Source organism: Panthera tigris, chromosome C2 (assembly GCF_018350195.1).
Source record: "Panthera tigris isolate Pti1 chromosome C2, P.tigris_Pti1_mat1.1, whole genome shotgun sequence".
Classification (NCBI taxonomy): domain Eukaryota; kingdom Metazoa; phylum Chordata; class Mammalia; order Carnivora; family Felidae; genus Panthera; species Panthera tigris.
In genome coordinates, this window is record NC_056668.1 from 57,011,443 (window position 1) to 57,133,338 (window position 121,896).

The 121,896-nt window shown below is 38.9% G+C and overlaps 1 protein-coding gene and 2 pseudogenes across 3 annotated transcripts; 2 read left to right on the forward strand and 1 right to left on the reverse strand.

Annotated features, from left to right (window-relative positions):
• Window positions 1-39,361: 39,361 nt before the first annotated feature.
• On the reverse strand, window positions 39,362-100,880 carry LOC102966639. 3 transcript variants are annotated; one of them, XM_042956868.1, is made up of 3 exons: window positions 100,768-100,880; window positions 41,862-42,555; window positions 39,362-41,632 (listed from the first exon to the last, which is right to left on the reverse strand). In XM_042956868.1, the coding sequence occupies exons 2-3, from the start codon at window positions 42,096-42,098 to the stop codon at window positions 41,318-41,320; spliced, it is 552 nt and encodes a 183-aa protein (XP_042812802.1). In that variant the 5' UTR covers window positions 42,099-42,555; window positions 100,768-100,880; the 3' UTR covers window positions 39,362-41,317. The 3 variants fall into 3 exon arrangements, with proteins under 3 accessions (XP_042812802.1, XP_015400476.2, XP_042812801.1); XM_015544990.2 differs by lacking the exon at window positions 100,768-100,880 and adding an exon at window positions 100,502-100,655; XM_042956867.1 differs by lacking the exon at window positions 100,768-100,880 and adding an exon at window positions 45,332-45,545.
• On the forward strand, window positions 79,409-108,402 carry LOC102966920 (annotated as a pseudogene).
• Window positions 108,403-108,680: 278 nt separating this feature from the next.
• On the forward strand, window positions 108,681-120,642 carry LOC102967210 (annotated as a pseudogene).
• The last annotated feature ends 1,254 nt before the right edge of the window (window positions 120,643-121,896 follow it).

Consider the following 121,896-nt stretch of genomic DNA (forward strand, 5'->3'; position numbering starts at 1 on the left):
ATTCTCAATCATGGCGCCCAAACATGGTGCCTAAAAACAAGACCAAAGCTGCAGTGTTCCTGATGCGTTAGCTTCACTACTTGATCTAAATGGGGAGAGTGCTTCTCTGAACATTATTTATCAGCAAGGCCCTGATAACATCATCTTGAATTTTACCTGAATCAGGCAAAGTGTTGATTTGTTGCTAAAATCACGCAGGATTATAGAGATGGAAATATCCAAGGGATTAGAAATTAGAAATGAGGGGCGCCTGGGTGGCTCAGTCAGTTGAGCGTCCAACTCCGGCTCAGGTCATGATCTCACAGTTTGTGAGTTCGAGCCCCGCGTCGGGCTCTGTGCTGACAGCTCAGAGCCTGGAGCCTGCTTCGGATTCTCTCTCTCTGCCTCTCCCCTGCTCATGCTCTGTCTCTGTCTTAAAAATAAGTAAAACATTAAAAAAAATTAAAAAAAAAAAAAGAAATTAGAAATGAGAGCAGAAATCTTCTCTAAATGAGTATGGGAATCAGGCTGTTAATTCATTGTTGAATGATTATTGCAAATCCAAACTATGTGAGTTGGGAAGGGCGGGAGGGGGAAGGAGAGAGCTGCTGAACTATATGCCACTAAGGGAATAAAAAAAGGGCATAAAAGACATGGTTCTCCCGATATCTACTGAAGAAGACAAGAAATATGCAAATAGAGGAAAAGGCAATGAAAACTATGTACAAAATCAAGGATAAAAAGTTTTAACTGGAAAAGATAGATTAAAATTCTAGAATTTTTTTGTAATATTAGAATTATAATTGCTGTTTTTAGACTCTCTTCCAAATTACAAGTAATGTCTTTTATGACAGGAATAATGCACTTACCAACAAGATTAAAAGAACTTGTGAACTAGTGTGTTAATAAGCATAAATTTGCATACTAGAAATCAATTAACAAGTGTCTGTTGCATGTCTACTATGTGCCTAATATGTGCCAGACGCTGTGAGATATACAGAGGAGCAGAAGGAACAATCTTTGTGGTCAAAGAGCTTACCTTTCTATGGGGGACATAAAAATAGGCACCTCAGAGTAATGAAGCATCCTGAGGGACAAACTCTAAGTCATAGGGGTAGAAGATCCATTCATTGATTGTTGTCTCAATAAATATTATCTCACTAAGTATCCATTATGGTTACAAAACCTACTATGGTTAAAAACAGTTGAAAAACAATTGATCCTGATATTTCTGGAGCTTACAGTTGGGTAGGTATAAATCGATGTTGACCAATTAATCATAATAGGTGAATGTAAGCTTCACTCTTCGCTTGATTACAGAATAAAATCTTCTCTTAGTTTTTTTTTTTCCCATCCGTCACTGATCACTCATTTAAATTTCCTTTTCTAGTTCTTGAGCCTCTTTTATTAAAAAAAAAAAAACATATGCTTTGTTCCTGTTATGTGTTGGATCATGTCCCCCCAAGATTCATGTTGATGTTCTAAACCCCAGTACCTCAGGATGTGACTTGATTTAGAAATAGCATTGTTTCAGATGTAATTAGTTAAGATGAGGTCATACTGGAAGAGGGTGGGCCCCTAATCCAATAAGGCTGATGTCCTTCTACAAAAAGGAAATTTGGGCACAGACACATACACAGGAAGAATGTGATATGAGCATGAAGGCAGCGATCAGGGTGATGCGTATATAAGCCAAAGAACACCAAAGATAGCCAGCAGACACCAGAAGCTAGGAGAGAGGCATGGAATATACTCTTGCTTACAAGCTTCAAAGGACTCAATTTGGCTGACACCTTAACTTTGGACTTCTAGCCTCCAGAACTATAAGATAATAAATTTCTCTTTGTTAAGCCACACAGTATGTGATACTTTGTTGCAGCAACCCTGGCAAATTAACAGAGCCTCTCCGTAATCTGATGTTAATAGTTTTAAACACCATCTCTATGCCAGCATCTCCCAAATGTACACCTTTATCCAGAACTTTCTTCCACCCATGTATCCAATTCTCTGCTGACTTTTCCACTTGGAGATCTTAAAAACATCTCAAATTCAACACGTCCAAAATTTAACTCTTGATGTCTTCCCACAAAACATATTCACTTATAGCCTTCCTGGTTTTATTAGATTATAATTCCATTCTTTTGGTTTTCAGGACAAAAATGTTGGTGTCACCTGCTACGGGTTGAATTGTTTCTTTCAAAAATTAGTATGTTGAAGTCCTAACCCCCAGGGTGATAGTATTTGGGAGATCAAGCTTTTGGGAGGTGATTTAGAGTTAGATGAGGTCATGAGGATGGAACTCTCGTGGTGGGATTAGAGACCTTTTGAGAGAAGACACCAAAGAGCTTGCTTGTTTTCTCTTCCCACCATGTGAGGACACAATAAGAAGGCATCTGTCTTCAAGCCAGGAAGAGAGTCCACACCACAACCTGACCATGCTGGCGTGCTGATCTCAGACTTCCAGCTTCCAGAACTGTGAGAAAATAGATCTCTGCTGTTTAAACCACCAGTCTGTAATATTTTATTATGGCAGCCCAAGCAAAGAGATTACCCTTTATTCCTCTCTTTCATATTCCATATTCAATCTTCTCAGAAGTCCTCTTGGTTCCGCCTTCAAAATGTATACAAAATCTATTCTTTTGCCCACTGCCTCCACTGCTGTCCCTGTGATCTGACCTGTCATCTCTCTCCCCTGGATTCCAGCAATAACCCTCTAACCAATCTCCTGCTTTTACCCTTCATCCTCCTCAATCCATTCCATCCCCACAGCAGCTAGAGTGATCCTTCTAAATACAATTGGCATAGTATTGATCCTCTGCTCAAGGCCTGCAATGGCTCTCCATTTTCTTCAGTGGAAATGTCAAAGCATTCGCAATGGCCTCAGCCAGACCTGACACCCAAAGTTTTTGGCTCTGGCGTATTCTCCAACACACTGATTGGACAACTAATTAAAATATTCCAGATTCTAGAAGATATTTTGAGTTTTAATTAATTTCACTAATTGGTCATTTGTGAGTGCCTCCATTTCTTCACCTGTAAAATGAGGAGGTTTAGATAATCCTGTAAGACTACTTCCTGCCCTCACATTTACACGTTTTTATTAGCAAGAGAATTCACTGTGCTGTGTGTAGTACTCACATGATGTCGAAGGAGCCCAAAATGAAGCAACTGTTTTGTAATTATGGAGTTGATATAATCATCATAGACAGCACACTAGGTAATTTAATCCCTTAGTGAATTTTATTCAGTTTAGCTGTCTACATTCACACAAATTAGATAATTAGATAGCCTCATCCCCTATGCCAGAAGCTAGTGTCTTTAGACAAGTGACATGTTCTCAAAGGCTGACCCACATGTCAAGAGGAATACACATATGTAAGAATATGCACATGTCTATACATTTATGACTAGGATGTATATGTTAGAGTGCACATAGAGAAAAAAATGGTGAAGAAGACTTGATTCAGGCTTTTTATGATGTGAATTTTTTTAATGTTCATTTATTGATTTTGAGAGACAGAGAGAGAGAGAGAGAGAGAGAAAGAGTGTGTGTGCGTTCATGAGCAGGGGAGGGTAGAGAGATAGGGAGAATGAATCCCACACTGTCAGCACAGAGCCCACATTGTCAGCACAGAGCCTAACGTGGGGTTTGATCTCACAACCCTGAGATCCCAACCCGAGCTTAAATCAAGAGTCAGATGCTCAGGGTGCCTGGGTGGCTAGTCAGTTAAGCATCCAACTTCAGCTCAGGTCATGATCTTACTGCTCGTGGCTTTGAGTCCCATGTCAGGCTCTGTGCTGACAGCTCAGAGCCTGGAGCCTGCTTCAGATTCTGTGTCTCCCTCTCTGTCCCTCTCCCCACCTCCCTCTCTCTCAAAAATAAACATTAAAAAAGTTAAAAGAAAAAAGAGATGCTCAACTGACTGATCCACCCAAGTACCCCAAGATGTGAAATATTTTTTGAAAGTACACTAGTTATCATTAAATTAAAAACAAGCTGATAAAACCCTTTTTAATTTGCTAAAATATGTTTTCATCAATGTATTTGTTTTACATTTTTATGAATTTAAAGGTGGGTTTTAATATTTAAGCATTGCTTTATTTCCGAACTTAAAAATTGTTTCAAAGAAACTGTATTACTCTCCTCCTTCCTCTCTTCCCTCCAGGTTCTCTGGTTGTTTCTTGTTCCCAGAGTACATCAGGCACACTCCTCCAGCAGGGCTTTCCTGTGGGTTGTCTTCTTAGCCTGGAACACTCTTCCTTCAGATACACATATGGCCATCTCTCTCATTGCCTGATGGCTTTGCTCACATGTCACTTTCTGAGCAATATCTTCCTTTTACTCCATATTCATGATTGTACTTATTCTCTTCTGTTTTTATATCCATAGCACTAAATACCTCATAACATGCAACATAATTTTTATATTTTTTATGTTTTTGTTTTTGTTCTCCCTACCCTAGAGCATTAGTTCTGTAAGGCATAGATCTTTGTTATCATTTAATGATGACTTCCAAATGCTTAAAATAATGTCTGGAATTTAATTGGTGCTCAACAAATAGCTGTGAAATGAGTGAATCTGACAATGTTCTTATATACATAAATTCAGATGACAACTAATAAAGTCTTTGAAAACGGGAATGCACTAGAAACAAATAAATCAGTTTGTGATAGGATGATATTAAGATTGCGATAATACATGCAAATATTATACACATATATTTAACTGCCCTGTTAACTCATGATTCCTAATAACCTCCCTCCCCCAATTCTGAATCTTGAGTATTAGTGCCCCATGAAAAGAGAAGGCACATATTTGACTTATTTATAATCAAGATAATAAATAGGCTTGAAAACCACCTTGGAAAAAGAGAGAATCTTTCTAAATTTCACTAGCATACTTAGCCAAGCATATTCAGACCACAAATTTCCTATCATGGTAAAAACCACTGTCCACAAAGGAAGGCTAAACCAAAAGTTGTAATGCCCTAAGGTAGAAGGAAAGAACCTTCTCCATGCTTGACAATAGGTGGTATTTTAGACCCGGGAGGGACACACTGAGAGCAGCCACTACTTGCTTATGAATCTGGAAGAAGAGCACGATAGTTCTAAGCCAACATAGCAAGCCACACTGTGGTTAAGAGAGACAACATAATAGGCAAAGAGAAGGCCCACTTGGTAGTCAGAAGTACCCTCTGTGTGTCATTTCTGATGAAATGAGAGGAGGTGGATCTCCTGCTAGGACCACGATGACCTTCACATTCAAACAAATCATCCGTCTTTTGCTGGCACCTGTGCCAATTCAGAGAGACCTATGAAGGTCTCTCATGCGTGTTGATAAATCATCTACTCCTGTCCTTTCCCTGTGGCCCAAATTAATGATCATGGCTTGCTAAGACCCTTGCAGGGATCAGTTTATCACCACCACTTCTGCCAGGAACCAGCAAGGGGAGTTCCAAGGGTACTTGCTCCTGATGCTCCTAAAGTGCCCAACCCTCAATTTCCCAAAGCCTCTTCACTGAGCTAAGCTATTAGCACTCCATCATCCCCACCCTACTTAATAAATCTCGAATTACTGAAATGACTCAAAGTCATGACCAAATGGCAGAAATTGAAGCAATCATAAGACTTGCAGTTAGCATTCATTCCCACATGTGCTGGGAGTGTGCTGGGATGGCTGGAGTAATCGTATATACATGGCTTTGATCCAGAAAGAGAACAAGGAGTGAGTTTTGAGAGAAATTCTTAAGGAGGATTGGGAGGCAGGAGAAAGTTCTAGCATTCCAGTCAATGGCAATAAAACAGTGCAAGCTAGGGGCCAGTTAGCTGGGACGTACAAAAGTAGCACATTTGTCTTTTTGCAGTAGAAACTCCATGTCAGGGACATGAGACATGGAATCATTACACAGTAAAAACTGAGGGCAGCTGTGGAGAGGCCATCAGATGTCACTTCCTTAAGACCCAATCTCCCTACCTCAAAAGAAGGTTATTTCACACTGCAGAAGCAAAACTACATCCAGTATTATCCTTCAGCTGAGATTATATATAGAAGCGTGTATATGTTTTTAATGTTTTCCCCAGAAGAATTTTACCCCTTGGAAGTATTATTAAAAATACTGTCATAATGAAACCACTTGACAACTGTAGCTACATTTGTAATGCTTGAGCAGTGCTGAGCTGAGGTACCATGACACCAGAAAACACAACAAATCCTTTGGAGGCATAAGGTCTGGCCTCTATACTTAGCAACACTGTGTCTACATATAGCATGGGTAGAAAAGCTATCTGGGACAAGCTTTGAATAACAAAGAATTTGACTCCCCTTTGCTAAAAATTCTGATAAAGAGCCTGAGTTTGACGTTAAGACCATGGCAGCAAGTATAGGAGATGTGTGTGCACATAGAATCTATAATATAAATATTATTTTTATAAATATATTTTACATTGTATAACATACAGATTATATTTATAATATAAATATAGAAACAGACACACATATAAACACGTATTTGTGGGATGCAAACTCACTTTTGTTCAAGAACATATCTTGGACGGTAGCCCCTCATTGACTCTGCATTAACCAATATTTATTGAAAAATCTGTATAATTTTTAATTTTTTAATGTTTATTTATTTTTGAGAGAGAGAGAGCAGGAGTAGGGGAGGGGCAGAGAGAGAGGAAGACACAGAATCAGAAGCAGGCTCCAGGCTTCACTGTCAGCATAGACCCCGATGTAGGGCTCAAACTCACGCACTGCGAGATCACGACCTGAGCCAAAGTCAGATGCTTAATCGACTGAGCCACCCAGACGCCCCTGAAAAATCTGTACATTATCAGTGTTGCATGAGGTGGAGGCTTGAAATGCTATCTCAGACCCACAGAGAACAATAATCTCTCTTGCCTTAGAGCAGCAAGGGCAGCAGGACAAAGGATAGAGCTTGGACCTGACACGTTTCCAGATCACTGTGCCACCCGCGTTCACAGGGCTTGACAAGAGCGAGCGTGCTTCAGGCAACTGCGAGTACTTTATTGCCAAGAGAAGGTCATAAGGTTCCAATAAGTATGTTCTTTTCCTCCTAAGAAATCCAAGGCAGAAACACTCATGGTTTGCCTCCAGTCACAGAGGCTTGTTTATCCCAGGATATAAAAATACAAAGCTACAAGAAAGTTACCCCACCAGCCTAATAATCATTCTGAAATTCAGATGTTTTGGACATCCAGGAATCCCATAGAAACCCAGAAAAATGTGTTCGGCATCTGCTAGAGGAGATCCTGAATAGGGAGACTCTCACAGAAATTATACATCTCAAAATAAAAGGTGTAATTAGGATGATTTGCCACCATTCTCTATAGTACACCCATTGGGCAGAATTTACCCCCAAGTCACCTCCTGACTTCAGGAGGGACTCCTGAACTCCCTCACATTCACCCTCCCATTTACCTCATGCTTCCGCCTCTAACTCAATCTTACCTGGCTAGTGCACTGGAACTACTTTCACTTACTAACCATACTTTGGGGCCTGCAGGAAAAAAAAAATTAGTTTCTGGCCACTTCCCTTGTCAAAGGGAGTTGCATATAAACAAGTCTTTGATGCTACATCGCCTGCACACCCTGCAACACCAGAGCGCACGATATGAGAAACCAGGAAGAACCCAGGCGTGTGTTCAATTAACAGCAAGTCTTTTAGGCAGATGACTATTCATGGGTGACCTCCTCAGGCAAGGAAACTGAAGGGAACAGGTATCATCTGTCAGAAACTGAAGCAGAACCCTGGTCCTGGGAATCAAATTGACACACCAGAGGTCACCAGTAAAGTCTGTGAGCCGGGCCAGTTCGTGAGCCATGTCTTGGGTAGGGTACAGTTAAATCTTCACGGGGCCAAGCACTTCAGCTAGGAGGATGAGAGTGAGGGAAAAGATAAAGTTAAAAGAAGCCAAATGAAAAAACAATAAAAACAGGTGAAAAGCTACATAATACCATAGGCCATGAATCACAACTCCCTCCTGGCACCCACAGGGGGTACAGGTGCTCTTCAGGCTTCTGCCGGGCACTGCCACGGCTGTCCCCCCAGGAGCTGCCCTCACGGGAGAAGCAATGCTTGCACTCAATCAAGAATGAATAGGCACTCATCAGGCAATGGGGGAAAAATCAACGTGAGACTGTTACAACGTAAGGTGGGTGTAGAGAAGCAGCAGAAAGCAACCTTGTACAAAACAATGAAGGACGAAAGTAAGCACACCACTGGAACAGACATTATTAAAGTTTGCCTCAGCTACAAGAGGCCCAGATAGAAACTTCCACTTCGTGCCCACATTTATTTGCATATTCAGAAAGCATATCCAGACGAATTCTCACAAACGCGTTATATTCTTCACACTAGAACTTAAAACACAAAAATACAAGACTCTCCAGATGTAGTCCACGTTAAGTGTGCATTAATGAGGCAGGACAGAGTCTGTCAACTGGTTCTGGAATTGAAGCCCCCCCTATCAGCCAAGCATGTCAGGAAAACACTGCTTTGGATGTCTCAGTTCATCAATCTAATAAATGAGTTCTCAAATGTCATTTTCCCTCCATATGCAGCAAACATTTTTCTGTTATTTAGTTATGCTGTTTTAATTGGATTAACTCTCAGCACACCAGCAAGGCTCCATCTGCGAGAGCTGCTTATGTCACCAAACGGAGGGAAGCAAGCTGCTGGAGGAAGGGGATGACCATTCAGAGTGACATGTGGCACATGCTTGTCAGGACAGAAAATAAGCATGTGAAATTCATGTGTTTCAATTAAAGATCATAAAATCAGCTGATGATATGCCTTTAATTTCATGAAGAGAAACATTATCCATCTTGAATACCCTTCAAAGCAAAATGAGCATTTCAATTAAATCCCACAAATAAGGGATCTTCTCCCGGTTTATTTGCCATATGTAACAACTGTAGTGGAGTTGCTGACAGCATTTGAGAAAAGAGCACAAAACGATATCGGTGGGTTTTAAACCTGGGTGAAATAACTAACTTGTCTACAAATTTGCACAGGGAATTAAAGAGTACCAGAATATGCCACCCCAAAAGATGCTACTTTGACAAATTGATTATTTTGAGCTAAAGATAAGTGAGAAGAAACAGATATAAAAAAAAAGCTCTCTGGTTAAAAGCAGGACGTAAATTTGAAAGGACGTTCCTTCGCCCCTCGCTAGCTGGAAAGATAGAAGTTAATCAGTGGAGCGAACTCTAGACCCTTATTAGCCCAGATGAATCTACATAAAAATCTTTGCTAAAACTAGCCTTTATGTACCATCAGTTTCCCCATACATTTCCTTCCTGAAGTTTGTTGAACCTAAAAGTTCAAAGTCCTTTTCCTTTGGTCACTTCTCTAACAAAGTGTTGTTCTTCATTAACATGCTATATAAGCCCAAATCGTGACCACCCTTTTGAGTTACTCATCGCAGACTGCTCCTGCATGTACACACAATGCATGTGTTCTCCAACTTCTGCTCACTTTTCTCTTGTCAATCTGTTTTTTCTTTTCCCAGTCTGATTTCCAGGCCCCAACTCATGAAGCTAAGATGGTACAGAGAGAATACTTGTATTCCTCCCATAAAGAAATTTCTCACGTGCAGCAAAAATCCTGTACAAACACTTAAAATAGTAATACGTTTAATTATTATTATATTTTGCTAGTTCAGAAGTGGTTAATAGAAATTTATTAAGTTTTGGTAGTAAAGTAAAAAAATATATTTATGGAAAGAAAATATATTTGCGGAAAGGTTTTATTAAATTTTTAAACAATATTAAATTAAATGTTTTAAATAATTTTCTTTTGTAAGAGCCTGAATCAAGTTTTCCCAGCACTTGGTGACTAATCCATACATAAGCTTAATATACATACTGCCTTCACATATATAAACATCAAGTGTGGTGATATCCTTGTGAAATGTGGCTCAGTCATTCAGAATCTACAACTTTACTACAAATTACTGACTTCTCACATAGGAACCATGGTTACCTAATTACTCAATTTGTGTGATAAATATAAACAGCCAAACTGAATAAAATTCACTTCAGGGACAGTATCATCTAGTCTGGCTGTCTGCATTGATCAGATTTACTGTATTATCATAAAATAGCCATTTCAATTTGTTTCAGTCCAAATACCATATGGTATATTTCCTTGTTCTTAACGAATTCTAGAATTTTTGAGCTAGAGTACCTTGGAGACTAACTCTTTATTTAAAAGAGGACTCAAAATTTACCCAATTCAATCAGAGTAGCTAAATCAGTAGCAAAACAATTTTTGGAATCTGAATCATCTCAATCTGATTTTTAAAAAATGTTTATTATTCATCTTTGAGAGAGAGAGAGAGACCAAGGAAGGGGCAAAGAGAGAAACAGAGAGAGAGTCCCAAGCAGGCTCCACACTTAGTGTAGAGCCCAATGTGGGGCTCAAACCCACAAACCCGGAGATTATGACCTGAGCTGAAATCAAGAGTTGACTGCTTAACTGACTGAGCCACCCAGGGGCCCTCAATTTTATTTGTAAAACCAGTAAGTAAATTAGCATGTCAGGTCACCTGGGTTCTAATCTTGAAACTATTACTACTAAGCTGTTGTGATTTGGGGCTAGATTTTCCCAAATAGGATAGGATAAATGGGCAAAGAAATTGGTCCTTTAGCCCCTAGCATGCCTGACAGGACCTGAAGCATCCTAAACCCTTGAGCCGGTCACCCATTAAACATGATTATTTATCCAAGTGTGCCAAACAAATGCTATCATCTTCTATTAGTCCAGTTATGTGAGGGGATTGGAAAGAACTTGATCTTTAGCACTTGAGGCAGTTAAAGCTAACCTGGCCATACCTCAGACACTTCCTGCGTAAAGTTATGAGCTTGGACTATATTACTTGCACAAATAACTTGCCAACCAGTTCTTTCATTTACCACATTCTGCTAGAATCTTGGGAGGATACAGTTGTAACTAAGGTACAGTGCAATTACTTTAGTCAGAATAGTCAAGGCTATGCTGTGGTAACAAATAAATACCAAGATCTCAGAGGCCTAACCCAACTCAAACCAGTGCAAGTCTAGGTGCCCTCCTCCATCGTATTGTCAGGTCATCTGGAACATGTGGCATCTGGGATTATGGCAGCAGAGAAAAGGAAAATTCAGGAGACATATCAACTCTTAACTGCCTGACCCAGAAATGATACACATTAATTCTGCTCTCATTTCATTGGCCAGAATTAATTACAGATTTCTATCCTAATTGCCAAGTTGCCAGAAAATATAGAGGATCATATAGATACTCAGTGACCACTAGTAGCCTCTGCTTTATTCATGAAGAAAAAGATATATAAAAAAAATTGATTTTATACTAACTTTATTCTAAGATGCCATGCTTCCATTTTTTCTTGTATAGCTGTTAATAGGTGTATTTGTTCACTAAATGAACCCTGGCTAAGTGGTCTCAAATATATAGCAATTGGGGGATTCCTAACATTAAAATCACAGTCCTTTTTTATATTAAAGTTTTTTGGGTTTTTTTAATGTTTATTTATTTTTAAGAGAGAGAAAGAAACAGAGTGCGAGTCGGGGTGGGCAGAGAGAGAGGGAGACACAGAATCTGAAGCGGCTCCAGACTCTGAGCTGTCAGCACCGAGCCCAACGTGCGGCTCGAACCCACAGACCGTGAGATCATGACCTGAGCCAAAGTCCGATGCTTAACCAACTGAGCCACCCGGGTGCCCCAAAATCGCAGTCCTTTTACCCCGATGAAATATGACACTAATAATAATAATATTGGCTCACATCACAATAGCTCTTTGATTTTTTAAAAAATTCTTTCATACATATGAAAATAACAACACCCATCTTGTATGATTGTGCAAAAATTAAATTTCCAAACACACTTAAAACACTTGGCATGAATATTACCAGTGACATTGTGACATCATTATTGTTTTGTTGTTAGGTCTCATTTGATTCCCTGCACACCATATTTGGCCTCATAGATGCAAGTCAGATTCAAAAGGCTAGTCTGTTGCCCAAGAATACACAGCTGTAACTACAAGGGCCAGGCTGTTGGTCTAACCACTCTGACACCAAGTCCAGTCACCTCTGCAACTTTTTAACAGGAAGAAATAGAGCCATTGTTCCTTTGCAGTACCAGTTTATCTTTAATTTCTGAACAATTTTCTGGTTGCACAAAATGGTTAACTAAGAGATAGTTTGAGCCCCTTTCCTATTCTAAAATCTTATTATTTTATAACTGTATGACTAACAGCACAAAAATTTAAATAACTTTACATGAAGAAAGATAGCTATGACTTGGAAGTGTCACAATTCTTATGCTACCCCTGCCTAAACCAATGACTGTAAAAGTCCCTCTCAGTCCTGAAATTTGATGATCTCGACATTGATCAAGCACACCAGAAAATCTTCTCTTTACTTGTTGGACTGTGTGTGTGAGTCACACACTCACTGGTAATAAAAGTATTTGTTTAAGCTCAGGTAATGAAACATAGTGGTTATTTTTTAATGGGACATACTATCCAGGATTCAAACACTGACAGGTCTTTACAACTTTTCAGACCTATTAAATTCATCCTTCATACTCTAGACAAGTTAAATTATAAACTTATCTAAGTATTTTTCCTCTGCAGTGTTGATAAGTGCTTCTAGTCTAGCTCTTTCTAGAGTTAGAGTCTAATATCATTTTACATATTGAAGACAAATTTAGTTCAATAAAATGTTAATGTTCCTCCTTTTCTTTTTTTTTTTTCATCTTTATTTGAGAATGGTTTTGTATGTCTTTGGGATCAAGATGCCAGAAGACCAGAGACTAAAAGTGCTCCTCACAATCCCCCATCCTTAAGAACCAGAATTGGCCAAGACAATTAAATGCAAGAACCAAATAAATTTGTAATAAGTTTCCATATGAACAGCCAATCGTAACAGCTGGTTCTTGGTAATTTTGTAGTTCAGTCAGTCCAAACCATTGAATTTTCTCTTTATTTCTTCACAGATGCTTTTAATATGTAAGGGGGCTTTAGAGAACACGGAGGAGCCAATTTGCATATTTGTTCCTTCCTGTGTGTCCTATGGTACAAAGAAAAATGCATACAGGGACCTACCTTATTCAATCTTTGTATCAGTGACTAAGATGAATATGTAGAAGGCATATCCTATCTACAGGTGATATCAAGAAGGGAAAGTTAGTTTTTAAAAAAGAAATTTTAATCTTTATTTATTTTTGAGAGAAAGAGTGTGTGATCAGGGAAAGGGCAGAGAGAAGGAGACACAGAATCTGAAGCGGGCTCCAGGCTCTGAGCTGTCAGCACAGAGCCCAACGCGGGGCTTGAACCCACGAACTGTGAGATCATGACCCGAGCCAAAGTTGGACGCCTAACTGCCTGAGCCACCAAGTGCCCCGGGAAAGTTAGTTTTTATGATGCAAAGCAGAATCAACATGATTTCAATAGGTTGGAACAGCATACAAACACCCACAAGAAGAAAGGTAGAAGATACCCACTTATTTGTTTATTCACTTGTACCAGATATTTATAGAGCACACCTACATATTATGTTCTGTGGATCAGGAGTAGGGAAATACAAGGAAGACATGCTTCCAATCTCAAGAAGATATAGTCATAGGGGCGCCTGGGTGGCGCAGTCGGCTAAGCGTCCGACTTCAGCCAGGTCACGATCTCGCGGTCCGTGAGTTCGAGCCCCGCGTCAGGCTCTGGGCTGATGGCTCAGAGCCTGGAGCCTGTTTCCGATTCTGTGTCTCCCTCTCTCTCTGCCCCTCCCCCGTTCATGCTCTGTCTCTCTCTGTGCCAAAAATAAATAAAAAACGTTGAAAAAAAAATTTTAAAAAAGAAGATATAGTCATGGAGTATTTGTATCACATCTCCCATTTTATAGATAAAGAATATGAGAACTAGAAAGCTTACGTGATTTGCCTAACCTAAGACGGCAAGTGAGGGAAAGTGCCTAAACCAGATCTCATATAACTAAGTAAGAAGAGACAGATATAAAAGAAGTACTCTAAAAGGAGTGATAAGAAGTAGTCTTCTCCATCTCACCTGCTCTTCTCTCCCATACCCGTGGAATGAGATATGATTAAGGTGACTGACACACAAGGGAAAACGGCCAAAGGAACACCGGCATAAGATTGCTGGGCAGTGTTCACTGCGAAAAAGTCACAGAGGCAGGAATCGCCCATTTTTTCCTGTGGTAGCAGACACAGCCCTTGACTATGGAATATTAAGTGCATGATTACGGATGTGTCAGTCTCTTTGGTGTGATCAAGAGCCACCATACAATAGCACTGTACGACTGAGGATCCCTGGTCAAAGGAAGAGACCAGGGAGCAATGCTGCTAATCACAGTTTGCCTGTCCTCACCCCCCACGTTGAAGTACAGATAGCTGTTCTGTTACCCTTTCCAGCTAGACACCTCCAGGGCTATTAAAATTAATGTCCCTTTCCACTGTAGCCAATGTGCTGCCATGTCACATAGCTTTGCTATCTCAGCCTCTGAACACACTAGAGGAGCCGTCATTTTGCTAATCATGCAGCTTAGAAGTCCACAATTCAAAGGACTGGGGTCCCTCTCATGGAGTCTGATGAAGAACTCTGTTTTTGTGCACTGCCCTAAGAACCACGATTGTGGGAGGGGACAGCCCACTCATCTGCTACTCGTCCTGTATCAGTGAATTTTCCAGATTGCTACTCTGGTAGGCCCTGTGTGAGTGCTGTTTTACGATCCATCTTCATTGGCACAACAGAGACATTATAGTTTATCATTGAAACAAGACCATTGTAAGAGTGGAAGAGAGCATTGTTATTATTTACACCTGCACAAAAGTATTGTACCTGAAAGTCCAGGACATGTGGTCAAACTAAATATATTACCTTTCAGAGGAGAAAAATCAGTCTGTGAAAGGCCTGCAATCCTGTAAATTATACGAGCACACTGAAGGTAGTCAGAATGAAGGGCACCTGGGTGGCTCAGTTGGTTGAGGTTGAGCGTCCGACTTGGGCTCAGGTCATGATCTCACGGTTCGTGAGTTCAAGCCCCATATAGGGCTCACTGCTGTCAGCCTGTCTGTACAGAGCCCAGTTGGGATCCTCTGTTCCCCTCTCTCTGTCCCTCCCTCACTTGCGTCCTCCCCCAAAATAAACAAATATTACAAATAAGAGCCAGCATGAAAAAAAAACCTGACAGTTTGAGGCTATATGTGTGTATGTATTATTGGAGGCCAATGGAGGGCAACATAAACTTACTCAAAGAGCCTTCATATGGCCGAGTGAAAAGCTTATTCTCTCCTGCTCCAAAAAGCAGAATTATAATCAAGAAGCAGATTCAGATTCAACGTAGGAAAGAGCTTCTCATCAGAGCTGCTCAACAACAGAAGAGGTTGCCTTGCCAGAGTACTCTCCTCATACTCGGGAAGCATTCAAGCTGATGAAGAATGGATACCTTTCAAGAGTACAGTGAGATGTTTTCCACAATGAGTGAGAAATTACATACATAGCTCCTAAGAGTCTTGGAAGATTATAATTTACAAATAACTATTATCATGAAGAAATACATGATTTCTTGCTGGGTTTGTAACACCAAGAATCTCATTCATGAGTAAATAGTCTACACTCAAACAAAGGCAGAAAGATAACCTAATGCAGGAAAGGAAAATTAGAAATTTTCCAGTGTGTGACTGGTCATCCAAGACAGGCCACGGAAGATAAATAATTCCATGCCTGATTTGCATGCATAAAGGAAAATCATAGCAATGTATTGTTACCAAGGATGTAATTAACTGGCATTACCTCAAAAATGTGAAAGTTCAGAATTCCATTCAAAATCTCTATTTACTTACATGAAATTGAAAGATTTAAGCACTAATTGAACAATGATGAAATTTTATTAGCTCTCGAATCCTTTAGCTAAATGGCATAAGTTAATGCTTTTGAAATAGGGTTGAACTTTGGCTAAATTACGAAGATGGTCAAATTTGTCTTTTAAAAAACCTCACCTCCTATTCTCTACTGTCTGTCCTTAGGGCATGCCTTTTTCATGGCAAGACTTGCTACTGTTTACTACCTCTCCTCTTTTCTCCTTTACTCTCAGCAAAGAGTCAAATCAAATTAGGTTTCCTACGGCTAAAATGACTAAGAAAGGGGACATCTATTATCTACCAGTTATTTTATGTTTCAAATGCATTTGAGGTACCTTAATTCAGTGTGATAGAATTCTAGTCATGGAATCCCGGGAATCAGTCTTATCAACCAAGAGTTGTTTGCAGGAGCCTTCTTGGCTCCTGAATTTTTGTATATAGGAAGCTACCAATTGTTGACACTAGTCAGTCTTGTCCTGCATCTGTCTACTCTGGCAATACCAAAGTGAGACTCTTATTGTCTTTATTCATAATAATAGCTGAGCACGGCACTAATCACTTAACATACATTATCTCATCTTGTAATCTTCACAACAACCATATAAATTATATATTATTGTCACATCACTAAAGATTTAAAAAATGTAGGTGCAGGGGCGCCTGGGTGGCTCAGTCCGTTCAGCGTCTGACTTCAGCTCAGGTCATGATCTCACGGTTCGTGAGTTCGAGCCCCGCGTCAGGCTCTGCGCTGACGGCTCAGAGCCTGGAGCCTGCTTCGGATTCTGTGTCTCCCTCTCTCTCTGCCCCTCCTCCACTCATATTCTCTCTCTCTCTCTCTCTCAAAAGTAAATGAACATTAAAAAAGTTTTAAAACAATGTAGGTGCAAATGAATTTGTTTAAAATTATGTGAGAAAGTGGTGCAGTCAGAACTAGGTGTGCCACATTCCCAAGTCTGGGCTCTCAACCTACAGGTTCACTCCACATTAGCATGCTGACATTAACTTCACAAGTAATTCGCATGTGCATACTGAGAAAATGCATAGAAATGAGAAAGTACTCTTTCTTTATAACTCGCCCGATGTCTCATATCTTGTTTTCTTCCATTGATACTTATGCCTGTGGCAAATTTAATCAGAACTTATCCAAATATTTCAGCACCAATTACAGACTATTAAGCTCCTCTCAAGCTTCAGTGCCTTCTCCTTCCTACCTCCTTTTTTTTCCCCAGAAATGCATGAGTTTAACATCTCATTCTTCTTTTTGATTACATTATTTTAAGTAAAAGTGATTTCTTCCTTCTGGAAACTGAAACTTATGCTTTCCATCCTTCCACTGGTCACTTTAAACAGAAGTTTGGGTGATTTAACAGAACAGAATCAATTGTCTCCATATTAACTCAGAGGGGAAGGGAGTTGGAATGGAAAATTTCTAACTGATCACTACGGAGCATCTAACCAAATTGTACAGTCAGCTAGGCACTAAATGGTTCTCCATTGTATGTCCTGTTAACAAAGAAAAATTGGAGCGATGGTTGCAGATAGAAGACAAGAAAGTAGGTTCAAAGACAGCTGCCCGTGGTGGAGAAGGGAGACCTCCTGGTCAGTCTCACAGTCAGCCTCAGCTCTATCCCCATTGTAACAACTAGGAGTAAGACATCCTGGGTAAGCATAATATTGTCTCCCCTGTCAGACAAGTTCCAGAGAAGCACACCTATACTGAGCATGAAGGAGGGAAATTTGGAACCAGTATAGAGAGAAAGCAGACCAATGGTTGAAACCTTGGCTGGTTCAATTGGGAGATGAGATGGGGAAACACAATGCTTAAGAAAGGATGGCAACAGCCGGGCTGGGTATGACCCAACCCCTCCTGCAGTCTAGCATAGCAATCTTAGATCTGGATAAATGCTTGCTATCTTCTCTGCTACATTGGAAAACTCTCCTAGGCCTATGTTGAAATCACATGAGTATTTAAGAGCTGTTACCTTGGTGATGTGGCAGTGGGGTTTTCCAGAATAATGTGTATTCCATTATGAAAATTGCCTCCTAAGAGTAAAGACCAAGTCACAGAAAGGGCATAAACCCTGAGACCCCAAATAGAAATCAGTGTGGCTGTGGCTGTTAAGGGATCTCCAAAGCTGACTTAGAAGGTGTTGGTTCTAATGACCTTGCTACTTGAGATTGGGTTTTGATTGGATCAAAAACACGGGAGGTACATTTGGTTGAGCTATGTGCACCTGTTGCACCACTCAAAGTGGAAAGTAAATATGACCTGTTTACTGGAACTGACATAGTCTCTCCCTACAAGACCCCTGATCTTCTCTCCTCTAATCCAAACTCAGCTGGTTTTTTTTTTTTCTTTTTTAATGTTTATTTATTTTCCAGAGAGAGAAAGAACATGAGCAGGAGAGGAGCAGAGAGAGAGGGAGACATAGAATCCGAAGCAGGCTCCAGGCTCTGAACTGTCAGCACAGAGCCCGACTCCGGGCTCGAACCCACGAACCGTGAGATCATGACCTGAGCCAAAGTCAGACACTTAACCGACTGAGCCACCCTGGCGCCCCTAAGCTTAGCTGTTTTAATTTTTTTATTTTTTATTTTTTAATGTTTGCTTATTTTACAGAGTGTGAGGGAAGGGGCGGACAGAGAGGGAGACACAGAATCCCAAAGCAGGCTCCAGGCTCTGAGCTGTCAGAACAGAGCCCGACGCGGGGCTCGAACTCGTGAATCCAGAGATCATGACCTGAGCCGAAGTCGGCGCTTAACCGACTGAGCCACCCAGGTGCTAAGCTTAGCTGTTTTAAAGAAAAAGTCAATTGGGGATGGATCCAAAGTCTTGCTGTCCCCAAGGGGCACCAAATGCGATATGCATGTGCCCAAGTATGCTGAGAAACTGTGCAGAGAGGACACAGACTTTTCAGGCTCTGTTGAATACAAGAGGACAAGTCACCACTCTACTCCATCCCAAGAGGGAGGTAATGCCTGGATTCAGTTCATGGGGCTTGGGCAAGATCCACAGGGAGGAAGGGAAACTGACCTGACCTTGTAGGTGGGGCTCTTTGGGACAATTAGTGTACTGTCACTGTGGTTTACACTGATGAATGTATAATTGGTATTGATATTGGACATGCCTGTATCGTGAACGCGTTTAAGTGCTGGAAGGGGTTCTCCCATTCAGGAACTACTGCTTGTAGAGAAATGCTAGAGGGACATGTAAGTCACTCTCTAATCCACATTCCCTCCCAGGTGGTCCAACAGAAACAGAATACATTCCCAGGAGAAAGAAATTACAGTCCTGTAAGGACTTAAAGACAGCAGGGGTAGTAAAAAATGCTATAGCCCTGGGTGCCTACTGGAAAGAGACAAGAGGGGTTTGGAGGTTTAGAGTGGCTTCACCATCAGTGAATTCAGTAGTTGCTCCCATAGCCCTGGCTATTGCAGATTGTGACTGGACCTGAATCCGTTGCATACACTGATGGTACCTGGTATGCTGCCTTGGATGTTGCCAGTGCCTTATTTCCTAGCCGCTGGTGCCTGATTACCAATTCTCATTCATGTGGCAAGGTTTCCAATATAAATTTGCCAGAGCTACCTAAACTCCACTGTTATTTGCCACCAGGGAGTAGGTCAGGATTTAGTCCAAGTACCTCTATCCCATGGTGGCCAAAGCTTTCTGTCTATAGTTGATGTCCTGTGGGTTAGCAAAACAAAAGCCTATCTGAATGTCCCTGACGGCCCTGTTATCTTACCTCCACCAGTAAGAGTAGCTGATAAACCACAATGAAATTCAAGGGCTTAGTCACTGAGAAAACTTTCTTAGGACTGTGAGGATAGATTCTCAACATTCAATCTCTCTGGTAGTCAAGGAAAACTGCTGTCTCTTTGCCTCTCCTCTCCCCACACCAAAAGAAGCTCTACACTTTATTACACTCTGAACACTGGAGACAGTATATACCTCACTCACTGTTTTATCTGCCTGTCTGCAAGCAAGTATCCTTTGAATGCGGAGCAACCGATATGCTGAATTGGAAGTGCACATCAAACTGGAGCCCATTTTCTGTTTTGGGGGCCCCCAAATCATCATGACCTCTTTGAGCTACAATTCTCTGTGACTGATGCTTTTGCTGAGCTTCTGGCAAAGGGTATCTATGAAATCGTGGCAGGCTATCTTGTTAGCTTGCAAGGGGAGTAAAATTTTAGGCCCTTCACAGACTATGACCTCTGATTGATCTTGAATCCTCTTATTAGAAGTTTGTAAAAAAAGAAAAAAAAAAAAAAAACCACCGTACTGATTTCTAGTTTTTCAAAAGCATTACATTTTGGGGCAGAACGTCTAGTACTCTTTCTTTTCAAGGCAAAATTAATATAGTCACTCAATTTAAATAAAGCTCCCAATTCAAGCCTCCTCTAGTCGAAATAAAAGTTTATGTGTCAAAATACATTGAGAAAGATGCAAAAATGGGCATTGAGCATAGACCAGCATTTCGTCTTACTCTATTTTTAAAAAAGCATTACTGAAGATAAATGATTAAATATTTTATAGAAATTACCATTAATTTAAATGCAGACAAGACAACTTTGTATATGAAGAGGGAACTCTGGGGGTTTTAAATCCTTGAAAACATCAAAATTTAAAGCTATTGGTTTTCATATTGTTGTGTGAGCCATCTATTAAGTTCCTAGCTGAATATTAAAATATATTACTTAAAAACAAAACTATTGAATCCCTTCATTTAGTGAATAACTACAGATTGTAGAGCTGAGAATACACTGTGCTGTTTCTCCAATCTACATGAAACAGTGATAATGACCCAGATGAATTTTTATTTTGTCTTATTTTGTTTTATTTTGTTTTGTTTTATTTTATTTTCAAACAGTAATACTTTGATGTGCAGTTCTGTGATATTTTAACATGCATAAATTCTTTAACTATGACTACAGAGATGACGCAAAGCAATGCCAGCAACCCCAAAAAAGTTCCCTCGGACTGTCTCTTGTGTTCTGATCCTCCTTACTCCAGAGCCCCAGCAAACATTGATCTGTTCTCTAGTTCTTTTTTTTTTAGTGCACATCAGCTCATTCCATTTTTTTTATTATTGGTAAACCTATTTATAAACCTATCTAAGTATTGCATACTTAGATTACCATAGTTTGCTTATGCATTCAACCACTGAAGAATGTTTGTAATGCTTCTGGTTCTAGGTGATCAGTAATAATGCTGCTATAAGCATTTATGCACAGGTTTTCATGTGAACATAAACTTTTCTGTTTTGAATAAATATACCTAAAGGTGGGATTGCTAGGTCAGATAGTAAGTGTATGCATAATTCTGAAAAACTGCCCAACTGTTTCCCAGTGTGGGACCATTTTTGCATTCCTATCAGCAATGTATGAGAGTTCCTTTTGCTCCAGCATCCTCATCAGTATGAGGTTTCATCAGTATTTTTTATTTTCACCAAGCTAATAGGTGTAAATGCTATCTCATGGTTTTAATTTTCATTTCCCTAATGACTAATGATGCAAAATATATCTTCATGTGTTTGTTTTCCATCTGTTTATCTTTCTGGGTAAAGTGACTGTTTAAATCTTTTGCCCATTTTCAAAACTGGGTTGTATATTTTTTAATGTTTTAACTTGGAGAGTTCTTGTATATGCTAATATAATCCTTTGTCCGATATGTAATTTGCAAATATTTTTTCCCAGTCTGCAGATTGTCTTTCTATTTTCTCTCTCTCTCTCTACCTGTACTATTTTTTTGATAATGTCCTATATAGAACAAAAATTTTTACTATTGGTAAAGTCCAATTTATCAGTTAGTCCTTATGGGTTGCACATTTGGTATTGTATTTAAGAACTCCTTTGTAACCGAAGGTCAAGAAGATTGTCCCTATAACATACGGAAGTGTTGAATCACTGTATTGTACACCTGAAACTAATATAACACTGTATGTTAATGACACTGGAATTCAAATTTTTTAAAAAATTAAAAAATATATTTTTTTTCCCCTATGGTTTCTTCTAAGTGTTTTATATTTTCACATTTTCATTTACATTTCTGATGCATTTGAGTTCTGTTTATGGAGTAATGTGTTGAAGAAGGTTCATTGTTCCACGTGTGAATTTCCTGGTGTTCTAGACTACTGAAAAGACTGTCCTTTATCCATTGCACCTTTGTCAAAACTCAACCCCTTATGTATGGGTCTATTTCTAGGTTTCCCCTTCTGTTCCAATGTTCTATGTATCTATATTTCTACCACACTACTCTGACTACTATGGTTTTATAACATGGCTTAAAATTCAATAGTGTGTTTCTTCAATTCTGTTCTTTTAAAAAATAGTTTGGCTCTTCTAGTTCTCATGAGTTCCTGTATTCACTTTTATGATCATCTTGTTGATATCTACAAAAGAAATCCTGTTAAGATATTGACTTGGATTACATTAAATTTATAAATAATAATGGAGACAAACTGATATTTTAACTATGAGTCTTCCAATCCATGAACATTTCTCCATTTAATATCCAGTATTTATCTTTATTACAAAGTATTTCATTTTGGAACAACCACAAATGCTGATATTTTTTTTTTATTTACATCCAAATTGTTAGCATATAGCGCAACAATGATTTCAGGAGTAGATTCCTTAACGCCCATTCTCCATTTTAGCCCATCCCCCTCCCACAACCCCTCCAGTAACCCTCTGTTTGTTCTCCATATTTAAGAGTCTCATGTTTTGTCCCCCTCCTTGTTTTTATATTATTTTTGCTTCCCTTCCCTTGTGTTCATCTGTTCTGTGTCTTAAAGTCCTCATATGAGTGAAGTCATATGATATTTGTCTTTCTCTGACTGACTACTTTCTCTTAGCATAATACCCTCTAGCTCCATCCATGTAGTTACAAATGGCAAGATTTCATTCTTTTTGATTTCAGAGTAATATTCCATTGTATATATATTACATCTTTTTTTTTCAGAATATAAATTATTTTTAATTCAAAAGTATTATCTGGGTATGGCCTTAACATAGGAGGGTTTTTTTTTTATTTTTTTTATGTTTATTTATTTTTTTTCCAATATATGAAATTTATTGTCAAATTGGTTTCCATACAACACCCAGTGCTCATCCCAAAAGGTGCCCTCCTCAATACCCATCAGCCACCTCCCCTCCCTCCCACCCCCCATCAACCCTCAGTTTGTTCTCAGTTTTTAACAGTCTCTTATGCTTTGGCTCTCTCCCACTCTAACCTCTTTTTTTTTTTTTCTTCCCCTCCCCCATGGGTTTCTGCTAAGTTTCTCAGGATCCACATAAGAGTGAAACCATATGGTATCTGTCTTTCTGTGTATGGCTTATTTCACTTAGCATCACACTCTCCAGTTCCATCCACGTTGCTACAAAAGGCCATATTTCATTCTTTCGCATTGCCACGTAGTATTCCACTGTGTATATAAACCACAATTTCTTTATTCATTCATCAGTTTATATTACATCTTATTTATCCATTCAACCATCAATGAACATTTGGGCTCTTTCCATACTTTGGCTATTGTTGATAGTGTTGCTATAAACATGGGGGTGAATGTGCTGCTTTGAAACAGCATACCTGTATCCCTTAAACAAAAATAGTGCAATTGCTGGGTAGTAGGGTAGTTCTATTTTTAATCATTTGAGGAACCTCCATACTGTTTTCCAGAGTGGCTGCACCAGTTTGCATTCCTACCAGCATTGCAAAAGAGATCCTCTTTCTCCGCATCCCGGCCAACATCTGTTGTTGCCTGGGTTGTTAATGTTAGCCATTCTGACAGGCGTGAGGTAGTATCTCATTGTGGTTTTGATTTGTATTTCCCTGCTGATGACTGATGTTGAGCATTTTTTCACGTGTCTTTTAGCCATCTGGATGTCTTCTTTGGAGAAGTGTCTATTCATGTCTTTTGCCCATTTCTTCAGTGGATCATTTGTTTTTTGGGTGTTGAGTTTGATAAGTTCTTCATAGATTTTGGATACTAACCCTTTATCTGATATGTCATTTGCAAATATCTTCTCCCATTCCACTGATTTGCTGATTGTTTCCTTTGGTGTGCAGAAGTTTTTATTTTGATGAGGTCCCAATAGTTCATTTTTGCTTTTGTTTCCCTTGCCTCTGGAGACATATTTAGTAAGAAGTTGCTGCAGCCAGTATCAAAGAGGTTTTTGCCTGCTTTCTCCTCAAGGATTTTGATGGCTTCCTGTCTTACATTGAGGTCTTTCATCCATTTGAGTTTATTTTTGTGTATGGTGTAAGAAAGTGGTCCAGGTCCATTTTTCTGCATGTTGCTGTCCAGTTTTCCCAGCACCACTTGCTGAAGGGAGTGTCTTTATTCCATTGGATATTCTTTCCTGCTTTGTCAAAGATTAGTTGGCCATACGTTTGTGGGTCCATTTCTGGGTTCTCTATTCTGTTCCATTGATCTGAGTGTCTGTTTTTGTGCCAGTTGCTGATTTTTTTTAATCTCAATTTCCAACTGTTCATTATTAGTACATAAAAACATAATTGAATTTTGTTTATTGCTTTTTTACCCTACAAACTGGCCAAACTCAATTATTAGTTCTAGAAAAATTTTTTAATAGATTCCTTGAGATCATCTACATAGACAAAAACTGTTTTATTTTTTCCTGTCCAATAATTTGGGATGAAAAAAAAGAAAATGCTTTTTGTTTCATGTTTTATACATATTGAATTTGCTAGAATTCTAGTGAGACTAAACGTCTTTGTCTAGTTTTTGATGTGAGGGAGAAAACAATTAGCATTCTACGATTAAGTACAATGTTAACTGTAGGTTTCTCATAAATGCCCTTTATCAGATTGCTAATGTTCTCTTTCATTCCAAGTGTGCTGAGAGCTTTTATCAAAAATTAGGTGTAGAATTTTGTCAAATGTTTTTTCTGAGTCTACTGATATAATCATTTGTTCTCTTTTGTCATTAAGTCTGTTAATGTGGTTATATATAACAACTGATTTTAGTTGTTACATATAGTCCTGTGAAGCCAGAACTGGTGGAATGATCTGTCATTTCTAATTATTTGAGAGTTTTCCCAAGATAAACCTCACATGGCTGTGATCTATTATTCTTTTTATACATTGCTGGATTTGACTTGCTAATATTTTTTTAAGGATTTTTCTATGTTCAAGAGAGATATTGGTCTGTAGTTTTCATTTCTCATGTTGTCTTTGTCTGGATTTGGGGTTACAGTAATGCTAACCCTATAAACCTAACCATATATATATATATAACTATATGTATATATATATATATAGTTATATATATATATGTATATATATATAGTTATATATATACATATATATATATATATATATATATGGTTATATATAGGTTATACATAAGTTATATAGGTTATATAGGTTAGGGTTATAGAGTTAGCATTACTATAACCCCAATACATATATATATACATATATATATATATATATAAACTATGACCCCAACTCAATGAGAAATTTGAAGAGTTGATTTTTTTCCTCCTTAGATATTTAGGAAAGTTCACCAGTGAAACCATCTGGGATTGAAAATATTTTTTGAAAGTGTTTAACTATGAATTAGATTTTTTTCAATAGGCAAAGGAAGGCTCATGTTATCTCTGTTTTTCACTTAGTTTTCATATTCGTGTCTTAAAAAGAATTTATTTCATCTAAGTTGTAAATTATGTGAATAAAGTTGTTCATAATATTTCCTTTTTTATAAGTTTTAGTTACTTATTTATTTATTTATTTAGAGGGGGGAGGGGCAGAGAGAGAGAGAGAGAGAGAGAGAGAGGGAATCCCAAGCAGGCCCCTCACTGTCAGTGAAGAGACTGATGTGGGGCTCGAACTCACAAACTGTGACATCATAACCTGAACTGAAACCAAGAGTTGGATGCTCAACAGACTGAGCCCCCCGGGTGCCCCATAATGTCTCCTTATTATCCTTTGAATGTCTGTTGGTTTGTTAGTGATATTTCTTCTTGATCCCACAATTGTGATTCCACAAATTATTCCTGATCATTTGTGATCATTACTTTGACCATTGTGCCCTATTTTCTTGGTCAATTGCACTAGAGGTTTATCAATTTTATTGTTTGTTTTTCTTTTTTTTTTAATATAAAATTTATTGTCAAATTGGTTTCCATACAACACCCAGTGCTCATCCCAACAGGTGCCCTCCTCAATGCCCATCACCCACTTTCCCCTCCCTCCCACCCCCCCCATCAACCTTCAGTTTATTCTCATTTTTTAAAAAAATTTTTTTAATGTTTATTTATTTTTGACAGAGAGAGAGACAGAGCATGAGCAGGGGAGGGGCAGAGAGAGAGGGAGACACTGAATCTAAAGCAGGCTCCAGGCTCTGAGCTGCCAGCACAGAGCACAATGCGGGGCTTGAACTCACAGACCGCGAGATCATGACCTGAGCCAAAGTCGGACGCTCAACCGACTGAGCCACCCACGTGCCCCTATTCTCAGTTTTTAAGTGTCTCTTATGGTTTGGCTCCCTCCCTCTCTAACTTTTATTTTTTTTCTTCCCCTGCCCCATGGTCTTTTGTTAAGTTTCTCAGGATATTGTTTGTTTTTCTAAAGAACCAGATTTTAGTTACACTAATTTTTATGTTTTCAGTTTCATCGACCTCTGCTTTTCTGTTTATATTGAATATATTTTGCTCTTTTTTAATTAGTCAACTTCATACAAATGAGTATTGACCATAGGTATTCCTAAATATTAAATTATTGATTTGAGAACTTTCTTTTCTCATATAAATTTTTAATGCTATCACTTTTCTCTACAGCACTGCTTTAGCTGTATCACGTAAATTTGGGGTGGTTATATTTCCATTTTTATCCAGTTCAAAATCATTTCTATTTGTCTTGAGATTTCCTCTTTAATCTATTGTTTAGTAATGTTTTGTTTAATTTTCTAATATCTAAGAGTTTTACAGATTTGATTGTTATTGCTTTCTAGTTTAATTTTGTTATGGTCAGAGAACATACTTTCAATAATTCCAGCTCCTTGAAATGTAATGAGGTTTGCTTTATGACTCACAATATGGACTTGGTGAATGTTCCATCCGTGCTTGAAAAGAATGTGTAGTCGACAATAAATTTCATATAATAAAAAAAAAGAAAAAAGAAAAGAAAAGAATGTGTATTATACTGTTGTAACCTGGAGTGTTATGTAAATGTCAATTAAATAAAGTTGGCTAATGGTGTTGTTCAAGTCTATGCTTTTAGGTTTTGTATGCTTGTTTTTTTCACACACTTTCTTTTCTCCTCCCATAACATGAATATTCTCCCAAAGCTCCTCTGTGTGTGTCTCTCTGTCTCTATCTCTCTTTCTCTCTCTCATTGTTTAGAATGGATAATTTTTATTCCTCTAATTTCATGTTCACTAACTCTACTGACTTCTTCCTTTCTCATCTACATTCTGCTATTAAGCCCCTTTGGTGATTTTTTTTAATTTCCATTATTGTATATTTCTGCTTTAAAATTTTTCTCTGATTTTTTTATTAGTTTCTATGTCTTTGCTTCTATATATCTATTCCTTTCAAGAGTGTTTTGCCTTACTTCGTGGAGCATGATTATAATGGCTGCTTCAGAGATTATTCTGATAATTTCAACACTTTGGTCATCTTGTGGTTGGTGTCTGTTGTTTTCCTTTACCCTTAATAGTTGTTCAGATTTTCCTACTTCTTTGTATGCTGAGTAGTTTGGGGTTGTATCCTGGACATTTTGCATACTATATTATGAAACTCTGGATTCTATTTAAATCTTCTGCACACCATGCCAATTCACTTAATCCACATGAAACTCCTTCGAGGTATTATTATCCACATTTTACAAATAAGAAAAAAGCTATGAGCAAAGAGAATAAATGACTTCTCAGTGGTCATAAAGCCCATAAGTGACAGATCAGTGATTCAAATTATGAGACCTTGACTCTAAAGTCAGTAACTATTTTGAACACAACAGACCATATCTCAAGGCAGACCTTATGTAGCCCTCACCAACACTTTATTCATGTGTGGCTTAGTCCTAGGCTTACCGTCAACCTCTTTCCCTTGTTTCCTCCAGCATATGCATACCTCGAAACCTGGCCTGTCCACATCAGTTGAGGTGGACATCCTTTGCCATACTTCCACCACTCAGGGCTTCACAACCATACCCAGCACTTTCTTCCACATACCATTAGCCTTCACCTCTAAGGATTAGCCTACCCCCCTCCCACCATTACCAGCCCTGCTATTAAAGATCCTTTGTATCTTTAGGTCTTACCAATTAAGAATAGGATATAGTGAACTGGGAGCAAATAGCCAGTTGGAAGGGAATAATAACATGTAGCAATAAAGAAGTTACAGCACCTTAAATATAATGCCTTTCATTCTTCAATACTATTTCTCTTGACTTAAATATCTGTATATGTATAAACTTTTTATGTCTAACAAAAAGCTATGATTCTTTTCCCCTACCCCCAAAGTCCAAAAAAGATGTAACAGCTTAAAATGAAACGATTAATAGAATTCCCAATCCTAATAATTTGGTTGTTTCAAAAACTAATACCTGTATAATATAAGTCAGTTTGGAATATTTCTTAGAATAATTATGAAAAAAATAAAATGTGAAACAAATAATCCAGAAGCAAAATCGTTTTTAAACTGTTTCATATGGATCATAGACTCTAGATGAACTCTGACATTTTTAAAGGTATAAATGCTCTACTATTCAAGTGCCATGGTCTCCTATCTTATTGTATGTATGTTATATGTTACAATAGTTCTCAAATTTTTGTGTACATAAGAATCACATCTGGGAAGTGGGGCAGAGAATGATGTTAAAAATACTGGTTCCTGAGGCCTAGCCTCAAGAATTTTTGAGGATCGATCCCAGGCAAAAATATTTTGAAGGGGCTTCTCCAATGATTCTGATGGCCACAAAGTTTAAGAAACACTGATATATATTTGGCTTTCAGGACTGAAAGATACAGGAATAGGTAGACACTAAAAATTTTTCAGGTAACTAGTCTTGATAACATCTCTACTCCAAAATTAGCTCATATTGACCTTCGTGCTGATGTTCTTTCTTAATATTATACTACTTAAATATATCTTTGGAGAAAAGTCTAATATTGGCTCCCCAATATAAAAATGTGCTTTGGGGGTTTTTTGTGGTTTTTTTGCACATAGCAAATAAAGGTGTAATTATGACTTAAAGAGTCTGGCCCTCTCTGATATAGATAAATGTACTACTCCATTCTATTTATTCATTTATTTATTTGCTGTGTAATTTACAACTTTTCTTGTCAATTTATTTTCTGATGTGTGGGTGTTTATATATATATATATATATATATATATATATATATATTTGAATTTATATATATATATATTTGAATTTATATATATATTTGAATTTATATATATATATATATATTTGAATTTATATATATATATATATATATATATATATATTTGAATATACAAGGCATTTTAAAAGCTTGGCAGCTAGACAATTAAAAAGTTTTTCTTTACATGTAGCCTTTTGGCGTTTTTACATATCATCTGCTAAACCTCAACAAGCAAGTAACAACAAATAAAATGATGTTGAAATCACTGGAAAAATGCTAAAATATGTCATGAGCATTTGCTTCAAAAACATCTTTAATAGCTCTGTTAATACTTGTCAATCACCATGTGTTCTTGATCTTGCTTATTTAAATATAATTTCTAGTTCCTTGTTGAAGTCTTTTTCTAGTACCATTAGTATCTTCTACATAACTGCACATTTTCCATATTAAAATCAAAATTGCTTTCCATTTGATTTGTCTTCATATCCCTTCAGTTGCTAAAGTTACTACTACAATTCACAAAATATTCAAATTCCAAACTTTCCTGTCATTTGTTGAATCAAAACACTCACCTGAATGCTTTCTGGGTAATTTTATTGTATGTTTATTTCTGCAAGACAAACCATTTCAGAATGCCTAACAATAAATTACCACCTGTCTAAAGAAGTCGTGCTGTTTGAAGGGTTCTTCTAAGCTTAACTCCTTAAAGTAAAATGTAACAGGTTCATTTAACATTTCTTCAGAAAGAAGGGCTTATACAATGCAAAACTAAGCTGTTTTTATGGTGCATGTCATATTAGGATCTCAAGACATGTTACAATGAATTTTCTGAAAGCAATGGTAGTCATCCAAAACCAGAAATGAAACCTAGCATATAAAGAGAATTAAACTGGAAGAAGGAAGACAGAGTATCAAGCTTCAGAATAATGCCTTTCAGAACAATGCTTCCTAACACAGTATTAGGTGCCTTCAGTCAGTTCCGGGTCATAGGTTAAAGAACTTGTGGAGCCCATAGAAAATGTACAATTCTCAACCCCATGGATTGTCCTCACTCGAAGGAGATGAAATAAAAGCTACAAGTTTGTTTTCAAATTCTGCCTAGTGTCAAGGAAAGTAACCCCAGCTGTAGAAATGGTCACATGATTTCTATGCCCTGGCAGCATTAGAAGGTACTGAAACTGAGGTGCTGTGATCAAGGCAATGCTTTTAATCCTGCAAGTGAAGTTGTTTAATCTCAATAAGTTATCAGATACTAACCAGTGAATGGCAAGAAGTCTTAAATGACATTGACATTCATATGATCCTACTCCTAGGGCTCTGCCTCAATTCTCCTAGGTAAAGGAACCCACGGCCCCATTCATGGAAGGGCCCAGGTAAGGAGATAAAAATATTGCTTTCATTCTGTGTTCTCAGTTCTTTAGGTCTAGTATTTTCCATTCTAATCGAACTACCAAAGATTCCCTATCCTGACAATCAGCCATAAGGTACACATAGTTGAAATAAATGCATCATCATTTAGCTACTCCTGATTCTTTAACAGAAGGCTAAATTATTAAACAAAAGAAAATTACTGAAGCATAGGGGATCAGTTAAAATAATAAATTTTGGAAAATGAATGATGGAGTACCACCGTTATCCTCTCCTTTGCCAGTGCAGATTCAGTTGGCCCAATTAACATTCCATAAGGAAAAGAACTGCCATGTTCAATCCTAACTGGGCTTTTACAGTCTCCTTTGGATGGATGGAAGCAAGCTGATAGTAACAAATATATTTTGAAGAAGAAAATTTATTGTTTATGATCTCTCTCTCCCACTCCAAATCCTAAACAGACAAAGGCCATGGCTTTGGGGGAAGTGATCACTGGTGTGATATTGCTTCCTCATACAAATTAGTTGCAGTTCATTTGTGAATAAAACAGATGCGGGCAGAGACTATGAAGTTACCTGGGCCAGCTGGTATATATTTTAGCAAAATGATTTTCCTGGGTTTTCATGCAAAGTCCTAAAATAGATAATTTTTAAAACCATTTAAATGTGTCTCTTCTGGCAGACAGGTCAAAGCTGCTGACATTTGATTTGCTGAATACTGTTCTCAGCTGAACTTGAGTCTGCCTTGAAGGAAACTGCAGCCATTATTTAATTTCACCTGTGAGAGCTAAATAAATATTTACTAACAAAGAATGTTGATACATACTTCAGATATAGATTTCCCTACGATTTTCCTGTCTACTTTCAATTTGGTGGGTAAGATGTTTCTGAGCCTCTAGTCATAATGGAAAATTTTACTCAGGCAGAGAAAAATTAGATTTAGCTGTGCATATTCTATACTATATCAAAGGAGCCATTGCCGAAGGTCCATGGTTATTCAGAATATCCCCTTCTACTGGCATCTACAGGACAAAGTGAAGATTCCTTTTATTTTTTTTTTAATTGTTGACAGCTCTTCATGTTAAATTACTTCAATCAGCTAATGCCCCCATTCACCCCTTTGTCCTATTTATATTGTTTGTAACTTTCTTCAAAGACAAGTATCGTGACACCTCTTACATGCAATTAGAACCATCTTTTCCAAATTTCCACAAAAATATCTCCTCCCTTTGAATATGCTTCTTCCAGAAAATATTTCCTGCATACCAGAATAGGCTTGTCACTTTGGGGAACTTCAGAGGTACTTGAATTAGCGTTGCTCTAAATACAGATTGGATTTTCCAAGACGGTCACAAGCTCTCCCACTGCACACACTACACTGTGATATTGACACTCCCTGCCCTGGGGCAGGAAAGGGTCCACATTTCTTCCCCTTGGGTTTGGGTGACCTGTGACTACAGCAGAATTGACACTATGTGCTTTCTGAGACAAGATCATAAAACCTAGCTTCTACCAGGTTTTCTAGGAAGCTCACTCTTGGAACACAGCCATCATGCTGTGAATGGTTTATAGTCGATGAAAAGGCCCCATGTGGAAAGGACCTGCATCCCCTTGCACACAGCATGACTGAGCAACCAGATGACAGTCAGTACTAACTTGTCAATTATGTGAATGTGCCATCTTGAATGAAACCTTCAGTCAAAAATAGAGCTGTCCCAGCTATGCTGCATGGAATACAGATGAGCCTTCCCTGCCAAACCCCAACCAAACCGCAGATCCATGAGCTAAATGAATGGTTGTATTGTTCTAGGCTACTAAGTTTTCAGGGAGACTGTTAGGCAGCACTTACCCAAAATGAATAAAGCACTATAGTAACTGCGATATATTTGTGTATTTGTGCCTGTATGTGTGTGCACACATGCACGTTTCAAAGCAGAGTACTGAGGCTGCTCAACGAGGGAATATATTGCTTCTTAATCACTGAATATAGCAGTTCTGAATCTACCTTTTTAAAATCAGCCTAATGCTGATCCCATGCCTCATCCTACTTAACTGATGAAAACTTCGTATTCAGTCCTCCTCCTATGTGCCATGATCTGAAAGATGTCTTCAGTGTCAAAGCACTGCCAAAGCCAGAAGAGAATGAAACAAAATGTTTCTGTGAATGGTACATTTCACTTTACTTGTACAGAAATTCTGTTCTTCACTGAATTGTTGACTCATTTACTTGACATTTACTGAGAAGTTATTATGTGCTTATTGTACTTGGCCCTGTGCTAGCACTGGACATAAAAGATGAATTGGACTCCTTCACAATCAGCTGCTAAGAAACTCGCCCTGTAGTCACGTAATAAGTTGGTTCTGCCAATGGATATAATCGCTGTCCTACCACAAAGAATCTCATTGGGTATGGTAATCCCACTATCTCTCAGCCTTGCTCAGGATATTTAGAGAGGCTGGAAGCCCCTACACGTAGGGTCAGACTCCTCAGGTGCCTCATACAGTCTTCCCGTTTGAGACCTTACGACCTCTTCCCACACAAATCAGTATTTCAGAAAAGTGTCCAGCCTACCTGATGATGACAGATGCACATCTGTTGTACTTGCACTCCATGTGTCAAGTTCTAGCCTAGGTTCCCTAAATGTGTCATTACCTTCCTTGATTCTCACCGAAGCCCTATGTGGTAGCTGTAACTCCTCCTACTTCTCAGATGAGCAAACCGGGACACAAAGAAAGTAATTTGTTTGAGGCACGAAGTTATGAAGTAGTAAAGCCAAGAATTGAACCCAGACACTGTCTGCAGGAATATTCTTAAATGCTAGGGTGTACGTCTCTGTTGCCCTAAGAACAGATAAGCATTTAGAAGTTCCTAGCAAATTTATTATGTTCAACTTTTGTGTTTAATTTTTGACTAAGGTAGAATGTGAGACCATAAGTCAGATCAGGACTTTCTACATTCTTTATGGTACAAAATAGTGTGTGTTTTCGCATAAGGGTTTGTGTGCAGTTGTTCCTTTAATTCTATCCACAATTCTTACAAAAATATATTATTTGTAAGCAAGTGGTAAAAAAAAAAAAAAAAGGCAATCATCTACCCCAGATACATAGTGGAAGGCAGTGAACCAAACAGCATATTCTTTTTTTTTTCAATATATGAAATTTATTGTCAAATTGGTTTCCATACAACACCCAGTGCTCATCCCAAATGTGCCCTCCTCAATACCCATCCCCCACCCTCTCCTCCCTCCCACCCCCCATCAACCCTCAGTTTGTTCTCAGTTTTTAACAGTCTCTTATGCTTTGGCTCTCTCCCACTCTAAGCTCTTTTTTTTTTTTTTCTTTTCCTTCCCCTCCTCCCTGGGTTTCTGTTAAGTTTCTCAGGATCCACATAAGAGTGAAAACATATGGTATCTGTCTTTCTCTGTATGGCTTATTTCACTTAGCATCACACTCTCCAGTTCCATCCACGTTGCTACAAAGGGCCATATTTCATTCTTTCTCATTGCCATGTAGTACTCCATTGTGTATATAAACCACAATTTCTTTATCCATTCATCAGTTGATGGACATTTAGGCTCTTTCCATAATTTGGCTATTGTTGAAAGTGCTGCTATAAACATTGGGGTACAAGTGCCCCTATGCATCAGTACTCCTGTATCCCTTGGGTAAATTCCTAGCAGTGCTATTGCTGGGTCATAGGGTAGGTCTATTTTTAATTTTCTGAGGAACCTCCACACTGCTTTCCAGAGTGGATGCACCAATTTGCATTCCCACCAACAGTGCAAGAGGGTTCCCATTTCTCCATATCCTCTCCAGCATCTATAGTCTCCTGATTTGTTCATTTTGGCCACTCTGACTGGCGTGAGGTGATATCTGAGTGTGGTTTTGATTTGTATTTCCCTGATAAGGAGCGACGTTGAGCATCTTTTCATGTGCCTATTGGCCATCCGGATGTCTTCTTTAGAGAAGTGTCTATTCACAAACAGCATATTCTTAAAGATCATTACTGAATCTGAGCTGATGCCCATGCGCATCTCTGTTCCTATACTTTTTCCTTTTGGAGTTCACTAACTTGGGCAATGTTATCTGCTTAGAGAAGATCAAGAATTTGCAATGGCTCCCTTTCAACTATGAATCAAAGCCAAGTACAAAATACAAACATTGAGTTCAACTGACCCCAGCCTATTTCTCACTACTCCCCACATCATATAACCTAATATTGTCACATCTGTACCTTTCTTCATGATATTCTTCATCAGAATCATCTGATTTCAGTCCTTCAATGTTGTCCACCATTTTCCCTTGGAGGGGATCTCCCCCCAGAACACTAGATGGCCAACACCCCACAGGCCTTTCTGCTGTTCAGATAAAGTCCTACCCCCACTTTTTATTCTTTCCCTTATGATTGTCTCTGCACCATCTCTGCCTGTATTCGGCACCTAACTTTCTATCTCTGTCTTCTGTTCCTGACTCTTCTCTTGAACTGGTACCCTTGGGCACAAGGACTCATCCATAAGGGCTACAGCATTTCTGCCAACTTTCTATTGTATCTGGTTACTCTTGTGCTCTGGCTCTGTCCAGTCTCCAGGACTCCATCCAGTAAAACAACTTTAACCTGTTTGACCATGGGATTGGACAAACCTAGACCATATTTTTCCTTCAAGTTTCAGCTCAAAATTTACCTATTCAGGGAAGGCATCTCCTACATTCCATTTTGCAAAAATCTTTCCTTTTCAAGACATTCTATTTGTGCCCACTTACACTGTTACTCTTTGGAGCTCCTTCGAATACTTTTGATATTGTCCAGTAGTCACTATGTGAGTGCCATATTTTCTCGGAACAGTCTGTAAATTATTTGATAGCACAGAGAGGTTCTTCTACGTTTTATGTGTGCTTTCTTTGTTTCACTTTCTTTTAGGCACAGATATTCCACACATGCTTAGTGAATACAACAAAATAAAATTCCAGATCACAGAAAACTAGAATTCTTTGACCGTTTACATAGTAAATCTTGGTGTAATATTTACATGTAGGTAGGGCAAATGGAAAGGGGAGGACATTAAGATGCAGGGAGGGAGGGTTACCCAATGACAATTTCTCTAAAATTCTTTTTTGTTTGTTTATTTTTGAGAGAGAGAGAGTGCAAGCAAGGGAGGGGCAGAGAGAGAGGAGGACAGAGAATCCAAAGCAGACTCTGCACGACAGCAGTGAGCCCAATGCCAGGTTTGACCTCATGAACCATGAGATCATGACCTGATGTGAAGTCGGACACTTAACTAACTGAACCACCCATAGTGACGCATTAGGATATCTCCTATCATTCAGAAGGATTTAAGCAGAAAAAGTTAAAAGCCACTACTACTCTATTACAGTCATTGAATAAAACGCCTTTATAATGAAGTTTTCTTAGAAAATTCTAATAACTTAAAAAAAGATGTTGCATTAAACCATGACAGTTTAGGACCAAATGAGTGTCTGTTCAGACTTACAAATCAAGAATAAATGGCCAACTAATATTGATTTCACAGGTTGTAACAATACAGGGGCTTTGGCCTGTCAAGTTCCAGGGTAAACATTTTCCCTAGAGGCACTCAAATTGGGAACCAACAAATATTAAATCTTTTTGCCCCAACATGATGCTCCCAGAAATAAATTCAATTCTCTTCAAAATAAAAATTGACATGAGTGCTTACCCTGGCATAGCACTTAGTCAAGTTAATGTTTTCTTTTGTTTTCTAAGAATTCAATAGGCATTACAATATCAAAAGCTTTCTACTACAAAATAGCCACTAAGTTTTTTCAGAGGCATAACCTCATGAAATTCCCAAAACCACCTTAGCATCCTCTTTTTTTAGATGAGGAGATCAAAGATTAATCAATAAATAGTCAAAGTTGCACAACAGCACATGACAAAACTTGGATTCAGTATTTAAGTGTTTTAACTTTTAAGTCCAAGCCCAGACAGATACTTCCCAAGTACTATAATAAGTAATTGTGTAATTACAATGTGTAATTACATAACACATTGAATTAGACACAGAACTTTGCTTCATAATTTTAACCTTAAAATAAAACCAAATTTTAAATTAGGATGAATGGTAGCTCTTGAAAAGGGATCATGGGATGATTAGTTTCTATTTCATCTATTATCTTCAATATACATAAATTTTAGTCAGGGATTTTTATTGAGCATCACAGACCAAGTAGGAGTCTGGGTACTACATGCTGATTGAAATGTATTCTTTTGTTTTAGTTTTACACTCTTTGTAATTCCGCTTTTTTCCATGTAAAGAGACAGATATTTAGGGGATATTTCTCATGGTAGTTATAAAAAATCCCAGTTACCGCTTCATCCCTGTGAATGGATCTACTATCCTGCTCACCAGAAGGCTACCACTGTAATGATCCAGCACTGTGTACTTTCACAGGCATCCTGGAATCAAATGGTAATTATAACTGGGAAAGAAGTCAAGTTCACATTAGAAATCAATTGTAATAAAATTTCAGAATTTTGAATTCATCTAAAATTATGGAACTTGTGTAAAAGTTATTTTAATCTGTTTTGAGGTTTCCCGTTCCTGTAGCCTGTTTAAACTTCTTATTAAAATCGCCTTTCTGGCCTTTCACCAATTTTGCAGGACTGACTCAAATCCCCAAGGTGGGGAAGAAGGGAGGGAAACAAGGATGATACTCAAAGACTTCCTCTAGCATTAGGAATCAGGGTCATAACCGTGTGTCTGAGATAGTTCCTCACGAAGGTTCCATGATGGGAGCAGTGCTGCAATTCTTTCCAGCCCAGGAAATCTGCACCCCTCCAGTTTCCCACATACAACGGCTGTCCTCGCATCTTGAGTTTGAAAAAAAATGAAGAACATTCCTTGACCACGCAGTCCAGTGGCTCAAATCTACTAGTTTTGCTGTTCTTTTATTTTGTCTTAAAGAGGCCTTGTCAAATAAGAATGAAAAGAATGTTCTGAAACGTGAGAAAATTCAAATTTCTTATTTAAAGCCTGGAGTTCATTAGCAGAAATAAAGTCACTTATTTCAAGGGTCACTGGGTTACACAGAAGAGCTTCTCTGCTACCCGAGTCCCAAACCATTCACCTGAAAACAGTTTAGAAGCACTCATGTCCATTAGCTTTCTACGGGGCCTAATTCATCTTTGCTGTACTTTGTCTTGTGACCCTGTCAAGTCGAGGGCCCTGCTTTATGTGCTATTCCTTTTTCTCTTAATCACTTTTCAGTTAAGTAATTGTCTTGGTTTAATTGGTTGTAATGATTAAAACTGTGTTTATATTACACTGCAATTTTATTTATCAATGACACGTAGGCTAACTATTTTATTATTTACTGTCCGGTACAAAAATTTTACCTGGAAGAAACAATCTTTTTAACTAGACTTTTTTTTTAATTGAACTATATTTATTGTAAATGCATTAAAGCTGAAATATAAATTTTGGCAAATATGAGAAATTGCATGTTTTTGACATTACAGAGTTAGACTGGAAACAAAGAGATTTTATAAGATTGTAATTAATACTGAGAGGTAGAATGTAATGACTGTGGGTTTCAGAGACTAACAATTCTGGGTTTGAATTCTGCATCTGGACTTACCAGGACATTTCTGAACTTAAATGGTTTCATTTGGGTTTTTTGGTTTGGGGGATTTTTTGTTTTTTGGGGGTTTTTTGTTTGTTTTGTTGTTGTTTTGTTTTTTGTTTTTGTTTTTTTGAGAGAGAGAGAGCATATAAGGGAAAGGGGCAGGGGGAGAGAGACAGAGAGAGAGAGAGAGAGAGAGAGAAAATCCCAAGAAGGTTCCATGCTTTGTGCAGAGCCCAATAAGGGGCTTGATCTCACAACACTAGGATCATGATCTGAGCTGAAATCAAGAGTTGGACGCTCAACAGAGCCACCATTTTACAAATGGTCTAATTTGTAAAATTAAAATATTAATATCAACCCCATGCAGACTGCTTGAAGATCACAGAAGATAGATACAATGTACAATATTGAATCTAATGTTAGCTATTGTTTTAGCTTTGCCACTAACCAGCTATGCTACCTTGAGAGAACGACTTAATTTCTTTGTTTCAGGTTCCTCTGATAATAAGGACTAGATAATTTCAACGTTTTCCGTTAAAGCTCAGTTAATAAGTAAACCCTCTCTAAGGGTTCTCTGTAATTTTACATTAACCAGATTTTTTTTTTCATGTTAACATTTTCCAGGTGAGTAAAGATGACATTAGCTGGAATTTGGACAGTAGTGTGAGGACAAGGTGACAAAAACAAAATGGTCAGCAAGAAGTGTTTCAGGATGGAACGTTGGGATAAGAACCAGAGCAAAAACAATCACATTTAGAAGATAAAACCACAGGTGAGTGATTAAATAATCTGTTTAAAGAATTTGTATTATGATTCCCTATCAGCTTTAGTGAGTGTTCTTAGAAAAATCACTGGAAAAGTTTAATCAGCTTGCCTAATCTCAGCTTACTCAACTTGCAGCACTGAGGGTACCTGCCATCTACCTAGTTCTGGGAGTTCCCATGAGAAAGACAGGGAGCTAAATACATTAAATGCGGTCATCGTTATACTTGTCAAGTACTGCCGTTTACAACACATTTACAGTATCTGTTTATCTGCCGGTGGGGGGGCGGGGACAACTTTTTTTAAATGAGACCCATGCTTTATCTCTCATCAATAGTAGCAGGCTTTATTTTTAATTTCTTTTTACTTTGACACAGCCGTACTACTTTTCTAAATATATTTTGAAAAAACAACTTTATTAAGACAGAAACCATGTTTAATAATTCAGACTCTGAAGATAGCAACACAAAGTCTGAAACCTGAGAACATATCCTTTTTTCTTTACAAATGCAGCTGAGGAGTATTGGACACCCTTTCCCCTGTTTGTGAGCGGGCGGTCAAGACACATGCGCAAAAGAGTTTCAAAACTAAGTGCTTATACAGATCTTCCCTTATCTGTAATATGTATCTTAAATTTGGAATAAGTAAACTTTGTGTGAAAATCACCATTGCAAATGGGAGTGGGCATATGGCTAACCAGGTTGAAACTAATAGTTTTTCTATGATAGAACAGCTCATCCTAAAATATCTTATAATAAGAAACAATAACAATAACAAAGCCTTAATGACAACACTAATATCTACCTTCTTTTGAGCTTTTAATAATAGGCTCCATGACTCAGGACTTTACGTACACTATGCCTTGCCTGGGAACACATTTCTTATATAACACTGAGAAAATATGTGCATAAATACAGTTGGATAATTTGAAATTTCATGTAATAGCTTGAGCCCATTTATAATGCTCAACTAGCTCTATTAAAATGCCATACTCTCTAAACAATCAACCACTCTTTAGACAACTAAAGGTATCAAAGCATGACTGACTTTAGAAAGCTGTCCCATTTTACTCCAAACATGGAGTATGACATTTCATAAAATTTCTCATTCTAACTTGAGATCCTCATCACATCACAAGCCTCCCTCCAGGGTGGTTTTTACCAATTACTCGCAAGGCAGCCTTTGGGATCTTTCGCCACTGCTCCTGCACCTCATTCTATTCCCTTCCCAACTTCATTCTCCCAACAGCACCAGGCCCGATTCCAGGCAAGAAAGAACAAAACGAACACATTGGTTATCTTCTCCAATTCTAGTGCAGTAACCATTGGGGTCAGTCCTAAAGAAGGAAGAAATTGTACAATTTCCTTCCAATGCAGATACTTTACACATTTATTTCTATTTGTACTTTTATTGATTATTCTTATATGAATCGGAAAAACCGGGACATGTAGGAAATAACAACAGGTCATTAAAGCTACAGGAAAACTCTCAAATTCACCTTAAACCTACTCTCTCAAAGGAGGGTGTAAAATTAATTTAAACTCTTAGTTTATGTCCTGGGAAGAGGAGTAACCTAGTATGCTGGGACAACAACAGGAAATGAAATAATCTTGAACTTTTTTCTAAGTACTTATTTTCTTTAGGGTTCTCAGAACTCGGGATTCTGTGAATCTGGCTAAAGAATAACAAGGAAAGGAGCCCATTACCTTATGTGACGAGGTTCTTAATACAGAACACTTGAGAAGTAAGGGCCAGATATCTTACAACAAGTGACAAAAAGAAAACCAAAGGACGGTGAGAGATACAGGAGATGGTAACGCTACCTTATGCGAGCAAAGGAGCAACGACCACTCCCTGAGACATTTCTAAATCAGGTAGGGAGTGTCAGAATTTCAACAAAGTACTGAGGATGAGGAATGCAAAATGAATCTCTTAGCCAAAGGTAAAAGACAATGAGAGGGGCTGGACATGAGGATTCTCCACTCGGTGGTTGATTTCTGGAGACATTACTCAAAATGATGAGATGGAATGGCTTCCATCCTCAGAGAAGGTAGTGAGAATTAAGCTAACTGAAGACATGAGTGACACCCGCATGGATTTTGGGAACCGCTGCTCTGTAGTGAATTCCACTTCCGCCTAATGGGAGGAAGTAGGAAGCAATCCCACTACTGGGTAAAGTGTTAAAATCTTCAAAGTTACTTTGCTTTTACCACTTCTTCAGGCTTAAGGATCTCAGCAAAAAAGCAGAGCAAAAAAGTTTATCTTTGATAAACAAGAATCGACCAACAGGAACAACAACACGGGGAAAATTACAAGATGAAACACAGGGAGAAGCCATATTGGCATCAACTTGCTACAGGCTTTCATGAGGTTGCACTCTGTTTCTGCCCAGACCCCTGAGCAGGGCAGGTCTTAGAGCCTTAGCATCACCTCCTACCCCAGCCTGCTTGGTGTCCTCTCTTCTGGGGGCCTTCTGTTTCCTAGACCTCGAGAAGGTCTGGCAGACGCAGCTTAGGAAGCGACCAAAGCAGCGTGGTGGTGATGCCAAGGATGTCACTGCCGGAGAAGACGGCCCCGGCTCCTGGGACACTGAGAGCTCACAGGGCTGTATCTGACACTCCTGATGCATCGCACGTGCACCCTTATCCCGCTGACTCTGTAACCTGTCCTGCAAGTAGAAGAGAGAAGTTAAAGCCTTCAACGCCAACACACATGCGCGGAAAGGACATCACCCCCTGAGCCAGTTCTTTCATGCTTTATCTGGGCCCAGGGATCCCAGTTTGTTCCCCTAGCTCTTCATCCCCCATCTCCTTCCATTCCAGATGAAGGGCTGTCATTATTTTTCCTAGGAAAACGCGGCAAGCCCAGACTTTCGCCACCCCACGCCTCATCCCTACCTCACTGGGAAGGTCAGGATCACCTTCCGGAGCACTGAATACAGCTGGCTTTGTGTCTACCACCTCATCTTCTTCACTTTGTGGTGGCACAAAAGGTGTTGGAAGGATGGGGGCATGGTGGGTCTCCACCTTCTCCTTCCTCCTGCTCTTCCTCATTCTCTTTGTCCTTACAGCCTTCTTAAGACGTCTATGCGTTTTTGGAAGTGGATCTAACTTTCTACCCTGGACTGGAGGCATGACAGGGTCTTGTAAAATTTCACCCACATGACTCTCAGATGTCCCATCCAATGGCTCTGATGATGATTCCAAGTTTCTCTTCAGAGGGTCATTCTCCCATAGGTGGAAGCTGCCGTCTGTATCTTGAGTATCTGGTGATATGTTCAAGTCATCAGCGACATGTTTTGGGATGGAGATTGGAGATTCCCAGCTTCTTTCATTGAGGGTTTTTTTTTTTACTTACTACGTTGACCCAAGCCAGCTTTGCAGGAACAAAAAGCTCACAAAAAAAGGACCAAGAGTCAAATGCAAAAGAAGTAGTTAGTACCTGTCTCTTTCCAATAATTTATCCTCAACTATCACGGACACAACAGCCATATTGATCTCAGACTTTCCCTCTGGATTTAACTAAGGAATTCAATGGCTTTCAGAGATAGTCCTCAGTTTGTTCTTCTTGGCCTGGGAGATCACATATTTCCTAAAAGGAGAGAGAAAATCATTGAAATAATTGCTCCATGGACAGTGGAGCCCCTCCTAGTCACACAAAATCTATGGTTTAATAAGACTCTGCCAAGCCTAGCATGAATTCCTCTACAGAAACAGTATTTAGCAACTTAACCAAATTTCCAAAGCAGTATTTTTAAAAGTAAGAAAATTCTCCGTGTATATCAGAATCACCAGGGGTGCTCTTTGAAAAAGCAGATTTCTGGGATGTATCCCAGACCTAACATCAGAACTTCTAATGCTTCCTTGCAGGAATTTGCATTTTTTCCCCAGGAACCTGCACTCTAAAATCTGAAAACTACTACTTTAGAAGGACACTTGATCCAAAATTTTATGGGACCATGGAGGTAACTATTCTTAAAAAAACAGCCCACTTTCCCCTATAGGTTTTCCCTAGTCATCTCACTCCATAATCATCTCTCTTTGAATTCATTTAATTATCATCACTTATTCTGGTATGTTATCCTTTACTACCTTCTGTCATAATTTAACTTCTAACCATATATAACTTCTAACCATAATAACTATATCTTCTAACCAGATTATAAGCTTCTCAAAGGCAGAGACTCAGACTTGTTAGTTTTCTACGGTGGCTTACTAGGATTAGTGCTTCATAAATTGAATAAGTGAAGTAAATATGGATAGGTTTATATCCCAGCGTACAAAGATTGATACGAGGCTGCTCTGTAGGAAGAATGATAGAGCAACAGAACGCTAAAAATGACATAGGCCTTGGGGACAACCTAATCCAATTCCCCAAACTTACAGATGGGGAACCTCAAGTAAAATAATGACCCTGCCTAAAGTTGAGGGTGACAGACTTCTTCCATAAAGGGCCACACAGTAAACATTTTATTTAGGCTCTGTGGTCTAATGGTCCTATCATGAATATTCATTGCTGCATGGTAGCACAAAAGAATAAGTGGACAAATAATCATGGCTGTGCTCCAATAAAACTTTATTTACAAAAATAGGTGGTAGGTCAGATTTAGCAGCAGGCTATATATAGTATGCCAAGCCCTGGCTAAAGTCATATAATGAGTTAGCAGTATAGCTAGGATTAGAAATCAAGTCACTTAATTCCTAGCAAGTGCTCTTTCCACAGAGGAGTAGAAAACTATAGAAGGAGAAAGAGCTTTTTCAATTAAAAGAGGGGCTTGAAACGAGGAAGAGATCAAAATATGTCTGGGTATGTTGTACTTCTAAGATGGTTTCTGATGACCCTTAGTCATTCACACAAACAACTGGGAGCTGAATTCTGAAACTGGCCAATTTCAAGCAGACCCATCAATTGGTAAGGGTATGGAGTAGACTGAATATTTTCTACACACCTGCCTAGGAAAGCATACAATTTGGTCCCTTTTTGACTGAGGATAAAATCCTATAGATAGGTAATGGAAAATACTTCCATGATTCATTTCTTGAAATTATTGTGGCCTTGTGAATACAGTTCCACAGTGCACAGTCCAGTGACTAAAAGTTTCAAGTAATTACCAGAGGAAAATGGGGGCAGAGATAGGATAGGTTATCTAAGAAGTTAAAACCTCACTTCCTAATCCAAGATGCTCTTTAATAATGAAAGTGACCCTAGTATTAAAGATTAAGTAACCAAAGCCCTGAGGTTATTTCATATTCTGGGCTTTCTGAGAACTGTGAGGTCCATCCAGAACTCTCTGTTCTATTTTTTACTTCCACCCCTAAGGTGTTCCTCATGTCATTACTTCGCCTTCACTAAGTAGATGATTAACAAATATTTGTTGACTGACGGATTAATAGATGAATGAGTAAATAAATGAATGAAAGAACCAAATGCTATTAGAAAGTTCCTTGGTTTGTGGTTGTAAAAATAAGCCAGAATTGGCACATTCTGCAAGAGGAAGTCTAAAACTTTTTTAAGTTACCCCTCAGTGCAACTAATAGTGCCTTCACATAGTAAATGTCAATAAAAGTTTCACAAATGAATTAAAGCATTCGATGTAAGCCATTTAAATTACATGTCAAAGTACAAAATCATATTGCTTGTCACACAAAAAAAATGGTGTCCAAGTACAGAATTTATTTACCAATACACTAGCATGGAATTTTTTGTAATTAGCTTCAGTTCCATACTGTTAGGAGAGATTGGTAAAATCTTTGAAAGAAGAAAGCTGCTGTTAATAAATGAGAGAACTCAGGCACAGGTTTAATTTGCACCTTCTCTCAGAAACAACTATGCAGGCAGCATCTACAGAAGCAGCAGCCCTAGATCCCCCCGAAGAGGTGGGGCTAGGACTATAGAAGAGAAGTCACCGAGACAAACTATTCAAGCTTCTAAAAGTCAACCTGGCTTCTTCACTGCCTTGGCAATGGCCATGGGTCGGGTGTTCATCATGCCTCAACTGTATTTTGACAAGGCTCTACTCCCTCTGACCCACCCTCCACAAAGGAGCTAGAATGATCTTTCTAAAACAAACCTAACCTGTCATGCTCCTACTTAAAGCTGTGCTCCCCAGTCCCCCAGCAAGATGCTGGCCCTTGGTATCTGACTCCCTGTCTTCTGTCTCGCTTCACGTCTACCACTCACAGATCACTTGCCATTTCTTGAAGGCATCAGACTTTCTCAAACACTCCTCCTTTTGCCTACAATGCCCCTTCCCCTCTTCACTACCTGGCCTAGCTATAAGTATTACCTCTTCTTAGAAGACTTAGCTGACTTCCTCAAGCAGAAAGAAAACACATTTAATTCCATTTAGGTAACATTCTATACTTACAAAAATTATCCCATCAAACTGTAGGCTGTTTAGATATCTATGTCCTTCACTAGACTCGGTGCTCCCTGAACGCAGAAACTCTCGCTTCTCACATGATTTCTAGTGTCTCTGTGGTGCCTGGCGCTTGGAAGGTGGTCAGTGGTTGTGGACTTCACAATGCAGTTGTTTGGTCTGCCCCCCAGAGCAGGGGTTCTAGAGGCCAATTCACCCCCTTCCGTCTCTGAATGAACAAGCAATTGGAGTTTGGGAGACAAAAATTAAGAAGCTATAGCCAGGGCTCAGAATTAATAAATCCAGTTACCAATTCAAAGCCTGTGACCAGAGTAGCAAGTTTCACTCAGGAAAGAAAGAGCTCCTCAGGCAATGATTAGCACCACCCAGCATAATTCTAGAAGCATTCGCCCACCCACATCCCCATGAGAATTACAAGGAAAGGTAGAGGAGGAGGTCCTACTCAGATCCCTGGCTTCCTGCAAACACACTTTCCTCCAGACTATACCATACTTCTCTGTCTTGCTGGTAGACTCTCAGCACTCCTTGCCCATCACTACCCCTCCCCCACCCCTGCTCCATGAGGAGCCTCCCCAAACTCTAAGTGATGCCTGCATCCTAAGTTTTTACCCACAGTCAGCATTCTCGTTCCCATAGAACATACACCCAGCTCCAGGCCTTGACTCTTTCTTTTAGTGTCCCTACCTGGGAACCTGCCCCGAGGGCTAGATGTGCTCTTAGGCAGGGATGTTGTTCAACCCACAGAAGTCAATTGCCTGACAAGAGGTAAGAGATTTATACCACATCAATCTCACTGCATCTGGGGCCTATGATCCCCTGGATTTCCCACATCAGAAATTATTGGGTACATAATACAAGTGAATTCACATGTTTCACTCTGAGTCCCTCTGTCTTCATAAACCTGTTGCATTTCAGCTTTCTTTGTGATTGATTTTTCCCCCATTTTCACATATTACTTGAAGCAAAGCTGAGAGTATTAAAGCCCTTGGATGAATTTGCTGCCTAAGCAGAGATGAAGCCAACTTAGAAGTCCTAAAACAACAAACTCTTGGCCACTGAACTTCTGGATAGTCCTGCAGAAGAGACTAGAGAAAAATCTCACTAATCATCATTGACAGTGAACTGACTGGCCCTCTTTAAAAATGGGAAAGAAATGATTGGCACGAACTAACTTTGCTTCTCAGTGAGTCTCTGGAGAATTAAAAACGGAAGCCTCAGACAACAATTTTCTTTGAAGATGACCTTTCATATTAAATGAATAGCTGAAGAGCTAGTCTCAAAGGGAAAGAAAATGAATAATCTGTGAGGGCAAGTGCTCATTCCTGAGTATACAATAACAAAGAGACTAAAATATGATGGTAAACATTGCAGAATGTTGCATGACCAATTAAGTGTATTTTCATTTTCATGGCAACATTTATTGAGAGCCTACTATGAATCCAACAATGGGAAACCTGCTCTTTGATTAAAAACAAAACAAAACAAAAAAAAACCCGATCAACAGAATTTAAATCAGGTGTTTTCTCACATTAGCAGACATGAGAATTACATGAAGCATGAAGGGCCTTTAAAACACAGATTGTTGGGGTCCACTCCCGATGTTTTTGCTTTAGTATGTCTGGATGAGCACATTAGAGTATACATTTCTTTTTTTCTTAATTTTAATTCAAGTTAGTTAACATACAGTGTAGTATTGGTTTCAGGAGTAGAACCCAGTGATTCATTACTTATATATAATACCCAGTGCTCATCCCAACAAGTGCCCTCCTTAATGCCCATCACCCATTTAGCCCATCCCCCCACCCACCTCCCCTCCATCAACCCTCCGTTTGTTCTCTGTATTTAAGAGTCTCTTATGGTTTTCCTCCTTCTCTGTTTTTATCTTATTTTTCCTTCCCTTCCCCTGTGTTTATCTGTTGTGTTTCTTAAATTCCACATAGGAGTGAAATCATATGGTATTTGTCTTTCTCTAACTGACTTATTTTGCTTAAGATAATACACTCTAGTTCCATCCACGTTGTTGCAAATGAGAAGATTTCATTCTTTTTCATCACCAAGTACTATTCCATTGAGTGCGTGTGTGTGTGTGTGTGTGTGTGTGTGTGTGTGTACCACATACCACATATATATACAATTCTGACAAGGTCCTGGGTAGTGCTGCTGGTTTGGAGAACTGCGCTTTGAGATCCACTGAAAGATGAGACACACACACAGTCTTGGAACAGATTAAAAAGTGGGGGAGGTGCATTCCTAACCACATGCAAGCCGATAAAGACGTATAGGCTCTGAAATGATTATCTGCTGAGTTGATTCCTCCAGCCATGCTGCCATCCCACCTACACTTTGAGCTTTGGGGATGATATGGCCAGAAAGCAGTGTGCTTGCAATGTGGATACTGTTGACACTGGGTTTGCCAATGGGTTTCTTCTCCAGGGGCACCTCTGTCCCCTGACAATTTCCTTCAGTCTCAACCTCAGACCAGTTACAAACTTCAGAACATGAATGTCATAGACACTATTAAAAAGCTAGGAATGTTATTATATAAAGTAGCCATGAAGCAGTTTCATTTTTCTCAAGAAAATATGTGACTATTATCCCCACATTAAGTTCTTGCTCTTTTCTAAAATTTCATCATCTCGTTTTAAGACTTTACCCCTCTGGGCTGAAAGTCAGTGCAGAAAAGAGCTGTGGTAACCTTTGATTTAGTCTAATAAAACAGTAACAACACACTCAGTGGGTGGTTAAATCTGATAATATTTTGAGCTGAATTTTCTGTAGTAATTCAATTAAAAATCCCATGGCCAGCCAACAGAAAGCATACAGATCACCAAAGTTTTATAGTATTACATGCTTGGTCTTAAAATAGCCTATATTAATTTGGTGTCTTTATTTATTAACCTAAATAGTTCAAGTAGAGTTTCTCCTAAATATAATTTAGGATAACCATTTATATCTGTACTGTTTAAAAACTTCAGCTGGCTCACATCATTATGGTGCTTAGAATCCCAATTAAAGTGGGAGAAACACTAATCAGAGAGTATATTACAGAAGCTGTATTAATATGACCACCACAGTATCACTGTTTATTAAAGTTTCTGGGGAATCAACTCATGCTGGCTCCTCTATGTCCTTCTTCAATCAGCAAGGCCCCTGGAAAAGTAATATTGCCACTCAAAGCAAACTGAAGCCATTCAGAATCACTAAATCTTTTGGTCACATCTATTCCTGCCAGGGTTCCTAGCCAAAGAGTCAATGGTCCTGGGCTCTCTTCATGCCTTCTCTAATGAAAGCCTTGGAACATTCCAGAAAACTTTAGCACTTCCTTTTTTAACCATAAATTGCACATAACTCTTCCAAATTCTTAGTCTATAATTTCTCATAAAACTCTTTGAGACCTTCTGGTGAAGATATATGGCAAGAGTTATTGGAGTTTAAATTGTTATCCTTCAATGTTATATGCACTGGATCATAACTCTATGGCTGTGGTTCCCTCATAAAACTAAACCACGAAGCCATTCTTTTCATTTCAAGCTTAACAGCACACAGGCCCATGGGTGAAGCAATATCAACACTTGAGTAATTTCTCAAAACCAAATCTCTTCTGCAAAAACAGGGCTGCAAATCAGTGGTGTATTATCTCCCCTCTGAACCTGTGAAGTCTGTAGTTGTCAGCCCACCCAGGTGGAATGATGAGGATAATGTTCATGTGTAGAAATCGGATGGGACTAAGAACTGTCGATAACTATAGAACTTCGATTTAGTCCCAGTTCCACCACTCCGTCGTCCTAGACAAGTCACCAAGTCAGGTAATTGTTCTGGGGGGAAAGGTGAGACCTCAGGTTTACCGAAAAATTTTTTAGCCCAGGTTCACAGAATTCGTTTAATAAAAATTACTGGCTCATGACACTCATCGTTGTCCACAACTGTCATCATTGCTCCATTCGTGGCCTTCTTTTTTATTCGTTGTCTTCAGTGTTCATTTTTAACATATATACTCTTAGGTGTATACCTGAGACAAGGTCATGCAAAATGTGCATTAGAAATATGTGTATGTAGGGGCACCGGGGGGGCTCAGTCGGTTGGGCGTCTGACTTCGGCTCAGGTCACGATCTCACCGTTCATGAGTTCAAGCCCCGCATCGGGCTCTGTGCTGACAGCTCAGAGCCTGGAGCCTGCTTCAGATTCTGTGTCTCCCTCTCTCTCTGCCCCTTCCCCTCTCACACTCTGTCTCTGTCTCTCAAAAATAAACAAACATTTAAAAGAGAGAGAGAGAAATATGTGTATATTTACAGAGACACTATATACAATACAAAAAGCCTGGAAAAAATCCAATGTCCACGGTCAGGATGATGTGGTAGACTCCCATAATGCAATAGTAAACTACAGCTACATTTGATAATATAGAGTCATTGTTTCTGAGTCTCTCTTTTGCCCTCTTAAATGGAGACAAGAATCATCTGTTTCTGAAGATTAATGTAAAAACCCTTTGAAAATTATAACTAATAAATGTTAATTATTTTCCTCCTATATTCTCTATTCTCTGGTCCTATAAGAATAATCTGGAAGCACCATAGTGAAGAACAGGAAAACAATAGAATCAGGATGATACAAATTTGGAGTTCCACTGCTGGAGTTCAACTCTCTAATCTAGCAATTATTTCCTGTGTGGACTCAGGTAAGTTAATTTACCTCTCTAAACCTCAATCTTCTCTCATGCTAAGTGGAAACAAAATTAGTACCTACTTAAGAGGGTTTCAGTGAGCTAATCCAAGTACTTACTAGCACACTAGCACACATTAGAACACCATAACAAGTGTTCACATCATCAATAACTATTACATTAACAGGAAGCCCATGACACTTGTCAAACAGACATATCTGCTTTCCCCTGTCCTTACCTCACTCCCATTCACTCTCCCAATACAACACACGCACACGTGCACATTCACGCACACATATATTTTCTTTGCTTTTGCCCATTCTTCAGCTCCTCATACATAGCTTAACACCGAGGATGATAACACAATAATTAGGCCCAGAGTTCCTGTCTTGGACATCAGGGCAGAAAAGGGAACAATTTTATCAGATTATAGTTGCGTTAAATATAAAATTTCTTGCGGGGTGCCTGTGTGGCTCAGTTGATTGAGTGTCCGACTTCGGCTCGGATCATGATCTCATGGTTCATGGGTTTGGCCCCACGTCAGGCTCTGGGCTGAGAGCTCTGAGCCTGGAGCCTGCGTCAGATCCTGTGTCTCCTCTCTCTCTGCCTCTCCCCCGCTCATACTCTGTCTCTGTCTCTCAAAAATGAAAATGTATAAAAAATTTTTTTAATTCTTCACAAAAGAATTTTGCTCAGAATTTCCGTTAAAAGCAAAGTTGATTTGCATTTTACTTAAAACACCCGCAAATGGGGAAAGGCAACCATTTTCACAATTCACATAGAGTACTAAAAAAGTGTGGGAATAATTCTTTAAAGGTAGCACAACCTAATTGGAGTAAAAATGATTAAACAATGTATTTGAAACATAAACATTTTGAAGGACATACTTCATAGTTGTTGATTTGTTAAACTGGGTCTGGGCAGGTCATGATGGAAGATGCTGGGACCTGACACTAGACCAGCCACCAGGGAGTATGGCCCAGCTGCAGGTGCTGGGAGAATGTCCAGTCTGGCAGGCAGAACAAAGTAGCTAAAAAATATGGCAGTACATAAGAGCCGATAATGCAGCTAGGAAATTGGCATCAGGAGGCAAACATGAAATAGCGGAAGTTCACTCAATATGAAAGCACAGCATGGTGCCAAGGAATTCAGAAGCAAAACATGTCCCAAGACTCAGGCAGGCAGCATCAGACAGCCTAATCTGTGACGGTGGAGCTTCAGTCAGCCAATGGTGCCAGGGTTGCGCCCTGGTGGCCGAGAGGGAGGAGGGATGGCAAGTTCTGGGAGGACCTGGGAAAGCTTGGCAAATTCCTGAGACGGGAACCAGTACAAGAAGTGCACTGAACCCAAAAGAAAAAGAGACATAGATGATTCTGGAAATATGGAGGAAGGCAAAGGCAGACTAGACGCCTAACTTGATGCTGAGGAACAAATGTGTTGAGTTAGAGTTCCTTAAATGCCCCCCATCCCAGGTCTCAAATTCTGGCCACAGAGAGCCTAGAAGGCTCAGGGAACAATCTGTGCTCATGATGGTGGGTGCGGGTGCGTTGGAAACTGGAGAGCAGGAAGGACCAGACAATCATAAGACTGGCAAAACCAGGCCAGCAGTCCCAAAACTGCAATCACTATAATTACCCTGAAACTTCAGAAACAAATAGCAGCACTCTTATTTAAACCAAATCCCGGCACAACCACCACAAACATAATTAGGAAAGTCCATGTGAGTTTGTTTTAATGAATTTGACCTATAGTAAAAAGATAAGCCACTCATCATCAGGGAAATGCAAATCAGAACCACAGTGAGCTATCTCCTCACACCTGTCAGAATGGCTAGTATCAAGAAGACAAGGAATAACAAGTGTTGGCATGTGGAGAAAAGGGAACCCTCGTGTACTGTGGTAATGTAAATTAGTGCAGCCACTTTGGAAAAAGTATGAAGGTTCCTCAAAACCTTAAACATAGAAACGCCATATGATCCAGCAATTTCACTACTGGATACGTACCTGGAGAAAATGAAAATGATGAATTTAAAAAGATATGTGCACCCCTTTGTCTGTCTACTCAGCATTATTTATGATAGCCAAGAAATGGAAACAACCTCAGTATCCATCAATGGAAGAATTGAAGAAGAAGATGCAGTATATATGATATGTGGTATGTGGAATATCACTCAGCCATAAAAAAGAATGAAATCTTACCACTTGTGACAACATGGAAGGACCTTAAAAGTATTATGCTAAGTAAAATAAGTCAGAAAAAGGCAAATAGAGCATGACTTCACTTAACGTGGAATCTAAAAAGCAAAACAAACAAACAAAAAGCAAAACCCAGACTTATAGATACAGAGAACAGATAGGTGCTTGCTAGAGGGATGGGGTTTGGGTGGTGGAACAAAATAGATAAAGGGGATCAAGAAGTACAAACTTCCAGTTATAAAATCAGTAAGCCATGGGGATGCAATGTACAGCATGGGGAATGTAGTCAGCCATATTAATTTGGTATGGTGACATACACACAGATGTCTGCCATAGCCATAGCCCAATTCATTTAGAAGAGTCACCACAAAACCATTTGTGGAAGTCAAGGGTCTCCTCATTGGGGTGTGAACATTCCTGAGATGGAGAAAGAGTACTTTCCTAAGCCAAACATGCCCCGTTTCTGCTATGGCAGCCTATCCCTTACAAGTGCAATGACCCCTGGCAGCCTGGACCTCTAGACTATGCAGAAGCAACCAATCAACAACTTCATGGCCAATGTCATCAGGTCCTATTAAGTGAGGGATCTTTAGCTGAATAGGTATTCATGAGCAACTGCTCCTGGAATGCTCCAAAGCCTGATAATTAACAGCTGCGCACTGCAATTAATTTGTATTTATGCCTTAAATATTCAGCAAGATATTATTTCTTGTGTATGGCAGATTCATATTTCATGCTGACTCTCAAAGCAGCAATAAGAAAAACAACATCAAATTTGTTTTTGTTTTTATTTTCTTAATTCAACTGTGCTGCCATTTGTATCTCAAAACACTGTTGCCTTGTATTCAGTGAGCAAACTCCAAAGCCCATTCAGGGAGATCATGGGGGGAAACTGGCAAAGGCATCCAAGACTTTCCCCAGGCATTCACAAACCCTTAGAGAGTACCAGAAGGGACAATCTAAATTAAGGCGATGACACTGAAGTCTCAGCAGTCTTAATTCACGAACTCCATGTTCCCCGTGGGCATGTTACTTCATACAGCAATTGTTAATTGAATGTCCACCAGGCACATGGTACCATTGAAAGGTTTGCAAAATGAAGAGATTAGATAGTATTTTTCCAGATTCTTCCAGCTTTATGACTTTACAAGTTAGCAAATCTAGAAAACACAGACCACGACTTCAAAGAGTTTACATCTCTGAAGGTGAGATCAGATTACACAAAGAAAAAATCCTAATACAAGGCAGGATCAATAAATGCCAAATATAAGAGACAGGTGTTATAAGACCATAGAGGAGACAGTGCTTTGAATGCCAGGTTGAGGAACTCTGTGGCAGTGGTTCTCAAACTCCAGCATGCATCAGAGATCAGTGGGCCCTACCACCAGAGTTTCTAATTCAGTAGGTCTGGAGTTGGGCCCCAAATTTGCATTTCACACAACTTTTCAAGTAATGCTAATGTTGCTGGTACAAGAACCACACCTCGAGACCCTGCTCCATGGGAAGCCATCAAAGTTGACTGCACAGGAGAAAACCATGATGGAAGCAGTGTTTGGAGATGGTTAATCTAGAGATAACAGGTAGGACCACTAAAAGGAGGCCAATAGATTTACAACAGGCCCCAGGGAGGGCAACGGTCAAGGCCAGAGGACTTGGATTTCAAAGAAGAATCAGCTTGACCAGCACAAAATTGACTTGACTAGCATATTGGCTATTTGGTGACTTTAGTTCAAAAGGATTCCTGATGCACAGAATGGAACACTGAATGGGGATAATTTAGCAATGCTGTGTCCTCATCACTGCAGGCATGGTAAAGAATCCCTTGGAAACCACATCTAGCCTTACTCTGGAGCTGTCCAGATTGCCCAGGCATGAGAATTTCAGAAGCCTCTATTCCTATTTCTCTCAAGTTTCTCACAGTACTTGAAATCCCACCATTCGAATCACTACTTTAGATTAAGGTGCTGACACCCTAAAGCCTCTTAAAATTATTGTGTATCATCCCACACCTCAATTAGAAACTCTTGCGCCTCTGTCACTCCCAGGGGACCAAAGTGGTTTTTCTCTTGAAACCCCAACTTTGGGAACTCAGCTCTCTTTCACAGTGAGTCATTTGGATCCTCACACATTCCAGCCAGTAATTTAAGACATAAGAAGCTACATGGTGAGGAATTTTGGAACAGGAGTTATATGCCTGTCAGCAAATTGCAGGTATGTGGTGGTTACCAAGCTGCCTTTCTCGCTTCCCTTCAAAGTGTGTTTGCTTTACTGTCTCAGATTAGCCAGCCAAGGCCACTTAGCGCCCACCCCACACCATCCACCTCTTTTTTTCAGCCTCCCCAGGCCAAATAGCCCAACAGAGGTAGCTACTTGACTCCCATCTGCCCTTTCCCACACCTCAAAGCCACAGGGCATTCCTAACCTCAGTCAGATGGTTACAGAGTTTAAGCTCAATAAAAGGGGAGTCTATGTGAAGTCACACTGAGCTTCTTTTCCCCAAGACCTGGCCCTCCTTGCTCTGCTCAACCAGTCTGCTAAATCACTACTTAGGCCAAAGTCTCTATCTCTATTTCTTGTGGACATGGGGCCCACCAACTTGTCCTTGTCACTTTGTCAGTCCAGGTCCTATCCCAACCCTTTCTTAAACATTCCTGAGTGAATTTACAACTATCCATAATTCACCCACCTCTTTCCAAAAACAAGCAACAAGCCCAAACCCCTGAAACAGTGGTCTTTGCTATTTATTGTCCAAAGTCCAAATCTTCCACAGTTCCAGAGCTCCACGGTTCCATGTGGAAGTGATTCCAGGCAGACTCCCTAGCCCTCCTCTATCTGCTCCTCCCCAGTTTGCTCAGGTAACAGCAAAGTCTTACTCATTCCTCTCTACCCAGGTTAAGGTTTCTCTGACCTTTACCCAAGAACTGATGCCCCAGGAAGGAAGGAAGAGAGTTCTATTCTGTATCCGGGTCAGCGGGTTTAAGGGCTCGCTTCTTTGTTTGGCTGGCATTTACTAAGTGTCAGGCGATGGGCTAGATGCTGAGGACATGGAGATGATTTAAAAATAAACAAATAGAGGTGCCTGGGTGGCTGAGTCAGTTAAGCAGCTCTTGATCTCAGCTCAGGTCATGCAGGATCTCACGGTTAGTGAGATGAAGCCCCAAGTAAGGCTCTGTGCTCCTGCACAGAGCCTTTTTGGAATTCTGTCTCTCCATCTCTCTGCTCCTCCCCCACTTATTCTCTCTCTCTCTTTCTCTCTCTCTCAAAATAAATAAATAAATTTTAAAAATAAACAATAAGCATAGTTCCTACTTTTATGGAGCTTTAATTCTAATGGTCAGGTGCCACTGACCTGACTTCCTAAATTTGGATAAAAAACCAGAAAATTAATGTGAAGTGAGAATCCTATTTGGAAATAGGTCAGAGGGTTTTTTTTTATTAATATAATCAACGTGTATCTCAGCATGTGAGAAGTCTGCTTGAAAATTACTTTAAAAAAGAAAAAGGACTTACACCTGTTGCAGTCTGTTTGATGACCCAGACAGAAAAGCGTTTCTAAAGATTTTGTCACAGTGTAACGCAATCTCCCTTGATTGTTGCCCCAGGTACCTTTCCCTCATTGAAATCTATCATTAAAAGAGGATCCTACATGTCAGATTAAATGGGGAGAAGAATAAAAGAAGGTCCTTTTCCCACCTTCCGGAGTTGGCATCAGTAAAAAAAAAATGTATTCGTGAAATTTTGTTTCTAATACAAACATCAACTTTTCACCTAGCAGCAAAGTTCTTTTTTGCACTTTCTTGCTAACTTGTTTCTGATTATAAAAGCAATACATGCTTATTATAGGAAATTTGGAAAATATAAACAAGTATAAAGAGAAGACAACACCTGCAATCTCACTGACAAGCAATAATCACTTTTGATATGTTGGTTTATTTCCTCCCAGTGTTCTTTATTTTTCTATTCACGTAAGTGTTCACACACATTTTGCATACTTCTGATCATGCCATATGTATGTAATTTTGTATTCTACTTTTTATTCTCACCATTAGACAAAAAAAAATGTCCTTGTGTAATTATTATTTGAAAACATCAGCAAGGCTAAATCTTCATTCTTATAATGAGTTTATTTCTCCCATTAATCGAAGTCCCAATCTACTGTGTGAGAGACCTACTTCTCATTTACTCTAAACTTGACCTTGAGATCACATCAAAGAAAAAAGAAAAAAAGGAGTAGAAAAGCATTGATAATAAAATCCCTTAAATGAATTGAGGAAACTCTGCAAACCACACCTTCCTCTCTAAAGAGAATTCCAGCAAACTTGAGAGACGTGAAGGTGGTGTCCAATTCTCTCTTCAGACCTAACAGGTAGGTTTTTAAGATTTCACGTTAGAGTCCAGTCTCCTGGCTATTGACCCTCATCCTAGAAGCATGAAAGGCATTTTTTTTTTTTAAGTATAGTTCAGAATTCCAGTTTTCAAGCTTGAGATAATCTGGCTTGGCTACTCTCAAAAAAAAAAAAAAATCAAGGATTTTTATTAAATTGACATGAACTTGATATGAACCAATGTGTGATATACTTTCTATAAAAGAGAAAAAAATGTTAAAAATCTAATACGTTTTATTTTATATGGAGCTTGCAAGTGATATATCATTTTCTCTTGCTTAATTTTAAAATATACCTTAATTTTTAAGTAACTATTATTTTGAACATAGCTTTGTTGATTTGATCATAAAAGTAGCCCATAATCATTCCAACCTCTTTCTTTTGTATTTTATCCTCTGAATGACCCTATGAGGTGAGCGAGTAGGCAGAGGAATATTGCTATGCTGGCTTCACAGATCAGGTCACTCAGAATCTGGAAATGTTAAATGACTCATCCAAGGTCACACAGGAAGTCAAAGAACTGGAGTTAGAAATTTTCTTTTAATTCAGTGCACCCTTCTTTTCAGATAATCTATTTTGAGCATCTTTTATAGAAATACGGTTTATCTCTATTCTGTTCAGAAATGTATAGCACTCTACCCAATGCTATCACACAACACATTTTATGAGGAAAACTGACAGTCTCAAGTTGGCTCCAGAGGAAGGTGACCAAGACTGTGAAAACTATAGAAGCCATGTTCCATGACCAATAATGGATGAAGGAACTTGGTATATTTAGCTTGGAAAAAGAAAATCAGAAGGAGATAAGACGGCTCTTTCAGTGTTACAAAGGCTGTCCTAAGGGGCAGGTGAGCAGACTTGTTCCATGTTGCTCCAAATATTGGACAAGAACAATGGACAGAATTTCAAAAGAAACAGATTTCTGCACAATGAGAGATTTGTCTTTTGGACCAATGGAACTGTTCAACTGTGGAGAAAACTGCTCTCCCTCTAAGACGGTGAACTCCTCTGCACCAGGAGGCACTGAAGAAAAAGCTGTCAGGGATATTCTGATGACTTTTTTGGTTCCTGCACCTTCAGTCTACTTGTCCTTTGTTTTTCTTGGCTCACTAATGAAATACACAGTGCACAGCATGTGAGCGAAGAGAAGCTATGATGAACCAGGTGCTTCCCAGCTATGTTTCTCAGCTGATTAGAATCTCCGGGGGTGGCTGGCGGCTCCCCATGAATCAGAAGCCACGGAGACCTCAGAGAAGGAGCCTGGGAACTGCCGGTTTTACACGTGCCCCGGGGTGATTGCTGTCCTTGTGGAAGTTTGAGAAAAGTTTTCAAAACATCATTTTATCCATTCAATTCTCACAACAATCTTGGAGGGCAGATGAGAAACTAACGCTCAGAGTTATTGAGCAATGCGCCCAAAGTTACACAGCTGTGCAGGGATTCACACTCAGGGAGGTTAGTCTGGAGCCTGGTGGTATCTTACCTACCCTCCATGAGATTCTGAAAGAGAGATACAAGACAAGGAAATGAAGATGGGCTTTATTAGATATGCATTTGGGGTTTTTAAAATATAGGTCATGGGGTGCCTGGGTGGTTCAGTCGGTTGAGCGACCGACTTCGGCTCAGGTCATGATCTCACATTTTGGGTTCCAGCCCTGTGTCGGGCTCTGTGCTGACAGCTCAGAGCCTGGAGCCTGCTTTGGATTCTGTGTTTCTCTCTCTGCCCCTCCTCTGCTCACGCTCTTTCTCTGTTTCTCAAAAAATAAAATAAAACATTAAAAAATTAAAAAAAAAAATAGGTCATGAGTCATTGGTATGCATGATAAAATGTGGAGGCATGTAATTGGTGGTGTTCCGATTTAGTCAGGGACTATGTTGAAGTTCGCTTTCTTGTCTTTCATGAACAATTGTGAAAAGAGCGTACTAACCAAATAAGTAATTTCAACATGATTACAAAGAGAACAACATTTTAATACACTTAGCAGAAGCAATTTACATGCATACAATTAATGTGCTAATTTCAGTGATCTTTAGCTATTCATTAAAACAGGCCTGGCAGGTCCTGTACTTGGCAACACTTTGTTAGTCATTTCCTGCTATTACTTTATATACTCGAAAGCAATCAGCCATCTATAATTTAAGACTTTTCACTAATTAAATAGCCCTTTCTCTAATTATGACCAAATTAGAGAGGTTAGTGTGTGGATAAATATGTTTGTATTTGGCACAAGTATTCAAAGAAGGTGATTTCTCAGTATGGGGCAACAGAGACCAACATGTGATCGACAGTCTTCAACACAGAGTACAGGGAGAATGTTAGAGCGTGCAAGAAAGGCCTTTTGACTTAAAATCTGAGCAACGGAGGAAAAGTATTCTCTTTGAGATGGGCTTTATGTTCAGCCTTGTAAACCAAGCAAAGTCTGGATTTGTTGACCTTCAGGGAATAATACAAGGATCATCTGTTTTTTCAGGCCTTTGCCCAAGAGATGAAATGGAATGAGGGTTCGGAGAAAAAAGAGTTAAAGGTTGTGTTTGCAGGAATGTGTTTGCTGACATTGATCAATGGGTAATTTTGCGATTGTAGGTTTATTCACATAGAGGGTTCAAAAAACAGATCAATAATGAAGCAATGGTGAAGATGCCAAAGAAAAGGTGATTAATGAAAAATATGGTGGAGGTACAATCTGCCACGTAGTATGAATGTGCCTTCATTCAGCACCCTATAAATAAATATGCATCTGATGGAAACAGAACATTCCCTTGGAATGTCGTTACAGCCGGGCAGAATCTCATCAGAGCCCATGCTTCAAAGAGCAGTTCCTCATGTCCACAGAAGCAAGTTTAAATTCTCTTGTGTAAAGTCTCTGTAAGCAGTTCCACTCTTGCATTATGCATGATTCTGACATCTTGTAACACGAGCAGTGTTCTAATAGTGATTTCCAATTTTATTTCCTGGGTTACATTTTAACGATCCTATTTAGGTTAGCATTTTACTTTGGCCACATATCTTGTTACATTTCCTCATATAGCATTTAATTACGGTAGCAAAGCTGTAACCTAGCATTGTATAGATGCACAAGGATTTAGTGTAGTCTTTAAAGAATTTATGGCTTTTAAGCCAGTGCTTTGTTCCATCATTTTCACTGTGCCAATTTCATATGTAATGATGACTGTTAGGCAGGATCCTTGCTCCTTGCACCAGGGAACTGATAGTAAGTAATAATGAGTTGTGCTAAAAGTAAATACCAAAATCTAAGATAGCCAAAGATGACAGTGGGTTGTAGGTCTTTCCTAAGGTGATGACACTCAAGTTCTTAGATAGAAAAACAGGAGGGGTCAACCTTAAGTGAACTTGTGAAGAAGCCAAACACTTCACTCTTCCCCTTCTTGTGTCTCCTTCTGCAGCCTCTTTTTGCAGGAGCCCAGGCTTTCCTCCTTGTTGACATTGCCCTTAAAAAAGGATTTGAGGGACACCTAGGTGGCTCAGTCTGTTGAGCATCTGACTGAAGTCATGATCAGGTCATGATCTCGAGGTCCATGAGTCAGAGCCCGCATCAGGCTCTATGCTGACAGCTCAGAGCCTGGAGCCTGCTTTGGATTCTGAGTCTCCCTCTCTCTCTCTGCCCCTCCCCTGCACACACTCTGTCTCTCTCTCTCAAAAAATAAATAAACATTAAAAAATATTTTTAATAAAAGGATTTGAAACCAATCCTCAGCACCTGGGTGGTATCATATCAGAAATATCTTCTCTATGTTTCATGTATATCTAAGTGCTATTTATTATTTTGGAATGTCAGTCCCCTATTTCAATTATTCCATCAGTCAGTAGATAAGTCATGGATGGCATCTGAGCAGCGAATGTGAAACCAGTTTTCTTTCCAGATCTCGTTTTTCAATGGTCCAGAGAAGATATATCTACATTGCACTAAGGGTAAAATGAAATGCTTTCAATTAACCTCTTAATTTGGTCCATGCATCACAGCGTTGAGAAATATGATGATTCATGATTCGTTTTAAACTTTTACTGAGCAGTTTAAGCATCTTTACTGATAACCAAATGATGACCACACACGCTCCTCTCCATGAACTGTGATAGACACATCTCAGAAAAGTATGTTTATGTGTAATATGTGTCATGTATGTAGCATACCACATGAAAAGCAACATACATTGTCTCAATCAACACTTCTGCATATACTTGCACAAAGGTGTCCAGAGGAGGAGGCAGAAGGCAGGGCTGAAATCCAGCCCAATCTCTCCTGGCCAAATCTAGGACAACACAGTGTTATCCTTAACCGATGATGCTTTCTACTAATTGGTCCCCCCAAGAGGAACACCTGTTTCTAATTCCCAGAAAGGCAATGTGCTAGTGTTAGCCAGGGCTCCTTTCATACTCGGCACAACTCCAGAAAGAGTGTATGCATATAGGTGAAGACCACAAAGGTGAGAGGAATTAAATTACTTGCTTCAAGCCCCACAACTACTAAGACACTTTAGAAAAATGCGACCTTGGGGCGCCTGGGTGGCTCAGTCGGTTAAGCGTCCGACTTCGACTCAGGTCATGATCTCACGGTCCGTGAGTTCGAGCCCCGCGTCGGGCTCTGTGCTGACAGCTCAGAGCCTGGAGCCTGTTTCAGATTCTGTGTCTCCCTCTCTCTCTGCCCCTCCCCCGTTCATGCTCTGTCTCTCTCTGTCTCAAAAATAAATAAACGTTAAAAAAAAAAAAGTTTTAGAAAAATGCGACCTTTAAATACCACACTTCCTCCCCAAAAAAGAAAGATTGAGGGGAAACTCACATATTTCCTTTATGTGTGTCTGCTCAGCTCAATTGTTGGGAGCACTGTGTTTATGAAACCACAGAGCCAGCAGGTTTAGTTAAAGGACTGAACTATACTTTGTGCTAAGTCATGACTGTGCTCTCCGCAGAGCATGCTTGGGGATGCAAAGCAAGGAGAGGAAGGAGTTAATAGTGTGGTTCAGTGGTTCTCAAACTTTAGTGGGCTTCAGAAATACCAAGGGGGGCTTGTTAAACAGAGATTACTGGACTCCCACTGCAGAATTTCTGATGTGGCGGGTCTGGGATTGACCTGAGAATCTGCATTTCTCACAAGTGTCAGGGTGATGTTGATGCTGCTTACATAAACTAGGGATCCATCCATTACAAAAACAAAAACGAAACAAAAAGTCACTAGTCTATAAGTGAGTCAGGAGTGTTATCTAAGAGCTTAGAAACAGTGCAGGTCTTGGCTCTCATGTTTCCCTCTGTTCAAAGGAAACTGCCTGCAGGATTATAGTGGTATCTTTAGCTTTTGATTTACACCCGACTAGTATTAAAAATTAAAATAACAACAAAAGATTACAGGGTACCAAACTGACCAGGTTTGGTGTTAGATGTCCAGCCTAACACTGCTATCTTTGAGAGAAAGGGCACTGCTGGAAATGGCAGAAAATAAATAAAGGATTGGACGCCTGCCCTACTAATTGCATATTTATTCTTGTCCCTTTACTCATTTTTCATATGTGGACAATCACAGTTAATCACAAAGCATTTCTCTCAGGATCCTTCATAAAGTGTGAAATAAATTCTCCAATAAAATGTTTACTAGAGTGTATCCAGTTTCCAATTAAAGAAACATGCTTGTGCGGTGTCAGGAATTCCTTCCACAAAACATTTCCTTTGTGCAGAAACACTTTACGGTAAATCTTCAAATAACCCTGTGTTGTCAGGATAACTTAAAGCAGAGTGTCCAGTGAACCCCCCACACCACCTCTCACTACCCTGCCACACCCCCCCCCAAGGAACAGTCTGTATAAAATAATTTGCTCTTGTCTGTATACACAGTGAGCCAATGTGGTGTGAAAGGCACTGGTAGTCATCTTAATAATCTATACGTATCACTCTGTAATCAATATGGCGAGCGTACCACCTGAGTGATCCCATCAACAAATTCTGTCAACACATACTGAATGATTATCTAGGGCTACCATTTATCCGCGGGGCATCCAGAATAGCCTTGTCAATTTTTCTTTTATTTTTTAAAATGTTTTTTGGGTCCCCTCCATGTTTTTCATCTTCTTTTAAAGAATCTCAATTCTCCTACTCTATGAGTAACACGAAAAAAACACAATGAGGCAATCCATTTTCCGAATGGTGGGACAGCAGATTCACAGCATTTAATTAGAGCTAATTTAAGAGGGTTTTGTTAGTCTTCAGGACCAAATCCCTCAAGGGAAACAGTGATGCAATTGTTTGATGTCTTTTACTTGGGGCTCATCTTCAGAGTTCTTAGTTATGTCTGGGAAAAATTCAGACAGGTGGGCTTGTCTTGGTCCCCATGGAAGCAGCATTGCCCTGACAGTTTGATCACAGTTCTGGAAATCTAGTTTTTCTGGCTCTAAGTTACTGACAAGTCTGTCTCCGGGTTTAAGGACAGGCTTGCTTGGAGAGCTGTTTTCTTTGATGGGGATGTCAAACTAACAGTGATCACACTGTAACAATGAGACTTTTTCTCCCTTTTTATTAAAGCCACAGGTAGAAGAGGTGGTTATCTGGTTTTCATGTGAACTATGAGCAATAAGAATTTCCTGAGGCTTTTTTAAAGGCACAAATTGCTAAGAAATTTTTAATTGAAAAAAATGACAATCGTGGTCATCTGAAATGGACCTAAAATTCAATATATCATATGGGGAAAACCTCATTAGAAAGCTAGGGTACCTTCTTGTATATTCAGACCAAAGCTAGAATGGTAATTGACTTGAGTACAGGATTTTTAAAAGAATCAGACTTGCCTCTTTCTCTCAGGTTGTCTTCTCAAGGGACTTTTTTAGCTCCTCAATTCTGAAATGATAATAATAAGAAGAAAAATAATAGTGGAGAGGGATGACTGGTGAGGCAGAACTTCAAGTCTTCTAATGAGAGAATATGCATTTCAAAACCTGCCAATCCCTTCAGCTTCTACAAGTGGAGACATCAATTAGCTGTGGAAAGAACCACTTTTAATTAAGTGGTATAAGACAAACAGGCAGCCATTGTTATGGGGCAAAGGTATTACAGGTTTCCTTTTTATTTTTCCCCCACAACTGAAGATGCTCTCCCCAAATCCCTTACCATAGGGAGCTCTAGGGATGCTGAAATGGGAATGGGCACATTTCTGAAGTGTTTCTGGAAAGAAAGGGATGGAAAACTGCACCCCTATTCCCTTTAAGGTTGCAGATTCTTCAAACACCTTGAACTGACATGGCTGAGGTTAGCTGGTGGTTTAGGAGCTTAGGAGCTGCTCAGAGAAATCTCACCATGAGAAACAGATTCTAAAATAGAGAGCCAGACTCCAGACTAGGTCTGGGTTGTCTCAGACATGGATTACTTCTGCGGAAAACTTGCCTGAACCAGCCACCCTGGTCCAGTGGGTTTACCACAGGAGAGGGGAAAAAAAAAAAAAAAAGCTGTGTGAAACACACGTATGTTTGAATGTATGTATATAGACCTAAGAGCTGAGTGATATTTGAGGTCCAGCTGTCTGTTGGCCCTGGGTGACCATGGCTGGGGTGATCCTGGCTAGGAAAGTTCCTCTCTCAATGTGGACCTGCACCCTGATGATGCAGCGGGAAGACAATACATTTTTAACAGCCAGCACCTGCCCAGTGAGGCCAGAGGCTGCAGACAGTCAACCAGACAACTGACTTTCTCTTGATGGGCTTTGATTATAATCCCAATTAACCCTGGGATCTAAGATAGCCTCTGGGTTCCCGGGCTCTGCAAGGACAGAGATGTTCTTACAATGTCAAGCTGCCTGTTCCAGGCCATGTTGAACAGAATATTTAAAGAATTATTTTGCTTTAGAGTTCATAATTGCTGGTGAGTGTCAACACACACACACACACACACACACACGGACGCACGCATGCACCCATCACCTAGCATTTATGCAAAGCGTATTATGCTAGCTACTGCAGCAAGCACTTCACACATATTACCTTAATCTTCACCATGTCTTATTCTACAAAAGAACCTGCTTTGACAAAAGATCGCACATTTATTAAGTGGAAAGCAAGGATTCAAACTCAGTCTCATCTGACTCAGTAACAGTTTAGCAACACAGAAGAATTCTGCTAGCATTACCAAGCTCAAATTTCAAAAGCTAGTATGAACATCTCTCAGTAAAGAAAATAATAATTAGCTGAAGCCCTGTTCATTTAAAGGGTTAGCGACTTAATCTTTTAAACTAAATCCCCTAGAGATAGTGTTGACTTATGAAAAAATAAATGAATGCAGGTCCACATAAAAGTTGCATTTTCAAAGAATAATTTCTAATAAATTCCAGGGATAGTCAAAGATGTTGTCAATGCACTTAGTGCATTACCTATCTACCTGTTTTATGCTGCACAATCCTCCCTCTCATACCTACCTTTACTTGTCCTCAACAGATGGCCTGTACAGGCCTTGAGGTACAAATGGAGCTAAAGTTTAATTTGCCAACTTGAAGAGGCTTATTTCTAAAATAGACATTTAAAGGGGGGTCCGGGTGGCTCAGTCGGTTAAGTGTCAGACTTCGGCTCAGGTCATGACCTCATGGTTTGTGAGTTTGAGTCCTATGTCAGGCTCGCTGCTGACAGCACAGCACTTCAGATCCTCTGCCCCCTCTCTCTGCGCCCCCCTCTGACTTTCATGTGCTCTCTTTATCTCTCTCTCAAAAATAAATAAACATTAAAAAAAAACAGTACAGATATTCAGGAAGCCTTAACAACAATCAAGCAAAAACTACTTCCCCCCTTTCCCCACTTCTGATTCTGGTCCCACAGTTTTCCCAGTCAGCTGAGATAAAAACCTTCAGGTCACTTTTCATTCTCCCTCTTCCTTCACCTGTAAAGTCAGTAAGTCACCAAGGTCTGTCACTTTTCATTTATTTATTTTTTTATTCCCATATCCTTGAGGAGGTTTTTTCTTTCCAGATCAACCACTGGTCATCACAAATTCCACCCAAATCATCCCATACAATATTCTAAGCCTCTACATTGACGTGCCTGTTTTTATTTAGTCTCACCTCCCTGACCTATCCCATACAATTCCAAGGCTGAGTCCCCAGAACACTACTTTGTACAGTTTCAATGGTGCTCTTTTTGGCGAGTCAAGAATATGTTAAAACCTGGGGCGCCTAGGTGGCTCAGTCGGTTGAGTGTCTGACTTCAGCTCAGCTCATGATCTCGCATTCCATGGGTTTGAGCCTTGCATCGGGCTCTGTGCTGACAGCTCAGAGCCTGGAGCCTGCTTGGGATTCTGTGTCTCCTTCTCTGTCTGCCCCTCCCCTGCTCGTGCTCCATCTCTCTCTCTCTCTCTCAAAAATAAAAATAAACATAGAAAGTATTAAAAAAAAAAGAATATGTTAAAACCTTAACCTACCACTCAAGAGAATGCACAACAGAGCCCAACCTGCATTTCCAGCTTTCCTTCCACTGCTGTTCCCCCAAGCTCATCCCTTTGCTCCAGCTTTAAGTGTCTACTCGCAGTCCTCCCAAAACAACTTGGATTATCCCCCTTTTTTTTACTTTATTTCTCTAACAAAAGAGTTCCTTCCTTCTTAATAATCAACCTATATTCACTTTTCCCATCTTTCAAAGTCCAGGTAGATCCCATTTCCTACCAGAACCCGCCCCCACCCCCCCACCCCCACCATCCCAAATAAAAGGAATAGTCCACTCTAAGTGTCAAGTGTCTGTTCTACTTATTTGGCACAAAATTATTTCATGGAATTACCAGTGTCTTTTCCATGTGTACATCTTTATTTGAACTAGACTGTAGAAATTTGCAAGTAGGAACTACATCATGTATGTTATTAATCCTTTACAGAACTTCTTGTTAAATATTTATACTCATAATACTATGTATTTTATATTGCACATAAATATTCATATGTCTGCCTCACAAAATTCCAATTAACTTATTTTAGGTAATCCACCCCTTCATGAGGATTTGTCTCCATGACACTTAAGGAATAAATAGTGATGGCAGCAAATTATAATTAGGTAAATTTTAGCTTCTATTTTGGTTGTTACCTAACATTACACATTTTTTTTTCAGAGCCCTAAGGTGAGTTACCTGTCTAGTGGCTAAATCAGTTCTGTTCTTCCTCATGTACAGAGTCTGTAACTGGCATAAATGTTCAGTTTCTGTAGATGTACCAGGCATCATCTATCTGACTTTGTGACTCAGATGGATTTTACAGCTCACACAAAGAACAAGGACTCTTTGATGACCAGTGACATCTCTTAAGCTGACAAATCACTTCCTTGTTATCCCTGGCATCTCCCACACCTAGCCCATTAGAAAGTGGCAGCTTTAAGAGATGTTGAAAGTTGAGGCAAAAAAAAAAAAAAAATGAGGACCAATACTAGGCATTTAAATACTGACAGGCCTTGGGCAGACTTGATTTTTAAGTTAGCCATTCTAAGACAGATATAGGATTTTACTGTTAAGATCAAAAAGTTAAGTCCCATAGCTTTTGCGTGTGGCAGGTCTTAATGCCTGGGGGAAGTCTGAACTGTGACTTGAATGGTGACTGGTCACATACATTGTGCCTTACTTTCCTCCTCTTAAATGAGTTAACATCTTCCTTAACTTCACTCAGATGAGCATTATCGATATGAGTTCTGCCATTTTGGGTTAAATGAACATTGGCAGGGGCCCACAACTGAAATTCAAACCCACTTGGGGAGATCTTGTGAACTAGGGACCTGGCTGCTAAACTATATTAATCCAGGGAACTGTGGAACATCTTGGAAGATAATTCTTCCAAAGAGGGAATCAGACCCCAAGACTCAGCTGATGAGCCAGTTTGGTTCCTGCCATTCTGGCCTTATGTTCGGGCACTCATATTTGGGTCCTAAGGAGACAGGAGCCATAAGCAGAAACCAAAAGACAATGAAGGGCAAGTTACTACTACTTTGGGAGGACTTCTAATAAAGGACAATACCAAAAATGGAAGAGGAGCATTCCCTCCACCCCAATTCACTACAGGATTGCCCCCCATTTCAGTGGTCACAGCAGCCCCCCGAAAAAGAGGCAACGGTGCCGTGCAAATGCACCGTGTGGGAAACAATCAGTGTTGCACATGAGTCCCTGAGAAACACAACACCCCTGCTGGCCACTCAGAAATACTTGAGCGAGGACAGTAATGCTGTTTAGAGGGCTAGAGTCCAGCAGTGGCCAGGGACAGCCAATGAAACATGGAAGCTCTCTCAGAGTGACCCCACTTTCACTCAGGGAACCTTGAAGAGAAAAAAACAGAGACGGTCCCCAACTTAGAATAAATAGTTCCACTTTCGATTTTTTGACTTTACAATGGAGTGAAAACGGTACCCAGGCTAGCGTTGTGTGGTGGGATACTCTCTCGTGACTCTGGGCAGTGGCAGAGAGCCGCAGCTCCCAGTCAGCCTGGCAATCACGAGGGTGAACAACAGTTACATTTAACCACCATTCTGTACCGCTACAAACATTCTGTTTTTCACTTTCAGTCCAGTACTCAGTAAATTACAAGAGATATTCCACACACTATATCATCAAATAGGCTTTGCATGAGATGATTTGCCCAACTGTAGCCTAATGTAAGTGTTCTGAGCACTTTTAAGGTAGGGTAGGCTAAGCTATGATGTTGGGTAGGTTAGGTATATTACATGCATTTTCAACTTACGGTATTTTCTCTCTCTTTTTTTTTTTTAATGTTTATTTATTTTTAAGAGACACAGAGTGTGAGCAGGGGAGAGGCAGAGAGAGAGGGAGACACAGAATCCAAAGCAGGCTCCAGACTCTGAGCTGTCAGCCCAGAGCCTGATGTGGGGCTCAAACCCACAAACCTCAAGATCATAACCTGAGCCGAAGTCAGACACTCAACCAACTGAGGCACCCAGGCGCCCCTCAACTTATGGTATTTTCAATTTATGATCCATTTATCAGGCCATAATTCCATGTAAATCGAGGAAGATCTGTAAAGCTAATGTTTACTGAGTGTTTTGAACATGCAGTGTTTTTCACTTACTAGTTTATGTGATCCTGAAGTCAACTCTAGGGAGTAGGTACTAATATATATATTTTTTTCATCTTATAGATAAGAGACCTGACTCTTAAAGAGATTAGGTAATTGGTCCCAAGGCCAGGAACTAATCAATGATAGCCTGGGCATTCAGCCTATCCAAATGCTGTGAGGTTCCTGAGCCTGATGGGTAACTACCAGGGTATAGAGGCTACTTTCCTGTCTTACAGAAGCAGCTAAGTGGACTTGTTCTTGTGACAGTTAAATATAAGTTCTTTGTTCCAACAAAGACCAGAATTGGTGCAGGCGTTTAACATTAGTTGAGGATCCACTACAGCTGGTTGGGGTTCAGGACCCCACTCTCCAAAATGAGCCACAGAATCTCCAAAAGCTAGTAAAGGGACATTCCAGAGCAGGCAGCCTGACCAGCTCAGGCAGGTGTGGGATTCTTGTGCTTGCTGTCACAATGTCTTTGAGACTTCATGGTAAGTGCTCACAGAGGTTAGCACATTTGTGGAGTTCTTATTCCCGTGATGTGGACAGAGGGGGACTAAGACAGTGTCCTACTCTACATGCTGGGAAGACTTATTATTGGTACTTTTTTGGGCTAGGCTTTGGGGGACTGTAATATTTCCCAGAAAAGCACTTCCTCACTCTGAGTATTAGTCACCTGTGTTATAAAATGAGGGCGTTGGAACAGATCACCTCTGAATTTCTCTGTTGGACTAAGACTCAAAATTAGAAAATTAAGAAAGCTGCTTTTACATTTTTACTATAAACTGTAGGATGAAAGAAAGAAAGAAGAAAGAAAGAAAGAAAGAAAGAAAGAAAGAAAGAAAAAGAAATTTCAAAAATAAGCCAATGGAGATCACACTTAGAAACTGTGGTCACCATAAGAAAGATAGAACAGGTAACAGAAAATAAGAGAGAGAGAAAGAAGGTATCCCAGGGTTAGTAGCTCCTAGAGAGAGGTGAAAGGTTTTCTCCCGGCTTTAACAGAAATAGATTAAACCTTTCTTCAATGTGTTGAGACATCCTGCAGGGTACTTTATGGGCCAAAATAAGTCAGAGCCTTCTCCATTCAAGACCCAAAGTACAAAAGGAATGAGGTGGAGAATACTAGGAAGTTCTGAAAGTGACTCTGTCGCCAGACAATCAGGGACACATTTCCTGACCTTGTAAACAATGGGATTTTTGGATTCATCTCCTTTAGAGGAGAGTGAAACCTTTGTCCCTTAGAATGTTTTAAACTGAGATAGACAAAGAGCACACTGTTTGAGAAATGTTCTGTATTGTATTAAAGAGCCTACTGCAGAGAATGGTCTGATGGGGATCCCCAGTGTAAAGAACTGGGTGACCTATAACTTCTCTATTTTTGTGGATTTCTGCTATCTTAAACCTTTTGCGGCAAGCAGTCAGGTCCCTGAGGAATGGGGAATTGAAATACAACAGGTGGCTTGGCTGGCTCTTTCCAACAGATGTAGAAGAAGCATGCCAAATGTTCTGTCACCAACATCACCCAGCGTGCTCGCACATCCCCCACCTACCACACACACACACACACTCACCAACACACATTTTCTCCTGCCCTGTACTTCTGTGAAGAAGAAGGCTTTAGTACGGTACAGTCTTATAGGTCTCTCCATAAGGCAGAGCCCAGAGAAGACACTGACCATGTTTTTTAGCTCATCATTGCCCAGACAATGTACCCAATTTTTATTTATCTGTAGGAAGTCACGGACAGAAACCTACCCAAGAAACCAAGGCATCCTGAAATGTGATAACAAGATAAGAATGTGTTCACTCAGGAATGATTCAATTCTCTGACAGTAAATACAAACAAAAACAAAATAAACTACCAAGTAGATTAACTGAGCTGAGATTATTTTACTATCTATTGCAACTTTAATGCCATATATGTTTTATAACTTCAAATCTGAGAAAATGCCAAAAGATAAAAGGAGAAGAAGGAGGGGGAGGGGGAGGAGGAGGAGGAGGAGGAGGAGAAAAGGGAGGAAGGGTGGAAGGGAGAAAGAAAGAAAGAAAGAAAGAAAGAAAGAAAGAAAGAAAGAGGAAGGAAGGAAGGAAGGAAGGAAGGAAGGAAGGAAGGAAGGAGAAAGAATAAAAGAAAATGTCAAAAGATGATTCAGGGAAAGTCAAGGCAGGGGGTGGCGGCAGGAGGAAGCATGTAATTCCTATTTTATTGAATGCCATCACATTTTTACTGAATGTTTTAGTATGCACTAAACAAGATATTGTCCCTTCCCTCATAGGGCTTTCAGCTTACAAGAGAAAATGTTCATTTAAATATCCAATCATAATAAGAGAGAAATTTTAATAACAAGAGTACAAATAATAAGAAAATACTTTAATTACTGAGGCAAAAAAGCATAGTAACACACAGACAGAAAGACAACTATGAGAGACTATTTAGGGTCAGCAGAGAAAGCTTCATAAAAGGAGGAGGTTGAGGAAGAGGAAAATATATTTTTCCTTACTTAATAATCTTATATTATCCCCAGTTTGCAGACGAGGAAATTAAAGCTCAAAGGAATTGAATAACTCTCCCAAGATAGCTACGCTGTAAGAGACAGAAATTGTGCCCAGGCCTCTTTACCTCTGCCACACCCTTCCATCAGACCTAGGCTGTGACCACTGAATGGAGCCATCAAGAGTGAAGGGTTTTAGTAGCTGGAGACAGAAAGAACAACATGAGTAAATACACAGGGCATGAAAGCGCATTGTAAATTTGGTGAACTTCAAGAAATCATAGAAGTATATATAGAAGATGAGGTTGGAGACATTTTAAAGTGACAAATGGATACAAAAAGTTCAAATCTCAGAAAAACAGAAATCACAGGTCACTCTTCCAGTTGCTTATCTATGTCTCCCCTCCCTCAGATCAATCTTGCTTTTAGAAAACGCCACTGCACTGGGGACATACATACTTATTAAGTATTCAATTCTCACTGGATGACAATTGTGACTGTATTCTTTTAACAATCAGATGAGGGATGAATGGAATATTTAAAGTCCAGCTTATTATATGACTTGAAGATAGAGTAAGAAAGGGGGGACGGGGAAAGATAGGAATGGTACCACATAGCCTTGAGAAATCAAGTCCACAGATTATCCTAAATCCACCATGTACTTACTTACAGGGTCCTTACTTACAGGGTCCTTAACGCACTTGAAATTCTATCACTGGCACATGTTAACCTATTGCCAAAGCTTCAGAAAATGGGGCAGGAGGAAGAAAGGCATTTTGTGTACGTAATTTGTACAAAAAAATATCAGAAAATGAATCTCTCTTTGGCTGCTGCCAGAAATTGACTTTTGTATGGAACCGTCAAAGTTCAGCCTAATCCCTAGGCTTCTCAAAATACTTTATCTCATGACTCAATTTATTCTCAGGCTATGACTACACCAAATATGTGGTCTACAAGATGTACATTTAGTATAATGTAATCATTGTAGTCAACCACAGCCACACTACGTGATAAAACCCTTCTATGCATGATAATCAAATTAACTCGGCAAATGTCCAATTTTTCCTTTTCGAAGACCATGTTTCTTATTCAGAGAATTAAATCTGAATATATTTTTCCTTAGTACTACTTCATTACTTCCAGAATATAGATGTTCTTGTTTATATGCTTCATTATCTTTATAAAACATCAAACAAAAGCACTTTGCATATTTCCCTGCTAAGTGGAGAGAAATCCAGAAATTTACTGGGTTTCTATTGACCCAGTAAATGCAAGACTGAAATCTAAAGGCTCTTAACATTATTTATGCTGAAAATGTATCAAATTCTATTCTGAAAGTACACTGACCTATAAAAAGTATTTGTCTTGCTCTGGTAAATAGGAGCCCTGTGTAAATGGATATCTCAGTTCCGACTGAAGTTTACTTTGTTCTAATCAGAACTGGTGTATCAGATCACTTGATGATGTCCTTGTTACACTGGAGAGTCACCCATTCTGCAGCTTGTCTATACTGCAGCATGTGGTACTCCACTGAACTCAAAATGAATAAGGGAAGTAGAATTCTTTTAACCCTACAAAACTCAATAAATCTCTCTGAAGACAGATCATAACAAAAAGATAATTTGTTGAAGTTGCCATTCTCAAAAATACATTCCTCAGAAATAAAAATAACACACAACTTTCACAATGGATTTTGTACCATCTTGCAGCCCAGGTGATCAAGAATCTGAAGGCATTGTGGGCCTTCATACTCTAAGATTAGTAACTCTATCAAGACTGTGTGACCTTGTACAAAACCCAAAAAGGTATTGGAAACCTGATTTTCCACTTAGCATTCTTCCAGAATAACTTTCTTTCACTTCCTCTTGCCCTTTGCTCTGCCGATGCCCCTTTAAAACTCAGGTCAAATGTCACATCTCTGGCAAGTCCTCCTTTAACTACCCAGTTCCACTTAATCATCTTTCCTCTGTGCTCCCAGAGCCCCTCATGCACAACGCGACAGCCACAGTTCCTCACTCTACCCGGCAGTCTTTGATCGACAAGTCTGCTTGTCCTTCGGAACAAGAGGATGACTTATTCAACTTTGTTTTCCCATTGCCTCAATCGATATCTGGGACAGAGTTGTTGCCCAGTACGCTTCTTCGAATAAATAAATGACAAATGAAAAATATATCTATTCATATAAGAAGAAGATCATTTTGCACATGTGTCCAAAATTGCATCTTCAGACTTTTCTATTTATTCTCTGTCCTATATTTTAATATACAAAGACATTCTAATTTTGGCCTCTGTGAATAATCTGGCACATTTTGACTTTCAGCACTGTGATTTCCATCAAGCAACATATCGCACCAAAAGTGTAAAAAAGATATATATATATATACACATATTTTACCTAAATATTACTTGAAACAATGGCATGGGCTTATGAGCACAGTGATGAATTTATAATCTGAAATTCAGTGATTGTGTTCCACTGTGACTTGGGTATATAATTCTTTCTTCAGGCAAGGGGCTGTCAATAGGCAGCTTCGAAAAATAATGAATGTTTGCAGTAATAATTTCATGGGTTGACTGAAGCTTAATAGCTTTTATTTCCAATTTAGACTTGTGATATGTTCCAGTAGAAACAGTCTCAAATGAAATATAGTCTATTACAGTACTATTTAACCCTCTCTTATTTTGTTAATCCTTTGTCGCTGTTTTATTTGGTTTTGTGTTTACAGTCACAGCAGACTGAGTTAGCCACCTCACTTTTTATTTTGCTGCCTCTGTCTCAGCCTTTCTCAGTCTGCTCTCCATCACCCAGAAGATGGATGTGTGATAACTAATTATCTGATTGATGAGGACCCTTGCTTCAGTTCACTATTGCCAACCTTCCTCTTGGCCCCTTTACTACTCAGTATTGGGTAAATGGCTAATTCTAGATTAGGTTAGTCCACCCTGCTTATTATCAATAGGTCAAATTGGGGACAAGGTTAAGACTCTCAGGTTAATGAAAGTCTTTGGTGTTCAAAGCTGTGGAAAAGTCTGACTGCTAGGAATATAGAATCCGATGGCCTTGAGTTTGCAGGTCTATGTGTATAGAGACAACTGAGCACCTTACCATGGACAAAGTACAAGGTTAGCATTTTGACGAAGGCAGAAATGAGACAAAAATTAGGGTAGTACTGAAACCCTTGGATTGCTGAGTGTATGATACACAACAGAACATTCTTTAAAATAATGACAATTACTCACGATACCCAACAGGCTGGCTTGAGATGATTTTGCAAAATTACACACAGTAGGTATCTACCCTAGAATAAATGAATCAAAAACCCCAGAGGTAACCTTGACACAAGCATTTTAAAAACAATCAAACTCTCAGGTCTGATGCGCATTTCTAGGTCTGGTGCACATTTCTGATAATAATAAACCATTTCTTAACTACTTCTGAGACAAAATGCCAAAACCAAATAATTTGATGGGAAAAAAATAAATAAAATGGCTTAGGGTAGTTAAAGACAAAACTTGTTTAGATTCTCTGTCATGGCGCTCACGGCAACAACATTACTATGCTTTTGATGATACCGATGCACAGAGAAGCAAAAGTCAATAAGTATAGTGATCACCCTGAGTCAGGCTTCATCTAAACTAGACCCCCCAAAATCACATCATTAGACAAAATTACACCAAGAGCTTATTTTTAAGCCCAATGAATAAACTATAGTGGATAATGAGAGTTCGTTCGGTGTTCCCCTTTGTCTACTCTAGAATTAAAGACGTGCTGATACAAATCTAGTGACTAGATAATCACTAATCATTGTGAAGCAGCAATGCTATTGAACCATATCATTTTAAAATACTGTAGATACTACTAGAAAAGTTGTGATGAACCAGGGGATGTTTCTTTTCTTCTAGAGGCAATGCAGAAGTAATGGAGAGTGAAGGGATGTGAGCAGCAGCACCACGAGAAATTTTCAATAGAAACCTAACATCTGGGATGGGATTGATAGGAGAAAGCGGTTGGTGTCTTTGGTTCTAGTAATCTTCTGCAAAGTTACGCTTTAAGGGACAAGAACACCAAAGGGTTGACCTCTTTACCAGAATAAATGATTTTCTGGACAAATACGAGGAACGCTTCCATGTTCTCATCAGTACTCATCATCTTGCTGGCCTTGCATCAAGGTTAATAATTATAACATGTCTGTCCCTGCTGTGACCTCTGAGAGGACACGTCCTCCGATCCTTTCTCCTGAGAAGAACATCCCCACTCCCTCTGCTCCAGGGCCAACCCACTTCCTTGGGGAGGGATGGCCCTCATCCAGATCCAGACCATTCCTGCTGGCAGCTCTTGTCTGCATCCAATTGGCCTCAGCTGGAGGTCCAGATGGCTCATTCCTTATTCCCCAGCAGGGTTTCAGCAGCATCCACCCCTTCCTGGTTGCTCTGCCATTAGTGCCATCAGGCCTTGAAAGGTTTCCCTAAATCCTAACAGCAGCTTAGTAGATTTTACTCCCATAGACTCAGCAATAGAAGGAAGACAGCTTCAGAAAGGATACACTATCTCTGTAAATGAGCAAGGTCCAATTGTGAAGTCTTCCAAGAGTTAGTTTGTATTCATGGCATTTCCTGCATAGGTACATGGGCTTTGTATATCTGTATCTATCAATATCTATAGATTCACCCATCAATTGACAGGTAGATATATCAGACTGACAGATGGACAGATACTGAAAAATACACATATAGATAGAGATATAGACATAAAGAGATACATATAGGATATATAAATATCCATACCTATAGCTACCTCTGTATAGATTCAGACATAATTTTTTAACTAACAACTGGATAGATAACCTGTTTGAAATGTTATATGTTAGATAAATCTGTATCTGTATTCATCTACCTATATCAAAATTTTAAAGGAGTTTTTGACACTTTGTCAGCTTACCTGTAGTTGCCATACTACATAAGATTTTCACCAACTTTGAAGAATATGTTTGGGATGATCTGACTTAAAATATAGACTCTATGTCAAATGCAAAATTCAGTCTGGGAGCCTTTCTAAGGTAGCCAAAACTGAGGCTAAATTTTACCTCATTTGAAGTACAAATGAAGTACATTTGGGCTGATCTGATTTAAAACTTGGGTTATAGAGACTTCACTTTTTGAGCCCAATCCTCTTCCGGAACAGGTAAAGTGAGGCAATGTGCTAGTTTCCTAGGGCTCCTGTGACAAATTACCACCAACTGAGTGGCTTAAAATGACAGAAGTGTATTCTTTCACAACTTGGAGACTAGAAATCTGAAATCAGGCTGTTGGCAGGTTCATGTTCCCTCTGAAGGCCCTAGAGAGGACTCCTCCCTTGCCTCTTCTAGCTTCTGGTGCTTTGCTGGCAATGCTTCCCATTCCTTAGTCTGTGGCAGCATAAATGCAGTCTCTGCCACAATCTTCAATTTCCTTGTTCTTTGTGTGCTCTCTGTGTCTTCCAATCTTCAGAGAGATTACGGAGACACCAGTCACTGGATTTAGGACCCACCCTAATCCAGTATGACCTCATTTAACTTGACTACATCTGCAAATACCGAATTCCCCCAAAAGGTCGTATGTCCAAATAAGGTGACAGAGGTTCGAACTTTAACATATCTTTTGATATGAACAAACAATAGAGACAATTTAGCCAACATGGGTGGAGAGCCCACATTATGCCAGGCACTAAATACCAGTCTGGAGAGTAGGACCCAGCTATAAGATGCTATGAACACAGAAGACAAATAGGGCTGCAAGTTGGACCCTAAAAAGGATGAAGAAAAAATTATGGTCAAACTAAGATACTTTTGATAATGAAAGTTTTGCAATAAGGAATTATGCCAGGACAACAGGCATAAACCAGCACAAATCCTGAAGAAAGTCAAATGTATGTTTACCCTAGCCCTAAAGGGAAAAGTCACAATATTAGGCTCTTGAATTGAAAGTATTATTTCACATTTGAGTTGCTTCTCAAATGGGCAACTCCATGTAAGGTGCTCTAGGGTGAGGCACTGCAGGGATTTATATATTTAATGATGGATAATAACTTCTTTAGAGTGACACTAATTTATTGAAAGAAATTATTTGTAAGCATTAGGGTGTTTTTATCTAATAATCTGTGACTGTTTTTTGCTGTGAATGTTTTTTGTGCACTTATAAATAGAAAGATTTAGCTACCTTCAATTCTGAATTTCATCTTCAACTTATGTTGGCTAGCAGCTCCCAAAGAACGGTCCCTATGTTATCTTTCCTCAGTATATTTGATCACATCTGGCAGGAATGTTACTGGTTATCTTCCCTGAATCGTGTTTTCTGGTACCACCAAAATTAAACCCATCATCTAAATCCTTAAGAATAGAATAAGGGACTGTATAATAAGTGTTTAGCTATCCAAAGTCACTGATATTCAAATGCCACACCAGAATGAGAAATTTTAATTTTGTTTTGATTTTTGCAAGAAAAATTATGTAGAGGAAAAAAAAGCCTCAACCAGCTGATAGTTTATCTTAAAAACTAGGTCAGTTCACAGAATGAAAGGATGACTGTTTAATTAACTAGAAGCTTGAAACCCCCCAAAAAAACCCCACTGTGTTTGTCTTTTTAGAGATTAGCCTTACCAACATCTTACATATCTGCCTGAGTGGTAGCTAATAATAATCAATTACATAGTTTGGAACCTCTTGATTAGCTACCTGCAATGTTAGGTACTAAGGCAGCTATATAAAAATAAAACATGTCTACAGACATTTTTGTTGGGTATTCAGGATCTACGTACCCATATAACTAGAAAGGTAATAACAAACTGGTGACCCCCAACAAAAATTAAGAGTAACTTAAAGCCAGATGCCAATCAGTGTGGATTTGAATGATGAAATCACTCTCACAGTGAGTGTTCTAAGTACTGCTCCTGGAAGGTGACAAGATAGAAGAGAATCTGCCAAGGGAGAAAGAGAGTGTGCAAGGCCACAGGAGAGAGAGGAAGGAGCTAACATTTATTGAGTAACTACTATGTGTGTGCTAGTTAGAGTACCCGACACCTTACATCACCCAATGTGACCCTCATGGCAAACCTGGGCAGCAAGTATAAGTGACAGATAAACCATCAAAGTCACAGAGCTGGAAGGCAGCAGAGAGAATACCTGAGCAGAGATTCTCTGAATCCACAGCCTACTTCTGTGCCACAGTAAGGAGACTTGTCCAGCAGCGGTCCAGGCCTTAGAGCTGGAAAGGAGCAAGATCTCCTGAGCAAGAGGAACCTCAGCTCTCTGGAGTACCTCTTCAGGAAATGGTCACCACACTGAGGTGGTTTCCTCATTTGGAAATTGACACAAAAGCTTCATTTTCTCCTCTACAGACATTTAAAAGAGTTACTCTAAGGCTTTGGTTATAAGAAAATGTGGGGTGGGGGGGAAGTGAGTTTATACAGCTGTCTGTGGGAGTAATTTTTAGCAGCTTGAATTTATATTAAAATAAGCTATAATGTAAGTGTAAATGTGATGAGTCAGTATACTGCCATTTTCCAGGGCCATTTTTCTCTACTTGCTTGACATGACTCACCAGATTTTTTTTTTTCCTTTCACACAGAAAGAATCATACAAGAAAGGATGGGGAAAATAATCATTTAACTCCTTCTTGAAGTTGCTCAGCTTGGCTACACTCAGGGGTCAACGTTTCAAAAGTTGAAACGGATAGCCTATATAAGAACGACTGACTGCCAAAGGGCAGGAGAGTCTCCTGGATTAAGCAACGTCTTGGACTGATACAACTTTTAATGTATACCTTCTCATTAGTGGATAAGAATCTAGGAGATTCTTAGTTCACAATGATAAAAGGGGTTATTGATGTCATCTCTTTACCTCTACACACGGGACCTTGTTTCCACTGGTTAATTAGTGTTGGTAAAGCCATGTGAAATCCTAAGATAAAAAGGCTATATACTATTCATATGAGATGTTGGTGAATGTGTCATCAGAAGCAAACTGAAATATGGATTCTGCTTAAGGTGCTTCATACTCTTTAAGATGAGGATTTTAGCAAGGTAAGTTTTATATTCATTAAACTCGAGGTTTTAGCCAGGTGAACTCAAGTAGCTACAAATGCATAAGTAGCTCCTCACTTGGTTCAAGTGCATTCACTCACAAACAGGTTAAGAGCAAAACAAGTTTCTTTCCTCTGTAATTGAAGAAAACAGTCTATTAAAAGAAAAATAGAGAGGTTTAAAAAAAGTCAGATGTTTTTACAAGGTTGTTGCACAGAGTAAAATAAAAGCCCCCTCAACCTATAACACTGGCGCATATGAAGAGTTATATCGCATACCAGACTCTACTCCAGGCATTCCAGGAGCACCCTGAACACCACAGCCGCGGCTTGCAGTCTAGTCAGGGAGATGTACAGGTACGTCAGCGTCAGCGGTAAGGACAGAACCTGCTGCTGAGAGAGGAGGAGACTGCTCTCAGACTTGAAATATCAAAGATTTCCTGGAGATAGTAATGTCTACGCTGAGACATACCATATGGGGTGAAGACCTGGGATGGACTGGGATGGGAGTTGGAGTGGGGAAAGGGTTTACTGGGGATGTTTCAGGCAACGGTAACAGTTGTGTTCAAGGGACTATGGTATATTGAGATTATATTCAAGAAACCAAAAGAACTTCACTATGCCTGTGGCACAGAGCTCCATAGATAGCATTTGCTTCATACAAATAGATTGAATGACATAGTCATGAGCTTTACCCTCAAAGAAGTTAAATCCATTTGGGCAGACAAAACTAAACTGAATAAAGCAAGGGTTAATTACATGGGGCAAAAAGTGTGCAAAGAAGATCAAATCACTGGGGCAAATGATCCATCACCTCTCTGCCTTCTCTCTTCAGCACCCCTTTTGTACCATGAAAATTTTATGAAAATGAAGAGCAGGATACCCATAATTACTCAAGTCCTTTGGAAAAGGTTTAGCATTTGTCGGAGTATGAGGATGCTCTCTGGATCTCTCACAAAAGGAAGCGGTAAATCAAAAGTGCACAAGGAAATACGAGTGAGTGTCAGTATTTAACTGAGGGCAGGAGCCTGCGGTCAAGAAGCCACATGGCAAAAGCATCAGGTAACCTAGGAGAGGGCGGCAGCTGGTCAAGAATCTGGTGAGTCAAGCATGTGGCCCTTTGATCTGAGTGGGGAGTTCAGTAAGTGGACCAGAAAATTGCAACAGGAGGTATATATAGTGAAGAGAATAATTTTACTATTCTCTAGGGAAATTCTAAGACCTAATTACAAAACTATCAGGGTAAAAGTGGGTCCCAAGATCCTTTTAAATGCCAAATCTCTCCTAACACCATACAAGTTGTAGCCAGAAACTACAGCTGCTTCCATGGACAGGAAAGAGGCAAAATAAGACTGAGGCAGCCACGTTCATTTCAATGCACTGTTCCTTCACAAGGCTTATATATCACCCACAATAGGGGTCATTTTCCATAAGAGGATTGATTATTAGACATTTGAGTTAATGTAGAGATCAGAGACTTCACGCTCTTGTATGTACCCCTCCTTTGTTGGTGTGGACTTAACTGTTCTTTCTGTGGTAGTGAGGATCACATCACGGCAAGCCATCTCTGGGAAGGTCCACCCGCAAGACGACGGCTGCAGTTTGCTGTGTGAGGTTATTGCCAGTGCACGAGTTAGATGGCTGCCCCGCACGCACGTGCGCATTCGCAACTCAAAAGTAAGGAAAGAGAACACAAATGAGGAAAGAAAAAAGTGAAGGGAATAAAATGAGCCAAATCTGAGTGTAAAGGAGAGAAAAAATAGGCAAGGAAAAATAATGAAAGGAAAGACAGGGCAACAAAAGTATAAAGGTGGAGAATGAGGAAATAATTGGTTAGGTGGTGTAATGAAACGATCATTTAATGTTAAGTTTTTATGCATACCAACAAAACTATATGCTGATTCATGGATTAATTTATAAGTAGTTCTTTAACAACTGACTGGAAAGGGCACCTTAAGTTCATTAAATGGTTCCCTCTGTGAGAGAAGCAGGGAGAAGAACAGGACCAGGTGAAGAAAAGGGAACCAGTGTTATCGATGCTTTAAGTCTAGAGCATTGTGTGAAAATGGCTCCGTTTTTAAATTCCAGGAGGGTTCATTGGTGCTATGTTATTCTCCACAGTTTTCTGGCGTCTGTTTAACTCTTCAAAGTAGAAAAATGAGAGACAGGGAGATGAAAAGAGTTTTGATGACAAAGTACAAAGCATCAAGGTGCATGGTCGACCAGCTAATTACCAGCCAAAGGAGGCAGGCAAGTATTTAATGTCTCAGCATTCTGGGAGTGACCGGAGGGCAGTTTCCCACCCAGGATCAGGAGAATTATCTTCGGTGTTCCTTCTAGTCTCACTGTGCTTTTCCTAACACCACCTCCAAGAACCCCTCTGGCTGCTCAGCAATCGCTCTCAGTGGCTCAGCTTTGTTTACTTTCTGAGGTGGCTGATTACCTGATGTGTTTCTGTCAGCTGAAATTTACAGACACATTACCATGTTTGCCAGGCACCGCGAGCTACAAGACAAGAATTTCCTAAGGAGGAAAGCGCAGCACGCACTAGGGAGGCCTGTATTCCCTTCTGACCAAGGCGGTGTGTCCTAGCTCTATTAATGCCATTAGTGTGAAATGTTAAAAATACCTCACTAAAATTTTTGTTCATCAGGCGCCTGCATTTCTAAAAGGTAAATTGTCTTCTAAGCCAAGATATATAGTAGAATAGATACTTGGTCGGGGAGGGGGGTTGTTTTTTGGTTTTGGGGTTGGTTGGTTTGTTTTTGTTTTTGTTTTTGCTTTTTAGTATAATAGATACTTGTAACACAGAATCTTACTAATAGGTTTTGTTTACCAAGCAAGGGAAGTTTTTCATATCTCAGGAAAGGGAGTGGAGTTCAAGCTCCCACCTAACAGGTTACACCGGCTCTGAATAATTGTAGAGCTGGGAAAAGAGAAATTGAGGAGCTCTGAAAGACAAATGAATACGAGAAAGTACAGTTTAAAAGATTGATTTGTTTATTTTATTGTGTAGGGGCTACAGTAGCCTGAAGAAGTGGACAGGTTAATCAATTTCCTGAGGTCACATATGATGAGGTTAGTAACATATAGAATCAACGGAAAACCCTGCATCTGAAGGGGAAAAACAATGACACACCGAGCAGCTTTTAGATATTCTTCAGGCACAAAGGGAGGCTTAAATACAAAATCTCACAGCCTAAGAAAGTTTCACTGCAGGTTAGAGGTAAAATGGGATTCTGTGATTTAAGAAGTACATAATATTTTTTTGTCTATTTATCTCATATAAGTCATGTCAATACCTACCATCAGCCCACTAGCCCCATCTTACCAGAAATGAAACTAGGCAAAAAGTGGCTGAGGGTCACAAAGCAATGCAGATTATAAATTATCACTTCTAGGCTTGTTGCTTAGCTACCAAACCAGCCTGTCTTCTTACCCTTACACTGCCTGCAAGCATCATCTGCTGTTACTTAAATACACTTGAGCAAATGCCGAAGTTAGAGACCAAGAAATTATTATATGGCTATGATTAACTGAAAGAAAAACTCTTGAGTGCTTAAGATAAAACCTACTGCCTGGGCTAAAGTGTGAAAGGACTGAAAGGGTAAATTGTGGCTTTAGAGTATTTCTGGTCCGTGGTAGAAATTTTGCAAGTAAAACTGGAAGCAAAGGAACAATTGATCATTCACCTGAAAGCAACCGCCAGACAGCACTGTCTCTTTGGTGGTTTTGTGCTAAAGAAGAGACTGGTTTGTTTCCTGTCTGATAGAAATTGACGGTTAAGCTGCCAATCTTCTGACCTTGCTATAAATACATATTATATACATGACCATGTGCATTCATCCATGTGGAATACACACACACAGAGAACTATCATTCTCAAATATATTTACGTAGGCATAAATTTAAGGCAATACTGGCACCTTGTTTGACATGGTAAAAGCCAAGTATTACCTAATCATGTCATAGTTCCCCTCATTACCAAATGAGTGAAAGAAAGAAAGAAAGAAAGAAAGAAAGAAAGAAAGAGAAAAGAAAAAGGAAAGAAAAAAAGAAGCACAATGAAATTGAAACAAGAACTGGTGCTCTGGCAGATGCTTCTCGTGTGTGTGAGTGTGTGTGTGTGTGTGTGTGTGTGTGTGTTTCCTAAAGAGTATGAAATGCAGATGCAAATGAAAAGTGAATGTTTAAATGTGTTTTGTATAAATGTGAGGAATAAACATGTCGAGTGGCTGAATTAGTTGCATGTGTTGAGAGAGAAGTGTGATACCATCTGAAGAGCTAAAATTGGAGGTGAGCAATGACAATGACCGAAAAACAAACTGTCTAGGTGTTAGTTTCAATAAAAAAGATAAGAAACAGAGCAGAGAGGCTAGAGAGAAGGTAGGGGAACATTCTGATCAAATTATGTTTGATCAAGGTTTGAGAAGTGTGTTGGGAGAGGAAAGTGGGCTCAGTGCACGACTAGGGAAAGGGAATATACCAACATACTTTAATAAGCAACCAAATAAAGGTAATTTTAAGTTAACTTTCAAGGGTGACATTAATACAAGGTTAAAAGTACAGATGTAAGCAGCAGATTAGATAAGGAAGAAGAATGCTATTTGGTAACTAAGAGAAAACTATATGTTAGTATCATGACACTTTAGTTACCCAATTGGTGTCCCACGAAGGTCTTCCAAGTAAAGGAATATCTAGGATATTGAAAGCTTAACCTTTAAATCCCATTGCAAAAAATGCAATTATTTTGTTGAAAGTCTGGCTGAGATGTATAATACTCCTCCCTGCTCCAATAAACAGGGATAGCATTTACCCTTTTCTTGGTAACACAGAGTCCTTATCATGAGCATCATGCTGGTGTTCTGAATGTCCCAAGGCCGTTGAGGACTTTGGACTTCAGACCGATTCACTGAATTCCTCCCACCTACTGGTCTATTGTAATTGCCAGTTTTTAGTATCTCGTCCCCATGTGGTTAAGTCCAGTGGTTCGGAGGGGAGCTTCTACACTACGTGACCTCACACTGTACTGCTCCAATTACTTAATCAGTTTCTTCCTTCATTCCTGGGCTGTTTTCCTAGACATCTTTGCTCACTTTTTGTCTGTAACCTAACATGAAGTAAAATTAATGGGGGAAAATTAATTTTAGTCATTCAATGGCATCTTGACACACAAAAGGAAAATGTGGTTCTACTCTGCTAACCAGCAAAATGTAGAAGATTCATGCACAGGCTGTATTCTTATTCAAAGATCCTTTCTGATAAATATTAAATAGTGACAATTATATTCTACCTGATAGATAAGGCAATGGGGTACCTTGGTATTATCACCTTACCTTCTCTCAATTCTGACTTTCCCTTCATAACTTGCCCTTGTTTAGACTGCCCACACTCAGCCTTGATCATTTTTCAACTTTTCACACCTACTTCTATGCTGGAGCAAAAGCTCCACAGAAGCCCTGCTTGTTTTGCAGTCCAAGATAGGATGTACACAAAAATAGCACTTTTATAAAATATGTTACCACTTTAAATACAAATCTTCCGCAACTACTTCTTGACCATCTTTCCTTCTTTCAGGAGGGAGGCCAGAGAGGTTAGATGAAATGAGGTAAAGCATTTCCTCCCTTGAGAAGCGACTTGCTCAATAACTTAAGCTCTTGCTACATGCCTAATAAATACTCCCTATGGTTTAAATGTCTTAGGTACAAGATACAGCCACACTGAGTGTGGATGTGTACCCAAGCTTAACACAGATGACCCGGGTGTTTCAAGGGGAGTTTTTCACACTTCCATCTGAAATTAGTAGGTGTAAATGACTCCTCTAATTTCAGAAGGAAAGAGAGTTCTGGGCTTATTATCTGACTTTGTTCTGTTTCTGTATCCTTATTTAAAAGGGATCTATCCTGCAGTCAGAAAAGTTTCTTCCTTGTTTAGAGTGTCTGGACATAATGACAAAGAACCAGAGACAAAGAGTTAGATGAAAAGTCTTAATGCATTAATAACTAGCCATGAGAAAGGAGTAAAAGGACATTATGGATCTCAAGAAGGAGGCATGAATGAGTAAAAAGAAGGCTAGATAACCAAAAAGCAAGAATGAGATACTGACTGACCTAGACCCAAGCTAGAGAGATACTACTCATTCCTGAAGTAGGAGAAGCAGCAGCTGGTCAAAGGACAAAATGTCCTTCTATGATGTATTTGTTTCCCACATGACTGATCAGAAGATGCCTCAAACTTAATCCTCCAACTTTCTGGGGTTACTCTTCCTGTAGTTTATATTTTAAGTAGCTCAAGCCTCCATCCTTCATAATCCTATGAGGATTTTATGACATCACAAGAATTGTGTGAATTACTAGAGTCAAATTCTCTCATAGTCACCTCTTACCCTGCTTCATAAAAAAAGCCAACAACCTAAAATTGAATATTACACATTTCTGTTTTTAAAGTACTTTAGCCAACCTCTACTCTCTCCTCCCCCACCACCATGAAAATTTCTCACTGGGAAACCTTTCCTCTCAAAGCCTAGCTTCCTAGCACATTAGAGTATTACCTACCATAGGCATCCTCAAACTTTGCCTTTTTTCAGTGTCCCTAATCTCTATCTTCCAGGCTACCTAGGTAACCTCCAGATTCTCTTTTATATGAAGTTATTCAGTGAAAGTTATTCAGCTTTGCCTTATATTTCATAATTGCGACTGCACCCTGGAATCACCTGAGAAGCATACAGCATACCAATATCCAGTCCCCACCCTACACCAAATGGGCTATATATAATCTCTCTGAGTGAGGCCAGAATATCATTATATTTTAACAGCTCCCCAGGTAATTCTAATGCACAGCTAGAGTTGAAAACTTTTCTAGCCCGGTGCTTCTTGTGGTTTAATGTGCATAGAAACCACTGGGGGATCTCGTCAAGATACAGATTCTGATTCAGTTGACTTGAGGTGGGGCTCAAGATTCTGCATTTCTAATAAGCACCCAGTACCACACTTTGAGCAGCAAGATTCTAGACTAGGTTTCCAAATTTCCTCAACACTAGAATCACCTGGGGAGTTTTAAAAACTGATGCCTGGGTCCTAGTTCCAGACATCAGAATTTTTAAAGTTTCTCAAGTGTTTCCATATCTCTGGTTTAGACCATGAATACATGAAGAGTGAGTCTGTCGTATCTGTCATCTCTCCCATTTCCAAACCAAAAGCCATCTCTCTAATAGGAATCTGGCTGCTCCCCTTATATGCAAAAGCTTCTGCAGTTGGCTCCTATTTTAAACAGCCTTTTCTATCCCAGTTAAAGGATATTGTATGTATGTCTTAGGCAACTATTTAGTAAATCAGTACTAATGATTGTCAACTAATACTTTATTCCCAAGATTCAATACTGTAATTCCTTTAAATATTAGCTTTAGCAGATATTGCTAAACCCAGGCAGAATTTTTCACCCATCAGGTCTCAATAATAAGACCAATAGGAGATCACTCTATAATTCGTACCCTGATATGGGCTCTTTATAAAATTGGTACTTAAAAAAGGATGCCAAGGTCTCACCTTGGGGGTAGTCAATGAGTTATTCACTGCATGGGGGTTCCATCTGGATGTCAAGATAATTACTGGTGAGTTTACTCCATTACCACACATACACACAGATGCTGGATGGATAGATAGGTAGACAGTTGACAGATAATAAATGAAGAATTGAGGAGAAATATATAGACTAAATTGTTGCTTTTCCCTAATCCTGAGCTCAAAACAATTAGCATTCTTCCTTTGCATATTATGCCCCAGCCAGTTTATAATTTTAGTGGGCTAGTAAGATTTTTCAAAATGTCAGTACTTTCAGAGCTTGATTTTATATCTAATTTGAAGGAACTACAAAGAAGAGCAGTATACAAGATATTGTAGAGAGATGTGAGGGGAGAGATATGTTTTCTGTATTTGAAAAGCAGAACACTCATTGTCAGACAGGATGAATAGAAATATGTAAGTATATAAAAACACACACTGAAACACACAGCTAGTTTCAGCTATGCAAAGAATCAGACTTGAGGGCCGTACTGTTGCTGAGAGACCAGGCCCTGGAGCCATATGTCTGTGAAAGCTGTATAAAAATGATGGGTTTGTATAGAATTTTTAAGGCACAGAGGGAGGGCCTTGGCATGACAGAAAAGGGTAAGAGGGCAGGTAGAACAAAGAAGACTACTATTTAAGCAGTGTCATTGGCAGTGTTCTGTGGCAATACAATCCCATCAAGAAAACTTTACAGATCAGGATTTAGGGACCTACATTTTAAAATGACTGAATATAAAATGAATTAGATTTTTAAAACTTAAATTTCAAAGGTACTATGGGATTCTCTTTTCTCTTCTCTGACAATTCTGCAGTGTTAGATACAAAAGAGACATAGTCCAAGAGATTTAAAGAGTATCCTATTACCTTGAAGATTAGGCCGATTTGCAATTGCCTTGCTGTTGTGTGTTCTTCTGCAGAAACTGGAGACCTCTGAATACTTTTCACTTCAGGGTACTTTTAAGTCTTTTCCTAAAGTAAAATGTGTTTGTCGTGTGTATTTGGCAGGAAGGACAGGAAAGTAGATAAAGCTTTTATTGTACCCGATACTCTGACGATTTGAATTTCATTCACCTATAATGAGATGGCTAAATTTACAATAATAGCTGTACCATCATCTGAACAACAGGGCTCCGTGCTTGTGTAACCAGATGGCATAAATGTACATGCCAAAAAGTTAGCAGTCTTACTACATGTTAACAACGTTGAATTGATCAAATATCTGTTAAGATTATAGGTAAATGGATGCTCTGGTAAGAGATAGCTAGGCTGCCCAGAAGGTTTTCCAGCACTGCTCCACACTATTCTGAGCTCAGCTGTCTTTTTATCATTTTTCTTCTATTTTTTCTTCTTCCTTTTTTAAAATCACCCATCAAGGGCACTTGAAAACAAGAATTATTACCAATCCAACTCTTTTTACTACATTGTTGCTATTCTATAAAGATCCGGAATCATTCTTCCAACTTCTTCCATGTAAAACCTTAAACAGATGTGTCTCCTCTGCTGGAAAAGGCACAAGACTTTTCAGTTTGGAAGCACCTTAAAAGCCCAGTGCTATGAAAAGAACAACTGGACAGATTGGCTATCCAGCTTGGGTCCTTATGACTTGAATATCTTCTTCAATTCTATACTCAAGGTGTGGTGGCTCAATATTTAAACTCCATGTAATCTCACACTGAGTACACAAAAATACAATGCTAGAAAAATCTCTAATACTTGAACCTATCATTTAGTTGAGGTTGCAGAGCAACAAACTAACCTCAAATCTAAGGAAACTATAGAAAGCAAGAACTTACTGACCTGGGGCAGATGCTGCTGGACACATGTAATAAAAATTAGGATAAAATATTTAAAGGATTACTACACGCTGAGTACGGGCTAGCCAAGGAATATAGAATGCCTGGGGGCTACAAACATAAGGGGAACTTGCACCCACTTGCCAGCCCTGTCTCTACAGACCTTGCCAAATGCTTACAGAAACACTGGTTAGAGTACTATACTAAGAAAGCCTCCCTTGAGATGCGGGAAGGGAACAGTCTGCTGGAAAAGCACAAAACTCCACTTGGATCCTTCTCTCCTATCTCTCCTAGAATCAAAGGGCTTAAAACTACTGAAGAAGGGAGATGTGGGAATCCTTGTTCCCCTTCCTTTAGAGCACTCTTGAAAACCCATTCTAGCTAAGAGATTGGAATAGGAAAAAACTCCCTACCCTTATGGTAGGGGCAGGAATAAGTGCTCGTCCCAGACCAATAAAGGTCTTCTCTGGCTGGATGAGACACATCATGAGATGACTTATGAGACTCCAATGACCAGGACACAATGCCTGTTAAACTAAATCTTAATAAGAACAACAGAAACATCACCACCACAACCACATACATATACACACTTACCATGATGCAACTAAAGATGAGTAGCAATGAATAGCAGTCCGTTTGGGGGAAAGGAGCAAGATCATGGAGGGAGACCCTCTCAAAGTAAGATTTAAAACAGAGTGGGGGTTGGGGCGCCTGGGTGGCTCAGTCGGTTGGGCGGCCGACTTCGGCTCAGGTCATGATCTCGCAGTCCATGAGTTCGAGCCCCGCGTCGGGCTCTGTGCTGACAGCTCAGAGCCTGGAGCCTGTTTCAGATTCTGTGTCTCCCTCTCTCTGACCCTCCCCCGTTCATGCTTTGTCTCTCTCTGTCTCAAAAATAAATAAACGTTAAAAAAAATAAATTAAATAAATAAATAAATAAATAAAACAGAGTGGGGGAGCAGACATCAGAAAAACCTTCTGGCAAACCAGTCTCCACCCTGAGCATAAGGTAATGCTAAAGGATTTTAAGTTGGTATTACCGCAAGGTAACCATAGCAAAACAAAATGCAGATGGAGCTCAACTCCTGACTTTAACTGACCCAACCTCCTTCTATACTAAAGTCCTATCAGACAAGAAAAAAAAAAGTTGTTGCATCGTCTTCAAGCACAAAAATTAGTTATCTCAGTCTTTGATATCCCACACGAGATGTCCATGTACCAAGAAAAAGTTAAGAAGCATCCAAAAAAAGCAAAGAAGAAACAATGCATTGTCAAAAACAAAGCAATAAATATATCTCAATCTCAGATATGATACAGACGTTGGAAATACACTAAGAATTAAAAATAACTATGATTAATATATAAAAAGCTCTAGTGGAAAAGGCAGACAAACATGCAAATTCAGATAGTAATTTCAGTGGAGACACTGAACCCATAACAAAAAAAAAATCAAATGAAAATGCTAGAAGTTAAAATAACACAGATGAAGAATGGCTGCAGTGGGTTCAACATTAGATAAGACTTAGCAGAACACAAAATACATGAAATTTAAGATAAGTCAAAAGAAATTAACAAAATAAAACACAAAAAGAAAAATGAGTTAAAGAAAATGAACAGTGCATCCAAGAGCCATGGAACAATAGCAAATAACCCAACATATATGTAATGAAAATTCCAGAGGAAGGAGAGAGAAGAGGGAAGGAAAAAAATGTAAAGAAACAATGGTTGAGAATCTTCCCAAATTAATAACAGATATCAAACTATAGATCCAAGAAGTTCAGAGATTATCAAGGAGGATAAATACAAAAACACAAAAGAAAATATCTACACATATATCAAAACTGTTGAAAACCAAAGACAGAAAGAGAAAGTTAAACACAGCCACAGGCAGTAACAAAAAATATATACAGAAGAACAAAGATAAGAATTATAGCAAACTTCTCATCAGAAACAATACAAAGAAAAAAAAACTTGAGTGGCATCCTGAAGACACTGAAAGAAAAATTGTTAAGCCACAATTTTATACCCAGTGAAATTCCTGTCAAATAAAGAAGAAATAAAACTTTCCTCAGATGAACAATCTCAGAGAAAATTCATGGCCTGCAAACCTGAACATACCAAATGTTAAGAAAGTTCTTCAGACAGAAGGCATATGATACCAATAAGAAACTTGGATCTACAGAAACAAATGAAGAGCAGGAGAAATTGAACAAAATGACCAAGACAGAGGAATCGAATAAAATGACAAAGACAGACAAAATGACAAGACAGAGGAATTCTCTCCTAAAGAAAGATCAAGAACAAATCATAGCCAGGGATTTGTTCAAAAGATATAAGCAATATAACTTGAACAAGAATTTAGAACAACAGTCATGAGAATACTAGCTGGGCTTGAAAAAAGCATAGATGACACCAGAGAAACCCTTGCTGCAGAGATAAAAGACCTAAAAAGTAGTCAGGCCAAAATAAAAAATGCTATAACAGAGCTGTGAAACTGAGTGGCGTTAATCACAATGACGATGAGAGAAGGGGAACCTATCTGATAACAATATAAAATTATGGAAAATATTGAAGCTTAAAAGAAGAGGGAAAAAAAAGCTATTAGATCACAAATATAGACTTAGGAAACTCAGTGATTCATATCACAGGAGTCCCAGAAGAAGAGTGAGAAAAGAGGACAGAGGTTTATTTGAACAAATTATAGCTGAGAACTTCCCTAATCTGGGGAAGTAAATGGGCATTCAAGTCCAAGAGGCACAGAAAACTCCCCTAAAAATCAACAAAAACAGGCCAACAACAAAACAGAGTGAAAATTGCAAAATACAAAGATAAAGAGAGAATTTTGAAAGCAGTTAGGGACAAGAAGTTCTTAACCTACAAGGGTAGACACATAAGGTTAGTAGCAGACCCGTCCACAGAAACTTGGCAGGCCAGAAAGGAGTGTTATGATATATTCATCGTGCTAATGGGGGGGGAGGGGGGAGGAATAACTCAACCAAGAATACTTTATCCAACAAGGCTTTAATTCAGAATAGAGTGAGATATAGAGTCTACAAGACAAGGAAAAACTAAAGGAGTTTATGAATACCAAACCAGTTCTCCAAGAATTATTAAAGGGTACACTTTGAGTGGGAAAGAGACAGACCAAAAGCAACAAAGACTAGAAAGGAATAGAGGCAATCTACAGGAACAGTGACTTTACAGATAGTACAATGGCACTAAATTCATATCTATCAATAATAACTATAAATGTAAATGGACTAAATGCTCCAATCAAAAGACACTGGGTATCAGAATGGATTAAAAAAAAAAAAAAAAAGAGCCATCAATATGCTGCTTACATGAGACCTATTTTAGACCCAAAGACACCTCCAGACTGAAAGTGAGGGGGTGGGAAATGATTTATCATGCCAATGGACATCAAAAGAAAGCTGGAATAGCCATACTTATATCATACAAACTAGATTTTAAGCCAAAAGCTATAATAAGAGATGAAGAAGGGCACTATATGATAATAAAGGGGTCTATCCAACAAGAACATCTAACAATTGTAAATATTTATGCCTCCAACATAAAAGAAGCCAAATATATAAACTAATGAGCAACAAACTTAAAGAAACTCATTAATAATAATACAATAATAGTAGGAGACTTTAACACTTCACTTACAACAATGAACAGATCATTTTAGTAGAAGATCAACAAGGAAACAATGGTTTTAAATGACAAAATGAACAATATGGACTTAATAGATATATTCAGAGCATTTCATCCTAAAGCATCAGAATACATATTCTTTGGAGTGCACATGGAACATTCTCCAGAATGGATCACATACTGGGTCACAAATCAGGGCTCAACCAGTAAAAAAACAACTGACATCATACCATGCATATTTTCAGACCACAACACTATGAAACTTGAAATCAACCACAAGAAAAATTTTAGGAAAACCACTAATACATGGAGATTAAAGAACATCCTACTGAAGAAGGAATGGGTTGATCAGGAAATTAAAGAAGAAATAAAAAATACACGGAAGCAACTGAAAATGAAAACACTACAGTCCAAAACCGTTGGGATGTAGCAAAGGCAGTCATAAGAGGGAAATATATTGCAATACAGAACTTCCTCAAGAGGCAAGAAAAATCTCAAATACACAATCTAACCTTACACCTAAAGCAGCTGGAAAAAGAACAGCAAACAAAGCCTAAAACCAGGAGAAGAAAGGAAATAATAATGATTGCAGAAGAAATAAATGATATAGAAATAAGAAGAAAAAAAATAGTAGAACAGAATCAATGAAACGAGGAGCTGGTTCTTTGAAAGAATTAACAAAATTGATAAACCCCTAGCCAGATTGATCAAAAAGAAACAAGAAAGGACGTGAATAAATAAAATCATGAATCAAAGAGGAGAGATCACAACCAATACTGCAGAAAGACAATTATGAGAAAATATTATGAGAAATTATATGCCAACAAATTAGGCAAACTGGAAGAAATGGACAAATTCCTAGAAATATATAAATTACCAAAAGTGAAATAGGAAAAAATAGAAAATTTAAACAGACCCATAACCAGCAAAGAAATTGAATCAGTAATCAAAAATCTCCCAACAAGAGTCCAGGGCTAAATGGCTTCCCAGGGGAATTCTACCAAACATTTAAAGAAGAGATAATAACTGTTCTTCTGAAACTATTCCAAAGAATAAAAAATGAGTATGAAAACTTCAAAACTCATTCTACAAGGCCAGCATTACTTTGATTCCAAAACCAGACAAAGACTCCACTAAAAATGAGAATTACAGACCAGTATCTCTGATGAACATGGGTGCAAAAATTCTCAACAAGATACTAGCAAATAAAATCCAACAATGCATTAAAAGAATTATTCACCATAGGGGCACCTGGGTGGCTCAGTCGGTTGAGTGTCCGACTTCGGCTCAGGTCATGATCTCGCAGTCTGTGAGTTTGAGCCCCACATCGGGCTCTGTGCTGACAGCTCAGAGCCTGAAGCCTGCTTCGGATTCTGTGTCTCCCTCTCTCTCTGCTCCTCCCCCACTCATGCTCTGTCTCTCTCTCTGTCAAAAATAAATAAGCATTAAAAAATTTTTAAAGAATTATTCACCACAATCAAGTGGGATTTATTCCTAGGCTGTAGGGTTTGTTCAATATTCACAAATCAATCAACAAAATACACCACACCACATTAATAAAAGAAAGGATAAGAACCATTTCATCCTCTCAATAGATGCAGAAAAAGCATTTGACAAAATACAGCATCCTTTCTTGATAAAAACCGTATCAAGCAGGGATAGAAGGAACATACCTCAACACCATAAAGGTGATACATGAAAGACCCACAACTAATATCATCCTCAATGGGGAAAAACTGAGAGCTTTTCCCCTAAGGTCAGGAACATGACAGTGATGTCCACTCTTAACCACTGCTGTTCAACATAGTGCTGGAAATATTAGCCTTAGCAATCAGACAATGAAAAGAAATAAAAGACCCACAAACTGGCAAGGAAGAAGTCAAACTTTCACTCTTTGCAGATGACATGATACTCTATGTAGAAAACCCAGAGGGTTCCACCAAAAAATTACTACAACTGATACATAAATTCAGCAAAGTCACAGGATATAAACCAATGTACAGAAATTGATTGCATTGTTACACACCAATAATGAAGCAGCAAAAAGAGAAATCAAGAAATTAATCCCATTTATAATTGCACCAACCAAAGATGGAAAATACCTGTATGCTGAAAATTACAAAAAGCTTATGAAAGAAACTGAATAAGACACAAAGAAATGGAAAAACATTCCTTCCTCATGGATTGGAAGAACAAATATTGTTAAAATGTTGATATTACTCAAGGCAATCTATACATTCAGTGTAATACCTATCAAAGCAACACCAGCATTTTTCACAGAGCTAGAATGAACAATTCTAAAATCTGTATGGAACCAGAGAAGATCCTGAATATCCAAAGTAATGTTAAAAAAGAAAAGTAAAGTGGGAGGCATCATAATTCCAGTCCTTAAGCTGTATTACAAAGCTGTAATCAAGAAAGTATAGTACTGGCACAAAAACAGACACATATATCAATGGAACAGAATAGAGAACTCAGGTTATGGACCAACAACTGTATGTTCAACTAACTAATCTTCAACAAAATGAGAAATAATATCTAATGGAAAAAAGACATTCTATTCAACTAATGGTATTGGGAAAACTGGACAGTGACATGCAGAATGAAACTGGACGACTTTCTTACACCATACACAAAGATAAATTCAAAATGGATGAAGACTTAAATGTGACACGAAAAAACATCAAAATCCTTGAGGAGAACACAGGCAGCATATCCCAACAAGAGAACTTGCCTTATAATGTGAAAACTAGATTACAATGTCACAATAAAAGAAAACTACAGACCAATATTATTGATGAATACAGATGCAAAAATCTTCAACAAAATACTAGCAAATGTAAAAACTAGCAATATGTAAAAAACAAAACAAAACAAAACAAAAAAAACTACACAATATGGCCAAGTAAGATTTATTCCAGGACTGCAAAGTTGGTTTAACATCCAAAAATCAATGTAATACATGAGATTAATTAATAAAATGAAGAACAAAACCACGTGATCACCACAATAGAGAGAGGAAAAACAACTGATAAAACCCAACTACTGTCCTGAGAAAAAACACTTAACAAACTAGGAATAAATGAAATTTTGTGCACCTTTTGAGGGACATCTATGGAAAATGCATAGCTAACATCATACTTAATAGTGAAAAACTGAATGCTTTCCCCCCTAAAATAAAAAACAATACAAAGGATATCTGCTCTTACAACTTCTATCTAACATTGGAAGTTTTATTCAGGATGAACAGACAAGTAAAACAAACAAACAAAAAAACCAACTTTCAGATGTGAACAGAAACAGCAAAGCCATCTCTGTTCTGCAAATCATATGACCTTGTATTATAATCATGAAGAATCCACACACACACAAAAATAGGATTAATAAACAAGTTGAGCAAAATTGGAGAATACAAGATCAATATTAAAAAGTCATTTGGGGGGTGCCTGGGTGGCAGAGACAGTTAAAAGTCCGACTTCAGCTCAGGTCATGATCTCACGGTTTGTGAGTTCAAGCCCCACATTGGGCTCTGTGATGACAGCTCAGAGCCTGAAGCCTGCTTTGAATTCCATGTCTACCTTTCTCTCTGTCCCTCCTCTACTCACAGTCTGTCTCTGTCTCTCTCTCACTCACTCTCTCAAAAATAAATATTAAAAAAAATTTTTTTTAATCATTTGGAATTCTATACACTAGCAATGAACAATTCAAAAACAAAATTGAGTAAACTATTCCATTGACAATAGCATCACACACACAAAATAAGAATAGATTTGACAAAAGAAATTAAATACATATACTCAGAACTATAACACACTATTGAAAGAAGTGGAAGACATCTCATTTTCGTGGATTAGGAGACAATTAGTAAGATAGGAATATGTCCCTAATCGATCTACAGATTCAATAGAATCCTTAGTCAAATCCCAAGTGGCTTTTTTGTAAAAAAAAAAAAAAAAGTTTTTAAATTCATTTATTTTTGAATGGGGGCATGAGTGGGGGATGGGCAGAGAGGGAGACACAGAATCCAAAGCAGGCTCCAGGCTCTGAGCCAGATTGGGCTTGAACTCACAAACCATGAAATCATGACCTGAGTCAAAGTTGATGCTTAACCCACTGAGCCACCTATATGCCCCACAACTGGCTTTTTTGTACAAATTGATGAGTTGATCTTAAACTTTATATAGAAAGTCAAGGGACCTGGAATAGCCAAAACAATCTTGGAGAAAAACCAACTTGAAAGTCCCAGATTTCAGAACGTACTACCAAGCTATAGTGATCAAGACTGTCATACTCGCTTCAAGACAGACATATAAGCCAAACAAAACAAAACCATATGTTTATGTGATCAATTGATTTTGGAAAACGGTGCTAAGATAATGTAATAGGAAAAGAACAATCTTTTCAACAAATGGTGCTAGGACAGCTGGATATCCACATAAAGGAAATTAACTTGGATCTCTATCTCGCACCATATACAAAAATTAACTTGAAATTGAGCATAGACCTAAATATATGAGCTAAAACTGTAAGACTCTTAGAAGAAAATGGAAATAAAACTTTGTGATCTTGGCTAAGGAAGCATTTCTTAAATACTGACAACAAAAACATGAACAACAAAGAAAAACTAAATAAATTAGACTTCATCAAAATTAAAAACTCTTATATTTTAAATGACAGCATCAAAAAAATGATAACACAACCCAAAGAATTAGAGAAAATATTTGTAGATCATATATCTAATAAGGGATTTGTATTAAAGTACAAAAAGAAATCTTACAAATCAGTAATGAAAATACAAACAACTCAATTGAAAAATAGGCAAAGGATCTGAATAGACATGTCTTTAAATATACACATATATGTATATGTAAATAACCAATAAATACATGAGAAAATACCCAGTATCATTAGCCACCAGGGAAAGTCAAATCAAAACTGCAACAATACCACCTCATATCCACGAAGATGCCTAAAATAATAAAATTAAAAAAACAGATCATAACAAGTGTTATCAAGAATGTGGAGAAATTGTAACCCTCATACATTGCTGGTAGAATTATAAAAGGGTACAGTCATTTTGGAGAACTGTTCCTCAAAAGGTTAAAGATATGGTTGCCCTAGAACCCAGCAATTCCACTCCAAGTTACATAACAAAGAAAAATGATAACATATGTCCATGAAATAACTTGTACACAAATGTTCACAAACAGCATTATTCAAAATCATCACAAATTTGAAACAATCCAAATGTTTATCAGTTAATAAATAGACAAACAAATGTGGTATATCCATGCAATGGAATACTATTCAGCCATTAAAATGACTGATAAGTACTGCAACAGGAATAAATCTTAAAAAGACTATGCCATGTGAAGGAAGCCACACAGAAAATACCACATACTGTATTATTTCATTTATATGAAGTGTCCAGAATAGCTAATCCAAAGAGACAAAAGTAGACTAGTTAACTGCCAGGAATTAGAAGGGGAAGGAGTGGGTAGTAACTAAAGACACAGGGTTTCTTTTAGTGCAATACAAGTATTCTGCAAGCAAATATTGTAGGGTGACACAACTCTGTGAATATACTAAAATTCCTTGAACTGCACACTTTAAAAGGATGAATTTTATGATCTCAAAATTATATATCAATTAAAGTGTTTTAAAAAAATCCGAGTATCTCAGATATCAGAACCAAAATGATAACATTCGAAGGAAGAGGCTTACAGCTTAGGAGATGGGGGCATGACCCGTCTGGTTGAATGTCTATCTTTCCAAAGCCTAACTATTTAAACCATGGAAATGGTACAGAATGATAAGAAAGAAAACTATAAATGCAGGTTGAAGGCACTCAACAGGCTTGACGTTATTATCTATGTGGTATAGAGCCCATGAAAAAGTTCTAGCCAGCATGTGACCTGACTTCATGAACATCATGAGGATAAATCATTAATAAAATAGACTGTCAAGCATACTACAACATGTTGGAAAGCAATATAAAGAAATGAAAATACATGTCCCTGGCTTTAAAATTCTTCAATAACAACAATGAGAAAAAGTGCAACCATAGTGAAAATTAAAAAAGAAAAAGGTTTCTTTTCAATAATATAAATCATAGAGAGGAGAGATCAGTAGAAATTGGAATGAACAACCTTTTAAAAACCACACAGAACACATGGAATTCAAACTAGGCCTTAAAAAGTGAATGGAATTTAGATAAACTGAGGAGAAGAATTAGAGGTCAAGGAATTAGGAGGTCAAGTGCCTATCCCAAACTACAACAAATTTGGATATAGTCATGCACAAAGTCAATTTCTTACCTCCAACCTTACCCCATTGAAAATGAGAAGGTCGCCAGAGTAATATTACTAAAACATCATTACTTGACTTTGGCATTTGGTAATTGTTGTCTCCATTATAAAGTTCACTTATAATCTGTAATCATATGTAATATGATTTCATATTAATCTGTAAGATTTCCTATTAATCTGTTCATAATCTGTAATCACTTATGATCTGTAATCATACCCAGCTCTTTAAAGACAGCCATCTTTTCAACTTCCAATTTTCATCTTTTAACTCCCCCCAACAAACCTTGCTCCCAGCCCATACCCCAGCCAACCCTCTTTCCAGGAACACTCAAATAAAATACTCATCAAACTCCAAATATGATTTTCTTTCATATGCCTGTCACTGCCTTTATGTTCATTTTTACCCATCTAAAATACTCTGCCCATCAATGTGCTGCTTATTCTCTAATGCCAAGTTCAGTTAACACCTTAAGTCTTCCTGAGCCTCCCTCTATTTGCTCTTGCTCAGATAAGTAACAGGCCTCTCAAATCATTTCCTGCAAACTGCTTTGCTGTTTCTTCTTCACCTTCCTTCACTTTATCTCCCATACTTACTGTTGGAGTATCCAGCAGCTCAGATCTTTGACCTCTTCTCCCTTAGTAATATAAATAGCATGTTGGAAGATGACAAGAATATAATTTGTTGCCTCAACTGCCTTCAGGTCCTTACTAAATGATGCACTATTTTAAAACTGCAATTCTAATGTGCAGCCTCAACACTCCATATTCAAACATCCTATTTATTTTTTCTCCATAACACTTATTGCTTTCTAACATACTATATGTTTGACCTATTTATGGTTCATTATCTGTCTTGCCCATGAGAAAGTAATTTCATTTGGCAATTATACCTCAATAAAGCAAATAAAGAAAGGAAAGGAAGGAAGGAAGGAATGAAGGAAGGAAGGAAGGAAGGAAGGGGAGGAGAAGAGAGGAAAGGAAAGGAAAGGAAAGGAAAGGAAAGGAAAGGAAAGGAAAGGAAAGGAAAGGAAAGGAAAGAAAAGGAAAGGAAAGGAAAAGAAAGGAAAAGAAAGGAAAGGCAAGGAAAGGAAAAGCAAGGCAAGGCAAGGCAAGGAAAAGGGAGAGAGGGAGGAGGGGGAGGAAGAAGGAAAGAAGGAAAGAAGGAAGGAAGGAAGGAAGGAAAGGAAGGAAAAGAGAGAAAGAAAAAAACAGAGAAAGGCAGGCAAGAAGGAAGGATAGAAAGAAGAAGGAAAGGAAGGAAGGGAGAGAGGAAAGGAGGAAGTTTCCAAAAGGGTAGGGGTTTTGCCTGTTTTGTTGACTATTGTATCCCTAGCATTAAAATACTGCCTGGCACATAGAAAATACTCAATGATTTTATGTTACAAAGCACATATGTTATAAAAGTCGATTTCCTAATGTGAGTTGAACTCACTCTCTTGGGATACAATAGGAAAGTATACATCATTTTCATCAACATTTCACTTTAATGCGTCCTCATATTCCTAACTTCCATGTTTTCCCAGGAGAGAAACAAAATGTTATTCTGTATTTCAGTTGATAACTTTTATATTTTCAATGTGGGTAACTTGCAAATAAAGGAAATTTAACTTAATATCTTCATTTGCTCATTATGTAATTGACTTTACACCAATAATGCAAAGAATAATTTGATATAAGGTTAATAAATTTATAATTTATGTAAATTGTATTTACACACTGCCACTAAGTTGACCACAGAAAATCCTACAGAACTAAGAAACCAAAGGAACAATAGCCAGATAGATACCTGACAGAGTTAATGGTGAGTTAGATTCAGCCCCATAAATAACAACTAAGGACAAGATAGTTGGCTAATGGAACCAAAGCATTACCTTTACTACTACTGAAAGTTTGAGTGAAGGTACAGGGCAACAACGGACTTCCTGTGAACTGCAGGCTTGGGCAGACTAACCCCACACAGTTACCAGCAGCACTGGATAACCAGCCAGACTTGAATATTCAAGAGCCTCCCAGTGAAAGACACTCTACCTGGCAAAGCCTGGAGGAGCAAGCCTCCCTCCGCACACCCTCGGGAGCCAGCACTCTCAAGATGAAAATGGAGCAGAACAGGGCATGTCCGGTTCCTCCCCTCCCTCAAATCCACCAATAAAATGAATTCCTTCCTTCTTTCTGGGGGAGGAGCCAATGAGGAGGGCGGGTACAGAATAACGGAAGTATTAAGAAGAAACGCTTCCTCTGAGAAATTAGAGGACCAGGATGTAAGGATTCCTCCCCACAAGAGTCCTAAGCCTTACTTCTGGTAGTATCAGCGCTGCCTTTACCGAGAGTATCTGGCAGAAGTTGGGGCCTCTGGCCCTATCTTTCCGATCACAGTAGCAGGTACTACGGAAGCCTCCAGTTTCCACTCTAGGCAACATTTCAGGATGAAGGGAGAAAGGTTGCTCTCATTTTCTCTCACCCCTCCTTTGGTGTACCAGGAGGGGTAGGTACATACATTTTGGACTCTTTAGGCACCAAGGTAAAATCAACTGACCCTTCTCAGTGGAAATAAGGTAACTCCCAATATCCAAAAAGCAACTGTTAATTTTCATATTTATTGCAGTAATGTACAAAGAGTTTAAAGTCTTGAAATGGAAACGACTCCCTGTTTCCAACCTATCCTGCTACCAAAAACAGTCACTTACAACATTGGCGCTCTTTTTCTAATATGTTATGTATTGATTTATCACTTTAGACATTAGTTCTTAACTTCCTCATATAGGGAGACACTGGCAGTCTTACCCTGCTTTTTCTTTCCCCATCCCACAAAATAAAAAAATATCAAAAACTTTTTATTAAGTCAGTATTTAGTATCTCCATTAATGTTTTCGGCAGACCACGTGCTATTACCTTTTTTAACCAAATTTCATTTGCCTACAGTGTGTATACACCTTAGAAACAAAATCAAATTTCATTTTCCCCTAGAATTAACAATTTCTTTTTTTTAAACACTTCTAAGTTTTCTTTATTACCCATTGCTAATTTTTCCCACCGCTTCCAACAGCTGCTATTTCACTTGTCCACATGCTTACGCCTCTTTTTTTCAAGATACCTGTCAGGTCTCTGCTTTTCCTGAAGTCACTCTAACCCGTCTTAACTTGTTGCTCTCCAAGCTCGCTGTACGCCTCTGATCCTGGCACTTGCATTGGCCATCATCTGGGGAACCGCCTTCAACTCTCTCTAGTGTTAGATCTGCTCTTTCCAGATTCCATGGCTTCCTCTTTTGCTAGAATTAACTCCTCATTTTAGAGTAACTACCTAAAACTTAGAGAATGGGAAGGAAACGTTTTTAGACCTTACTTGCTTGAAAGTGACACCCTATTGTTCTCTCAACTTCTTTATAATTTGTTTATGGACAAACCGTGAGGGTTGAAAATCATTTTCATCACAGTTTTCAAGATATTCCTCCTTCAGATGGCTGTTGAAAATCTGATGTTATTCTTACTCCCAATAATTTGTAAGTTACCTGTTTGTTTTCTTTTGTGGAGACTTTTAGAATTTTCTCATGATCTTGGTGATCTGAATTTCATGAGGCAATACTTTGGTCTGAGTGTATCTTACTTGTTACTATCTTATTTTTCTTTTAGCTAATTATCCAGGTCTCTTGAAAGTCACTTTCAATCTGGAGATTCATAGCCTTCATTCATGGACATTGTCTTGTATTATTTTGTTATGAATTTTTCTTCCCATTTTCTTTTACTTTCATATACTTTCGTTTGGGATCATTTATTATTTAAACATTAAAACTACTGTGTACCAAAAACCATACAACCTAGGAATAAACCTAACAAAAGAGGTGAAAAATCTGGACACTGAAAACTATAGAAAGCTTATGAAAGAAATTGAAGAAGACACACACAAAAAAAGGAAAAATATTCCATGCTCATGGATTGGAAGAACAAATATTATTAAAGTGTTGATACTATGCAAAGCAATCTACACATTCAATGCAATCTCTATCAAAATAACACTAGCATTCTTCACAGACAATCAATCCTAAAATTTGTATGGAACCAAAAAAGACCCCAAATAGCCAAAGCAATCTTGAAAAAGAAAACAAAAGATGGAGGCATCACAATCCCAGACTTAAGATGTGTTACAAAGCTGTAATCATCACAACAGTGTGGTATTGGCACAAAACCAGACACTCAGATCAATGAAACAGAATAGAGAACCCAGAAATGGACCCACAAATACATGTGGCCAACTAATCTTTGACAAAGCAGGAAAGAATATCCAATGGAATAAAGGTAGTCTCTTCAGCAAGTGGTGCTGGGAAAACTGGACAGCAACATGCAGAAAAATGAACCTGGACCACTTTCTTACACCATACAAAAATAAACTTAAATGGATGAAAAACCTAAATGTAAGACAGGAAGCCATCAAAATCCCAGAGGAGAAAGCAGACAAAAACCTATTTGACCTCAGCCACAGCAACTTCTTACTCCATATGTCTCCAGAGGCAAGGGAAACAAAAGCAAAAATGAACTATTGGGACCTCATCAAAATAAAAGCTTCTGCACACCAAAGGAAACAATCAGCAAACCAAAGGAATGGGAGAAGATATTTGCAAATGACATATCAGATAAAGGGTTAGTATCCAAAATCTATGAAGAACTTATCAAACTCAACACCCAAAAAACAAATAATCCACTGAAAAAATGGGCAAAAGACATGAACAGACACTTCTCCAAAGAAGACATCCAGATGGCTAAAAGACACATGAAAAAATGCTCAACATCAGTCATCATCAGGCAAACACAAATTAAAACCACAATGAGATACTATCTCACACCAGTCAGAATGGCTAACGTTAACAACTCAAGCAACAACAGATGTTGGCGAGGATGCGGAGAAAGAGGATCTCTTTTGCACTGCTGGTGGGAATGCAAACTGGTGCAGCCACTCTGGAAAACAGTATGGAAGTTCCTCAAAAAATTAAAAATTGAACTACCCTATGACCCAGCAATTGCACTACTAGGTATTTATCCAAGGGATACAGGTGTGCTGTTTCAAAGGGGCACATGGACCCCAATATTTACAGTAGTGCTATCAACAAGAGCCAAAGTATGGAAAGAGCCCAAATGTCCATCAATGGATGAATGGATAAAGAAGTGGTATATATATATATATATATATATATATATATATATATATATATACACACACACAATGGAGTATTGCTTGGCAATCAAAAAGAATGAAATCTTGCCCTTTGCAACTATGTGGATGGAACTAGAGGGTATTATGCTAAGCAAAATTAGTTAGAGAAAGACAGATATCACATGACTTCACTCATATGAGGACTTTCAGACACAAAAAAGATGAACACAGGGAAGGGAAGCAAAAATAATATAAAAAACAAGGAGGGGGACAAAACATAGGAGAGTTAAATGCAGAGCACCAACTGAGAGTTGCTGGAGGAGTTGTGGGTGGGGGGATGAGCCAAATGGGTCAGGGATAACAAGGAAGACATTTGCCAGGATGTATAGAGTACCTTATGTAGAGTACCTTATGTATAGTACCTTTCATTTCCTCTGGAGGTGGCATCAGGGTGGGCATATGCTGCATGGGGTAAGGGGGGTACCTAGATGACTGTCTAATCCTAATTTGTATCTTAACCCAATTCATTAGTTTTTAGTCTCCATTACTCCTCATCACTCAGGCTATATAACAAAATACCATATACTGAGTGGCTTATTAACAGCAGAAATGTATTGCTCACAGTTCCGGAGGCTGGGCACCAGCATGGGTTCTGGAGGCCGAGTACCAGCATGGTTGGATTCTGGTAACAGTCCTCTTCCAGATTGCAGGATGCAGGTTGCAGACTTCTCATTGTATCCTCACATGGTGGAAGAGACAAAGGAATTTCTAGGGCCTTTTTCATAAGGGCACTAATCCCATTCATTACAGTTTCACCCTCATGATTTGATCACCTCCCAGAGGCCCTGCCTCCTAATACCATGACCTTGGGGGTTAGGATTTCAACAGATGAATTTGGGGAGTGGGGACACAGACATTCAGACCATAATACCCCTCCTCTGATTAATTGTTACCTCTAATGCCTGAGCCTTTCCACTGTTTGACAAATGAATAGGTTTGCACTTTGTTACCTCCCTTTGCTTGCTTTTAAGATTCATCCTCCCCTACACTATTAAATGTTTCTTCCATGCACTTGCTATATTTCCCCAATTTTTATCTTTCTAGTCCACTGCTGTCTTCTCTCCCATTCTCATTATCTTGTATTGTATAAATCAGTACCTTTTTTATTCCTTCCTGTAATTTTGCTGGAAATTTGGGAGAAAGTGGAGAGATGAACACATTTGTTCAATCAGCCATGTTTACCTGACAGGTTTCAGTGAATTTTAAAGTGCATCTACAATGCTAGTCATAGGGGAGTATATCAAGCAGTAAAGGATTTGGTGTCTGCCCTAAAAATTGTAAGAATTCAATTGCATTTTGAGGTAATAGTTCAGCAATAGCCACAAGGCAGTAAAAATTAATGGTATAGACAAGAAGTAATGTGGTCATTTAGATGAAGGATTAAGTGATATGTGACCTTGATCTTGATCAACAGAATACCCTTCTCCTGAGTATTTAAGAAGAAGAGAGATTGTGTCACAGGCTAAGGGAACTTAAGGGCTACATGTCTTAAAGATTATACCAAGTTGTGATGGAATAAGAAGTCCAAATTCCAGTACATGTTTTACACTGATGGTTAAAGTCTATTTGCTCTGTTGATCTACTCCTAAAGTTCCTTCTCCTACTCATCAGCATACATAACTCCTGAAATGCTCTAATTGATTTACTGTAATAACTGGTTTACATTTTTCATGCAGACAGCATCTGAAATTATAATAATTTTAGCTAGTCCCTGCCTAGTATTCTTATCTGAAGTGTTCTGTTACTTGCTCATTCAGCTCTACAGTGTCTTATATTTTCCTTAATCTTCTGTATACAAAATAATATAATAGGTGTATTTCTGATGGCTTTCTCCCCATTCTCCCAAAGTCCCAATAAAAATCACATAAACCTATTGAATTGGTACGTATGGATACATGTGTTTCCCTAAACCAGGAAAGATATGCTTGTAGCTGTATTTGAGGAGGTAAAAAAAAAAAAAAAGCCAGGAGATGCTATAGTTTGATTTTACAAAATAAAAGCATGAACAATCTTTGTAATAGTTTCAATTTTTGAAGTTTTAGGACTTGACAAAAACTTCCAGAATTTCAATAACAGCTTTCTAATATTTTATAGTCCTGCCAAGTTAAACAGCATCAGTTGTGAGATTTATCTGCAAGAGCACATGACTAATGACCTTTAAGGCAACTCGCCTCATATGTCAACTAGAAAAAAACATGAGCCATAACTATTGAGATTAGTTGCTTTTCTTATTTTGCCCACTTATGTAACTCAATATGTGGCATAGTAGATGTAACATAAGTGCATGGAGGTGTTTTTAAGGACAGTTTTTCTCCAAAAAATGTCATTTTTGAAACTAATTATTAAGAAATTTCCAGTTTTTGGCATTTTAATCTAAAATATGTCAGTGTTTCTCAAAGTAATTGGGTTGAATTTTTCTACAAATGTGTATATTGGCTTATGTTAATCTTGGCTGAACAAACTGTTACCGTGAGATTGCACTTAAAACAACTGGTGGGATTTGTGAAAAATACATTTCAACCACTAATAATTTGCCTTAATATTACACATTTCTTCAAGCAACTCAAACGAATTTATAAGACATTTGTTTTTGTTCTAAATGTCTTATGATATTTTACAAATGCCAGACATTCCTTTTATTACAGAGAATTTTTACTCTTCCCGTAAGGAATGATTATCAATAAAATGTTACAGATAAGAAAACAGAAATATATATGGAGGTTGTATTCGCCATTCAGAAGGCTTTGTTCTAAAACAGCTAGCAACAATGCTGACATTAAGTTCTGTGTTTATGATCCATGGTTATCACCAAAAGTAGGCTAGTGTCGAGGTTAACCACAGTCTACAGCATGAAAACAGAAAGAGTCTGGTATCCAGGTCGTTTACTTTCAGACTTTAGTCACACGGGCCTGAGGTTAAATACTGGTCTGCTACCTCTAAGCAGTTCTACCGAAGAAGCAGTTCACTTCTTCATTTGTTGACAGGAGTAAAGGCACCAGATCATGGCAAGTAACAAATGGAGACTATTACTAACTTCTACAACAGAAGTAGCAGTCAGTGGGTCAGGACTTGCTAGTCCCTGGTCAAAAAGCCAGGAACCTGCCTGTCTTTAAGGGGTACATTTAGGTGAAAAGACATTTTGACAGACTTCTTCAGGAGAAATGTAGCCAGTATTTTGGAATTGTGTCTGATAGGTTATCTTGTTTTCTTTTATTCTGTATATTAAAAAATGGCGTCTTTGGCCCTCCCCCTCCAGGGCGCCGCCCGGGGTCGTTCATTCCGCGCCAGGCCTGCCAGACACCTGGGTTCTCCTTCAGCTGTTCGCCAACGGGGCCAGCATGTCGGGTCCTGCCGCGGAGACCATCTAGTCCTCCATCTAGGTCTGCCCCATCACGCGGCCGGATGGTGTCAGTGTGGCTGGCAGTGTCCACAGTGGAACCATCCTGAAGGTGAGGGAGGAGGCAGGGGCCATTGTCAGCACCCAGGACTGTAACAGCCGCGTGGCCGCCCTGGCCCGGATGGAGCGCACCGACTTCCTGTCGCCCTGTGCATCCGCGAGGTGGTGCACTTATGCGCAGGTATCACCTCCACCCCCAAGCATTCCATGAAAGTCCAGGTCAACGTGATGTCTGAAAACATCCTCACAGGTACTAAAAAGCTGACCAACAAGGCCACCCTGTGGTACGTGCCCCTGTCACTGAAGAATGTGGACAAGGTCCTGGAGGTCCTGGAGGTGCCTCCAGTCATGTATCCCCGACTGGAGCAGGAGTAGGAGGGCCGGAAGCGGTACAAGACCCAGAAGCTGGAGCGCATGCAGACCAAGTAGAGGAAGGGAGATGTCGTCCAGCCTGTCCTGAACCCAGAGCCGGACACGGTCAGCTACAGCCAGTCCAGCTTGATCCACCCGGTGGGGCCTTCCGATTGCACCCTGCACGGCTTTATGCATGGAGATGTCACCATGAAGCTCGTGGACGAGATGTCCAGGATTGTGGCCACACATCACTGCAAGACCAACATAGTCACTGCGTCTGTGGACGCCATTAACTTACACGACAAGCTCAGAAAAGAGTGCATCATTACCATCTCTGGGCACATGACATTCACGAGCAACAGGTCCGTGAAAATCGAGGTGTTGGTGGACGCCAACCCCGTGATGGACAACTCACAGAAACACTACCGGGCTGCCAGTGCCTTCTTCACCTACATGTGCCTGAGCCAGGAGAACAAGTCACTGCTGGTACCCCAGCTCGTGCCCGAGACCAGGGACGAGAAGAAGCGTTTTGAGCAAGGCAAAGGGCAGTACCTGCAGATGAAGGCAAAACGACAGGGCCCGGCAGAGCCCCAGCCCTAGGCGCCTGGTCCCAAGTCGGGTCTGCGGTGGCCCCAGTGTCTAGTCACTTCAAATTTACCCCCTTGGCCAAAAACCCAATCCACATTGTGAGCTGGTGTTGTGTGAAGCGTTCGGCTTGCAGTGGTAACCTGTGCTCTCTCCTGAAAACCTGCACACCAAAGCTTCATTTATACCACTCCAGTGTCGTCCCTCCTGCCAGAGAGACTCCCGAGGGAATGCTTGGGTGCACAATGCACAATGTGTACAGAATCCAGCATCACTAATAAACCTGCTGTTTGGCTGGGGGGAACAAATGGCTGTTTGCATTGTTATTAAAAATACGGAGCTAATAATAAATCATAACAAACCTTCAAACTTGTTTTACTTCAAGTAACAAATTTTCTGCCTTTCTGAGGATGCGCATCATGTAAAAAATGTTAAGCATTTTGGACATGATATACCTCTATGATAGAATTTTTAATCCATGTTATGTACTTTCATGCCTTCTTAAATAGAGCACATGAAATATAACTTAAAATCTTTTTGGAGGTTGCATTTGGCTCCCACTCTTACACCCATTACAGTACATTTAACTCCACAGAGACAGCAATGGGACAAGTGAGAGCCAGACCAGCACTAGGTGACTCTGTGCCTCCCTAAGGAAAATAATTTAATATGGGCAAAGGAGATCCTAAGGAGCCAACAGGCAAAATGTCATCATATGCATTCTTTGTGCAAACTTGCCTAGAGGAGCACAAGAAGCACCCAGATGCTCCAGTCGGCTTCTGAGAGTTTTTTGAGAAGTGCTCAGAGAGGTGCAAGACCAGGTCTGCTAAAGAGAAAGGAAAATTTGAAGACATGGCAAAGGCGGACAAGGCCCATTATGAAAGAGAAATGAAAACTTATATCCCCCCTAAAGGGGAAACAAAAAAGAAGTTTAAGGATCCCATTGCCCCCAAGAGGTTTCCTTCAGCCTTTTTCTTGTTTTGTTCTGAGTAGTGCCCCCAAATCAAAGGAGAACACTCTGGCCTATCCATTGGTGATGTTGCAAAGAAACTGGGAGAGATGTGGAATAACTCTGCCGCAGATGATGAGCAGCCTTATGAAAAGAAGGCTAAGGATATTGCTGCATACTGAGCTAAAGAAAAGCCTGAGGCTACAAAGGGAGTCGTCAAGCCAAAAAAAGCAAAAAAAAAAAAAAAAAAAAAAAAAAAGAAGGAAAAGGAGGAGGACCAGGAAGATGAAGACGATGATGGTGAATAAGTTGGTTCTAGAGCAGTTTTTTTTCCTTGTCTATAAAGCATTTAACCCCCCTGTGCACAGCTCCTTTTAAAGAAAAAAAAATTAAAATGTAAGGCTATGTAAGATTTGTTTTTAAGTTGTACCATGTCTCTTTTTTCTTTTTTTTTTTTTTTGTATAGCTAACACACTGTGGAATGTGTCTTTAGATAGCCCTGTCCTGGTAGTATTGTCAAAAGTCACTAACCTTGCCTGGTACAGTATGCAGGTTGTAAATTGGCATGGGAATTTAAAGCAGGTTCTTGTTAGTGTACAGCACAAATTAGTTATATATGGGGATGGTAGTTTTTTCATCTTCAGTTGTCGCTGATGCAGCTTATGTGAAATAATTATTGTTCTGTTAACTTAATACTACTCTGTAATGGCAAAAAAAAAAAAAGTTGTAGCTGTTTTGTTGACATTCTGAATGCTTCTAAGTAAATACAATTTTTAATTAAAAAATAAAATAAAATATTTTTAATGATCTATGGTCCTCTCTGTGAGTAATGGATCATGCTCTATTCGTTCTTTCAATAAACATTTATTGAGTACCTCGATGAGAGGAAAACTCCTTTTCTTGATGAACTTACACTATGATATGAGAGATAGACAAGAAAATTAAAACTTATAAAGCAACTTTATAATAACTATGCTATAGTCATAGATAGCCACAAGGTATTGTAAGAGCTCAGAAATGGAGCACCTAATCCAAAGCCAGGATGTGTGCTTTGGGAGAGGGGATGGGAGAAGTTTCCCCAAAACAGGTGATTTCTAAAGATAAAGAAAAGTTAACCAGCTAGAGGAAAGGGAAGAGCATGGAGAATTTTAAGAACTCAAAGAAGTTGTTTTGTCACTACACTGGGTTAAGGTGGCAGAACTGTAAGACATTTAATGATGGAGAGGTAGACATAAACCAGATAATAAGAATTTTGAATGCCAAGATTAAGAGTTTGACATTTATTATGAAGGTTATTTGGAGCCATTGGAGATTTTAAGTTTAAGTGGCTATGTAATTAGCAGACAAAATAGACATGAGGACAAGAAATATTGGGGCACCAGGGTGGCTCAGTCAGTTAGGCGCCTGACTTTGGCTCAGGTCATGATCTCATGGTTCGTGAGTTCAAGCCCCACATCAGGATGTCTGCTGTCAATACAGGGCCTGCTTCATATCCTTTATCATCTTGCTCTCTTCCCCTCCCTTGCTTATACTCTCTCTCTCTCTCTCTCTCTCTCTCTCTCTCTTTATCTCTATCTTTATCCTCAAAAATAAACATTAAAAAAAGAAATATTACCACAGGTATAGATGGACATGTCATAGTTTAAAAACAAATCAATTTGTTAAAAAAACACAACAGTCATTAATGCGTATGCACCTATTAACATAGGTTCAAAATACACAAAGCAAAAACTGAATGAAATAGAAATAGACAGAGTAGAGAATGAGATCCTTAAAATTTCTCCTTAAGTCTTTGATAGAACAAATAGTTGGAAAGAAAATAAGCATGTGCAAGATTTAAACAGTAGTTACCAACTTAAATTAATTGATTTTATAAAATACTGCATCCAACAATGGGAAAATATACATTCTTTACAAATCCACATAGAAAGTTCACCAAGACAGAGCATATGCTGGACCTGTAGCCTGCCAGTTTTCGAGGATGCTGGCAGAAGACCTAACACTCCAGGATCAGAGATGAAGGACCTTATTACTCATGGCAATAGTTATAGCCAGATTTTCAGCATTAGTGTCAGTTCACTGAGCACCAGTTCCCACAGAATGACACAAAAAGTGTCAGATGCTAACTGAACACACAATAGAGTCCAGTACAGGAGAGGAATCCCGACTTTAGGGAACCCAAATATTTTAATATTAGACAGTGAGCCTGCCTGACCTTTGCCTACGAGGGAAACATGATCTTTATTATATTTATAATAATAGGCAATAAATGAGCCTTCCTTTATTCTGGAGGGAGACATTATTTCTGTTTTTTAAGACTATTTTCTATATAAATATCTTTGAAAAAGTAATCCAGAGCAAAGATCATTAGTACCTCTGCTCACAAGACATGAGAATTTACAAGAGATCTACAGAGATGTGTTTTTTAACAATAGTATTGGCATAAAGAAAGGCAAATAAATTAATGTAATAGACTATGCCATCAGTAAAGAGATACACACGTTTGAGCAACTGCTTTCCATAAAGGTACCAAACAATTCAGTGGGGGCAGAAAAGTCTTCCAACAGATCTGGGTAACTATATGAAAAAAATAAATGGACATTTTCGCCTATGTCACACAATACACAATGATTAATTGGAGATGGATTTCTGACCTAAATGTAAAAGCTAAACTTCCAATGAAAATATATGAGAAATTCTTCATGACTATGAAGTAAGCAACAATTTCTCAGGACACAGAAAGCACCAGCCATACAAGAAATTTTGGTGATTGGACTTCATAATTAAAACCTTCTGTTCATCCAAAGACACAATTTAAGAAAATGATTAAGCAGAACATAGATTGAGAAAATATTTTCAACAAATATATCTCATAAAGGACTTGTATGAACAGAAAAGCTAGGTTGCACATAGATAAGGAAATTTTAGAGGGGTACATTGGAAGGACAAGGGGCAAGAGAGAAGAGAGTACTGTATGAATGCTTGAAGCCTTGAGTCACCAGGTGTAGACTGGATAGGAGAAGAAAGTAAGAAAGTGGACTTTATATAATAGAAGACAATTAAGCAGTTATTGGGCTAAAGTTTTTGGACTCTATTTGTAGAAGCAAATATAGATGCAAGAAGAAAAAGAAGTAGAGGAAAAGAAGACAATAACAAAACAAAGCACACGTATGAATTTAACATCTCAGATATACAGCAGATCTGGGAAACAATGAGATGATATAGATCCACTACCAAGGCACAAGTCAGCCCCTGACAAGGGGCTGCTGAAAAGTAGCAAAGTAATAACGAGGTAAGAATATTGAATGGACGATGTCAAGCACTGACAAAGAACCAACGAGCCAGGTACCAAAGCTTTCTATGATTGTGGAATCATCAGAAATTCAGCAGTTGAGGATTACTAGAGAAGAGTGAGGGTAGCTAGTTGGTAATAGCAATAATGGACACTTATTATATAGTATGCATTGTTAGGCATTTTCATATTCAGTTTTCACAATACCCCTATGATAGTATTCCCTCATCCTCATTCACAGATGATCAAAATCATTCACAGATGATTAAACTGAAATCATAGAACCTAAGTAATTCATCCCAGGTTATAGAATTTGTCAATGGCAGGGCTGTATTCAAAACTGTGTCTCTTTGACTACAGAGTTAGTGTCCTTTATACCATATCATGCTAATAGCTAGATAGCTTAGGCTCTAAGTGAGAAGGAATGTGAAGGAGTGGTGGTGCTGGTTATAAGGAGGTTAGATGGTCAAAAATGTGGACAATCCACTTCTAACCCATAGGAGACCAGAGTAGGACCATACTACCTACCACTGAAAGAGGTCTGAAGAGACCTTCTATCCTCAAAGAAGAGCAAAGTATTGTTAACTAGGTTGATGAAATGTTCTTTAAAGACATTGGGTGTGTAAGGGAGATTTTTGTGATTCATAGGGCATACAATAGACCATTTAAGGAGCTGTTATTCCAAACCTAAACTGAAATTTTTGAAAAATTAGGTCTTTTATTTATAGATTTTTTTTTTAATTCTTTTCCCTTTGTCTTCAAGTTCATAGTTCCTACTTCTCACGGTTGCTGATGTCTTTGAATGGAGAAGCAACTCTCCCTTCTCCTAATGTGATTCTTCTAACCTTGAAGATGGTCATAAACCTGATAGCCAAGCTTATTAAAATCATATATAAAACTTAATAAAATTATGTCCTACATAAGAGCAAATTGACTTTGAAGGAGGACCTGGGAGACCTTCTACATGAGGAATGAGAACTTTTGTTCTTGTGATCTATTTTGGTTTTATTTTTGGTTTCAAGCTATGTTCTGAAGGGTTAAGGTTGCTGGTTAACTAAATGCCAGATAGGTAATGTGTTACTGAACATTAGCAGTATAATAAAACTACTAAATGCAATTTATTTAAACATTATTTAACCAACCTTAGTAAGTTGTAAACTAATGATATTTAGCCAAACATTTTCAATTCTGAGGCCTTCTTTTTGGTCTCTATATTTGTTCATTATTTGGAAGGCAAACTAAAATATCTTTCAAAATCCAAAATCTAAATCTAAATTCAAACAAAGTGAATTTCTTTGGGGGAACTACTGACAATGTCATTAGATCTTTGAGTTGAGCTTGGAGGTATTTTTTACACTGTATTGAAAATGGTGGTATCATAATTTATAAGAAGAGAATAGACTCGAAATGAGGTCTAAGAAGGAACATAGGAGATTTATTAAACTTTAGGTCCACATATCTTGTGGCAATTTCTGAAGAACCTAACTACATTCTAATTTTCTAAAGTATTTTTTTTCTCCATAACACAGACTATCATTAGACCGTGTTAGGTTACAGAATGAAAAGTCTATTGGTCTAAACTAACGTCTTTGGGAAAGCTTATAGGAGACATATTTCTGTGATATTTAGATTTTCTATAATGAACATGTATAACTCATGCTCAGAAAAAAAAAAAAAAAAGAAAGAAAGCTCAATAAAAATGCAAAAAAAGAGACCTAAGAAAAACTGTAAGCAGAATTTGGTAGATGTTCGAAATACATTGGAATAAAATTGAATTCTCCCAATTCAGAAAGTGTGTAACAAACTAATTCTTGAAGCAAACAGTCTTTGTCACAAGGGCTAGCTCTAAACTACTACGTGGGCCCCCAGCAAATTGATCCAAGTGCCTGCTACATTCTTCCACAAATTAATACAATAAAAGGAAGATCCAGGACCATCTTAAAAAGAAAAAAACCAAAATGACATTAAAAAGATCTTCTGTGCCCTCAGGAGGACATGAAAAAGACATAATCCCACCCACTTTTGTTTTGCAAAAGCTTATATCTGAAGATAGGAAGACAGCAGGAACCCATGCAGTGGGCTTTTCTCTCTTTTATCCCTCTTACTGTTTACTGGAATACTGACATATCCTCAGATTCCTACACTACAGCTCTAACATAGGTAGCAATTGCCTTTATTTTTAGGATCATCATCACCTACAAACAAAAGAAATGTTATAACTGGCTTATATTATCTTTTTTTTCAGCTCCTCCAGAATATGAAGGGAATTGAGATGAGATTAAGGCTTTTTTTTTCTACTTTTCATATTACAGGCATATGTTACAGTTTCTAAACAAACCAAATTGTTAAATTATTTTAACTCATTATTTAGGTAGAAAACAGTTGTTGTTTTTAGGTATTTGTTGCTTTTTTAAGAAAAATTATATCTGTACACATTCGAGGTAATCGTGAATTCCAAGTTTGATTCAGTCATCAACATATTATTTGAAATTTTGAGGAACAGTATGAGTAAATGTTACTTTTTTGTCTCTTCTGAATATGTGTTGTATTTAAATTTGAAGTTTAAATCTTGAGCAATTCATGTGTGAAGTGATGGAAATTATATTGTAATCAACATATTTGAGGCTGTTTCCTAATTGTGCAATTATGTTCACATGCAGAATATAGAAGGCCTTCCAAGAAGTAAATTTGACCTTGGAAAATGAATTGTATCTTCAACTATTCTATAGCCTCTTGTGAATGTTTACAGAACTCATAGAAGAATTCCTAGAGAATGTGCTGGAGAATCTAGGGAAATATTATTTTTAAAAACTAACCTTAACATTTAACATCATCGATGTTGCATTGATTTTCCTAGCAGAAGTTTCATAAAGCCAAATTGCCTGTACATGTTTTCCAGCGTGTGATAGTTGAAAAAAAATATTCCACTGGGAACAATGGTAAATGAATTTTCCTATAATTCACCCTGGCTATAGCCACTTAGTCTGGCTGCGCTGGCATGAATAGTGGTGCAAGGACCAACAGGTGGATCCAAAATCAAACCACAACAGTCACAGCAACGAGCAGGAGCAGACACAGGACTCCCAATATTAGATTCTTCTCCTCATGTGGGCAGAACAAATAACCACTCACAAAGTTTGATTTGGGATTCTAGAATGTCACAGTTTATGATAGCACTGAGGACCAAGGACAGTCCTGCACCTCCTAGTCACCTGCAACACTTGAGCCACTCTTTGGGAAGGCTCTCACTGCTCTGTGGCTGCCAACAATGGAGCCATGGAAAATCTCAAACACTCATTCTTCTAAGATCAAAGTGTTGAGCCAGGTGTAAGGCAAGAAAGATTGAAAAGGTAGACTGTCAAGTATATGCTTTCTCAACCCTTTTACAACCCATGTCAAAGTCCTATTTGAGCTTCATTTTTATCATCTCAAGGCACATGTCTTCATATTCTTCCAGTGGTGGGTTTATGCTTTGATGTGAGGCCTTCAGGGCCAGGGAGGCGTGTTGGCTTTTCTCAGTGTTCCTGTTCCATCCCTCAGGTTTCATCAGTCCCTGCGTGCCTGTGCCTCCAAGAGCATTTCTCTCTAAGCTCTTTCTTACCTCTCTGTCAGCAGTAGACTATTGCTGCTTATTATTTGATGCTAGGCTCCCACTGGAGACTGGAGGTGGTTCTTGATTCTCCTAGTCCAGCCCCAGTGTCAGGCAGAGTCTGTGCACCTGGACCTTGGGGTGGGCCCTTTCCCTGTTCCTGCCTCTATCCCCATGACAACCAGATATCTCCTTATTTCTGAGGATCCAAGGACAGCTCTCTCTGGTCTTCTGCCCTGACCAGTCTTTCTTGTGAGCATCCAGGGTAAGGTCATGGAAAAGAGTGTGCAAATCAGCGAGAACTTCCCTTGTGAATGGGGCTTTCAATTGTTCTAAACTGCCATCATAGCCCACCCTTGGCCCATGGGAATTTGTTGACATTTTAACTAATTTCTTCTCACCTGCTTACACAAAGTCCATGTCTTCATCCCAGGCTCTGCTAAAGGTGAAGGAGTTTGTGTGTCCTATCTCTCCTTGGAAGGGTTTGTTGCTCTTTGAGATTCAGTTCAGGGCAGCCAGCTGCCTTGCAACTTCAGTTGTCTGAAGTTTAAATTTAAGAAAAGATATACTTTTTAAGACTGTCCGGGTTATTCCTGTTTGTTAGTGGGGGGGGGGGGGGGGAGTGACATTTTGTATGGTTTTCTATGTCCTAAACAAAAGTGGAAACTCCAGTTTCTCATTATTGCCTAAACCAAAAAAAAAAAAAAAATCCTTAAAACTTTCTTAAATTAAAAAAAAAAAGTAATAGTCTCAGTGAGTGGAAAGAAAATGAGGACCAACAGTGCCTTTACCTACAGCAGTTCTTCTGGCTTTCTCCTCCAAGGGTTGGGTGGGGGGAGAGATTATTATTTTAGGCCAGGTAATCTGGCTGGTGAGCTAGGAAAGAAGGGTATAGAAAATGTTCCCTGATGCTTTCCGTACTCAGGGCTGTAGATCTCAGGGTCCTGATCTCTCAGTGTTATGGACTGAATGTTTTTGTCCCCCTGAAATTCATGTGTTGAAGCTCTAACCTCAATGTGATAGTATTTACAAATGGGTCCTTTGGGAGGTAATTGGGGTTAGATGGGGTCTTATAGGTAGGACTCTGACAATGGGATTAGCACTGTTATAAGAAGAAATGCCAGAGGGCTTGCTCCCTCCACTTCAAGCACACAACGAAGAGGTCCTACGAGTGCACAGCTAGATGGCAACCACCTGCAACCCAAGAGAAAAGGATTTAGAATGAAACCTACCTCACCAGCACCTTGATCTTACATTTTCCAGCCCAGAACTAGGAGAAATAAATGTCTGTTGTTTAAACTACAGAGTCTATCATATTTTGTTATAATATTCTGAGCTGAATCATCTAGTACTGAGCTTTCAAGAATCATCTGAGAGAAAGTCCATTGAAAACTATTATGGTTTGGCACTAGAGTGTGGAAATCTCTAATCTACAGAGGCTTTAGTGATGGGGTGACTTTTGGCATAACACCCACATAGGCTTATGTGGGTGAACCAGACCATCTAAAAGGGCTGCAAAGGATGGACCTATGTGGCTTGAAGATCCAAAGTCACTCTTGTGGGATGGTCAACAAAGAGAGCAGAAATATCTTCAAAAGGCCCTGATTAAAATTACACTTCTATTTTCCCAGATAGAGTACCCTAGTAGGGACTTCTCTTTCCTGTGTCTCTCTTTTGCATATCTGAAGGCCTTTTTTTTGTAAAACTGATTCATTCACTCATTTAGCAAATTTTTATTAAATGCCAGGCACTGTCCTGGGATGTCAGAACACAAAACAGACAAAAATCCTCACCTATAGAGTGGAGTTTTTATTCTAGCAATGGGAGTCAGAAGTAAACAACATACGTGATAAATTAGTACATGAGATAGAATAAGGAAATTTGTAGATGTTACAGAACAAAAGAAAAAGTAAGTGGAGTTAGAAGTGGTGGGGGTAGTAAGTTACAATTTTAAGTATGGTAGTCAACGATTGCTGCTCCAGTGTAAAGGTGACATTTGAGCAAAGACTTGAAGGAGGTAAGGGAGTGAACCATGCAGATAACTGGGGAAGGTCTGTTTCTGGCAGAGGGAACAGCGGGCAGAAGGGCCCTGGGTAGGAACAAGCTCAATGTGTTCCAAGAATAGTACAAAGGCCAGCAAAGGGGAGAGCAGTAAGAGTGGACGTTAGAGAGGCAACGGACAGACGTGGCAGATCATGTAAGTACAAGGAGCGAGGCTTATCTAGGCATATTTCTAATCCCCATGCTGAATTGCCTTTCTCTTGGTGAATGATCCCTCTCTTATTGTATCTAGCTTTTTAAAAGAAGAAGACCCTTATAATGTTCCTCCTGGGAGTCACCAGACAGAGATCAACTTGGGAGAGACAGGCAGTAGTTCAGTTCCCCATTAGTAACACAGTAGTTACTAGAATGATTGTTACCCGATAACTGAAGCAGTTCCTGGTCTAGAGACCTTGAAATAAAGGCTTATCATTGAATTGAGCTGCTAATTTTGTAAAAATACATTACTATCATAAACAAAGAAATACAGATGATCAGGACGCCTGGGTGACTCAGTCGATTAAGCGTCCGACTTCAGCTCAGGTCATGATCTCATGCACGGTTCGTGGGTTTGAGCCCCCGTCGGGCTCTGTGGTAACAGCTCAGAGCCTGGAGCCTGCTTCGGATCTGTGACTCCCTTTCTCTCTGCCCCTCTCCTGCTCATGCTCTGTCTCTCTCTCTCTCTCTCTCAAAAATAAACATTAAAAAAAAGTTTTTTAAATAATAAAACAAAGAAATACAGATGATCAATAAGCAAAATGATAAAGAAAATTCAATCTTATTAGTAATCACTCACATGGAATTTTCTATTGTCAACAAAGATGACTTCTATATAATCTAGTTTGATATACAAGTTTTATACTACAATCTACTGCTGTCAAAGGTAGAATGGCAATGGGAATAGAATGGGAAATTCACATAGATGACAACTTTACTGGAGACCAATTTGGCAGCTCCCTCTACTGCTGTCTTCTTCACCAGTTTTCTGGATGCACCAGCACTCACCATTCTCTCTACAAAGCACATTGACTAGTTCCTTCTGCACACTGAATGCTTGAGCCCAGAGGTCTCTCAAGTTCACCTAAGCAGTGCTGCTTTTTCAATGTTTAGTATTTGGTTTAAAATCAAAGGGACTTATCACCAAGAATTAGGTATGTTTTTCATACACTTACATCAGTTCCATTCATTATTATAATTGTTATTTAATTAACATTATATAATCTGTAAATGGAAAGTGATTTGTTTTTTCAGTGGAAACCAAGTGCATTACAAAGACTCGATGAATATAGATTTTTGAAAATGAAAAAGAAAATTGCTGTCAAATTAGATGTGGTGAGTCAAATACAAAAGAAAATTGTAAAAATCTTGAAGAGCTGCTTTTCAGGTGCTTAAGTTCTCTCTCCATTGTAAGCAAAGTATAACTATAATCATAAGTGACTTATTCATTATAGTTATGATTTATGAAAGAAAAATGATTCAGAAATCCAGTAATTAGAATGTCCTAAAAACAGAAAACAATACAAGCAAACATTCAAACCTTTGGCCCAACCTTAAGATATTGACAAGTGAAGGTACATAAAGCAAAAAAAAAAAAAAAAAAAAAAAAAGAAAGAAAAAAGAAAGAAAAGAAAAGAGGTGGGTGAGATATGTATGTATCATTTAAAATTTTTCCTGTTTTAAACAACTTCTTTCAGTTATCCTATCACTTACATTGGGCAAAAGGGCTTCTAAAGTGTATGTCAAAAATGTTACCAAAAAAAAAAAAAATCTTGAAGCCACATGGTCACATTACCAGTCTAATAATGAGAAAGCATCAGACAAATGCAAACTGTCTATAAGATAGCTATCTGGTATTTTTCAAAAGTGTCATGGTCACGAAAAACAATTTGGAAAAGATTAAAATGCAACATAATTGTATGGATTGGAATCTGGACTAGAAAAAAAGACATTGATGCTGTACCTCGATTTAATATGTACCACTGTTAACTTGGTCATAGTAAATGTACCAGAGTTATGTAAGATGGTAGCATCAGAGGAAGCTGGCCGAAGAGGATATAAGAACATTTTGTGCTACCTTGGCAACTCTTCTGTAAATCTAAAATTATTCAAATTAAAAACAAATTAAGGGTATGGGTAAAATACCCTTTACCCAGCTTCAGAAATTCTGCTGATAATTTGTTCCAAGGACATAACTTAGGATGTAGGCAAAGATCTAGCCATAAGATGTTAGTACGGAATAATTTACATGTACAAAATAGATGACTGATTGAGTATAATTAAGCATTACAATCGGTGGCATATTCTACAGTTTCTAAAATGATATTTTACAAGTATTTTCAATGACATGGTGTAGGAGTGCTAAAGATACTGACTTCATCTTTGGCCCTCCATCTTGTTCAAGTTTGCTCAGTTACCTCTCATGGAGCTACATGTTCTGTTCCCTCGAGGTTAATATATACTTTAGAAATGCCCACCAAAGCCAGGATGGGAGGAGGCTTGTTTTGACCTCCTATGAATCTGTTAGAGACAGCATGAGCTTTTCCTTCTTGACGGACAGGTGGTGCCACAAGATCTAATTGAAAATTAGCTGTCAATTAGGTCCCTGCAAGCCCTTTTAGGGGCATGGGAACGCTTTGGTCTCACTACGATCCCCTTCTGCATGTTCCCTCACTCTGTAAAATCTGTGGATGAAGGTCTGGATTTTGCAGAGAATAACTATGTGGCTGCCATGGAGCATCCTCTGTCTGATTCCCCCCTGTAGTGAAATACTCTGAATAAAACTCTGTGTAAACCGTATGGAGTGGCCTGCTTTGTTTATTGGTCTCAAAGAGCTCTCTTGGTTTGGGGGATACTTTACTGTTTCTCCTCCACCCCTAACATATGGAAAATATTTATAAAATTCTATTAAGTGAAAAAAAGGGTATTTAAAAATAGGTTGTTGAGTATGAACCCATTTGTATGTATGATTATATATACATTCCCATAGAAACACACACACACACACACACACAGGAAAATCTTTGGAGGGCCAAAGATGTGTACAGGGGTGATCACTAGATTTTGGAATCATTCCTGCTTCATTTTCCCTTAATTTTAACATATAATACATTTTAGGATCTATGTCAAATAAACTTTTTTTTCCTTTCTTTATTCCTTTTTTTAATGCCCAGCAAAGAAGTGGAACTTTCTAATTTTTTTCTGCTCTTTTTCTTCCTCTCTCTTCCTCCCTCCTTCTCTTTCTTTATCCCTCCATCTCCCTTCTCTTGCCTTTCCTTCCTTCCTTTCCTTCTTTCCTTTCTTTTTTCTCTTTCAAGAGAAGCTACTGCTATTATAGGTAATCTTTGAAATTGCTTGAGGGAACCATATTTGCGTAAGATTAGTGGCTTCCTAAGATATAACAATATAGGAGCTAAAAACACTTTACCCCAAGAGTCAAGATAATTGAAATTTGTTAGAATAGATTAGGATAACCCCAACAGAAGCCCAGTGACAAGAAAAGTATAAAAAAAAAAAAAAAGCCACAGAAATAAAGTCACCATGAGAGCAGAAAAAGCTAGAACCAAGTGGCATGACAGATAGAAGGGAGGTTCTGTGCATGAATCTAAAAAGCTAGAATATGATGACCTCAGGGTAATTTTACTATGGAACACCATTGTCCTAGTAGAGCACTGAGGAAGGTGGTGGGGAGAAAGACCATTCTTTGAAATCTTGAAGAGTCAATCACCAGACAATGATCTGCACTGGCTGATGCAAAAGCTCCTGGATCTTAAAGTCAATTCTAATCGTCATTCTCTTGGACATTAGCCATTCTAAATGATTACGGGACTTCTGGTTCCCTCCAGCTTTGGCTGCAACACCAGCCATAAGGTAGTGGCCCTGTATGGGAGGAGGTAGTGACTTTTTTAATGAGCAACCAACATCTGCTGGCCGTTGTGACGTCTGCCAGCTCAAGGGGTAGAGTTGCCAGGCTAAAATGCAAGATGACCAGTTAAATTTGAATTTCAGATAAACAATG

Excerpts from the sequence above, each read along its gene's own strand:
- LOC102966639 (XM_042956868.1), bottom strand. The coding sequence starts at position 42,098 with ATGCCTCCAGTCCAGGGTAGAAAGTTAGATCCACTTCCAAAAACGCAT. Across the intron at positions 41,633-41,861 it reads ATCCTGACCTTCCCAGTGAG|GACAGGTTACAGAGTCAGCG; the intron begins GTAGGGATGAGG and ends TTCTACTTGCAG.